Here is a 144,179-nt window from a genome sequence, read left to right on the forward strand (position 1 = left end):
TATTCAACCATAACGAGATGGACAAGCCAGCACAGGTGTAACACATTGACTAACTGAGGTGACACCAATCAGTGCGTCCTACGTGCTAACGAGCTGTACGTGCTAACGAGCTGTACGTGCTAACGAGCTAGATGTGCTAACGAGCTAGATGTGCTAACGAGCTAGATGTGCTAACGAGCTAGATGTGCTAACGAGCTAGATGTGCTAACGAGCTAGATGTGCTAACGAGCTATACGTGCTAACGTCCAACCTCAAAACATAAATGGAAAAACCAAAGCCTGTAACACCATCCCCCTTAAGACAACAAATATATCCTATATTTTTGATGGACAAGTTTGCTCACCACCAACAGAAAACAACTTCCATTTCACATGATAATCAACTACAATGCTTCACCTTCACCAATATAAACATGGTGTCTACTGGCTGTCAACAATTAAAATCAAGAAAAAAACACGTATTTCTAAATAATAATATACAATAGGATTATTTGTTTCTCCTTTTTCTTTCTATAGAATCCTAAATCCCACTAGCTTCTAGAACTCTCGTCTTCCTAAAACTCACTAGCTTCTAGAACTCTCGTCTTCCTAAAACTCACTAGCTTCTAGAACACTCGTCTTCCTAAATCCCACTAGCTTCTAGAACTCTCGTCTTCCTAAAACTCACTAGCTTCTAGAACTCTCGTCTCCTTGGAACGAGCCCAAACAAAACTCATCTCCAATACGGAAAAACGTGCAGTCAAACTAAATAAAGATCCATAGCAACGCACTGGCTAAACGAAAAACACAACTCTTATATCCATTTGGGGGGAAATCAGGTTGAACCTGCTCTTGAAACTAACACAACAAAACAAAAAACACATGGAAATGGGAGATATATTTTACCTCACTGGTTAGAGGACAACCTGCAGAAGACAGTCAGCTACATTTTGGAGTGATGAATTTAAATTTAGGGGTCGCTAAACAAAGGAACACAACGCTTATTTGTCATAACTCGATCGATATCATGCTAAAATCATTTGTGTGACAGAAGGGAGATGAGGTTGCACGTCCTGTTAAAACTAACAGCTCAAAAACCACACGGAATCTAGGAATAATGTGTTGTTACGAATCCCTTTGGCCCTGCAGTCTAGGGGAGATGGAACTGAGACCCTGTGGCTCAGTTGGTAGAGCATGGTGTTTGCAACACCAGGGTTGTGGGTTCGATTCCCACGAGGGGTCAGCACGGGGGGAGAAAAAAAAAATAATGTATGAAATGTATGCATTCACTACTGTAAGTCGCTCTGGATAAGAGCATCTGCTAAATGACGTAAATGTAAATAAATCATGCAAATTATAATAGTGAAAAGTAACAGTGAGAACAAAAACCATAGACAACTGAAATCTACCGTCAAACACTAAAGGTTTATTGTTTAAACACATGGTAAGGGGGGGGGGGGGGTGTGAGAAAAGGGGCTGAGCGGGACCCAAGCAAAGAAACAATAATCCAAAACCACCCCTAAGCTAGACTAGCCTATTTCAACAACAGCTAGCTAACTAACCAAAAATACAGAGGGTGGTCCGCCCAGTTCTAACTAGTGTATTTAGACACTGTTTTGTTGGGCGACTGGTCTTCTTACCCCCTTTCCCCACCAAACGAACAAGTCAAACAAAACAATACTCACAGGTACCGGACAAATGGGACATGTGGGGTGAAAGAAAAACAAAAGAGATGGGAGAGAGAGAGCATACAAAGAGAGATTGAAAGAATGACACAAAGATTGATCTCACAGAGAGAGATTGAACACAGAGTGATAATGAGCTAGAGACTGGGGTTTTTAAACCAAGGGAAAGGGGCTGTGATTGGGTGAGGAAAGGGGAGCAGGTGTCTTCTGATTGGGGACTGATTGATGACTGATTGGGGAGTGATGATTGTCACCTGTGAGGGGAGAAGGAAAGAAAAGAAACACACATACTGGATACACACACAGGATACCTGTATCCGTAACATGTGTACATCCCTGGTTAAAGGAGAATTTGTAGAAAACAGCTAGCTACATTTTGAAGTGTTGCATTTTGATTCAAGTGGGTCACCAACGTGGTAAGTGTAACACAACTAAACACACAAAAAAAAAACGTTCAATTCAGAGCCTGGATTTTCCCCTGAGGCTAATATCCAAATCCTGTTGAAATCAATTGATAAAGGGGCAAACATTTATGCTTCTACATTGTGAAATTATTAAAATCTCCTACAACAATGTTAACATTCTACATTGTGCCATTAATTCATTGATATCATGAAACAACTCCTTCATGTATGTAATTTCTGATATTTGATCTGAGATCTGCTTTGAGATTTCTCTCCTGTGTGTGTTCTCTGTGTTGTACCAGGCTGTTTGACTTAGTAAAACTCTTCCCACATCGATTAGAGCTATACTTTTTCTCTCCTGTGTGTGTTCTCTGGTGTACTGTCAGACCAGTAGATGAAACAAAACTCTTCCAACATTGATTACAGCTATGAGTTCTCTCATGTGTGTGTTCTCTGGTGTGCTATCAGGCTGGTTGAATGACTAAAACTCTTCCCACATTGAGTACAGCTATATGGTTTCTCTCCTGTGTGTGTTCTCTGGTGTGATATCAGGCTGGTTGAATGACTAAAACTCTTCCCACATTGAGTACAGCTATACGGTTTCTCTCCTGTGTGTGTTCTCTGGTGTGATATCAGGCTGCTTGAATGACTTAAACTCTTCCCACATTGAGTACAGCTATAAAGTTTCTCTCCTGTGTGTATTCTCTGGTGTCGAATCAGACTGCTAGATCTAGCAAAAATATTCCCACATTGATCACAGCTATACGCTTTCTCTCCTGTGTGTGTTCTCTGGTGTAGAGTAAGATTTCTATACGTAGTAACACTCTTCCCACATTGATCACAGCTATAAGGTTTCTCTCCTGTGTGTGTTCTCTGGTGTACTGTCAGACCAGTAGATGAAACAAAACTCTTCCCACATTGAGTACAGCTATAAGGTTTCTCTCCTGTGTGGATTCTCTGGTGTACTGTCAGACCAGTAGATGAAACAAAACTCTTCCCACATTGAGTACAGCTATAAGGTTTCTCTCCTGTGTGGATTCTCTGATGAATTTTAATGCCTGATGAGGAGGTGAATCTCTTCCCACAGTCAGAGCAGCAGTGAGTTTTCTTCCCTGTGGGTCTCTGCTGGTGTTTATTGAGGAGTTCTGATATGGAGAGACTCTTCTCTGCCTCGTCAGCATCATGAGGTTGTTGAGGCTCCCCAGAGGATCCACGATAGTCCCGTCTCTCTCCTGTGTGAACAACAAAGTTAGACAGATGATTAAAGGCCCACAACTGCAGTAATCCACTGTATAAGGTGATGCCAACAGTGTAGCCATGATGTACAACAACTGACATCTGTAATGAATGTTAAAATGATTTAACAATTGTCTTAAAATGAGCAAGAATAGTCATCTTTAGTCTTGTTTTCACATTAGTAGTAAAACCGATGATTGTAGGCTAGAAAGAAATTATTAAAGTTGTTGAAACCCTAAGCAATGTGCCAGACGACTTTGGTCTCCAATATAGGCCCCTTTCTGTGTTTGCTAAAATTGCGGCACGAGGGCAAAGCACACAATTTGGTTGCAGAAACTCATCCCTGCTAATGAGGAAACGGCTAGTTATGGATGTAGTATATCTGGTAATGAGGAAACCACTAGTTATGGATGTAGTATATCTGCTAATGAGGAAACCACTAGTTATGGATGTAGTATATCTGGTAATGAGGAAACCACTAGTTATGGATGTAGTATATCTGGTAATGAGGAAACCACTAGTTATGGATGTAGTATATCTGGTAATGAGGAGACCACTAGTTATGGATGTAGTATATCTGGTAATGAGGAAACCACTAGTTATGGATGTAGTATATCTGGTAATGAAGAAACCACTAGTTATGGATGTAGTATATCTGGTCATGAGGAAACCACTAGTTATGGATGTAGTATATCTGGTAATGAGGAAACCACTAGTTATGGATGTAGTATATCTGGTAATGAGGAAACCACTAGTTATGGATGTAGTATATCTGGTAATGAGGAAACCACTAGTTATGGATGTAGTATATCTGGTAATAAGGAAACCACTAGTTATGGATGTAGTATATCTGGTAATGAGGAAACCGCTAGTTATGGATGTAGTATATCTGGTAATGAGGAAACCACTAGTTATGGATGTAGTATATCTGCATGGAGCAAAAATGGTGAGCAAAGATTTTAGCACAAGATCAGGAGTGCTACTCAAGGAAACTCACATTAAGCTCTGTGTCTATTTACTAATTCACCACCGTGGGGGAAAACTCAGGGGAGTTCTCATAGGCTGACAGCAAAAATAGCCTCCATTTGCAGGTTGCTTATGAGTGCATTTCACATTACTTTTGGATTATAATTGTAAGGCTCGCTTGAATCTCCTGCTTAATATGTTTGTGTTATTGTCGCAAATCAACTGCTTTATACTTAAAAAACACTTCAACCAGTAAAATGCTCATTGGCTAGCTTTTCCATCAGCCTGACAATGAGGGTTTGTACACTAAGTGTTTAACAAACAATAACAGTAATTTTTTTCTTCACATCAAAAAGCAAGTAAACAAAGTCTAATCAAAATCAATTGCAAATGATAATAGTTCCTCAAAGTATTTAAAAAATATATTTCCAGCTCTCACCCTTTCGATAACCACTCAGCATTAAAGGGACAAATGTAATGCTCTGATCCAGTGGAAATGTCATAAAATACCTGATTACTTCTTATCCTTTGAACAAATAGCCTACAGCTGTGTCTGTCCCAAAGTCACTGGCCGGGAATCTCTGAGGGCCCAGAATATTTTATACAATGTTGCAAGCTTGCTATCACAAGTTTAGGAGGACCCAGTTGATAGTTGATATGTTTTAAGTTCGTTGTAGACAGGCCATGTGCAGCCAAAGTGATTTATAGGATATTTATTACCTGCAGGCTGCAATGTTTTTATTTGTTGGCTTTATGTAGGTTATTTTTACATAGTTGGCAATAAAAATTCCTTTTAGATTTGTATAATTTTCTTTTAGATTTAGATAGAATGTAGATTAATCACAGACAATGATTTTAAAATCTTCCATGAAAATGTGCATATGAAAATCCTAACTGGCACCAGATCAGTAGAAATGGTCAGATAAATTGCCACTCGAAATGGAAAAGGTTCGAGTCATCCCTCGAGTCATTTGTGTGTCTTAATTATTTGGTCAAACAGTGTGCTTAAAGCATCAGACCAGTTCAGTACATATAGTTGATTTTATTAAAACACATGGGTTGTGTCTATATATGGAAAAATATACATAACATTTCAACCAATCGATTGGTAGAAAGAACAGACAACTCTTGGTTGACCAAGATGTATTTTAGGTGGGGACAGCACTAGAACATGATGTTGGGGACAGCACTAGAACATGATGTTGGGGACAGCACTAGAACATGATGTTGGGGACAGCACTAGAACATGATGTTGGGGACAGCACTAGAACATGATGTTGGGGCCTCTGAGTGGCGCAGCGGTCTAAAACACTGTATCTCAGTGCTTGAGGCGTCACTACAGACACCCTGGTTCGAGTCCAGGCTGTGTCACAACTGGCCGTGATTGGGAGTTACAGTGAGGGAAAAAAGTATTTGATCCCCTGCTGATTTTGTACATTTGCCCACTGACAAAGAAATGATCAGTCTATAATTTTAATAGTAGGTTTATTTGAACAGTGAGAGACAGAATAACAACAAAAAAATCCAGAAAAACACATGTCAAAAATGTTATAAAATGATTTGCATTCAATGTTTGGGGCATCGCGACTGGTTACCTATTTTGATGTGATATGAAAGTATTGTGTGAAATTATTTTGATGTGAAAGTATTTTAAATAACTTTGATGTGATATGAAAGTATTATTTGAAATAATTTTGATGTGAAAGTATTTGAAATAATTGATGTGATATGAAAGTATTATTTCAAATAATTTTGATGTGATATTTAAGTATTGTGTGAAATTATTCTGAATTGATATGAAAGTACAGCGATTTATGTTTCTAGAAACGTATCGCAATTGAGAATCGATTCACATTTAGATGGATTATTTGACTATTTTACCTGAACAGAGCCAGTCTACCTCTGAAAATAACATTCAGTCCTTGGACCTTGAGGAGTAACGGGGGCAGCAATCAGCAGTAGAAACAATAACAAAGCGTACTCCCTGCCCGTTTCAGTAAAAAGCTGAGGGATGGGGCTGGAGAAATGTAACCATCCATGATATCAACATTATAGTTTTAACCATGTTTTGAGGATATACAGTGTTTGTTTATATTTACTGACAAACATTGGAGTAAATAAAAGCTTATATTTTGGGTTCTGATGGGGTACGACAGTTGAACTAAGCTCATGAGGCATTTATAAGTGATTTCTTCAAGAAACAGATGGGTACATATCATTAATGTATAAGTCCCTAAATGGATGTAACAACTGCTGATGGCCCCTTTAAGAGAACATCTTGGGCTAATCTAATAGGAGATATTGAGGACTACAGTATTTCAGGCATTGTCATTGGATGCATTTGATCAATTGTTAACGTTTTGTTGATGGTCCACTCTTGATGTTCTACACGTTACAGTGTCGCTTCAGCCATTCCTACAGAACAACATTAAAGTGTAGAACCCCTTTACTGCAGAGACGGTTCAACGACTGCAGAGACGGTACTTACTGGTGTTAAACAGATCTCCAACCTCCTCTTCTTCCTCCAATGTGACAGTCATCTCCCCCTCCTCCTCTTTCACTCCATAAACTGCATCCTCCTCTTCTTTCACAGTAACATCCTCCTCCTCTTTCACTCTGAACGTGTCTTCCTCTTCTTTCACTTTAACGTCTTTCTCTTCTTCTTTCACGGTAACAGCCTCACCCTCTACTTGTTTTTGTATTGTAACATTCTTCTCTTCTTTCACTAGAGCTTCTTTCTCCGTCCAGCAGACCTCTTCTTTAGCAGGAGAGTAGCTTAGTGAACTCATGGTCGGGGATGTTAGCTAGCTAGCATTAGCGACTAGCTTAGTTCTAAGCTAACTTAGCAAACCAGCTAGCTGACAAACAACGTAAATATATAATTAAACGGGCCAACAAGTACATACGACAGAAGTGTGTTTAATACACAGCGACAAATATACACCAAACCAGTGTAAAAAGCGTGAATGTTGTAGCTATGTTTGCTAGAAAGCTACCGAGGTGTCTGACTAGCTGTTGTTGTTGAAGGAGCGTCCCGTCCACTAGATTAGACGTCACACTGGCAGCATCGCCTGAACCTAAAAGACGCACATCGCCATCTGCTGACTGGAGGGCAACGCAGTTGAGGAACCAAACGTTTATTTTTCATTTATTTCAGAAAAGTTTAATATTATATTAAGTCGTTCAAAGAGAAGCATGTGTTGATTGATTTGTGTTTAATGAGTGAGAATTTAAAACCAACTTTACACCCACTACATATTTTCATTGAACCATACTTCTGACATGGATCATTTTGACCCCAGAGGCATATCTTTTATCATGGCCAAAATGTGGTTTATTCAATTCTATTAAATGTTTCATGACTTTGTCAATCAACTTGTTGTTAGTAAATCTAAATCATGGTTTAGTGTTTCTGTGTCAAAATTGACTTTAACAAATTCAAATCCTTTGGAGTCATTTTGACTCCAGCCAACAGCACCTTTGATAAATAGGACGTTTATTTCAAATCCAATCACATTTTATTGGTCACATACACATGTTTAGCAGATATTATTGTGGGTGTAGCGAAATGCTTGTGTTTCTAGCTCCGACAGTGCAGTAATATCTAACAAGTAATATCTAACAATTTCACAACATATACCCAATACACACAAATCTAAGTATTTGAATCTAGGTTTCTCTGTAGACATGATCCATCCCACCAGAGGGTGGAGGGGCTCCTGTATCAGTGGTTTTGACCAGATAGACACATGCAGACACACAGTATAGTGCCTCCCATGTACTCTCCTATGATTGGACTTTTCTATATCACATATCACATGACAGTGTATAAACTTTCATTTGATTTGATCATGTACAAAACTGCGGTAGAAAAGTAAATTATTCAGACCCCTTCACATTTTCCATATTTTGTTACGTTACAGCCTTATTCTAAAATTTAATATTTTTTCCCCCTCATCAATCTACACACAATACCCCATAATGACATCACAATACCCCATAATGACATCACAATAGCCCATAATGTCATCACAATACCCCATAATGACAAAGTGAAAACAGGTTTTTAGAGATTTTTGCAAATGTATTTACTTAGGTATGAGACTCGAAATTGAGCTCAGATGCATCCTGATTCCATTGATCATCCTTGAGATGTTTCTACAACTTGATTGGAGTCCACTTGTGGTAAATGCAATTGATTGGACATTATTTAAAAGGCACACATCTGTCTATGTAAGGTCCCACAGTTGACAGTGCATGTCAGAGCAAAAACCAAGCCATGAGGTCCAAAAGAATTGTCCATAGAGCTCTGAGACAGGATTGTGTCAAGGCACAGATCTGGGGAAGGGAACCAAAAAATGTCTTCAGCATTGAAGGTCCCCAAGAACAAAGACGCCTCCATCATTCTTAAATGGAAGAAGTTTGGAACCACCAAGACTCTTCCTAGAGCCGGCCGCCCGGCCAAACTGAGCAATCGTGGGAGAAGGGCCTTGGTCAGGGAGGTGAACAAGAACCCGATGTTCACTCTGACAGAGCTCCAGAGTTACTCTCTGGAGAAGGGAGAACCTTCCAGAAGGACAACCATCTCTGCAGCACTCCACCAATCAGGCCTTAATGTAGCAATGATTAAATTGTCAAAATGTATTTCAATGCACAATTCTGTGAACTGTTCTGTGAAAGGTGTTGGCTAGAGATGACATGAAGGAGCTTGCAGGGATTTGTAGTCTTGCATGTCATCTACTTTGATGTTAATTAGCATTTTAGAATCCAAGAGTAAAGAGACACAAATATATTGATAAAGTATTTGTATTTATTATGGATCCCCATTAGTTCCTGCCAAGGCAGCAGCTACTCTTCCTGGGGTTTATTATGGATCCCCATTAGTTCCTGCCAAGGTAGCAGCTACTCTTCCTGGGGTTTATTATGGATCTGCATTAGTTCCTGCCAAGTAAGGTCAGGGAGCGTGCCGGCCTGCCTGAACCGCCCCTGAATTAACAGGTATAAATGATGGGTTATGAATTAACAAGTATATATGATGGGTTATGAATTAACAGGTATAAATTATGGGTTATGAATTAACAGGTATAAATGATGGGTTATGAATTAACAGGTATAAATGATGGGTTATGAACTAATAGGTATAAATGATGGGTTATGAATTAACAGGTATAAATGATGGGTTATGAACTAACAGGTATAAATGATGGGTTATGAATTAACAGGTATAAATGATGGGTTATGAATTAACACATCCCCTGCGAGCCCAGACATTTCAATACCTTCAGGACTTCTTACGGTCCATGTGCAATGTATATGGTTATCTCTGTCTCTCTCTCCATCTCTTCTTTTACAAGCAGCCATGTTGTTGTCATTCCACTAGGGACCTGTTTTCAGCTTTTTAAGTCTCCAGTCAATAATCGGTGCACTGGAATTATCCCTCTACACCCTTTACACATGTACTGCACTGGAATTATCCCTCAACACCCTTTACACATGTACTGCACTGGGATTATCCCTCAACACCCTTTACACATGTACTGCACTGGAATTATCCCTCTACACCCTTTACACATGTACTGCACTGGGATTATCCCTCAACACCCTTTACACATGTACTGCACTGGAATTATCCCTCTACACACTTCACACATGTACTGCACTGGAATTATCCCTCTACACCCTTTACATATGTACTGCACTGGGATTATCCCTCTACACCCTTTACACATGTACTGCACTGGGATTATCCCTTTACACATGTACTGTACTGGAATAATCCCTCTACACCCTTTACACATGTACTGCACTGGAATTATCCCTCTACACCCTTTACATATGTACTGCACTGGGATTATCCCTCTACACCCTTTACACATGTACTGCACTGGGATTATCCCTTTACACATGTACTGTACTGGAATAATCCCTCTACACCCTTTACACATGTACTGCACTGGAATTATCTCTCTACACCCTTTACACATGTACTGCACTGGGATTATCCCTCTACACCCTTTACACATGTACTGCACTGGGATTATCCCTTTACACATGTACTGTACTGGAATTATCCCTCTACACCCTTTACACATGTACTGCACTGGGATTATCCCTCAACACCCTTTACACATGTACTGCACTGGAATTATCCCTCTACACATGTACTGCACTGGAATTATCCCTCTACACCCTTTACACATGTACTGCACTGGGATTATCCCTCAACACCCTTTACACATGTACTGCACTGGAATTATCCCTCTACACCCTTTACACATGTACTGCACTGGGATTATCCCTCAACACCCTTTACACATGTACTGCACTGGAATTATCCCTCTACACATGTACTGCACTGGAATTATCCCTCTACACATGTACTGCACTGGAATTATCCCTCAACACCATTTACACATGTACTGCACTGGAATTATCCCTCTACACATGTACTGCACTGGAATTATCCCTCAACACCCTTTACACATGTACTGCACTGGGATTATCCCTCAACACCCTTTACACATGTACTGCACTGGAATTATCCCTCTACACATGTACTGCACTGGAATTATCCCTCTACACATGTACTGCACTGGAATTATCCCTCAACACCATTTACACATGTACTGCACTGGAATTATCCCTCTACACATGTACTGCACTGGAATTATCCCTCAACACACTTTACACATGTACTGCACTGGGATTATCCCTGTACACCCTTTACACATGTACTGCACTGGAATTATCCCTCAACACCCTCTACACATGTACTGCACTGGGATTATCCCTCAACACCCTCAATACATGTACTGCACTGGGATTATCCCTCTACACCCTTTACACATGTACTGCATTGGGATTATCCCTCAACACCCTTTACACATGTACTGCACTGGAATAATCCCTCAACACCCTTTACACATGTACTGCACTGGAATTATCCCTCAACACCCTTTACACATGTACTGCACTGGAATAATCCCTCAAAACCCTTTACACATGTACTGCACTGGGATTATCCCTCAACACCCTTTACACATGTACTGTACTGGAATTATCCCTCAACACCCTTTACACATGTACTGCACTGGGATTATCCCTCAACACCCTTTACACATGTACTGTACAGGAATTATCCCTCAACACCCTTTACACATGTACTGCACTGGGATTATCCCTCTACACCCTTTACACATGTACTGCACTGGGATTATCCCTCAACACCCTTTACACATGTACTGCACTGGGTTTATCCCTCTACACCCTTTACACATGTACTGCACTGGAAATATCCCTCAACACCCTTTACACATGTACTGCACTGGAATTATCCCTCTACTACACATGTAAACCAAACACCATGCTCTACCTGTACTGCACTGGGATTATCCCTCTACAGTTAGGAGCACTCCCTTTAAGAGTGTGCTCCTAATCTCAGCTCGTTACCTGTATAAAAGACACCTGGGAGCCAGAAATCTTTCTGATTGAGAGGGGGTCAAATACTTATTTCCCTCACTAAAATGCAAATCAATTTATAACATTTTTGACATGCATTTTTCTGGATTTTTTTGTTGTTATTCTGTCTCTCACTGCTCAAATAAACCTACTATTAAAATTATAGACTGATTATTTCTTTGTAAGTGGGCAAATGTACAAAATCAGCAGGGGATCAAATACTTTTCCCCCCCACTGTACATCTACATGATGTATTGTTACACCATGTAGGAGCAGTATAGACCTAGTCTGTTCATTATATACATCTACCTGATGTATTGTTACACCATGTAGGAGCAGTATAGACCTAGTCTGTTCATTATGTACATCTACATGATGTATTGTTACACCATGTAGGAGCAGTATAGACCTAGTCTGTTCATTATATACATCTACATGATGTATTGTTACACCATGTAGGAGCAGTATAGACCTAGTCTGTTCATTATATACATCTACATGATGTATTGTTACACCATGTAGGAGCAGTATAGACCTAGTCTGTTCATTATATACATCTACATGATGTATTGTTACACCAAAAAAAAGGGAAATTATATTATTTTATACTAATACAATTGCTCAGAGAAAGAGATTTAGTTTAACATGTAATTCTCAAAAGGCAGGGGTCTGAATTATTGCTACCCATGTTTTCAATACTCCAGCACTCTCCCCTTGGGAGGATAATGACACTGAAATGTTTAATGAGATTAGAGAACACATTGGGTGGTATCTTAGACCATTCCTCCATACAGAATCTCTCCAGGTCCTTGATTTATTTAGTCTGTCTTATGGACTGCCCTGTTAAATTCAAACCACAGGTTTTCAATGGAGTTCAAGTCCGAAGACTGAGTTGGCCATAGAACATTTTTGATTTTGTACCCAATTTACAGTTTCTTTGTTTTGCTGGAAGATCCACTTATGGCCAAGTTTCAGCCTCCTAGCAGAGAGGTAACCAGGTTTTGGGCTAAAATATCCTGGTAGTGGTTAAAGTTGATTTATTTTATACATTTTTGCTCATCTTTATCAAGGGTATTAATAACTAGGTTCTTATTTTGATATCTTGTTTTTTGACTGAGTCAGAAATACAGATGTGGAGTAGATGTAGAGTTTGTTTTAAATTATCATAAAAAACTGAACTAATCAAACAACACTTGTTGCTCTTTATACGTGTTGATATAATATTCATATTTAATAGAGAGGAAAAAAAAAACGTTTCCCTAAACTGCTTTATAATATTATAATTCAATGAAGAAGAATAAAAATAGTTTTCCCTCCTCAACTGCGTTTCCTCCCTCCAGACAGCAGATGGCGATATGTGTCTTTCAGGCGATGTTTCTAGTGTGACGTATAATCTAGTGGACGGAACTCTTCTTCAACAACTGCAGCCACCTCGGTAGCTCGCTAGCCAACAAAGTCGGAACATTCAAGTTCTTTGGACAATTTCGTGGTTTATTTGCCACTCTGATTTAAACATACTTATGTGGAAACAACGAGCTACCCCATTTAATTTAATATTTACGTTGTAAGTCAACTAGCTGGCTGGTTAAGTTAGCACTAGCCTAGCTAGCTAACATCCCCGACCATGAGTTCACTAAGCTACTCTCCTCCTGCTAAAGAAGAGGTCTGCTGGACGGAGAAAGAAGCTCTCGTGAAAGAGGAGGAGGAAGAGGAGGAGGCTGTTACAATACAAAAACAAGTAGAGGGTGAGGCTGTTACCGTGAAAAAAGAAGAGAAAGACGTTACAGTGAAAGAAGAGGAAGACGCGTTCAGAGTGAAAGAGGAGGAGGATGTTACTGTGAAAGAAAAGGAGGAAGATGCAGTTTTTGGAGTGAAAGATGAAGAGGGGGAGATTACTGTCACATTAGAGGAGGACGAAGAAGAGAAGACTGGAGAACTGATTAACACTAGTAAATACAGTGAGTACTATCTAATAAAACAGGGACATTGATCTGGTTAACACCAGTAAATACAGTGAGTACTATCTTATAAAACAGGGACATTGATCTGATTAACACCAGTAAATACAGTGAGTACTATCTAATAAAACAGGGACATTGATCTGATTAACACCAGTAAATACAGTGAGTACTATCTAATAAAACAGGGACATTGATCTGATTAACACCAGTAAATACAGTGAGTACTATCTAATAAAACAGGGACATTGATCTGATTAACACCAGTAAATACAGTGAGTACTATCTAATAAAACAGGGACATTGATCTGGTTAACACCAGTAAATACAGTGAGTACTATCTAATAAAACAGGGACATTGATCTGATTAACACCAGTAAATACAGTGAGTACTATCTAATAAAACAGGGACATTGATCTGATTAACACCAGTAAATACAGTGAGTACTATCTAATAAAACAGGGACATTGATCTGATTAACACCAGTAAATACAGTGAGTACTATCTAATAAAACAGGGACATTGATCTGGTTAACACCAGTAAATACAGTGAGTACTATCTAATAAAACAGGGACATTGATCTGATTAACACCAGTAAATACAGTGAGTACTATCTAATAAAACAGGGACATTGATCTGATTAACACCAGTAAATACAGTGAGTACTATCTAATAAAACAGGGACATTGATCTGATTAACACCAGTAAATACAGTGAGTACTATCTAATAAAACAGGGACATTGATCTGATTAACACCAGTAAATACAGTGAGTACTATCTAATAAAACAGGGACATTGATCTGATTAACACCAGTAAATACAGTGATTACTATCTAATAAAACAGGGACATTGATCTGATTAACACCAGTAAATACAGTGAGTACTATCTTATAAAACAGGGACACAAACTCTGCAGTTGTTGAACTAATGTGTGATTTTTAAAAGGGCATTCTACACTCAAATATGTTTTTGTACTGTATGAATTGTTCATGACGTCCTCCAGGGATTTTTAAACTTTTCCTGTTGAAAAGTGATATAAATACAGTAAAGTATAAACACACTAATGGGAAACAAATAAATGTTTTGAGTAAAATAGTGTTTTTTTTAACAACTGCAAACTAGAAGGAGTGAATGATGTCATAGTAAGGCCTCCAAGGAGTTGGCTTGATGGGAAGTCGTGATGTCATCCAATAGGAGGCTGATCTTCATGTGAATATTCATTATTCTTTTTAAAATCCTTCCTGTTCTGTCAAGTTGGTTGTTGATCATTGCTAGAAAGCCGTTTTCAAGTCTTGCCATAGACTTTCAAGATGATTTAAGTCCAAACTGTAACTAGGCCACTCAGGAACATTCAATGTCATCTTGGTAAGCTCCTCCAGTGTAGATTTGGCCTTGTGGTTTAGGTTATTGTCCTGTTAGGACAGTTTTTTGTATTCAGATCTCTGAAATGCTCTCTACCTACGTAACATTTAGTGTCTCCTTATGTTACGCTGGGAAAACAGTTTTCATGGGAACAGAAATCCTAAATCATTTCAGAGTTTACTAAATCCAATGGTTCTAACCGAGTCACCTTAACTTTATTGACAACACCCAAATAGATACTGTCATTAACGCAGTTATTCAATAATTACACATAATTCTTAATACTGTAGCTGTTTAGTTACAGTCACATGTTCAACTATCATCAGCTGATCCAGGAAATCATTTTCTGAATGACAGTCACATGACAAACATCACGACATGCAACAACAACCAAAGTGCTTCTTCATTCATTACTCTGGTAAAGACAGTTATGCCGTGCTCCATGTTGGATCCAACATCCCTAACAAATGGATGTTTATAATGTGTTATTGTCTGGTTGATTTACAGTAGGGTCTCGTTAGTCTGTTTGGACACAGAGATACGCTCCACGTTGGATCCAACATCCCTACTTTGCTCATAATGTGTAGAGAAATGTTCCTTGATGGATAGGCTATTGTTCAACACACAGAGATATTTTCCTATATTTGTTGTTATGGGCCCTACAGTAGGTCTATGTTGTTGTTAGGTGAAGTTATGGGTCCTACAGTAGGTCTATGTTGTTGTTAGGTGAAGTTATGGGTCCTACAGTAGGTCTATGTTGTTGTTAGGTGAAGTTATGGGTCCTACAGTAGGTCTATGTTGTTGTTAGGTGAAGTTATGGGTCCTACAGTAGGTCTATGTTATTGTTATGGGTCCTAGAGGACACTATGTATGTCATGCAACAACAACCAAAGTGCTTCTTCGTTCATTACATAGGTATGATTGTTGTTAGGTGAAGTTATGGGCCAATTTGGCAAACAGTGTACAAACCCTCATTGTCAGGCTGATGTTAAAGCCAAAGAGCATTTTACTGGTTGAAGTGTTTTTTAAGTATAAAGCAGTTGATTTGCGATGACGACACAAACATTATATTAAGCAGGAAATTCAAACGAGCCTTACAATTATAATCCAAAGTAGTGTGAAATGAACTCATCATCAACCTGGAAATGGAGGTTACTCCCCTGAGTTTCCCCCATTCACATTCAGAATACATTGTGAAAAACTAAAATCTTTTCTCACCATTTCAGATATACTACATCCATAACTAGTGGTTTCCTCATTAGCAGATATACTACATCCATAACTAGTGGTTTCCTCATTACCAGATATACTACATCCATAACTAGTGGTTTCCTCATTAGCAGATATACTACATCCATAACTAGTGGTTTCCTCATTACCAGATATACTACATCCATAACTAGTGGTTTCCTCATTAGCAGATATACTTCATCCATAACTAGTGGTTTCCTCATTACCAGATATACTACATCCATAACTAGTGGTTTCCTCATTAGCAGATATACTACATCCATAACTAGTGGTTTCCTCATTACCAGATATACTACATCCATAACTAGTGGTTTCCTCATTAGCAGATATACTACATCCATAACTAGTGGTTTCCTCATTACCAGATATACTACATCCATAACTAGTGGTTTCCTCATTACCAGATATACTACATCCATAACTAGTGGTTTCCTCATTACCAGATATACTACATCCATAACTAGTGGTTTCCTCATTACCAGATATACTACATCCATAACTAGTGGTTTCCTCATTAGCAGATATACTACATTCATAACTAGTGGTTTCCTCATTACCAGATATTCTACATCCATAACTATCGGTTTCCTCATTAGAAGGGAGGAGTTTCTGCAACCAAATTGTGTGTGCTTTGCCCTCGTGCCGCAATTTTAGCAAACACAGAAAGGGGCCTGTATTGGAGACCAAAAGTCGTCTGGCACACTGCTTAGAGTTTCAACAACATGAATAACGTATTTCTAGCCTACAATCATCAGTTTTACTACTAATGTGAAAACAAGACTAAATATGACTATTCTTGCTCATTTTAAGAAATTAAATAATTGTAACATTCATTACAGACGTCAGTTGTTGTACATCATGGCTCCGCTGTTGGCATCACCTTTTACAGTGGATTACCGCTGTTGTGGGCCTTTATATCATCTGTCTGACTTTGTTGTTCACACAGGAGAGATATGGGACTATCGTGGATCCTCTGGGGAGCCTCAACAACCTCATGATGCTGAAGAGGCAGAGAAGAGTCTCTCCAGATCAGAACACCTCAAGAAACACCTGCAAAGACCCACAGGGAAGAGAACTCACTGCTCCTCTGACTGTGGGAAGAGATTCACCTCCTCAGGCATTAAAATTCATCAGAGAATCCACACAGGAGAGAAACCTTATAGCTGTGGTCAATGTGGGACGAGTTTTGCTACATCTAGGCTCTGACTCTACACCAGAGAATACACACAGGAGAGAAACCTTATAGCTGTGGTCAATGTGGGAAGAGTTTTGGTCGATCTGGAGCGCTGATAGTGCACCAGAGAATACACACAGGAGAAAAATCTTATAGCTGTGGTCAATGTGGGAAGAATTTTGCTGCATCTAGAACTCTGACACTACACCAGAGAACACACACAGGAGAGAAACCTTATATCTGTGGTCAATGTGGGAAGAGTTTTACTACATCTTGGTATCTGACTATACACCTACGAACACACACAGGAGAGAAACCTTATAGCTGTAATCAATGTGGGAAGAGTTTTACTACATCTAGCTCTCTGACTTCACACCAGAGAACACACACAGGAGAGAAACCTTATATCTGTGGTCAATGTGGGAAGAGTTTTTTTTCATCTAGCGGTCTGACAGTACACAAGAGAACACACACAGGAGAGAAATCTTATAGCTGTGACCAGAGATAATCTGATAAAAGACTTCTGATCAAATATCAGAAAATACATTCATGAAGGAGTTGTTTCATGATATCAATGAATTAATGTCACAATGTAGAATGTTTTAACATTGTAGAAGGAGTATTTTAATGATGTCACAATGTAGAATGTTTTAACATTGTAGAAGGAGTATTTTAGTGATGTCACAATGTAGAATGTTTAAACATTGTAGTAGGAGTATTTTAATGATGTCACAATGTAGAACCCTAAACGTTTGTCCCCTGTTCTATTGATTTCAACATGATATGGATATTAGCCTCAGGGGGAAAATCCAGGCTCTGAAATGGAAGAGTTACTATTTATGTGATTTAACAAAAAGTGATTAACAAAAAAAGAGCTGTGTTACACTTACCACGTTGGTGACCCACAGGAATCAAAATGCAACAGGCTGTTTTCTACCAGTTGTCCTCTAACCAGGGATGTACACATTATTCCCAGATTCCGTGTGGTTTTTGAGCTGTTAGTTTTAACAGGACGTGCAACCTCATCTCCCTCCTCTCGGCACAATTGATTTCAACATGATATTAATGAGTGATGACAAATAAGTGTTGTGTTCCTTTGTTTAGTGACCCCTACATTTAAATGCATCACTCCAAAATGTAGCTGACTGTCTTCTTCAGGTTGTCCTCTAATTTACATTTTTTTTTACATTTTAGTCATTTAGCAGACGCTCTTATCCAGAGCGACTTACAAATTGGTGCATTCACCTATAATATCCAGTGGAACAACCACTTTACAATAGTGCATCTAAATCTTTTAAGGGGGGGGGGTTAGAAGGATTACCTTATCCTATCCCAGGTATTCCTTGAAGAGGTGGGGTTTCAGGTGTCTCCGGAAGGTGGTGATTGACTCCGCTGTCCTGGCGTCGTGAGGGAGCTTGTTCCACCATTGGGGTGCCAGAGCAGCGAACAGTTTTGACTGGGCTGAGCGGGAACTGTGCTTCCTCAGAGGTAGGGAGGCGAGCAGGCCAGAGGTGGATGAACGGAGTGCCCTTGTTTGGGTGTAGGGCCTGATCAGAGCCTGAAGGTACGGAGGTGCCGTTCCCCTCACAGCTCCGTAGGCAAGCACCATGGTCTTGTAGCGGATGCGAGCTTCGACTGGAAGCCAGTGGAGAGAGCGGAGGAGCGGGGTGACGTGAGAGAACTTGGGAAGGTTGAACACCAGACGGGCTGCGGCGTTCTGGATGAGTTGTAGGGGTTTAATGGCACAGGCAGGGAGCCCAGCCAACAGCGAGTTGCAGTAATCCAGACGGGAGATGACAAGTGCCTGGATTAGGACCTGCGCCGCTTCCTGTGTGAGGCAGGGTCGTACTCTGCGAATGTTGTAGAGCATGAACCTACAGGATCGGGTCACCGCCTTGATGTTGGTGGAGAACGACAGGGTGTTGTCCAGGGTCACGCCAAGGCTCTTAGCACTCTGGGAGGAGGACACAAGGGAGTTGTCAACCGTGATGGCGAGATCATGGAACGGGCAGTCCTTCCCCGGGAGGAAGAGCAGCTCCGTCTTGCCGAGGTTCAGCTTGAGGTGGTGATCCGTCATCCACACTGATATGTCTGCCAGACATGCAGAGATGCGATTCGCCACCTGGTTGTCAGAAGGGGGAAAGGAGAAGATTAATTGTGTGTCATCTGCATAGCAATGATATGAGAGACCATGTGAGGATATGACAGAGCCAAGTGACTTGGTGTATAGCGAGAATAGGAGTGGGCCAAGAACAGAGCCCTGGGGGACACCAGTGGTGAGAGCACGTGGTGCGGAGACAGATTCTCGCCACGCCACCTGGTAGGAGCGACCTGTCAGGTAGGACGCAATCCAAGCGTGCGCGGTGCCAGAGATGCCCAGCTCGGAGAGGGTGGAGAGGAGGATCTGATGGTTCACGGTATCAAAGGCAGCAGATAGGTCTAGAAGGATGAGAGCAGAGGAGAGAGAGTTAGCTTTAGCAGTGCGGAGAGCCTCCGTGACACAGAGAAGAGCAGTCTCAGTTGAATGCCCAGTCTTGAAACCTGACTGATTAGGATCAAGAAGGTCATTCTGAGAGAGATAGCAAGAGAGCTGGCCAAGCACGGCGCGTTCAAGAGTTTTGGAGAGAAAGGAAAGAAGGGATACTGGCCTGTAGTTGTTGACATCGGAGGGGTCGAGTGTAGGTTTTTTCAGAAGGGGTGCAACTCTCGCTCTCTTGAAGACGGAAGGGACGTAGCCAGCGGTCAAGGATGCGTTGATGAGCGAGGTGAGGTAGGGGAGAAGGTCTCCGGAAATGGTCTGGAGAAGAGAGGAGGGGATAGGGTCAAGTGGGCAGGTTGTTGGGCGGCCGGCCGTCACAAGACGCGAGATTTCATCTGGAGAGAGAGGGAGAAAGAGGTCAAAGCACAGGGTAGGGCAGTGTGAGCAGGACCAGCAGTGTCGTTTGACTTAGCAAACGAGGATCGGATGTCGTCAACCTTCTTTTCAAAATGGTTGACGAAGTCATCCGCAGAGAGGGAGGAGGGGGGGGGGGGGGAGGGGGAGGAGGATTCAGGAGGGAGGAGAAGGTAGCAAAGAGCTTCCTAGGGTTAGAGGCAGATGCTTGGAGTTTAGAGTGGTAGAAAGTGGCTTTAGCAGCAGAGACAGAAGAGGAAAATGTAGAGAGGAGGGAGTGAAAGGATGCCAGGTCCGCAGGGAGGCGAGTTTTCCTCCATTTCCGCTCGGCTGCCCGGAGCCCTGTTCTGTGAGCTCGCAGTGAGTCGTCGAGCCACGGAGCAGGAGGGGAGGACCGAGCCGGCCTGGAGGATAGGGGACAGAGGAGATCAAAGGATGCAGAGAGGGAGGAGAGGAGGGTTGAGGAGGCAGAATCAGGAGATAGGTTGGAGAAGGTTTGAGCAGAGGGAAGAGATGATAGGATGGAAGAGGAGAGAGTAGCGGGAGAGAGAGAGCGAAGGTTGGGACGGCGCAATACCATCCGAGTAGGGGGAGAGTGAGAAGTGTTGGATGAGAGCGAGAGGGAAAAGGATACAAGGTAGTGGTCGGAGACTTGGAGGGGAGTTGCAATGAGATTAGTGGAAGAACAGCATCTAGTAAAGATGAGGTCAAGCGTATTGCCTGCCTTGTGAGTAGGGGGGGAAGGTGAGAGGGTGAGGTCAAAAGAGGAGAGGAGTGGAAAGAAGGAGGCAGAGAGGAATGAGTCAATCAGTGAGGTGAAATATATCTCCCATTTCCATGTGTTTTTTTAGTTATGCTAGTTTCAACAGCACGTACAACCTGATTTCCCGCCTAATCGATATCATTGATTTATTGCTACTTGTCAAAACAACAGTGTTTTTGATTGTTGTGTCCATGACGAGGACAATTTGGTTTGTAACTGTCTCAAGGTTGGGTAGTCAAAAAGTTTTGCGTTTAGCCAGTGAGTTGCCATGGATCTTTTTTTGACTGCACGTTTTTCCTTATTGGAGATGAGTTTTGTTTGGGCTCGTTCCAAGGAGACGAGAGTTCTAGAAGCTAGTGGGGAAAAAAATGTTTTTTTCTTGTTTTTAATTGTTGACAGCCAGTAGACACCATGTTTATATTGGTGAAGGTGAAGCATTGTAGTTGATTATAATGTGAAATGGAAGTTGTTTTCTGTTGGTGGTAAGCATTCTCTTAAGGTGTTACAGTCTTTGGTTTTTCCATTTATGTTTTGAGGTTTGGATTTTTGCACGTCTAGCTCGTTAGCACGTCTAGCTCGTTAGCACGTCTAGCCTCTTACATCTAGACGTTCCGCTAGCGGAACACCTGCTCCAATATCCAATGATGGGCGTGGCGCGAAATACAAAGTCCTCGAAAATCCGAAAACTTCCATTTTTCAAACATATGACTATTTTACAGCATTTTAAAGACAAGACTCTCCTTTATCTAACTACACTGTCAGATTTCAAAAAGGCTTTACAACGAAAGAAAAACATTAGATTATGTCAGGAGATTACCCAGCCAGAAATAATCAGACACCCATTTTTCAAGCTAGCATATAATGTCACAAAAACCAAAACCACAGCTAAATGCAGCACTAACCTTTGATGATCTTCATCAGATGACACTCCTAGGACATTATGTTATACAGTACATGCATGTTTTGTTCAATCAAGTTCATATTTATATCAAAAACCAGCTTTTTACATTAGCATGTGACGTTCAGAACTAGCATTCCCACCGAACACTTCCGGTGAATTTACTAAATTACTCACGATAAACGTTCACAAAAAACATAACAATTATTTTAAGAATTATAGATACAGAACTCCTTTATGCAATCGCGGTGTTTTTTGTGAACGTTTATCGTGAGTAATTTAGTAAATTCACCGGTGGTGGTGGGTGTGGTAGGTGTCTTCAAAGAACTTGTTAGAAGGTGGGTTCATCGAGGAACCTCTGTTGCTGGACTTCTTCCGGGAACTTCGCAATTACAACTGAAAACGATGGTGACAAGTTTGGATGCGACAACAGTTAAAAAGGTTAAGTTGTGTTGATGTTTGGCTCTGAATATGTCTCGAAATAATGTATTATAATAATATAACATACTAATAATGAATAACGAAGACAATGATGGTTTTCTGTGAATATCTTCCATAACGTTACGATAGTTAATGAACGTAAATATTAGAAAGCCGGGTTTGACCGTCGGCGTTGTATGAGCTACAGTACAGTACCGTTAGCTAGCTAACGTTATGTCCTAACTAGGCACAACTAGGATTGGATTATTTCCTCAACTATATTCTTTCCCATATATTCTATATCGTTTCCATAAAGACAATATGGCTTTACACTCATTAACGTAAGTTTCCAATCTAGAGCAGTTCTCACTTTTGTGATAATAAACTAGCTAACGTTAGCTTCGTTAACTAACTATTACAGGTTTAAATCAAGTATATGTTTAAAATAATTACAGGTGCACCTTACTAGCTTATACTATATCATAAATGGTCTTAACTAGTAAACACAGATTCCAGTTTTCATTCAGTTCACAGATGGCTGGCTGGGCTTTACACCTCCAAGGCCCCCCCCCCCCCCCCCCCCCCCAGGAATACACACTCAGAGCCTACGTGGCTTTTCTAAAAACTCCACTTTGCGTGCTTCGCTCACATTCTTTTATTTTTAACAACGTTCAAGATGTGGTATATAAATATACTATACTGATGGTATCCACTATATATACTATACTGATGGTATCCACTATATATACTATACTGATGGTATCCACTATATATACTATACTGATGGTATCCACTATATATACTATACTGATGGTATCCACTATATATACTATACTGACGGTACCCGCTATATATACTATACTGATGGTATCCGCTATATATACTATACTGATGGTATCCACTATATATACTATACTGATGGTATCCACTATATATACTATACTGATGGTATCCACTATATATACTATACTGATGGTATCCACTATATATACACTATACTGATGGTATCCACTATATACACTATACTGATGGTATCCACTATATACACTATACTGATGGTATCCACTATATATACTATACTGATGGTATCCACTATATATACTATACTGATGGTATCCACTATATATACTATACTGATGGTATCCACTCGGCTCGCTGCCTCTCAGATCAAAGGTTGGTCCATTTGCTCCGTTCCTGAAGTGTGGTCTCCCTGAGATCCCAAGTTAGAGGAATCCCTTGTGGACCATTTACCCAGGTCACCAGGAGTCAGGTAATTTACCCAGGTCACCAGGAGCGGTCACCAAGTCAAGATTCACATCCCCATATGTGGTGGTTAATTTCTTTAATATCAATTGAGACAAACTTATCACACAAGTCAGAGTTATTCTAAAACTAAATCTTTATTCACTTACTAATACGGAAGCAGGTCAAAACAACACACACATATAAAGTGAATCAATTGAGTGCTCTACGATAATGATGGCTGGTCGAACAATCATTGAGAGATGAATCACCCCCAGATGATTCGTTGAGAGATGAATCACCCCCAGATGATTCGTTGAGAGATGAATCACCACCAGATGATTCATTGAGAGATGAATCACCCCCAGATGATTCATTGAGAGATGAATCACCCCCAGATGATTCGTTGAGAGATGAATCACCACCAGATGATTCATTGAGAGATGAATCACCCCCAGATGATTCGTTGAGAGATGAATCACCCCCAGATGATTCGTTGAGAGATGAATCACCACCAGATGATTCATTGAGAGATGAATCACCCCCAGATGATTCATTGAGAGATGAATCACCCCCAGATGATTCGTTGAGAGATGAATCACCACCAGATGATTCATTGAGAGATGAATCACCCCCAGATGATTCGTTGAGAGATGAATCACCCCCAGATGATTCGTTGAGAGCCACGATACAAAAGTACAAAGGTATTTTACAGCCAAGATACACCCCTTTCAACCTAAATGACCAACAACAGATGTATAGAACGGGTCACAAGGTTAAGATTTGTATGAAAGATACTTATAATTCTCAGCAGACAGTATCTGCTGTAAAAACAGTACTCTTTGTGTAGAGACCAGGGTCTGGCCCTGGGGTCATCTCTCCCTGGTACCATATAGAACAGAAACATTAACTCATGTTCTGGAATGCAGTCTCTTTAGGTTTTATCACCCAAAAGACATTGTAAATCTCCTGTCAGTGTTTTCTCCCAGAGGCCCATCCTCAGTAAAACACACAGACACAATAGTTCCAAGAACCCTCTATTCTGTTGCATAAAACAACCATTTGATGCAATAAAAGTATTATAACATAATGTTGCAATTTTGCTCTCAGTGTCCACTGAAAGTTGACTAGTAACAACAACTGGGACATAAAAGACACCCACCATGAGACCCACTAAATCTGCCCAAGAAGAGGCAAACAGAAGAAAAACCCACACCAAACTTAAAGACAGGAAGCAAACCAAAAAGGTGGAGCAACTAAAGGTGTTGACTCTCCACATGTATCAAGACAACTGGAGCACTGGGCCAGACACTCTTAAATAGAACCTGGACCAGCTCAGGTGAAACACCTTCCCACTAACGAGATGGACAAGCCAGCACAGGTGTAACACATACTGACTAACGAGGTGACACCAATCAGTGCGTCCTACGTGCTAACGAGCTAGACGTGCTAACGAGCTAGACGTGCTAACGGGCTAGACGTGCTAACGAGCTAGACGTGCTAAAGTCCAACCTCAAAACATAAATGGAAAAACCAAAGACTGTAACACCTTACGAGAATGCTCACCACCAACAGAAAACAACTTTTATTTCTCATTATAATCAACTACAATGCTTCACCTTCACCAATATAAACATGGTGTCTACTGGCTGTCAACAATTAAAAACAAGAAGAAAAAAAAAATTTCCCCCCACTAGAACTCTCGAACGAGCCCAAACAACACATATCCAAAACGGAAAAACGTGCAGTCAAGATAAGATCCATGACAACTCACAGGCTAAACGCAAAACACAAAACAGCCCACCTTGAGAAAATCAGAAACCAAGATGTCCTCACCATGGACACTCACCATGGACTGCAATATCCATAGTAACTTTCCACCTCACTGCAGAGCTTCTCTCTCTTTTCAGGGTTCACTAGATAGGCATGTTGTTGGATCAGGCCCAGTCCAAAATGTCATGCTCTAGTACATTTGGTTTGGCACATCTGAGAATGAACCCTGATATTCTAAAAGCAGGGCAACAATGTCAATATAATTGTACCAAAAATGTCAGTTGGTTGCATTAAAAATAATCATTACTAAATGTTACATGAAATGTAAATATGAAATATTTGGTTGCATAGTCTACTTTCAACAGCTTTTCAATGACATGTTGCTAGGTGGGATATCCCCAATTTCAAAACACAGTTTAAACGTGTCCAAATCAATAACCAATATGCAGAAACAGTTTGGGATATTGAAAACCTAAACATAAAATGTGCTATATACACAAACATCAGCCATAATAATCATATTACTTGGATTTTTTTTAAACAAGCACCTTTATAAAACTGCACAAGTAGCAATAAATCACTGATATCCATTAGGGGGTAAAGCAGGTTGTTCGTGCTGTTGAAACTAACACAACTAAAAAAACACATGGAAATGGAGATATATTTCACCTCACTGGTTAGAGGACAACCTGCAGAAGACAGTCTGCTACATTTTGGAGTGATGCATTTCAATTTAGGGGTCGCTAAACAAAGGAACACAACACTTATTTGTCATAACTCATAGATATCATGTTGAAATCAATTGTAAGACAGGAGGGAGATGAGGTTGCACGTCCTGTTAAAACTAACAGCTCAAAAACCACATGGAATCTGGGAATAATGTGTACATCCCTGGTTAGAGGACAATTTGTAGAAAACAGCTAGCTACATTTTGAAGTGGTGCATTTTGATTCCAGTGGGTCACCAACGTGGTAAGTGGAACACAACTCTTTTTTTGTTAGTACTTTTTGTTAAATCTCATAAATAGTACTCTTCCATTTCAGAGCCTGGATTTTCCCCCTGAGGCTAATATCCATATCATGTTGAAATCAATAGAACAGGGGACAAACGTTTAGGATTCTACATTGTGACATCATTAAAATACTTCTACTACAATGTTTAAACATTCTACATTGTGACATCATTAAAATACTCCTTCTACAATGTTAAAACATTCTCCATTGTGACATCATTAAAATACTCCTACTACAATGTTAAAACATTCTACATTGTGACATTAATTCATTGATATCATGAAACAACTCCTTCATGTATGTATTTTCTGATATTTGATCAGAAGTCTTTTATCAGATTATCTCTGGTCACAGCTATAACATTTCTCTCCTGTGTGTGTTCTCTTGTGTACTGTCAGACCACTAGATGAAACAAAACTCTTCCCACATTGACCACAGCTATAATGTTTCTCTCCTGTGTGTATTCTCTTGTGTTGAGTCAGATGGCAAGATTGACCAAAACTCTTCCCACATTGACCACAGCTATAAGATTTCTCTCCTGTGTGTGTTCTCTGATGAATTTTAATGCCTGATGAGGAAGTAAATCTCTTCCCACAGTCAGAGCAGCAGTGAGTTTTCTTCCTTGTGGGTCTCTGCAGGTGTTTATTGAGGTGTTCTAATGTGGAGAGACTCTTCTCTGCCTCTTCAGCATCACGAGGTTGTTGAGGCGCCCCAGAGGATCCATGATAGTTAAGTATCTCTCCTGTGTGAACAACAAAGTCATACAGATGGTTAAAGGCCCACAACAGCGGTAATCCACTGTAAAAGGTGATGCCAACAGCGGAGCCATGATGTTGGACAACAATTGACGTCTGTAATGAATGTTAAAATTATTTGATATTTGCCTTAAAATGAGCAAGAATAGTCATATTTTGTCTTGTTTTCACATTCGTAGTGACATTGATGATTGTAGGCTAGAAATACGTTATTCATGTTGTTGAAACTCTAAGCAGTGTGCCGGACGACTTTTGGTCTCCAATATAGGCCCCTTTCTGTGTTTGCTAAAATTGCGGGACGAGGGCAATTTGATTGCAGAAACTCCTCCCTGCTAATGAGGAAACCGATAGTTATGGATGTACTATATCTGCCTGGAGCAAAAATGGTGAGAAAAGATTTTAGTTTTTCACAATGTATTCTGAATGTGAATGGGGGAAATTCAGGGGAGTAACCTCCATTTCCAGGTTGATGATGAGTTCATTTCACACTACCTTGGATTATAATTGTAAGGATATTTGAATGTCCTGTTTAATATAATGTTTGCTAAAGCATTAAGAATTATGTGTAATTATTGAAGAACCGCGTTAATGACAGTATCCATTTGGGTGTTGTCAATAAAGTTAAGATTTTATTGATTTATTTAACCAGGTAGGCCAGTTGAGAACAAGTTCTCATTTACAACTGCGACCTGGCCAAGATAAAGCAAAGCAGTGCGACACAAACAACACAGAGTTACAAGTGGGATAAACAAACGTACAGTCAATAACACAACAGAAAAATCTATATACAGTGTGTGCAAATGGATTAACCTGTTGGGGATAGGGGGCAGTATTTGCACGGCCGGATAAAAAACGTACCCGATTTAATCTGGTTACTACTCCTGCCCAGAAACTAGAATATGCCTATAATTGTTTGATTTGGATAGAAAACACCCTAAAGTTTCTAAAACTGTTTGAATGGTGTCTGTGAGTATAACAGAACTCATTTGGCAGGCCAAAACCTGAGAAGATTCCAAACAGGAAGCGCCCCCTCTGACTATTTCTTGGCCTTCTTGATCATCTCTATCCAAAACAGGGGATCTCTGGCATGACGTGACATTTTCTAACGCTCTCAGAAGGCGCCAGAAAGGTGAATTGTGGCTTTGCAGGCCATGGCTGAAAAACATTAGCGCATTTTGTAAGTGGTCGATCAGAGAACAATGAGACTGGAGGCACGTGCACGAGCCGACACCATGTTTACTTTCTCTCTCTTTGAACGAAAACAACGACTCCCGGTCGGAATATTATCGCTTTTTTTACGAGAAAAATAGCATAAAAATTGATTTTAAACAGCGGTTGACATGCTTCGAAGTACGGTAATGGAATATTTTGAATTTTTTTGTCACGAAACGCGTCGGGCGCGTCACCCTTCTTTACCCATCGGATAGTGTCTTGAATGCACGAACAAAACGCCACTATTTGGATATAACTATGGATTATTTGGAACCAACCCAACATTTGTTATTGAAGTAGAAGTCCTGGGAGTGCATTCTGACGAAGACAGCAAAGGTAATCAAACTTTTCTAATAGTAAATCTGAGTTTGGTGAGTACCACACTTGGTGGGTGTCAAAATAGCTAGCCTGTGATGGCCGGGCTATCTACTCAGAATATTGCAAAATGTGCTTTCACCGAAAAGCTATTTTAAAATCGGACATAGCGAGTGCATAAAGGAGTTCTGTATCTATAATTCATAAAATAATTGTTATTTTTTTTTGTGAACGTTTATCGTGAGTAATTTAGTAAATTCACCGGAAGTGTTCGGTGGGAATGCTAGTCACATGCTAGTCACTTGCTAATTTAAAAAGCTGGTTTTTGATATAAATATGAACTTGATTGAACAAAACATGCATGTATTGTATAACAATGTCCTAGGATTGTCATCTGATGAAGATCATCAAAGGTTAGTGCTGCATTTAGGGGTTGCCAAAATGGCGGTGGAACATTTTAGAAAGAGAGGGTCCAGATTGTCTAGCCCAGCTGATTTTTACGGGTCCAGGTTTTGCAACTCTTTCAGAACATCAGCTATCTGAATTTGGGTGAAGGAGAAGCAGGGGAGGCTTGGGGAAGTAGCTGCGGGGGGTGGGGAGCTGTTGGCCGGGGTTGGGTTAGCCAGGAGGAAAGCATGGCCAGCCGTAGAGAAATGCTCGATTATTGTGGAGTTATCGGTGGTGACAGTGGTTCCTAGCCTCAGTGCAGTGGGCAGCTGGGATGAGGTGCTCTTATTCTCCATGGACTTTACAGTGTCACAAAACTTTTTGGAGTTAGAGCTACGGGATGCAAATTTCTGTTTGAAAAAGCTAGCCTTTGCTTTCCTAACTGACTGTGTATTGGTTCCTGACTTCTCTGAAAAGTTGCATATCGCAGAGACTATTCAATGTTTTTGTGCTGGTCGGGGGCAGTCAGGCCTGGAGTGAACCAAGGGCTATATCTGTTCTTAGTTCTACATTTTTTGAACGGGGCTTGCTTATTTAAGGTGGTGAGGAAATTATAATGAAAGAAAAATCAGGCATCCTCTACTGATGGGATGAGGTCAAAATCCTTCCAGGATACCCGGGCCAGGTCGATTAGAAAGGCCTGCTTACAGAAGTGTTTTAGGGAGCGTTTGACAGTGATGAGGGTTGGTCGTTTGACCGTGGACCCATAACGGATGCAGTCAACGATCGCTGAGATCCTGATTGAAATCAGCAGAGGTGTATTTGGAGGGCAAGTTGGTCAGGATAATATCTATGAGGGTGCCCATGTTTATGGATTTAGGGTTGTACCTGATGGGTTCCTTGATAATTTGTGTGAGATTGAGGGCATCTAGCTTGGATTTTAGGACGGCCGGGGTGTTAAGCATATCCCAGTTTAGGTCACCTAATAGAACCAACTCTGAAGATGGATAGGGGGCAATCAATTCACATATGGTGTCCAGGGCACACCTGGGAGCTGAGGGGGGTCTATAACAGGCGGCAACAGTGAGACTTATTTCTGGAGAGATTCATTTTTAAAATTAGAAGCTCGAACTGTTTGGGCATGGACCTGGGAAGTATGACAGAACTTTGCAGGCCATCTCTGCAGTAGATTGCAACTCCTCTCTTTTGACAGTTCTATCTTGACTGAAAATGTTGTGGTTGGGGATGGAAATTTCAGAATTGTTGGTTGCCTTCCTAAGCCAGGATTCAGACACGGCCAGGACATCACACAGGGCCTGGGTTAACCTCTACATCACCCAAGGAACAGAGGAGTAGGATGAGGGTACGGCTAAAGGCTATCAGAATTGGTCGAATAGTGCGTTGGGAACAGAGAATAAAAGGAGCAGATTTCTGGGCGTGGTAGGATAGATTCAAGGCATAATGTACAGACAGGGGTATGGTAGGGTGCGGGTACAGTGGAGGTAAACCTAGGTGTTGAGTGATAAGAGAGGTTGCATCTCTGTAGGCACTAGTTATGCTAGGTGAGGTCACCGCATGTGTGGGAGTTGGGACAAAAGAGCTCTCTGAGCCATGTTGAGTAGGACTAGGGGCTCTGCAGTAAAATAAAACAAGGATAACTACCCTAAACAACAGTATACAAGGCATATTGACATTAGAGAGACATAAAGCGAGGCATAAAGCAATCACAGGTGTTGATTGGGATAGCTAGCTAAGACAACAACGGGTAAGACAACAGTTAATCAGCTAAGATAATAACTGGTAAAATGGCGATGAATGGGCAGAGAGGGTCAGTTAACTACATACGGGGCCTGAGTTCGAGGCTGTGGCCGACAGATAAACAAAACAAACAAAATGGAGTACCGTGATTAATGAACAGTCCAGCAGGCATCAGCTATGTAGCCAAGTGATCATAGGGTCCAGTGAACGGGAATATACGAAACAGGGAAGCCGGTAAGTAGTCGTTACTATGCTAGCCGGGAGATGCGCCTGGCTCGAGGCTAACTGGTGCTAACTTCGGGACAAGGGCGTCACCGACGTCCTGCAAAGGCCGGTTGAGGGCACATCGGACGGAATTACGTCGGCAGACCAGTCGTGATGGATCGGTGGAGCTCCGTGTTGACAAAGGGTACAGGCCAAGTGGCAAAATAGCTATTGTAGCTGGAGTAATTTTGTTTGCTAGCCGGGAGATGCACCTGGCTCAAGGCTAACTGGTGCTAGCTTCGGGACAAGGGAATTAGCCACTATAGCCACTCCGGTGCAAAGGTCCAGAGCTTACGGCAGGAATCCGGTGATGTAGTGGCTTCTAGTCGTCTTAGTGAAGAGTCTGGGAGGCATCAGCTGTGTAGCTGAGTGATCATAGGGTCCACTGAGCAGGCCGGGAGATGGGCCTGGCTCAACGCTAGCTTCGAGGCTGGGCCACTCGGTAGCAGCTAGCTAGCTGTGATTATCCAGTGTAATGGTCGGCTTGTCACCAAAAACACTCACAAACTTTTACAGATGCACAATCGAGAGCATCCTGTCGGGCTGTATCAAACGCCTGGTATGGCAGCTGCTCTGCCCATAACCGAAAAAGGCTCTCCAGAGGGTAGTGAGGTCTGCACCACGCATCACCATCACCAGAAACTATAGGAGCATAACATCAGAATTTACGAAGGCAAGCAGCAGCGGGAGGAGTAGGCTAAGGAAGAGGTTTTTTTCTGATGGTTAGGCTCTTGTATCTGAGGGGTGTCATCAATAGCCCATAATGACATAATGACAAAGTTAAAACAGGTAAAAAACAGAAATACCTTATTTACTGAAGTATTCAGACCCTTTGCTATGAGACTCAAAATTGCTTTCAGGTGCATCTTGTTTCCATTAATCATCCTTGAGATGTATCTACAACTTGTTCGGAGTCCACCTGTGGTAAATTCAATTGATTGGATATGATTTGGAAAGGCACACACCTGTCTATATAAGGTCCCACAGTTGACAGTGCACGTCAGAGCAAAAACCAAGCCATGAGGTCGAAGGAATTGTCTGTAGAGCTCCGAGACAGGATTGTGTCGAGGCACAGATCTGGGGATGGGTACCAAAAATAATTCTGCAGTATTGAAGGTCCCCAAGAACACAGTGGCCTCCATCATTCATAAATGGAATACTCTTCCTAGAGCTGGTCACCCGGCCAAACTGAGCGATTGGGGGAGAAGGGCCTTGGTCAGGGAAATGACCAAAAACCTGATGGTCACTCTGACAGAGCTCCAGAGTTCCTCTGTGGAGATGGGAGAACCTTCCAGAAGGACAACCATCTCTGCAGCACTCCACCAATCAGACCTTTATGGTAGAGTGGCCAGACAGAAGCCACTCCTCAGTATAAAGCATATGACAGCCCTCTTGGAGTTTGACAAAAGGCACCTTAAGACTCTAAGACCATGAGAAACAAGATTCTCTGACTTGATGAAACCAAGATTGAACTCATTGGCCTGACTGCCAAGAGTCACATCTGGAGGAAACCTGGCACCATCCCTACGGTGAAGCATGGTGGTGGCAGCATCATGCTGTGGGGATGTTTTTCAGCAGCAGGGACTGAGAGACTAGTCCGGAAAGTATTATGTGAAATTATTTTGATGTGATATTTAAATATTGTGTGAAATTACTCTGAATTGATATGAAAGTACAGCAATTTATGCTTCTAGAAACGTATTGCAATTGAGAATCAATTCACATTTAGATGGATTATTTGACTATTTTACCTGAACAGAGCCAGTCTACCTCTGAAAATAACATACAGTCCTTGGACCTTGAGGAGTAACGGGGGCAGCAATCAGCAGTAGAAACAATAACAAAGCGTACTCCCTGCCCGTTTCAGTAAAAAGCTGAGGGATGGGGCTGGAGAAATGTAACCATTCATGATATCAACATTCTAGTTTTAACCATGTTTTGAGGATATACAGTGTTTGTTTATATTTACTGACAAACATTGGAGTGAATAAAAGCTTATATTTTGGGTTCTGATGGGGTTCGACAGTTGAACTAAGCTCATGAGGCATTTATAAGTGAATTCTTCAAGAAACAGATGGGTACATATCATTAATGTATAAGTCCCCAAATGGATGTAACAACTGCTGATTGCCCCTTTAAGAGAACATCTTGGGCTAATCTAATAGGAGATATTGAGGACTACAGTATTTCAGGCATTGTCATTGGATGCATTTGATCAATTGTTAACGTTTTGTTGATGGTCCACTCTTGATGTTCTACACGTTACAGTGTAGCTTCAGCCATTCCTACAGAACAACATTAAAGTGTAGAACCCCTTTACTGCATATTGGTTCAACGACTGCAGAGACGGTACTTACTGGTGTTAAACAGATCTCCAACATCCTCTTCTTCCTCCAATGTGACAGTCATCTCCCCCTCCTCCTCTTTCACTCCAAAAACTGCATCCTCCTCTTCCTCCTCTTCTTTTACTGTAACATCCTCCTCCTCTTTCACTCTGAACGCGTCTTCCTCTTCTTTCACTGAAACGTCTTTCTCTGATTCTTTCACGGTAACAGCCTCACCTTCTACTTGTTTTTGTATTGTAACAGCCTCCTCTTCCTCCTCCTCTTTCACCAGAGCTTCTTTCTCCATCCAGCAGACCTCCTCTTTAACAGGAGGAGAGTAGCTTAGTGAACTCATGGTCGGGGATGTTAGCTAGCTAGCATTAGCGACTAGCCTAGTTCTAAGCTAACTTAGCAAACCAGCTAGCTGACAAACAACGTAAATATATAATAAAATGAGCCAACAAGTACATACGACAGAAGTGTGTTTAATACACAGCGACTAATATACACCAAACCAGTGTAAAGAGCGTGAATGTTGTAGCTATGTTTGCTAGAAAGCTACCGAGGTGTCTGACTAGCTGTTGTTGTTGAAGGAGCGTCCCGTCCACTAGATTATACGTCACACTGGCAGCATCGCCTGAACCTAAAAGACGCACATCGCCATCTGCTGACTGGAGGGGGCAACGCAGTTGAGGAACCAAACGTTTATTTTTCATTTATTTCATAAAAGTTTAATATTATATTAAGTCGTTCAAAGAGAAGCATGTGTTGATTGATTCGTTTTTAATGAGTGAGAAATTGAAACAAACTTTACACCCACTACATATTTGCATTGAACCATACTTCTGACATGGATCATTTTGATCCCAGAGGCATATCTTTTTATCATGGCCAAAATGTGGTTTATTAAATTCTTCCAATTTTTCATGACTTTGTCAATCAACTTGTTCTTAATAAATCTAAATCATGGTTTAGTGTTTCTGTATCAAAATGGACTTTTAACAAATTCAAATCCTTTGAAGTCATTTTGACACCAGCCAAAAGCACCTTTGATAAATAGGACATTTATTTCAAATCAAAATCACATTTTATTGGTCACATACACGTGTTTAGCAGATGTTATTGCGGGTGTAGCGAAATGCTTGTGTTTCTAGCTGCGACAGTGCAGTAATATCTAACAATTTTACAACATATACCAAATACACACAAATCTAAGTTTCTCTGTAGACATGATCCATCCCACCAGAGGGTGGAGGGGCTCCTGTATCAGTGGTTTTGACCAGATAGACACATGCAGACACACAGTATAGTGCCTCCCATGTACTCTCCTAAGATTGGACTTTTCTATACCACGTATCACATGACTGTGTACAAAACTGCCAGCGGTAGAAAACTCTGCCAGTGGTAGAAAGTCTACCAGGGGTATACAGTGCATTCGTAAAGTATTCAGACCCCTTCACCTTTTCCACATTTTGTTACGTTACAGCATTCTTCTAAAATTGAATAATTTTTCACCCTCATCAAACTACACACAATGACAAACCCAAAACAGGTTTTTAGAACATTTTGTAAATGTATTTACTTTTAACATTTCTGCAGCATTGAAGGTCCCCAAGAACACAGTGGCCTCCATCATTATTTAATGGAAGAAGTTTGGAACCACCAAGACTCTTCCTAGAGCTGGCCGCCTGGACAAACTGAGAAATCGTGGGAGAAGGGCCTTGGTCAGGGAGGTGAACAAGAACCCGATGTTCACTCTGACAGAGCTCCGGATTTCCGTCTGTGGAGACGGGAGAACCTTCCAGAAGGACAACCATCTCTGCAGCACTCCACCAATCAGGCCTTAATGTAGCAATGATTAAAGTGTCAAAATGTATTTCAATGGACAATTCAGTGATCTGTTCTGTGAAAGGTGTTGGCTAGAGATGACATGCAGGAGCTCGCAGGGATTTGTAGTCTTGCATGTCGTCTACTTTGATGCTAATTAGCATTTTAGAATCCGAGAGTAAAGAGACACAAATATATTGATACAAGTATTTGTAATGGATCCCCATTAGTTCCTGCCAAGGCAGCAGCTACTCTTCCTGGGGTTTATAATGGATCTTCATTAGTTCCTGCCAAGTAAGTTCGGGGAGCATGCCAGCCTGCCTGAACCGCCCCTGAACTAACAGGTATAAATGATGGGTTATGAACTAACAGGTATAAATGATGGGTTATGAACTAACAGGTATAAATGATGGGTTATGAACTAACAGGTATAAATGATGGGTTATGAATTAACAGGTATAAATGATGGGTTATGAACTAACAGGTATAAATGATGGGTTATGAACTAACAGGTATAAATGATGGGTTATGAACTAACAGGTATAAATGATGGGTTATGAACTAACAGGTATAAATGATGGGTTGTGAACTAACAGGTATAAATGATGGGTTGTGAATTAACAGGTATAAATGATGGGTTGTGAATTAACAGGTATAAATGATGGGTTGTGAATTAACAGGTATAAATGATGGGTTGTGAATTAACAGGTATAAATGATGGGTTATGAACTAACAGGTATAAATGATGGGTTATGAACTAACAGGTATAAATGATGGGTTATGAACTAACAGGTATAAATGATGGGATATGAATTAACAGGTATAAATGATGGGATATGAATTAACAGGTATAAATGATGGGTTATGAACTAACAGGTATAAATGATGGGTTATGAATTAACAGGTATAAATTATGGGTTATGAATTAACAGGTATAAATGATGGGTTATGAACTAACAGGTATAAATGATGGGTTATGAACTAACAGGTATAAATGATGGGTTATGAACTAACAGGTATAAATGATGGGTTATGAATTAACAGGTATAAATGATGGGTTATGAATTAACAGGTATAAATGATGGGTTATGAATTAACAGGCATAAATGATGGGTTATGAATTAACAGGCATAAATGATGGGTTATGAATTAACAGGCATAAATGATGGGTTATGAATTAACAGGCATAAATGATGGGTTATGAATTAACAGGTATAAATGATGGGTTATGAATTAACAGGTATAAATGATGGGTTATGAATTAACAGGTATAAATGATGGGTTGTGAACTAACAGGTATAAATGATGGGTTGTGAATTAACAGGTATAAATGATGGGTTGTGAATTAACAGGTATAAATGATGGGTTGTGAATTAACAGGTATAAATGATGGGTTGTGAATTAACAGGTATAAATGATGGGTTGTGAATTAACAGGTATAAATGATGGGTTGTGAATTAACAGGTATAAATGATGGGTTGTGAACTAACAGGTATAAATGATGGGTTGTGAACTAACAGGTATAAATGATGGGTTGTGAATTAACAGGTATAAATGATGGGTTGTGAATTAACAGGTATAAATGATGGGTTGTGAATTAACAGGTATAAATGATGGGTTATGAACTAACAGGTATAAATGATGGGTTATGAACTAACAGGTATAAATGATGGGTTATGAACTAACAGGTATAAATGATGGGATATGAATTAACAGGTATAAATGATGGGATATGAATTAACAGGTATAAATGATGGGTTATGAACTAACAGGTATAAATGATGGGTTATGAATTAACAGGTATAAATGATGGGTTATGAATTAACAGGTATAAATGATGGGTTATGAATTAACAGGTATAAATGATGGGTTATGAACTAACAGGTATAAATGATGGGTTATGAACTAACAGGTATAAATGATGGGTTATGAACTAACAGGTATAAATGATGGGTTATGAATTAACAGGTATAAATGATGGGTTATGAATTAACAGGCATAAATGATGGGTTATGAATTAACAGGCATAAATGATGGGTTATGAATTAACAGGCATAAATGATGGGTTATGAATTAACAGGCATAAATGATGGGTTATGAATTAACAGGTATAAATGATGGGTTATGAACTAACAGGTATAAATGATGGGTTATGAACTAACAGGTATAAATGATGGGTTATGAATTAACAGGTATAAATGATGGGTTGTGAATTAACAGGTATAAATGATGGGTTGTGAATTAACAGGTATAAATGATGGGTTGTGAATTAACAGGTATAAATCATGGGTTATGAACTAAAAGGTATAAATGATGGGTTATGAACTAACAGGTATAAATGATGGGTTATGAACTAACAGGTATAAATGATGGGTTATGAACTAACAGGTATAAATGATGGGTTATGAACTAACAGGTATAAATGATGGGTTATGAACTAACAGGTATAAATGATGGGTTATGAACTAACAGGTATAAATGATGGGATATGAATTAACAGGTATAAATTATGGGTTATGAATTAACAGGTATAAATGATGGGTTATAAATGATGGGTTATGAATTAACAGGTATAAATGATGGGTTATGAATTAACAGGTATAAATGATGGGTTATGAACTAACAGGTATAAATGATGGGTTATGAATTAACACATCCCCTGCGAGCCCAGGCATTTCAATACATTCAGGATTTCTTACGGTCCATGTGCAATGTATATGGTTATCTCTGTCTCTCTCTCCATCCCTTCTTTAACAAGCAGCCATGTTGTTGTCATTCCACTAGGGACCTGTTTTCAGCTTTTTAAGTCTCCAGTCAATAACCGGTGTACTGGAACGATCCCTCTACACCCTTTACACATGTACTGCACTGGGATTATCCCTCTACACCCTTTACACATGTACTGCACTGGAAATATCCTTCTACACATGTACTGTACAGGAATTATCACATTGGCTGGCAGAAACATTTATTGGGCCATCGAAGCTGTCTCAGTGAGAGACTAGTTGATTATGGACTAACAGTCTAACAGTCTGAAGGTCACAACTCACGTTATTCTGGTTAAACAGAGAGAGACCAGTTGATTAAGGAGTGGGGATTTGACAATTATGAAATAATATGTCATGTTTTACTAGTACCTCAGCCAGCATTGTGAATGGTTAGGAAATAATATGTCATGTTTTACTAGTACCTCAGCCAGCATTGTGAATGGTTAGGAAATAATATGTCATGTTTTACTAGTACCTCAGCCAGCATTGTGAATGGTTAGGAAATAATATGTCATGTTTTACTAGTACCTCAGCCAGCATTGTGACTGGTGTCTGATGCAGTGACATACTAGACCATGGCAGTAAATCTAATACTTAGGTGTTTTTAGTCATGAAAGGTCTGGGGTGGTTCTGTGGTTATAAGTTACATCTCTGGCCATGCTGGCAGGGTCTGAATCAAACCCAATGTCCAGTAGGATTGATCTGTTTGATCCATTTGTTTGTTTCAGTTTCCAGTAGTTGAATCCTTTAACATATTGTTGATTTCAACATTTTTCATTTTCAACAAATGCACTGGGTTGGTTGAAAAGTCATACTAAACTTACATACCAGCACTATATTGACATAGTGGGAGATATACTGAATTTATACTGTTTTTCATACTAAGATGGACCAAGATACGTGTTGCTTTTGAACATATTTGTTCATTAGTTTTGCAAAAGTCTGCTGATTGTCAGTCATTGGGTTCATTAGTTTTATATGTTCAAATCAAGCTTTATTTATACAGCATATTTCAGACATGGATGAAACACAATGGCTTCACAGGGAAAAGAAAACAAAAAAACAATGAAAATAAACAGCAATATTTACCACAAACATAAGAGGATAAAAAAAATGAAGAATAACAACTGAAAGACTAATGAGCATTCTAAGGAAAATTAATTGATTACAATATTAACAATTGGATGTTATATTCAACCATAACGAGATGGACAAGCCAGCACAGGTGTAACACAGTGACTAACTGAGGTGACACCAATCAGTGCGTCCTACGTGCTAACGAGCTGTACGTGCTAACGGAGCTAACGAGCTAGACGTGCTAACGAGCTAGACGTGCTAACGAGCTAGACGTGCTAACGAGCTAGACGTGCTAACGAGCTAGACGTGCTAACGTCCAACCTCAAAACATAAATGGAAAAACCAAAGCCTGTAACACCTTAAGACAACAAATATATCCTATATTTTTGATGGACAAGTTTGCTCACCACCAACAGAAAACAACTTCCATTTCACATTATAATCAACTACAATGCTCCACCTTCACCAATAGAAACATGGTGTCTACTGGATGTCAACAATTAAAAACAAGAAAAAACACGTATTTCTAAATAATAATATACAATAGGATTATTTGTTTCTCCTTTTTCTTTCTATAGAATCCTAAATCCCACTAGCTTCTAGAACACTCCTCTTTCTAAATCCCACTAGCTTCTAGAACTCTCCTCTTTCTAAATCCCACTAGCTTCTAGAACTCTCCTCTTTCTAAATCCCACTAGCTTCTAGAACTCTCCTCTTTCTAAATCCCACTAGCTTCTAGAACTCTCCTCTTTCTAAATCCCACTAGCTTCTAGAACTCTCGTCTCCTTGGAACGAGCCCAAACAAAACTCATCTCCAATACGGAAAAACGTGCAGTCAAAATAAATAAAGATCCATAGCAACGCACTGGCTAAACGCAAAACACAAATCTTATATCCATTTGGGGGGAAATCAGGTTGAACCTGCTCTTGAAACTAACACAACAAAACAAAAAACACATGGAAATGGAGATATCTTTTACCTCACTGGTTAGAGGACAACCTGCAGAAGACAGTCAGCTACATTTGTGAGTGATGAATTTAAATTTAGGGGTCGCTAAACAAAGGAACACAACACTTATTTGTCATAACTCGATCGATATCATGTTGAAATCATTTGTGTGACAGAAGGGAGATGAGGTTGCACGTCCTGTTAAAACTAACAGCTCAAAAACCACACGGAATCTAGGAATAATGTGTTGTTACGAATCCCTTTGGCCCTGCAGTCTAGGGGAGATGGAACTGAGACCCTGTGGCTCAGTTGGTAGAGCATGGTGTTTGCAACACCAGGGTTGTGGGTTCGATTCCCACGGGGGGGTCAGCACGGGGGGAGAAAATAAATAAAAATAATGTATGAAATGTATGCATTCACTACTGTAAGTCGCTCTGGATAAGAGCATCTGCTAAATGATGTAAATGTAAATAAATCATGCAAATTATAATAGTGAAAAGTAACAGTGAGAACAAAAACCATAGACAACTGAAATCTACCGTCAAACACTAAAGGTTTATTGTTTAAACACATGGTAAGGGGGGGGGGGGGGGGGGGGTGTGAGAAAAGGGGCTGAGCGGGACCCAAGCAAAGAAACAATAATCCAAAACCACCCCTAAGCTAGACTAGCCTATTTCAACAACAGCTAACTAACTATCCAAAAATACAGTGGGTGGTCCGCCCAGTTCTAACTAGTGTATTTAGACACTGTTTTCCTACGGGTAATGTTGGGCGACTGGTCTTCTTACCCCCTTTTCCCACCAAACAAACAAGTCAAACAAAACAATACTCACAGGTACCGGACATGTGGGGTGAAAGAAAAACAAAAGAGATGGGAGAGAGAGAGCATACAAAGAGCGATTGAAAGAATGACACAAAGATTGATCTCACAGAGAGAGATTGAACACAGAGTGATAATGAGCTAGAGACTGGGGTTTTTAAACCAAGGGAAAGGGGCTGTGATTGGGTGAGGAAAGGGGAGCAGGTGTCTTCTGATTGGGGACTGATTGATGACTGATTGGGGAGTGATGATTGTCACCTGTGAGGGGAGAAGGAAAGAAAAGAAACACACATACTGGATACACACACAGGATACCTGTATCCGTAACATGTGTACATCCCTGGTTAGAGGAGAATTTGTAGAAAACAGCTAGCTACATTTTGAAGTGTTGCATTTTGATTCAAGTGGGTCACCAACGTGGTAAGTGTAACACAACTAAACACACACAAAAAAACGTTCAATTCAGAGCCTGGATTTTCCTCTGAGGCTAATATCCAAATCCTGTTGAAATCAATAGATAAAGGGGCAAACATTTATGCTTCTACATTGTGAAATTATTAAAATCTCCTACAACAATGTTAACATTCTACATTGTGCCATTAATTCATTGATATCATGAAACAACTCCTTCATGTATGTATTTTCTGATATTTGATCTGAGATCTGCTTTGAGATTTCTCTCCTGTGTGTGTTCTCTGTGTTGTACCAGGCTGTTTGACTTAGTAAAACTCTTCCCACATCGATTAGAGCTATACGTTTTCTCTTCTGTGTGTGTTCTCTGGTGTACTGTCAGACCAGTAGATGAAACAAAACTCTTCCAACATTGATTACAGCTATGAGTTCTCTCATGTGTGTGTTCTCTGGTGTGCTATCAGGCTGGTTGAATGACTAAAACTCTTCCCACATTGAGTACAGCTATATGGTTTCTCTCCTGTGTGTGTTCTCTGGTGTGATATCAGGCTGGTTGAATGACTAAAACTCTTCCCACATTGAGTACAGCTATACGGTTTCTCTCCTGTGTATGTTCTCTGGTGTGATATCAGGCTGGTTGAATGACTAAAACTCTTCCCACATTGAGTACAACTATACGGTTTCTCTCCTGTGTGTGTTCTCCGGTGTGATATCAGGCTGCTTGAATGACTTAAACTCTTCCCACATTGAGTACAGCTATAAAGTTTCTCTCCTGTGTGTATTCTCTGGTGTCGAATCAGACTGCTAGATCTAGCAAAAATATTCCCACATTGATCACAGCTATACGCTTTCTCTCCTGTGTGTGTTCTCTGGTGTGATATCAGGTTTCTTAGCTGAGTAAAACTCTTCCCACATTGAGTACAGCTAAAAGATTTCTCTCCTGTGTGTATTCTCTGGTGTGATATCAGGCTGGTTGAATGACTAAAACTCTTCCCACATTGAGTACAGCTATAAGATTTCGGTCCTGTGTGTATTCTCTGGTGTACTGTCAGATCGCCAGATGAAACAAAACTCTTCCCACATTGATTACAGCTATAAACTTTCTCTCCTGTGTGTATTCTCTGGTGTCGAATCAGACTGCTAGATCTAGCAAAACAATTCCCACATTGATCACAGCTATACGGTTTCTCTCCTGTGTGGATTCTCTGGTGTAGAGTAAGATTTCTATACGTAGTAACACTCTTCCCACATTGATCACAGCTAAAAGACTTCTCTCCTGTGTGTGTTCTCTGGTGTACTGTCAGACCAGTAGATGAAACAAAACGCTTCCCACATTGAGTACAGCTATAAGGTTTCTCTCCTGTGTGGATTCTCTGGTGTACTGTCAGACCAGTAGATGAAACAAAACTCTTCCCACATTGAGTACAGCTATAAGGTTTCTCTCCTGTGTGGATTCTCTGATGAATTTTAATGCCTGATGAGGAGGTGAATCTCTTCCCACAGTCAGAGCAGCAGTGAGTTTTCTTCCCTGTGGGTCTCTGCTGGTGTTTCTTGAGGAGTTCTGATATGGAGAGACTCTTCTCTGCCTCGTCAGCATCATGAGGTTGTTGAGGCTCCCCAGAGGATCCACGATAGTCCCGTCTCTCTCCTGTGTGAACAACAAAGTTAGACAGATGATTAAAGGCCCACAACAGCAGTAATCCACTGTATAAGGTGATGCCAACAGTGTAGCCATGATGTACAACAACTGACATCTGTAATGAATGTTAAAATGATTTAACAATTGTCTTAAAATGAGCAAGAATAGTCATCTTTAGTCTTGTTTTCACATTAGTAGTAAAACCGATGATTGTAGGCTAGAAAGAAATTATTAAAGTTGTTGAAACCCTAAGCAATGTGCCAGACGACTTTGGTCTCCAATATAGGCCCCATTCTGTGTTTGCTAAAATTGCGGCACGAGGGCAAAGCACACAATTTGGTTGCAGAAACTCATCCCTGCTAATGAGGAAACGGCTAGTTATGGATGTAGTATATCTGGTAATGAGGAAACCACTAGTTATGGATGTAGTATATCTGGTAATGAGGAAACCACTAGTTATGGATGTAGTATATCTGGTAATGAGGAAACCACTAGTTATGGATGTAGTATATCTGCATGGAGCAAAAATGGTGAGCAAAGATTTTAGCACAAGATCAGGAGTGCTACTCAAGGAAACTCACATTAAGCTCTGTGTCTATTTACTAATTCACCACCGTGGGGGAAAACTCAGGGGAGTTCTCATAGGCTGACTGCAAAAATAGCCTCCATTTGCAGGTTGCTTATGAGTGCATTTCACATTACTTTTGGATTATAATTGTAAGGCTCGCTTGAATCTCCTGCTTAATATGTTTGTGTTATTGTCGCAAATCAACTGCTTTATACTTAAAAAACACTTCAACCAGTAAAATGCTCCTTGGCTAGCTTTTCCATCAGCCTGACAATGAGGGTTTGTACACTAAGTGTTTAACAAACAATAACAGTAATTTTTTTCTTCACATCAAAAAGCAAGTAAACAAAGTCTAATCAAAATCAATTGCAAATGAGAATAGTTCCTCAAAGTATTTCAAAAATATATTTCCAGCTCTCACCCTTTTCGATAACCACTCAGCATTAAAGGGACAAATGTAATGCTCTGATCCAGTGGAAATGTCATAAAATACCTGATTACTTCTTATCCTTTGAACAAATAGCCTACAGCTGTGTCTGTCCCAAACTCACTGGCCGGGAAACTCTGAGGGCCCAGAATATTTTATACAATGTTGCAAGCTTGCTATCACAAGTTTAGGAGGACCCAGTTGATAGTTGATATGTTTTAAGTTCGTTGTAGACAGGCCATGTGCAGCCAAAGTGATTTATAGGATATTTATTACCTGCAGGCTGCAATGTTTTTATTTGTTGGCTTTATGTAGGTTATTTTTACATAGTTGGCAATAAAAATTCCTTTTAGATTTGTATAATTTTCTTTTAGATTTAGATAGAATGTAGATTAATCACAGACAATGATTTTAAAATCTTTCATGAAAATGTGCATATGAAAATCCTAACTGGCACCAGATCAGTAGAAATGGTCAGATAAATTGCCACTCGAAATGGAAAAGGTTCGAGTCATCCCTCGAGTCATTTGTGTGTCTTAATTATTTGGTCAAACAGTGTGCTTAAAGCATCAGACCAGTTCAGTACATATAGTTGATTTTATTAAAACACATGGGTTGTGTCTATATATGGAAAAATATACATAACATTTCAACCAATCGATTGGTAGAAAGATCAGATGACTCTTGGTTGACCAAGATGTATTTTAGGTGGGGACAGCACTAGAACATGATGTTGGGGACAGCACTAGAACATGATGTTGGGGCCTCTGAGTGGTGCAGCGGTCTAAAACACTGTATCTCAGTGCTTGAGGCATCACTACAGACACCCTGGTTCGAGTCCAGGCTGTGTCACAACTGGTCGTGATTGGGAGTTACAGTGAGGGAAAAAAGTATTTGATCCCCTGCTGATTTTGTACATTTGCCCACTGACAAAGAAATGATCAGTCTATAATTTTAATAGTAGGTTTATTTGAACAGTGAGAGACAGAATAACAAAAAAAATCCAGAAAAACACATGTCAAAAATGTTATAAAATGATTTGCATTCAATGTTTGGGGCATCGCGACTGGTTACCTATTTTGATGTGATATGAAAGTATTGTGTGAAATTATTTTGATGTGAAAGTATTTTAAATAACTTTGATGTGATATGAAAGTATTATTTCAAATAATTTTGATGTGATATTTAAGTATTGTGTGAAATTATTCTGAATTGATATGAAAGTACAGCAATTTATGTTTCTAGAAACGTATCGCAATTGAGAATCGATTCACATTTAGATGGAATATTTTACTATTTTAGCTGCCAGAGCCAGTCTACCTCTGAAAATAACATACAGTCCTTGGACCTTGAGGAGTAACGGGGAAGCAATCAGCAGTAGAAACAATAACAAAGCGTCCTCCCTGCCTGTTTCAGTAAAAAGTTGAGGGATGGAGCTGGAGAAATGCAACCATCCATAATATCAACATTCTAGTTTTAACCATGTTTTGAGGATATACAATGTTTGTTATATTTACTGACAAACATTGGAGTAAAAAAAAGCTTATATTTTGGGTTCTGATGGGGTACGACAGTTGAACTAAGCTCATGAGGCATTTATAAGTGAATTCTTCAAGAAACAGATGGGTACATATCATTAATGTATAAGTCCCTAAATGGATGTAACAACTGCTGATTGCCCCTTTAAGAGAACATCTTGGGCTAATCTAATAGGAGATATTGAGGACTACAGTATTTCAGGCATTGTCATTGGATGCATTTGATCAATTGTTAACGTTTTGTTGATGGTCCACTCTTGATGTTCTACACGTTACAGTGTAGCTTCAGCCATTCCTACAGAACAACATTAAAGTGTAGAACCCCTTTACTGCATATTGGTTCAACGACTGCAGAGACGGTTCTTACTGGTGTTAAACAGATCTCCAACATCCTCTTCTTCCTCCAATGTAACAGTCATCTCCCCCTCCTCCTCTTTCACTCCATAAACTGCATCCTCCTCTTCTTCTTTTACTGTAACATCCTCCTCCTCTTTCACTCTGAACGCGTCTTCCTCTTCTTTCACTGAAACGTCTTTCTCTTCTTCTTTCACGGTAACAGCCTCATCCTCTACTTCTTGTTTTACTGTAGGAGGAGAGTAGCTTCGTGAACTCATGGTCGGGGATGTTAGCTAGCTGGCATTAGCGACTAGCTTAGTTCTAAGCTAACTTAGCAAACCAGCTAGCTGACAAACAACGTAAATGTATAATTAAATGGACCAACAAGTACATACGACAGAAGTGTGTTTAATACACAGCGACTAATATACATCAAAACAGTGTAAAGAGCGTGAATGTTGTAGCTATGTTTGCTAGAAAGCTACCGAGGTGTCTGACTAGCTGTTGTTGTTGAAGGAGCGTCCCGTCCACTAGATTATACGTCACACTGGCAGCATCGCCTGAACCTAAAAGACGCACATCGCCATCTGCTGACTGGAGGGCAACGCAGTTGAGGAACCAAACGTTTATTTTTCATTTATTTCATAAAAGTTTAAGATTATATTAACCTCTCTAGATATTTACAACACATGGACACTTACCGAGGCTGAATCAAAGGTACTGAAAACATACTACGATCGTTTTGAAGCATATGTTGTGCCGAAGACTAATACAATTTTCGCTAGGTACAAATTCCATGAGAAAGTACAGGGAGCTAGCGAGTCTTTTGAACAGTTTGTGACTGAGCTGCGTCTGCTTGTGAAAGACTGTGATTATGCAAACAAGGATGAGATGGTCAGGGACCGTATTGTATTTGGAATACACTCACCGCGAGTGAGAGAGAAACTTTTGAATGTTGGGTCTGAGCTAACGCTGGACAAAGCTATCGACATAGCCAGATCTCATCGCACAGGCTCAGATGAAAAGCATTTCGCGCCGCAGCACGAGCGCATCACGTGAACAAGCAGTGCACGCAGTCAGGCAGACATCAAAGCACACCTCCGGTGCCCGGAGAGAGCGTTTCAGAACGGAGAGAGACATGACTCCAAAACAGAGCGACACAGACTCAAAACATGTGGATATTGTGGATACAAAGTGCATGGCGAACAAGGAAATTGCCCAGCTAAAGGCAAACAGTGTACTAAATGTGGTAAATGGAATCACTTTGCAAAAGTGTGCAGAGCTTACCGTGGAAAAACAGTACACACAGTGAGTGAAGATGAAATGTCAATCAAAGAGTCAAATGATGATGAACTGTTTATTGATTCAGTGACACAGAAAAGTCACATATCAGAGACAGAGCAAGCCTTTGCTGACATTGAGATAGGAACACAAGGCACAAAGCTAAAGTTCAAACTAGACACTGGTGCACAAGTAAACATTATTCCTCTGAATAAATACCGCAGCTTGACATCTGAGTGCGAGCTACAGCCCACCATGCGCAGACTGACCGGTTATGGTGGTGAACAGCTCCCAGTAAAAGGCACATGCACTTTCAAATGCAAATACAAGGAAAGTGACATGATGTTGGACTTTTACGTTGTTGACACTAGAGCACCTGCAGTGCTAGGTCTTAAAGCATGTTTAGACATGGACCTCATCAAGCTAGTTTTATCAGTAACAGCACCAGTAGAGACAGAAAATGTACTGGAGGAGTTTGCTGATGTCTTTACAGGAATAGGATTATTCCCAGGAGAATGTACCATTCACCTTGACCCAGACGCAACCCCTGTGGTCTACCCACCGAGAAAGATCCCCCTTGCTCTCCGTGCCCGTCTGAAGAAAGAGTTGGAGAGCATGGAGCAATCTGACATAGTCACCAAGGTTACAGAACCGACTGACTGGGTAAACGCGTTAGTGGTGGTGGAGAAACCACGCACAGGCAAGCTCCGAGTATGCCTCGACCCAAGAGACTTGAACAAGGCTATCAAACGGCCCCATTACCCTTTACCGACGCTAGATGGTATCACGCACAAGCTAGCGGGAGCACACTACTTCAGTGTCATGGACGCTAGATCAGGCTACTGGGCTATCAAGCTCACAGAAGAGTCATCTAAGCTCACAACATTCAACACACCGTTTGGACGCTACAGGTTCCGTCGCCTGCCTTTTGGGATTATCTCAGCCCAAGACGAGTTTCAGCGAAAGATTGACGAAGTATATGAAGGCCTCGACGGAGTTGTGGCAATTGTGGACGACATCCTTGTTTATGGTCGAACCAAAGAGGAGCACGACCGAAACCTCCGCGCGATGCTGCAAAGGTCCCGCGAGAGAGGAGTCCGGCTCAACCCAGAGAAGAGCACAGTCAGCGCTACAGAGGTCAGCTACTTCGGACATCTTCTCACAGCGAATGGAATCAAGCCAGATCCACAGAAGATCTCAGCCATAAAAGAAATGGAGCCACCAAAGAACCGTGCAGAGCTGGAAACAGTGCTTGGCATGGTCAACTTCTTAGCCAAGTTCGCACCCAGCCTCTCCAATGCTAATGCACCCCTTCGTCAACTGCTAAAGCAGTCCAGTGAGTTTCTCTGGGACAAGCAACACGACATTGCTTTCCAGAATTTGAAAGACTTGATCACGAGAGAACCAGGACCAATCCTTGCCTACTACGACCCCAACAAAGAGCTCAGACTCCAAGTGGACGCGTCGAAGTATGGACTAGGTGCAGTGCTACTGCAAGAAGGAAAGCCCATCGGCTACGCTTCCAAATCTCTCACAGACTGTGAAATCAACTACGCTCAAATCGAAAAGGAGCTCTATGCCATTCTGTTCGGATGTAAACGTTTCCATCAGTACGTATATGGACGACAAGTCATTGTGGAATCCGACCACAAGCCCCTTGAGTCAATCATGAGGAAACCACTAGCTGCAGCCCCGCCAAGGCTACAGAGAATGATCCTTCAACTACAAAAATACGACTTCACAATCACTCACCGTCCAGGCAAAGACATCCCTGTCGCAGACACACTCTCCAGGAAGTTTCTGACCTACAAGGACAGCAGCCTCAGTGAGGGCATGGACATGCAAGTGCACACTGTGTACAGCAACTTACCAGTTAGTGACACAAAACTGTAGGAGATCCAAGCAGAAACAGACAAGGACTCACAACTCACACAGCTGAGGGAAGTCATACAGGATGGATGGCCTGAGGAGAGGAGAAAATGCCCTCAGAGCGTCTCAGAATTCTGGAACCATCGTGATGAACTATCACAGATCAACGGAATCATTTTCAAAGGAGAGAAAATCATTATTCCTACCAGTCTCAGAGAAGAGATTTTGACAAAGATCCATGTTGGACACATGGGCATGGAAAAGTGCAAACAGAGAGCACGGGACATTTTGTTTTGGCCTGGAATGTGCAAACAAATAGAGGACATTGTTGGTAGATGCACCATCTGTCTTGAAAGACGCCCCTCAAACACCAAAGAGCCAATGTTACCTCACTGTATCCCAGACCGACCCTGGCAGGTCGTGGCAACCGATCTGTTCACCTGGAACAACGAGGACTACATCGTAACAGTGGACTACTACAGCAGATACTTCGAACTCGACAAGCTTCACAGCACCACATCTGCAGCTGTGATACACAAGCTGAAAGCAGCCTTTGCCAGGCATGGCATTGTAGAGACTTTAATATCTGACAATGGGCCCTGTTACAAATCAAATGAGTTTGAATCCTTCACAAAAGCATGGGAGTTTACACATGTCACCACAAGCCCACATTACCCTCAAAGTAATGGCCTTGCTGAAAAATCTGTGCAGATTTCTAAATCACTCATGGACAAAGCAAAAGCAGACAAGAGAGACCCCTACCTCAGTCTCCTTGAATACCGCAACACTCCAGTTGACAACTTCAAATCACCAGCCCAGCTGTTGATGAGCCGCAGACTTCGCTCAACCCTTCCCAGCACCAACCAGCAGCTGCAACCTGAGGTCGTCAGCTACAAGGAAATGCATGAAAAACATGCACAGAGACAACAACAACAAAAGCGATACTACGACAGGTCAGCTAGACCACTGCCACCACTGATCGACGGAGAGTCAGTTAGAATCCAGGAGCATGGCCTCTGGAAACCAGCAGTCGTCATCCAGCCAGCTGACACTGAACGTTCATATCACGTCCGCACAGCAGAAGGAGCGGTGTACCGCCGCAATCGTCGTCACTTACTGAACACAAAAGAACAACACACTGATGAGATGAACTGTTCCCCTGAAAGAGAACGTGATGGACTAAACACACACACAGCACAACATACACCACACTTACCTGCAACACCACAAGAGCTGTTGACTGACCCAGAAGCATGCTCAACATCATATCGCACAAGGTCAGGAAGAGAGGTCAAGCCCAGAGCTGTCCTCGACCTGTGAAATGTCAAAGGGTGTAGGCGGATCGCTGCCCTAAAAGAGTTCCAGACTGTAAACTTGTTATTGAAAGTTCACTTGACATGCTTTGGTATTGTATTTGTTTGAAATGTTAAGATGTCATTTCTACAGTGAAAGCTGAGTTGCTGAGAATCCCTTGTTTGAAAAGTTGGATCATTGTTTCAGAGTCTATGTTGATTCAGTTGGTGTATTATGCAATATAAATGGTTACTTACCTTGAGTTCAAACTACAGAGCATGTATCCAAAAGAAAAGCTTAGAATATGTAAAACATTTGTATTTTGTTTAAAAGAAGGGGGATGTAATATTCATATGTGAATACATACTGAATTATAATTGGATGCATTTTACCGCCGTATCATACTGTGCGGTGATTGGTTAAGTCGTTCAAAGAGAAGCATGTGTTGATTGATTCGTGTTTAATGAGTGAGAAATTGAAACAAACTTTACACCCACTACATATTTGCATTGAACCATACTTCTGACATGGATCATTTTGACCCCAGAGGCATATCTTTTATCATAGCCAAAATGTGGTTTATTCAATTCTTCATGACTTTGTCAATCAACTTGTTCTTAATAAATCTAAATCATGGTTTAGTGTTTCTGTATCAAAATGGACTTTTAACAAATTCAAATCCTTTGAAGTCATTTTGACACCAGCCAAAAGCACCTTTGATAAATAGGACATTTATTTCAAATCAAAATCACATTTTATTGGTCACATACACGTGTTTAGCAGATGTTATTGCAGGTGTAGTGAAATGCTTGTGTTTCTATCTCAGACGGTGCAGTAATATCTAACAAGTAATATCTAACAATTTCACAACATAGACCCAATACACACACATCTAAGTATTTGAATCTAGGTTTCTCTGTAGACATGATCCATCCCACCAGAGGGTGGAGGGGCTCCTGTATCAGTGGTTTTGACCAGATAGACACCTGCAGATATAGTGCCTCCCATGTACTCTCCTAAGATTGGACTTTTCTATACCACGTATCACATGACTGTGTACAAAACTACCAATGGTAGAAAACTCTGCCAGCGGTTTACAATGCATTCGTTAAGTATTCAGACCCCTTCACTTTGGAGGAGAGAGCAGCTGTAACACAGTACCTGGTCTAGTTCATGACATTGAGGAGGAGAGAGCAGCTGTAACACAGTACCTGGTCTAGTTCATGGCATTGAGAGAGCAGCTGTAACACAGTACCTGGTCTAGTTCATGTCATTGAGGAGGAGAGAGCAGTTGTAACACAGTACCTGGTCTAGTTCATGACATTGAGAGAGCAGCTGTAACACAGTACCTGGTCTAGTTCATGACATTGAGGAGGAGAGAGCAGCTGTAACACAGTACCTGGTCTAGTTCATGGCATTGAGAGAGCAGCTGTAACACAGTACCTGGTCTAGTTCATGACATTGAGGAGGAGAGACCAGCTGTAACAGTACCTGGTCTAGTTCATGACATTGGGAAAGGGACAAGGGGGATACTAAGAGGGACCAAGAGTCTGTTGATTGGTCGGTCATTGGGTTCATTTGTTTCGCAATATGTTCAAATCAAATCAAGCTTTATTTATACAGCACATTTCAGACATGGATGCAACACAATGGCTTCACAGGAAAAAACTATGAAAATAATCAGAAATATTTAGTACACAAATATGAGGATAAAAAACAATAATAACAACTGAAAGACTAATGAGCATTGTAAGGAAACGCCATTGATTAAAATATCAACAATATGATGCAATATCCAACCCAAAATATAACTTGTTTTTTAGGAGGGGCTCTGAAAGACACTATGGGGTGTCCACTGGAAGTTGACTAGTAACAACAACTGGGACCTAAAAGACACCCACCATGAGACCACCTAAATCTGCCCAAGAAGAGGAAAACAAAAGAAAAACCCACACCAAACTTAAAGACAGGAAGTAAACCAAAAAGGTGGAGCAACTAAAGGTGTTGACTCTCCACATGTATCAAGACAACTGGAGCACTGGGCCAGACACTCTTAAATAGAACCTGGACCAGCTCAGGTGAAACACCTTCCCACTAACGAGATGGACAAGCCAGCACAGGTGTAACACATACTGACTAACGAGGTGACACCAATCAGTGCGTCCTACGTGCTAACGAGCTAGACGAGCTGACGTGCTAACGAGCTAGACGGGCTAACGAGCTATACGTGCTAACGAGCTAGATGTGCTAACGAGCTAGACGTGCTAACGAGCTAGATGTGCTAACGAGCTAGACGTGCTAACGAGCTAGATGTGCTAACGAGCTAGACGTGCTAACGAGCTAGACGGGCTAACGAGCTAAAGTCCAACCTCAAAACATAAATGGAAAAACCAAAGCCTGTAACACCTTCCCCCTTAAGACAACAAATATATCCTATATTTATGTTGGACAAGTTTGCTCACCACCAACAGAAAACAACTTCCATTTCTCATGATAATCAACTACAAGGATTCACCTTCACCAATATAAACATGGTGTCTACTGGATGTCAACAATTAAAAACAAGAAAAAATCACGTATTTCTAAATAATAATATACAATAGTATTATTTGTTTCTCCTTTTTCTTTCTATAGAATCCTAAATACCACTAGCTTCTAGAACTCTCGTCTTCCTAAAACTCACTAGCTTCTAGAACTCTCGTCTTCCTAAAACTCACTAGCTTCTAGAACTCTCGTCCCCTTGGAACGAGCCCAAACAAAACTCATCTCCAATACGGAAAAAACGTGCAGTCAAAATACATTGTGATCCATGGCAACGCACTGTCTAAACACAAAACTTTTTAACTGCCCACCCTTGAGACAATCAGCAACCAAGTTGTCCTCACCACAGACATGTCTGATTTCAAGAGGAAACTCCTGCAATATCCGTAGTAACTTTCCACCTCACTGCAGAGCTTCTCTCTCTTTTCAGGGTTCACTAGATAGGCATGTTGTTGGATCGGGGCCCAGTCCCCAATGTCATGTTCTAGTACATTTGGGTTGGCACATCTAAGAATGAACCCTGATATTTTAAAAGCAGGGCAACAATGTCAATATAATTGTACCAAAAATTGTCAGTTGGTTGCATGAATAAATATCATCAATAAATCGATTACTAAATCTGATCATGAAATGTAAATATGAAATATTTGGTTGCATAGTCATATTTTCAATGTCTTTTCAATGACATGTTGCTAGATGGGATATCCCCAATGTCAAAACACAGTTTTAACGTGTCCTAATCAATAACCAATATGCAGAAACAGTTTGGGATATATTGAAAACCTAAACATAAAATGTGCTATATACACAAACATCTGCCACAATAAACACAACACATGGAAATGGGAGATATCTGTTACCTCACTGGTTAGAGGACAACCTGCAGAAGACAGTCAGCTACATTTTGGAGTGATGCATTTAAATGTAGGGGTCGCTAAACAAAGGAACACAACACTTATTTGTCATAACTCATCGATATCATGTTAAAATCATTTGTGTGACAGGAGGGAGATGAAGTTGCACGTCCTGTTAAAACGAACAGCTCAAAAAGCACACGGAATCTGGGAATAATGTGTACATCCCTGGTTAGAGGACAATTTGTAGAAAACAGCTAGCTACATTTTGAAGTGTTGCATTTTGATTCAAGTGCGTCACCAACATGGTAAGTGTAACACAGCTCTTTTTTTGTTAGTCACTTTTTGTTAAATCACATAAATAGTACTCTTCCATTTCTGAGCCTGGATTTTCCCCCTGAAACTAAAATCAATAGAACAGGGGGCAAATATTTAGGGTTCTACATTGTGACATCATTAAAATACTCCTACTACAATGTTTAAACATTCTACATTGTGACATTATTTCATTGATATCATGAAACAACTCCTTCATGTTTCTTCTGATGTTTAATCAGAGATCTGTTATCAGAGTATCTCTTCCCACATTGATCACAGCTAGGAGATTTCTCTCCTGTGTGTGTTCTCTGATGTGATACTAGGCTGGTTAGCCAAGAAAATCTTGTCCCACATTGACTACAGCTATATTGTTTCTCTCCTGTGTGTGTTCTCTGGTGTATAGTGAGATAGCTAGACGTAGAAAAACTCTTCCCACATTGAGTACAGCTATAAGGTTTCTCTCCTGTGTGTGTTCTCTGGTGTATAGTGAGATAGCTAGACGTAGAAAAACTCTTCCCACATTGAGTACAGCTATATGGTTTCTCTCCTGTATGAGTTCTCTGGTGTTTAGTGAGATAGCTAGACGTAGAAAAACTCTTCCCACATTGAGTACAGCTATATGGTTTCTCTCCTGTGTGTGTTCTCTGGTGTATAGTGAGATAGCTAGACGTAGAAAAACTCTTCCCACATTGAGTACAGCTATAAGGTTTCTCTCCTGTGTGTGTTCTCTGGTGTAATATCAGGCCGTCTGACCGAGTAAAACTATTCCCACATTGATTACAGCTATAAGGTTTCTCTCCTGTGTGTGTTTTCTGGTGCTTCTTCATATTGTGTGAAGTTGAGAATATTTTTCCACAATCTGAACAGTGGAAAGATTTCTCTCCTGTGTGTGTTTTCTGGTGTAGAGTCAGAGAGCCAGATGCAGCAAAACTCTTCCCACATTGGTTACAGCTATAAGGTTTCTCTCCTGTGTGTACTCGCTGGTGTTTAGTCAGATGGCAAGATGAAATATAAGTCTTCCCACATTGATCACAGCTATAAGATTTCTCTCCTGTGTGTGTTCTCTGGTGTATTATCAGGCTGTCTGGCCGAGTAAAACTCTTCCCACATTGATTACAGCTATAAGGTTTCTCTCCTGTGTGTACTCGCTGGTGTCTACTCAGATGGCAAGATGAAATATAAGTCTTCCCACATTGATCACAGCTATAAGGTTTCTCTCCTGTGTGTGTTCTCTGGTGTGATAACAGGTTGCTTGACTGAGTAAAACTCTTACCACATTGATCACAGCTGTACGGTTTCTCTCCAGTGTGAATTCTCAGGTGTACTTTTAGTGCTTTTAAACTTGAGTAACTCTTCCCACAATCAAAACAGTGGTGAGATTTCTCTCCTGTGTGTGTTCGCTGGTGTATTTTAAGTTCTGATGAAGATTTGCAATGTTTTCCACAGTCAGAGCAGCAGATAGATTTCTTCCCTGTGGGTCTCTGCTGGTGTTTCTTGAGGTGATAGAATCTGGACAGACTCTTCTCTGACTCGTCAGCATCATGATGTTGAGGCTCCCCAGAGGATCCATGATAGTCACGTCTCTCTCCTGTGTGAACAAGTCAGACAGATAGTTAAAGGCTCACAACAGCAGAAATCCACTGAAAAAGGTGATGCCAACAGCGTAGCCATGATAGTGTACAACAATTGACGTCTGTAATGAATGTTAAAATGACTTGACAATTGTCTTAAGACAGTCAAGTGAGCAACAATAGTCATATTTAGTCTTGTTTTCACATTAGTAGTAACTAGAAATAAGTAAAAGGTGTTGAACTCCTAAGCAGTGTGCCAGGCCACTTTTGTTCTCAAATATAGGCACCTTTCTGTGTTTGCTAAAATTGCGACAAGGGCGATGCGCACACAATTTGATTGCAGAAACACCTCCCTGCTAATGCAGAAACCGCTAGTTATGGATGTAGTATATCTGCCTGGAGCAAAAATGGTGAGCAAGTGGCCTAAGCTGTGCCATTAGAGATTCTGGGTTCGAGTCCAAGCTCTGTTGCAGCCGGCCGCGACCGGGAGGCCCATGGGGCGACGCACAATTGGCCCAGCGTCGTCCGGGTTAGGGGAGGGTTTGGCCGGCAGGGATATCCTTGTCTCATCGCGCACTAGCGACTCATGTGTCGGGCCGGGCGCAGTGCACACTGACCAGGTCGCCAGGTGTACGGTGTTTCCTCCGACACATTGGTGCTGCTGGCTTCCGGGTTGGATGGGCATTGTGTCAAGAAGCAGCGCGGCTAGGTTGGGTTGTGTTTCGGAGGACGCATGGCTCTCGACCTTCGCCTCTCCAGAGTCCGTATGGGAGTTGCAGCGATGAGACAAGACTATGTACCAATTGGGGAGAAAAAAGGGGTGAAAAAAAAAATATATTTAACAAATGGTGAGCAAAGATTAGTTTTCACAATGTATTCTGAATATTACAGCACTAGATCAGGAGTGTTACTCAAGGAAACTCACATTAAGCTCTGTGTCTATTCACTAATTCACCACCGTGGGGGAAACTCAGGGGAGTTCTCATAGGCTGACAGCAAAAATAGCCTCCATTTCCAGGTTGATTATGATTATTATTATTATCATTTGACACTACTTTGGATTATAATTGTAAGGCTCGTTTGAATGTCCTGATTTAATATAATATTTGTGTTATTGTCAAATGTACTACTTTATATTTAAAAACGACTTCAACCAGTAAAATGCTCATTGGCTAGTTTTCCATCAGCCTGACATCAGCCTGACAATGAGGTTTTGTCCACTAAGTGTATGCCAAAATGGTCTATAATCTCACCTAACAATAACATAGACCTACTGTAGGACCCATAACTTCACCTAACAACAACATAGACCTAGGACTATAAATCATTTAATATTTTAGGTGAAACAAGGAGACTAAAATGTCTTTGTCATGACAATTCATAACCTGATCACCAGATAATTTTGTGAATAATCCCACTAGGCTACTCTGTAATGTGTTGTCATTCTAAATGTCCTGAATAAAGGAAAATAGCTCTGTGTGTTGTACAATAGCCTATCCATCAAGGAACAGTTCTCTACACATTATGAGCTAAGTATCTCCGTTTCCAAACGGACTAACGAGACCCTACTGTAAATCAAGTAGACAATAACACATTATAAATATCGATTTGTTTGGGATGTTGGATCCAACGTGGAGCACGGCATAACTGTCTTTACCGGTGTAATGAATGAAGAACTACGTTTGACTGGCATGCAGAAAATGATTTCCTGGATCAGCTGATGATAGTTGAACATGTGACTGTAACTAAACAGCTACAGTATTAAGTATTATGTGTAATTATTGAAGAACCGCATTAATGACAGTATCCATTTGGGAGTTGTCAATAAAGTTAAGGTGACTCTCGGTTAGAACCATTGGATTTAGTAAACTGAAATGATTTAGGATTTCTGTGCCCATGAAAACTGTTTTCCCAGCGTAACATAAGGAGACACTAAATGTTACGTAGTTAGAGAGCATTTCGGAGATCTGAATATACAAAACAACTGTCCGACAGCAAGATCCAGTATTTAAGTTAAAGTTCATAATATGACAAGCATAACGTTATGACTATAACTACTGTTCCCTGAAGGAGGGAAACTAGGTACAACATACTATTAAATCCACACGTTATGACTATAACTACTGTTCCCTGAAGGAGGGAAACTAGGTACAACATACTATTAAATCCACTGGCTTACTGGTGTTCTTCCATGCCGTCCATGGGAGGGGTGCGTCACTTGAGTGGGTTGAGTCACTGACGTTGTCTTCCTGTCTGGGTTGGCGCCCCCCCTTGGGCTGTGCCGTGGCGGAGATCTTTGTGGGCTATACTCGGCCTTGTCCCGGGATGGTATGTTGGTGGTTGGAGATATCCCTCTAGTGGTGTGGAGGCTGCGCTTTGGCAAAGTGGGTGGGGTAATATCCTACCTGTTTGGCCCTGTCCGGGGGTTTCATCAGATGGGGCCACAGTGTCTCCTGACCCCTCCTGTCTCAGCCTCCAGTATTTATGCTGCAGTAGTTTATGTGTTGGGGGGCTAGGGTCAGTCTGTCACATCTGGAGTATTTCTCTTGTCTTTTCCGGTGTCCTGTGTGAATTTAAATATGCTCTCTCTAATTCTCGGAGGACCTGAGCCCTAGGACCATGCCTCAGGACTACCTGGCTTGATGACTCCTTGCTGTCCCCAGTTCACCTGGCCGTGCTGCTGCTCCAGTTCAAACTATTCTGCCTGCAGCTATGGAACCCTGACCTGTTCACCGGAGGTGCTACCTGTCAAAGACCTGTTGTTTTCAACACTCTAGAGAGCAGGAGCGGTAGAGATACTCTCAAAGATCGGCTATGAAAAAGCCAACTGACACTTACTCTTGTGTTACTGACTTGTTGCACCCTCGACAACTACTATGATTATTATTATTTGACCATGCTGGTCATTTATGAACATTTGAACATCTTGGCCATGTGCTGTTATAATCTCCACCCGGCACAGCCAGAAGAGGACTGGCCACCCCTCATAGCCTGGTTCCTCTCTAGGTTTCTTCCTAGGTTTTGGCCTTTCTCTGGAGTTTTTGCTAGCCACCGTGCTTCTACACCTGCATTGCTTGCTGTTTGAGGTTTTAGGCTGGGTTTCTGTACAGCACTTTGTGATATCAGCTGATGTAAGAAATACATTTGATTTGATTTGTGACTATAATTACTGTTCCCTGAAGGAGGGAAACTAGGTACAACATACTATTAAATCCACACCTCGCTGGAAGCCCCGCATTCCACAGGTGATGAGCGTGAGACTCGGATATATTCCTTAACCTGTTAGGGCTAGGGGGCAGTATTGACACGGCTGGATAAAAAACATACCCGATTTAATCTGGTTACCACTCCTACCCAGTAACTAGAATATGCATATACTTATTACATATGGATAGAAAACACCCTAAATTTTCTAAAACTGTTTGAATGGTGTCTGTGAGTATAACAGAACTCAAATGGCAGGTCAAAACCTGAGAGATTCCTTTACAGGAAGTGGCCTGTCTGACCATTTGTTGAACTTCTTTTCCATCTCTATCATTTACTAAGGATCTCTGCTCTAACGTGACACTTCCCACGTCTTCCATAGGCTCTCAGAGCCCGGGAAAAAACAGAATGTCGTCATTCCAGCCCCAGGCTGAAACACATTATCGCCTTTCTCAAGTGGCCGATCAAGGGACACTGGGCTTATGCGCGTGACCCGACCGCCCCCGCCTTTGGGATTTTTTCCTCTGTTTGCCGAAAAGGAGATTCCCTGTCGGAATATTATCGCTTTTCTACGAGAAAAATGGCGTAAAAATTGATTTTAAACAGCGGTTGACATGCTTCGAAGTACGGTAATGGAATATTTAGAATTTTATTGTCACGAATTGCGCCATGCGCGCGACACTTCTTTACTATTTCGGATAGTGTCTGGAACGCACGAACAAAACGCCGCTATTCGGATATAACGATGGATTATTTTGGACCAAACCAACATTTGTTATTGAAGTAGCAGTCCTGGGTGTGCATTCTGACGAAGACAACAAAAGGTAATCAAACTTTTATAATAGTAAATATGATTATGGTGAGTGCTAAACTTGCCGGGTGTCTAAATAGCGAGCCCGTGATGCCTGGGCTATGTACTTAGAATATTGCAAAATGTGCTTTCACCAAAAAGCTATTTTAAAATCGGACATATCGAGTGCATAGAGGAGGTCTGTATCTATAATTATTAAAATAATTGTTATGCTTTTTGTGAACGTTTATCGTGAGTAATTTAGTAAAATGTTAGCGAATTCCCCGGAAGTTTGCGGGGGGTATGCTAGTTCTGAACGTCACATGCTAATGTAAAAAGCTGGTTTTTGATATAAATATGAACTTGATTGAACAAAACATGCATGTATTGTATAACATAATGTCCTAGGGTTGTCATCTGATGACGATCATCAAAGGTGAGTGCTGCATTTAGCTGTCTTCTGGGTTTTGGTGACATTATATGCTGGCTTGAAAAATGGGTGTCTGATTATTTCTGGCTTGGTACTCTGCTGACATAATCTAATGTTTTGCTTTCGTTGTAAAGCCTTTTTGAAATCGGACAGTGTGGTTAGATTAACGAGAGTCTTGTCTTTAAATAGCTGTAAAATAGTCATATGTTTGAGAAATTGAAGTAATAGGATTTTTAAGGTTTTGAAAATCGCGCCACAGGCTGCCAGTGGCTGTTACGTAGCGTCCCACCTAGCCCATAGAGATTAAATGATTTAATCCTTAAATGTAATACCTCACTTCACCGACCCAGGAAGTGGAGGAGCCAAACAGGTGTTGTAACTCGTTCATAACTGGCACGCAGATCGGTAGAAATGGTAAGATAAATTGGCACTTCAAACGGAAATGGAAAAAGTTTGCCTATTTTACCGGAAACTTCAGGAGCATAACGTCAGAATTAACGAAGGCCAGCAGCAGGTGGGGAATTGGTTATTTTCTTCTGGTTATATTGACCTCTGGCTTCCTCAAGTAATTTGTTTGTGTTAATTATTTAATCAAATGCTTGAAGCATCAGTTCAATTCAAGTTCTGCACATACAGTTGATTTTATTAAACACATGGGGTGTGTCTATATGAACAAATACACGTCATAAAATTTCAACCAATCAATTGGTAGAAAGAATACAGTAGGTTGTATCTCTCTAGGTCATGCCAGTAGGTTACAGTAGGTTGTATCTCTCTAGGTCATGCCAGTAGGTTACAGTAGGTTGTAACGCTCTAGGTCATGCCAGTAGGTTACAGTAGGTTGTAACTCTCTAGGTCATGCCAGTAGGCTACAGTAGGTTGTATCTCTCTAGGTCATGCCAGTAGGTTACAGTAGGTTGTAACTCTCTAGGTCATGCCAGTAGGCTACAGTAGGTTGTATCTCTCTAGGTCATGCCAGTAGGTTACAGTAGGTTGAACCTCTCTAGGTCATGCCAGTAGGTTACAGTAGGTTGTATCTCTCTAGGTCATGCCAGTAGTTTACAGTAGGTTGTAACTCTCTAGGTCATGCCAGTAGGTTACAGTAGGTTGAACCTCTCTAGGTCATGCCAGTAGGTTACAGTAGGTTGTATCTCTCTAGGTCATGCCAGTAGGTTACAGTAGGTTGTATCTCTCTAGGTCATGCCAGTAGGCTACAGTAGGTTGTATCTCTCTAGGTCATGCCAGTAGGTTACAGTAGGTTGTATCTCTCTAGATCATGCCAGTAGGTTACAGTAGGTTGTAACTCTCTAGGTCATGCCAGTAGGTTACAGTAGGTTGTACCTCTCTAGGTCATGCCAGTAGGTTACAGTAGGTTGTAACTCTCTAGGTCATGCCAGTAGGTTACAGTAGGTTGTAACTCTGTAGGTCATGCCAGTAGACTACAGTAGGTTGTATCTCTCTAGGTCATGCCAGTAGGTTACAGTAGGTTGTAACTCTCTAGATCATGCCAGTAGGTTACAGTAGGTTGTACCTCTCTAGATCATGCCAGTAGGTTACAGTAGGTTGTAACTGTCTAGGTCATGCCAGTAGGTTGTATCTCTCTAGGTCATGCCAGTAGGTTGTATCTCTCTAGGTCATGCCAGTAGGTTACAGTAGGTTGTAACTCTCTAGGTCATGCCAATAGGCTACAGTAGGTTGTATCTCTGTAGGTCATGCCAGTAGGTTGTATTTCTCTAGGTCATGCCAGTAGGTTACAGTAGGTTGTATCTCTCTAGATCATGCCAGTAGGCTACAGTAGGTTGTATCTCTCTAGGTCATGCCAGTAGGCTACAGTAGGTTGTATCTCTCTAGGTCATGCCAGTAGGCTACAGTAGGTTGTATCTCTCTAGGTCATGCCAGTAGGCTACAGTAAGTTGTAACTCTCTAGGTCATGCCAGTAGGTTACAGTAGGTTGTAACTCTCTAGGTCATGCCAGTAGGTTACAGTAGGTTGTAACTCTCTAGGTCATGCCAGTAGGTTGTATCTCTCTAGGTCATGCCAGTAGGTTACAGTAGGTTGTATCTCTGTAGGTCATGCCAGTAGGCTACAGTAGGTTGTATCTCTCTAGGTCATGCCAGTAGGCTACAGTAGGTTGTATCTCTCTAGGTCATGCCAGTAGGTTACAGTAGGTTGTATCTCTCTAGGTCATGCCAGTAGGTTGTATCTCTCTAGGTCATGCCAGTAGGTTACAGTAGGTTGTAACTCTCTAGGTCATGCCAGTAGGTTACAGTAGGTTGTACCTCTCTAGGTCATGCCAGTAGGCTACAGTAGGTTGTAACTCTCTAGGTCATGCCAGTAGATACAGTAGGTTGTATCTCTCAAGGTCATGCCAGTAGGTTACAGTAGGTTGTAACTCTCTAGGTCATGCCAGTAGGTTGTAACTCTCTAGGTCATGCCAGTAGGCTCCAGTAGGTTGTATCTCTCTAGGTCATGCCAGTAGGTTACAGTAGGTTGTATCTCTCTAGGTCATGCCAGTAGGTTGTAACTCTCTAGGTCATGCCAGTAGGCTCCAGTAGGTTGTATCTCTCTAGGTCATGCCAGTAGGTTACAGTAGGTTGTATCTCTCTAGGTCATGCCAGTAGGTTGTATCTCTCTAGGTCATGCCAGTAGGTTACAGTAGGTTGTAACTCTCTAGGTCATGCCAGTAGGTTACAGTAGGTTGTACCTCTCTAGGTCATGCCAGTAGGCTACAGTAGGTTGTAACTCTCTAGGTCATGCCAGTAGGTTACAGTAGGTTGTATCTCTCAAGGTCATGCCAGTAGGTTACAGTAGGTTGTAACTCTCTAGGTCATGCCAGTAGGTTGTAACTCTCTAGGTCATGCCAGTAGGCTCCAGTAGGTTGTATCTCTCTAGGTCATGCCAGTAGGTTACAGTAGGTTGTATCTCTCTAGGTCATGCCAGTAGGTTGTAACTCTCTAGGTCATGCCAGTAGGCTCCAGTAGGTTGTATCTCTCTAGGTCATGCCAGTAGGTTACAGTAGGTTGTATCTCTCTAGGTCATGCCAGTAGGCTACAGTAGGTTGTATCTCTCTAGGTCATGCCAGTAGGTTACAGTAGGTTGTAACTCTCTAGGTCATGCCAGTAGGTTGTATCTCTCTAGGTCATGCCAGTAGGTTACAGTAGGTTGTATCTCTCTAGGTCATGCCAGTAGGTTACAGTAGGTTGTACCTCTCTAGGTCATGCCAGTAGGTTGTAACTCTCTAGGTCATGCCAGTAGGCTCCAGTAGGTTGGGTCTCTCTAGGTCATGCCAGTAGGCTACAGTATGTTGTAACTCTCTAGGTCATGCCAGTAGGTTACAGTAGGTTGTACCTCTCTAGGTCATGCCAGTAGGCTACAGTAGGTTGTATCCAAGTGGAAACAATTATCAACCCAATGTGGAAAGTGTTGAATTTGGTCAACAACAAAATGAATGGCTTATTTGCTACGTGAGGTTTACTTGATCTAACAGAAGTTTCGTAATGATTAAGTTGTTACGTGGACACGTGACATACCGACAACTTTGATAAAAACACTATAGGAGTTGTCTCCAGATTGCTATGCATATTCATGCTAGTAGCTTAGCATCTCTCTCCATTGAATACAGGTGGTTGACGACAACAACCCTCATAGAATATAAACAATAGATTACAATAATAAGATGTATCCACTAATCCAAAGACAGGATAGGTGGGAGATAGACAACCCACAGTGCAGCTTTGTGGACAACGACTCCCCTTGTCAGGACGGTGAGACATCTTGTCAGTATATCCATAATGTTTGGTGTAGCCAACCCAACTCTCACATGGCTCTATTGGGGGTCACGGTGTGTAGTAAAACATCACTACATTAAAAACACTACATGCCGTGGCCCCCCAGTCTGCGGTCAGCAGATAGACCCTCCTCAAATATATATGTTAAGTCACTTTTTGGAAACGGAACGGAGAAAACAATACTGATACATTAAAGCTTTGATTTCACACAGAAAATAACAGATACTGATACTGATACATTAAAGCTTTGATTTCACACACAGAAAATAACAGACATACAAACGCAACGCATAGCTCTGACACAGTCAATGCATTGCTTGGGGGCTTGTCTCTACGCCGTCTGATTCTAGACATATCAGTCATCATCCCAGGACCCTCCGTTGAAGAGGTATTGACGAGCCAACTCCGAATATCCAAAGTTAAAAACTAATTGAAGGTGGTACTTACTGGTGTTAATCAGATCTCCTGTCTCCTCCTCTTCATCTTTCAATGTGACAGTAATCTCTCCTTCCTTCTTCACTCCAAAAACTGCATCCTCCTCCTCCTTCACTCTGAACGTGTCTTCCTCTTCTTTTACTGTAACATCCTCCTCTTCCTCTTCCTCCTCTTCTTTTACTGTAACATCCTCCTCCTCTTTCACTCTGAACGCGTCTTCCTCTTCTTTCACTGAAACGTCTTTCTCTTCTTCTTTCACGGTAACAGCCTCACCCTCTACTTAGTTTTGTATTGAAACAGCCTCCTCTTCCTCCTCCTCTTTGACGAGAGCTTCTTTCTCCGTCCAGCAGACCTCATCTTCTTTAGCAGGAGGAGAGTAGCTTAGTGAACGCATGATCGGATACGTTAGCTAGCTAGGCTAATGCTAACTTAACCAGCCCGCTAGCTGACTAATAACAAAAACACCGTAAATATGAAATTAAATCCGGTAACTAACTAGACGACAGAAGTGGGTTTAAAACACAGTGGCTAATATACACTAAAGCATCTAAAGAGCTTTATTGTTCGGCTATTTTGTCTAGCAAGCTACCGTGGTGTCTGACTAACTGTTGCTGCTGTTGAAAGAAGCGTTCCGTCCACTACATTATACGTCACACCAACAGCATTACCTTAAATTCCCACACCGCCATCTGCTGACTGGAGTGGGTAACGCAGTTGAGTAAAATGATTATTTTATTGTCAGACAAAAAGTTAAAGTGTAGGAAGCATGAGTTTTTACTCGCCAGTGTAACAACACAGTGTGGTTAAAGACTTAGTAGCCTAGTTGTAGTCACGATATGGTTACCTATAAGTACAAACAGCTATGTTTTTGCATTATTACAAATTGATTAACTTATTTCGGGAAATCTTCTAAACTACCCACAATGCACTATTTCCCAACGTCATATGTATTATCAACTCTATGCTACCGAGTTTGTATGCCAGTGTAACGGTGTAATGAAGTTACATTTAAAAAAAAAATGTATTTAACCTTTATTTAAACAGGCAAGCCAGCTAAGGACAAATTCTTATTTACAATGACGGCCAAACCCCTGCCAAACCCTAACCCATGTTTCCTGAAGCACCTCCCACAAATTGGATTGGATTGATGGGCACTTCTTACGTATCATACGGTCAAGCTGCCCCCACAACAGCTCAATAGGGTTGAGATCCGGTGACTGTGCTGACCACTCCATTATAGACAGAATACCAGCTGAATGCTTCTTCCCTAAATGGAGCTGTGCTTTGGGTCATTGTCCTGGTGTAGGAGGAAGTTGGCTCCAATTAAGCGCCGTCCACAGGGTATGGCACGGCTTTGCAAAATGGAGTGATAGCCTTCCTTCTTCAAGATCCCTTTTCCCCTGTATAAATCTCCCACTTTACCACCACCAAAGCACCCCAGACCATCACATTGCCTCCACCATGCTTGACAGAAGGCGTCAAGCACTCCTCCAGCATCTTTTCATTTTTTCTGGAACTCACGAATGTTCTTGTTTGTGATCCGAACACCTCAAACTTAGATTCGTCTGTCCATAACACTTTTTTCCAATCTTCCTCTGCCCAATGTCTGTGTTAGTTTGCCCATCTTAATCTTTTCTTTTTTTAAACGGTCTTTACTGTTGACGTTTAGACTGGTGTTTTGCAGGTACTATTTGATAAAGCTTCCAGTTGAAAACTTGTAAGGCGTCTGTTTCTCAAATTAGACACTAATGTACTTGTCCTCTTGCTCAGTTGTGCACTGGGGCCTCCTATTCTGGTTAGCGCCAGTTTGCACTGTTCTGTGAAGGGAGTAGTACACAACATTGTACGAGATCTTCAGTTTCTTGGCAATTTCTCACATGGAATAGCCTTCATTTCTCAGAAAAAATAATAGACTAATGATTTTCAGAAGAAAGTTATTTGTTTCTGGCCATTTTGAGCCTGTAATCGAACCCACAAATGCTGATGCTCCAGATACTCAACTAGCTTAAATAAGGACAGTTTTATTGCTTCTTTAATCAGCACAACAGTTTTCAGCTGTGCTAACATAATTGCAAAAGGGTTTTCTAATGATCAATTAGCCTTTTAAAATGATAAACTTGGATTAGCTAACACAACGTGCCATTGGAACACAGGAGTGATGGTTGCTGATAATGGGCCTCTGTTCGCCTATGTAGATATTCCATAAACAATCAGCTGTTTCCAGCTACAATAGTCATTTACAACATTAACAATGTCTACACTGTATTTCTGATCAATTTGATGTTATTTTAATGGACAAAAAAAGTGTTTTTCTTTCAAAAACAAGAACATTTCTAAGTGACTCCAACCTTTTGTTACACCATGTAGGAGCAGTATAGACCTAGTCTGTTCATTATATACATCTACATGATGTATTGTTACACCCTGTAGGAGCAGTATAGACCTAGTCCGTTCATTATATATATCTACATGATGTATTGTTACACCATGTAGGAGCAGTATAGACCTAGTCTGTTCATTATATACATCTACATGATGTATTGTTACACCATGTAGGAGCAGTATAGACCTAGTCTGTTCATTATATACATCTACATGATGTATTGTTACACCATGTAGGAGCAGTATAGACCTAGTCTGTTCATTATATATATCTACATGATGTATTGTTACACCGTGTAGGAGCAGTATAGACCTAGTCTGTTCATTATTATACATCTACATGATGTATTATTACACCATGTAGGAGCAGTATAGACCTAGTCTGTTCATTATATACATCTACATGATGTATTGTTACACCATGTAGGAGCAGTATAGACCTAGTCTGTTCATTATATACATCTACATGATGTATTGTTACACCATGTAGGAGCAGTATAGACCTAATCTGTTCATTATATACATCTACATGATGTATTGTTACACCGTGTAGGAGCAGTATAGACCTAGTCTGTTCATTATATATATCTACATGATGTATTGTTACACCGTGTAGGAGCAGTATAGACCTAGTCTGTTCATTATATACATCTACATGATGTATTGTTACACCATGTAGGAGCAGTATAGACCTAGGCGGTTCATTATATACATCTACATGATGTATTGTTACACCATGTAGGAGCAGTATAGACCTAATCTGTTCATTATATACATCTACATGATGTATTGTTACACCATGTAGGAGCAGTATAGACCTAGTCTGTTCATTATATACATCTACATGATGTATTGTTACACCATGTAGGAGCAGTATAGACCTAGTCTGTTCATTATATACATCTACATGATGTATTGTTACACCATGTAGGAGCAGTATAGACCTAATCTGTTCATTATATACATCTACATGATGTATTGTTACACCATGTAGGAGCAGTATAGACCTAGTCTGTTCATTATATACATCTACATGATGTATTGTTACACCATGTAGGAGCAGTATAGACCTAGTCTGTTCATTATATACATCTACATGATGTATTGTTACACCATGTAGGAGCAGTATAGACCTAGTCTGTTCATTATATACATCTACATGATGTATTGTTACACCATGTAGGAGCAGTATAGACCTAATCTGTTCATTATATACATGTACATGATGTATTGTTACACCATGTAGCAGCAGTATAGACCTAGTCTGTTCATTATATACATCTACATGATGTATTGTTACACCATGTAGGAGCAGTATAGACCTAGTCTGTTCATTATATACATCTACATGATGTATTGTTACACCATGTAGGAGCAGTATAGACCTAGTCTGTTAATTATATACATCTACATGATGTATTGTTACACCATGTAGGAGCAGTATAGACCTAGTCTGTTCATTATATACATCTACATGATGTATTGTTACACCATGTAGGAGCAGTATAGACCTAGTCTGTTCATTATATACATCTACATGATGTATTGTTACACCATGTAGCAGCAGTATAGACCTAGTCTGTTCATTATATACATCTACATGATGTATTGTTACACCATGTAGGAGCAGTATAGACCTAGTCTGTTCATTGTATACATCTACATGATGTATTGTTACACCATGTAGGAGCAGTATAGACCTAGTCTGTTCATTATATACATCTACATGATGTATTGTTACACCATGTAGGAGCAGTATAGACCTAGTCTGTTCATTATATACATCTACATGATGTATTGTTACACCATGTAGGAGCAGTATAGACCTAGTCTGTTCATTGTATACATCTACATGATGTATTGTTACACCATGTAGGAGCAGTATAGACCTAATCTGTTCATTATATACATCTACATGATGTATTGTTACACCATGTAGGACCAGTATAGACCTAGTCTGTTCATTATATACATCTACATGATGTATTGTTACACCATGTAGGAGCAGTATAGACCTAGTCTGTTGATTATATACATCTACATGATGTATTGTTACACCGTGTAGGAGCAGTATAGACCTAGTCTGTTCATTATATACATCTACATGATGTATTGTTACACCATGTAGGAGCAGTATAGACCTAATCTGTTCATTATATACATCTACATGATGTATTGTTACACCATGTAGGACCAGTATAGACCTAGTCTGTTCATTATATACATCTACATGATGTATTGTTACACCATGTAGGAGCAGTATAGACCTAGTCTGTTCATTATATACATCTGCATGATGTATTGTTACACCATGTAGCAGCAGTATGGAGGTACAGTGGGGGACAAAATTGTTGACACCCTTGATAAAGATGAGCAAAAACAACTCTATAAAATAAAGAATTCAAATACTTCTATGTAAAAAAAAAGGTGAATTATATTATTGTATGCTGAAACAATTGCTCAGAGAAAGAGATTTAGTTGAACATGTTATTCTCAAAAGGTAAGGGTCTGAATTACTGCCACCCATGTTTTCAATACTCCAGCACCCTCCCCTTGGGAGGATAACGACACTGAAATGTTTAATGAGATTAGAGAACACATTGGGTGGGATCTTAGACCCTTCCTCCATACAGAATCTCTCCATGTCCTTGATTTATTTAGTCTGCGCTTATGGACTGCCCTGTTCAATTCAAACCACAGGTTTTCAATGGAGTTCAAGTCCGAAGACTGAGATGGCCATTGAAAATGTTGATTTTTGTGCCCAATTAACCATTTCTTTGTGGATGTTGATGTGTCTTGCTGGAAGATCCACTTATGGCCAAGTTTCAGCCTCCTAGCAGAGAGGTAACCAGGTTTTGGGCTAAAATATCCTGGTAGTGGGTAAAGTTAATTTATTTATTTCATACAGTCATTTTAGCTCATCTTTATCAAGGGTATCAATAACTAGGTGCTTATTTTGATATCTAGTTATTTGACTGAATCAGAAATACAGATGTGGAGTAGATGTAGAGTTTGTTTTAAATTCTCATTAAAATCTGAACTAATCAAACAACACTTGTTGCTCTTTATACGTGTTGATATAATATTCATATTTAATGGAGAGAAAAAAACGTTTCCCTGAACTGCTTTATAATATTATAATTCAATGAAGAATAAAAATAGTTTTCCCTCCTCAACTGCGTTTCCTCCCTCCAGACAGCAGATGGCGATATGTGTCTTTCAGGCGATGTTTCTAGTGTGACGTATAATCTAGTGGACGGAACTCTTCAACAACTGCAGCCACCTCGGTAGCTCGCTAGCCGACAAAGTCGGAACATTCAAGTTCTTTAGACAATTTCGTGTTGTATTTGCCATTTTGCTTTAAACATACTTATGTGTAAACAACTAGCTACCCCATTAAATTTAATATTTACGTTGTAAGTCAACTAGCTGGCTGGTTAAGTTAGCACTAGTCTAGTCGCTAATGCTAACTCGCTATTATCCCCGACCATGAGTTCACTAAGCTACTCTCCTCCTGTTAAAGAAGAAGTCTGCTGGACGGAGAAAGAGGGAGTGTGGCAGAACGTTGTCGTGAAAGAGGAGAAGGAAGAGGAGGATGTCACAGTAAAACAAGAAGTAGAGGGTGAGGCTGTTACAGTGAAAGAAGAAGAGAAAGACGTTACAGAGAAAGACACCTTCAGAGTGAAAGATGAGGGGGATGTTACTGTGAAAGAAAAGGAGGAAGATGCCGTTTTTGGAGTGGAGGATGAAGTGAAAGAAGATGAAGACGTTTTTGGAACGAAGGATGAAGAGGGGGAGATTACTGTCACATTAGAGGAGGACGAAGAAGAGAAGACTGGAGAACTGATTAACACCAGTAAATACAGTGAGTACTATCTAATAAAACAGGGACATTGATCTGATTAACACCAGTAAATACAGTGAGTACTATCTAATAAAACAGGGACATTGATCTGATTAACACCAGTAAATACAGTGAGTACTATCTAATAAAACAGGGACATTGATCTGATTAACACCAGTAAATACAGTGAGTACTATCTAATAAAACAGGGACATTGATCTGGTTAACACCAGTAAATACAGTGAGTACTATCTAATAAAACAGGGACATTGATCTGGTTAACACCAGTAAATACAGTGAGTACTATCTTATAAAACAGGGACATTGATCTGATTAACACCAGTAAATACAGTGAGTACTATCTAATAAAACAGGGACATTGATCTGATTAACACCAGTAAATACAGTGAGTACTATCTAATAAAACAGGGACATTGATCTGATTAACACCAGTAAATACAGTGAGTACTATCTAATAAAACAGGGACATTGATCTGATTAACACCAGTAAATACAGTGAGTACTATCTAATAAAACAGGGACATTGATCTGATTAACACCAGTAAATACAGTGAGTGCTATCTAATAAAACAGGGACATTGATCTGATTAACACCAGTAAATACAGTGAGTGCTATCTAATAAAACAGGGACATTGATCTGATTAACACCAGTAAATACAGTGAGTACTATCTAATAAAACAGGGACACAAACTCTGCAGTTGTTGAACTAATGTGTGATTTTTAAAAGTGCATTCTACACTCAAATATGTTTTTGTACTGTCGGAATTGTCCATGAAGTCCTACAGTGATTTTTTTTAAACTTTTCCTGTTGAAAAGTGATAAATACAGTGAAGTATAAACACACTAAAAGGAAACAAATACATGTTTTGAGCAAAATATATAACTGCAAACTAGAAGGAGTGAGTGATGTCATAGTAAGGCCTCCAAGGAGTTGGCTTGATGGGAAGTCATGATGTCATCCAATAGGAGGCTGATCTTCATGTGAATATTCATTATTCTTTTTAAAATCCTTCCTGTTCTGTCAAGTTGGTTGTTGATCATTGCTAGAAAGCCATTTTCAAGTCTTGCCATAGACTTTCAAGATGATTTAAGTCCAAACTGTAACTAGGCCACTCAGGAACATTCAATGTCATCTTGGTAAGCTCCTCCAGTGTAGATTTGGCCTTGTGGTTTAGGTTATTGATCTGAATCTGAATCCTACAGTAGGTCTATGTTGTTGTTAGGTGAAGTTATGGGTCCTACAGTAGGTCTATGTTGTTGTTAGGTGAAGTTATGTTTCCTACAGTAGGTCTATGTTGTTGTTAGGTGAAGTTATGGGTCCTACAGTAGGTCTATGTTATTGTTAGGTGAAGTTATGGGTCCTACAGTAGGTCTATGTTGTTGTTAGGTGAAGTTATGGGTCCTACAGTAGGTCTATGTTATTGTTAGGTGAAGTTATGGGTCCTACAGTAGGTCTATGTTATTGTTAGGTGAAGTTATGGGTCCTACAGTAGGTCTATGTTGTTGTTAGAAGTTATGGGTCCTACAGTAGGTCTATGTTGTTGTTAGGTGAAGTTATGGGTCCTACAGTAGGTCTATGTTGTTGTTAGGTGAAGTTATGGGTCCTACAGTAGGTCTATGTTATTGTTAGGTGAAGTTATGGGTCCTACAGTAGGTCTATGTTGTTGTTAGGTGAAGTTATGGGTCCTACAGTAGGTCTATGTTGTTGTTAGGTGAAGTTATGGTTCCTACAGTAGGTCTATGTTGTTGTTAGGTGAAGTTATGGGTCCTACAGTAGGTCTATGTTGTTGTTAGGTGAAGTTATGGGTCCTACAGTAGGTCTATGTTATTGTTAGGTGAAGTTATGGATCCTACAGTAGGTCTATGTTATTGTTAGGCGAAGTTATGGGTCCTACAGTAGGTCTATGTTATTGTTAGGTGAAGTTATGGGTCCTACAGTAGGTCTATGTTGTTAGGTGAAGTTATGGGTCCTACAGTAGGTCTATGTTGTTGTTAGAAGTTATGGGTCCTACATTAGGTCTATGTTGTTGTTAGGTGAAGTTATGGGTCCTACAGTAGGTCTATATTGTTAGGTGAAGTTATGGGTCCTACAGTAGGTCTATGTTATTGTTAGGTGAAGTTATGGATCCTACAGTAGGTCTATGTTATTGTTAGGCGAAGTTATGGATCCTACAGTAGGTCTATGTTATTGTTAGGTGAAGTTATGGGTCCTACAGTAGGACTATGTTATTGTTGTGTGAAGTTATGGGTCCTACAGTAGGTCTATGTTGTTGTTAGAAGTTATGGGTCCTACAGTAGGTCTATGTTGTTGTTAGGTGAAGTTATGGGTCCTACAGTAGGTCTATGTTATTGGTAGGTGAAGTTATGGATCCTACAGTAGGTCTATGTTATTGTTAGGCGAAGTTATGGGCTCTACAGTAGGTCTATGTTATTGTTAGGTGAAGTTATGGGTCCTACAGTAGGTCTATGTTATTGTTAGGTGAAGTTATGGGTCCTACAGTAGGACTATGTTATTGTTGTGTGAAGTTATGGGTCCTACAGTAGGTCTATGTTGTTGTTAGAAGTTATGGGTCCTACAGTAGGTCTATGTTGTTATTAGGTGAAGTTATGGGTCCTACAGTAGGTCTATGTTATTGTTAGGTGAAGTTATGGGTCCTACAGTAGGTCTATGTTATTGTTAGGTGAAGTTATGGGTCCTACAGTAGGTCTATGTTATTGTTAGGTGAAGTTATGTTAAACACTTAGTGGACAAACCCTCATTGTCAGGCTGATGGCAAAGCTAGCCAAATAGCATTTGAAGTGTTAAGTATAAAGCAGTTGATTTGCAACAATAACACAAACATTATTTTTTTACATTTTAGTCATTTAGCAGACGCTCTTATCTAGAGCGACTTAAAGTAGTGAATGCATACATTTCATACATTTTTTTATTTTTGTACTGGCCTTCAGTGGGAATCGAACCCACAACCCTGGCGTTGCAAACACCATGCTCTACCAACTGAGCCACAGGGAAGACTATTATATTATATTAAACAGGACATTCAAACGAGCCTTACAGTTATAATCCAAAGTAGTGTGAAATGCACTCATAATCAACCTGTAAATGGAGGCTATTTTTGCTGTCAGCCTATGAGAACTCCCCTGAGTTTCCCCCACGGTGGTGAATTAGTGAATAGACACAGAGCTTAATGTGAGTTTCCTTGAGTAGCACTCCTGATCTAGTGCTGTAATATTCAGAATACATTGTGAAAACGAAACTCTTTGCTCACCATTTTTTGCTCCAGGCAGATATACTACATCCATAACTAGTGGTTTCCTCATTAGCAGATATACTACATCCATAACTAGTGGTTTCCTCATTACCAGATATACTACATCCATAACTAGTGGTTTCCTCATTACCAGATATACTACATCCATAACTAGTGGTTTCCTCATTACCAGATATACTACATCCATAACTAATGGTTTCCTCATTACCAGATATACTACATCCATAACTAGTGGTTTCCTCATTACCAGATATACTACATCCATAACTAATGGTTTCCTCATTACCAGATATACTACATCCATAACTAGTGGTTTCCTCATGACCAGATATACTACATCCATAACTAGTGGTTTCCTCATTAGCAGATATACTACATCCATAACTAGTGGTTTCCTCATTAGCAGATATACTACATCCATAACTAGTGGTTTCCTCATTACCAGATATACTACATCCATAACTAGTGGTTTCCTCATTAGCAGATATACTACATCCATAACTAGTTTTTTCCTCATTACCAGATATACTACATCCATAACTAGTGGTTTCCTCATTACCAGATATACTACATCCATAACTAGTGATTTCCTCATTACCAGATATACTACATCCATAACTAGTAGTTTCCTCATTACCAGATATACTACATCCATAACTAGTGGTTTCCTCATTACCAGATATACTACATCCATAACTAGTGGTTTCCTCATTAGCAGATATACTACATCCATAACTATCGGTTTCCTCATTAGCAGGGAGGTGTTTCTACAATCAAATTGCCCTCGTGCTGCAATTTTAGCAAACACAGAAAGGGGCCTATATTGGAGACCAAAAGTCGTCTGGCACACTGCTTAGAGTTTCAACAACATGAATAACTTATTTCTAGCCTACAATCATCGATTTCACTACTAATGTGAAAACAAGACAAAATATGACTATTCTTGCTCATTTTAAGGCAAATTTCAAATAATTGTAACATTCATTACAGACGTCAATTGTTGTCCAACATCATGGCTCCGCTGTTGGCATCACCTTTTACAGTGGATTACCGCTGTTGTGGGCCTTTAATCATCTGTCTGACTTTGTTGTTCACACAGGAGAGATATGGGACTATCGTGGATCCTCTGGGGAGCCTCAACAACCTCTTGATGCTGAAGAGGCAGAGAAGAGTCTCTCCAGATCAGAACACCTCAATAAACACCTGCAGACATCCACAGGGAAGAGAACTCACTGCTGCTCTGACTGTGGGAAGAGATTCACCTCATCAGGCATTAAAATTCATCAGAGAACACACACAGGAGAGAAACCTTATTGCTGTGGTGAATGTGGGAAGAGTTTTACTGACTCTAGTGGTCTGACTCTACATCAGAGAACACACACAGGAGAGAAACCTTATATCTGTGGTCAATGTGGGAAGAGTTTTGGTCAATCTTGCCATCTGACTCAACACCAGAGAACACACACAGGAGAGAAATCTTATAGCTGTGATCAATGTGGGAAGAGTTTTGCTCGATCTGGAGAGCTGACATCTCACCAGAGAATACACACAGGAGAGAAATCTTATAGCTGTGATCAATGTGGGAAGAGTTTTTGTCGATCTGGAGTGCTGACAGTGCACCAGAGAAGACACACAGGAGAGAAATCTTATAGCTGTAATCAATGTGGGAAGACTTTTACTCAGTCAACCAACCTGGTATCACATCAGAGAACACACACAGGAGAGAAATCTTATAGCTGTGGTGAATGTGGGAAGAGTTTTACTCAGTCAAACAGCCTGGTATCACATCAGAGAACACACACAGGAGAGAAATCAGTGATTTTATTGCTACTTGTCAAAACAACAGCGTTTTTGGTGTTTGTGCAGTTTATAAGGTGCTTGTTTTAAAAAATACAAGTAATATGATTATTGTGGCAGATGTTTGTCTATGTATTACATTTTATGTTTAGGTTTTCAATTTATCACAAACTGTTTCTGCATTTGGACTATTGATTTGGACACGTTTAAACTGTGACATTGGGGATATCTCACCTAGCAAAATGTCGTTGAAAATAAGACTATGCCAGACATACAATATAAGTTTGGTTTTAGTTGAAAGTGAAAGTTGAAAAGAAAACAATTTAATTTCAACATACTTACAGCCTAAACACATAGTCACAGTACAATAATCAAATATATGAACAATCCTACATCACTCCAGTATTTATTTACAACATTCAAGTACTAATTGTCTTTATTCCACTACTGAAGAAGCAGGACTCAAACATTCAGCCTGACAAAAGATACATTTTATGCCTCACCATTAAGTGAATTATTGCTAATACATATTAACAAAGGGGTGTACATTTGGTTTTTATATTTCATGTTTAATATTCATGTAAGATTTAGTAATCATAATTATTTATGCAAACAACTGACAATTTTTGGTACAATTATATTGACATTGCTGCCCTGCTTTTAGAATATCAGGATTCATTCTCAGATGTGCCAACCCAAATGTACTAGAGCATGACATTGGGGACTGGGCCCTGATCCAACAACATGCCTATCTAGTGAACCCTGAAAAGAGAGAGAAGCTCCACAGTGAGGTGGAAAGTTACTATGGATATTAAGGAGCTAGTTCTAGAAGCTAGTGAGTTTTAGGAAGACTAGAGTTCTAGAAGCTAGTGAGTTTTAGGAAGACTAGAGTTCTAGAAGCTAGTGAGTTTTAGGAAGACAAGAGTTCTAGAATCTAGTGAGTTTTAGGAAGACGAGAGTTCTAGAAGCTAGTGAGTTTTAGGAAGAAGAGAGTTCTAGAAGCAAGTGAGTTTTAGTAAGACGAGAGTTCTAGAAGCTAGTGAGTTTTAGGAAGATTAGAGTTCTAGAAGCTAGTGAGTTTTAGGATTCTATAGAAAGAAAAAGGCGAAAAAAAGAATATGATTGTATATTATTATTTAGAAATACGTGTTTTTAATTGATGACAGCCAGTAGACACCATGTTTATATTCTAGAAGGTGAAGCATTGTAGTTGATTATAATGTGAAATGGAAGTTGTTTTCTGTTGGTGGTGAGCAAACTCGTCCAACAAAAATATAGGATATATTTGTTGTCTTAAGGGGTAAGGTGTTACAGGCTTTGGTTTTTCCATTAATGTTTTGAGGTTGGACTTTAGCTCGTTAGCACGTCTAGCTCGTTAGCACGTCTAGCTCGTTAGCAAGCTCGTTAGCACGTCTAGCAGAGCCCCTCCTAAAACCCCACCTGTTTAGTTGTGGTTGTTGTCAGTGACTTTGTTAGTTCCCTCTTCTTTTTAAGTCACATTTTAGATTTTTCTTGGTGGGGAACGTAACAACAAACAATGTAGTAAAACAAGCTGGTATTTTTTATTGTATGTTGCATCCAATTAATATTTTAATCAATGGCATTTCCTTAAAATGCTCATTAGTTTTTTATCCTCAGTATTTGTTTTTTCCTGTGAAGACATTGCGTTGCATCATGTCTGAAATATACTGTATAATTAAAGCTTGATTTTGCTGATTTGCTTTGAACATATTGTAATACAAATGACTGACCAATCAAGACTCTTGCCAAACCAATGATCTAATGTGTTAAAGCAACACATTTCTTGGTCCATAGTTTTTCCAGCCTGCTGAAGGCGTGGTGGAGTGGTAAACACCACCCCCGGCTCTACCAGGGGCTTGAGGTGGTCTCCCACAGCTCTGCTTATGTCATGTTCTGTGGCCTTACTGTTCCATTTCTGACTGCCCCTGCAACACAGAAACACATTTAGTCATATTATATAAAACACTCAAAGTAATGGATATGGAGCATCTATGGCCTCAGTTACACCTGGCACCTAAATGCGACTTCTGTCATCCGATCACTCCAAGCTGCATTAGGTTCAGATCTACCAGGATGGGCCTTTGACATAGTCTGGACGCAGTCAGACCACTGAATATGCATAAGCAATGTAAAGAGATGGGGTGAATGAGTGGGGAAAATACATTCTACACAAATTACCTTCATAATAAATCAAATCTTATTGGTCACATACAGGTGTTCAGCAGATGTTATTGCGGGTGTAGTGAAATGCTTGTCCTAGTTCCCACAGTGCAGCAATATCTAACAATTAATATCTAACAATTTCACAACAAATACCTAATACACACAAATCTAAGTAATGGAATAAGAATATATAAATATATGGACGAGCAATGTCAGAGCTGCATAGACAGATACAGTAGAATAGGATAGAATACATAGACAGATACAGTAGAATAGAATACAGTATATACATATGAGATGAGTAATACATAGACAGATACAGTAGAATAGGATAGAATACAGTATATACATATGAGATGAGTAATACATAGACAGATACAGTAGAATAGTGTAGAATACAGTATATACATATGAGATGAGTAATACATAGACTAAGATACAGTAGAATAGTGTAGAATACAGTATATACATATGAGATGAGTAATACATAGACAGATACAGTAGAATAGGATAGAATACAGTATATACATATGAGATGAGTAATACATAGACAGATACAGTAGAATAGTGTAGAATACAGTATATACATATGAGATGAGTAATGCCAGATATGTAAACATTATTAAAGTGACTAATGATTTCAAGTCTGTGTTTGTAGGCAGCAGCCTCTGTGTTAGTGATGCTATTTAACAGTCTGATGGCCTTGAGATTGAAAAACAGCTTCTGTCTCTCGGTCCCTGCTTTGATGCACCTGTACTGACCTCGCCTTTTGGATGATAGCAGGCTGAACAGGCAGTGGCTCGGGTAATAACAAAGAACAAATGTGTGTGTCTGAGGGGAAATTAACTTTCATACAGCCAAAAGGGGTGAGAAATTACACCAATATCAGTGGACAATTTGAACTAATGTTAATAAACATGGATGATGGAACATATTCCCTTTTGCTGACTTGATGGCTATTTAAACCTCTCTAGGGTACGTTGGACAGTAGCCTCCCACCTGGCCAACATCCAGTGAAGTGCAGGGCACCAAATTCAAACTACAGAATTGTAAATACACTGCTCAAAAAAATAAAGGGAACACTAAAATAACACATCCTAGATCTTAATGAATGAAATCATCTTATTAAATACTTTCTTCTTTACATAGTTGAATGTGCTGACAACAAAATCACACAAAAATAATCAATGGAAATCCAATTTATCAACCCATGGAGGTCTGGATTTGGAGTCACACTCAAAATTAAAGTGGAAAACCACACTACAGGCTGATCCAACTTTGATGTAATGTCCTTAAAACAAGTCAAAATGAGGCTCAGTAGTGTGTGTGGCCTCCACGTGCCTGTATGACCTCCCTACAACGCCTGGGCATGCTCCTGATGAGGTGGCGGATGGTCTCCTGAGGGATCTCCTCCCAGACCTGGACTAAAGCATCCGCCAACTCCTGGACAGTCTGTGGTGCAACGTGGCGTTGGTGGATGAAGCGAGACATGATGTCCCAGAGGTGCTCAATTGGATTCAGGTCTGGGGAACGGGCGGGCCAGTCCATAGCATCAATGCCTTCCTCTTGCAGGAACTGCTGACACACTCCAGCCACATGAGGTCTAGCATTGTCTTGCATTAGGAGGAACCCAGGGACAACCGCACCAGCATATGGTCTCACAAGGGGTCTGAGGATCTCATCTCGGTACCTAATGGCAGTCAGGCTACCTCTGGCGAGCACATGGAGGGCTGTGCGGCCCCCCAAAGAAATGCCACCCCACACCATGACTGACCCACCGCCAAACCGGTCATGCTGGAGGATGTTGCAGGCAGCAGAACGTTCTCCACGGCGTCTCCAGACTGTCACGTCTGTCACATGTGCTCAGTGTGAACCTGCTTTCATCTGTGAAGAGCACAGGGCGCCAGTGGCGAATTTGCCAATCTTGGTGTTCTCTGGCAAATGCCAAACGTCCTGCACGGTGTTGGGCTGTAAGCACAACCCCCACCTGTGGACATCGAGCCCTCATACCACCCTCATGGAGTCTGTTTCTGACCGTTTGAGCAGACACATGCACATTTGTGGCCTGCTGGAGGTCATTTTGCAGGGCTCTGGCAGTGCTCCTCCTGCTCCTCCTTGCACAAAGGTGGAGGTAGCGGTCCTGCTGCTGGTTTGTTGCCCTCCTACGGCCTCCTCCACGTCTCCTGATGTACTGGCCTGTCTCCTGGTAGCGCCTCCATGCTCTGGACACTACGCTGACAGACACAGCAAACCTTCTTGCCACAGCTCGCATTGATGTGCCATCCTGGATGAGCTGCACTACCTGAGCCACTTGTGTGGGTTGTAGACTCCGTCTCATGCTACCACTAGAGTGAAAGCACCGCCAGCATTCAAAAGTGACCAAAACATCAGCCAGGAAGCATAGGAACTGAGAAGTAGTCTGTGGTTACCACCTGCAGAACCACTCCTTTATTGGGGGTGTCTTGCTAATTGCCTATAATTTCCACCTGTTGTCTATTCCATTTGCACAACAGCATGTGAAATTTATTGTCAATCAGTGTTGCTTCCTAAGTGGACAGTTTGATTTCACAGAAGTGTGATTGACTTGGAGTTACCTTGTGTTGTTTAAGTGTTCCCTTTATTTTTTATTTTTTTGAGCAGTATATTTAACATTCTTGAAAATACACATGCAATATGTCAAATTTAAGCTTGACTTCTTGTTAATCCAGCCACGGTGTCATATTTCAAAAAAGGCTTTACGGTGAAAGCAAACCATGCGATTATCTGAGGACAGCACCCCATCAAACAAACACAGACAATCATATTTCAGACCGCCCGGCGCGACACAAAACTCAGAAACAACGATATAATTCATGCCTTACCTTTGAAGATCTTCTTCTGTTGGCACTCCAATATGTCACATAAGCATCACAAATGGTCCTTTTGTTCGATTAATTCCATCGTTATATCTCCAAAATGTCCATTTATTTGGCGCGTTTGATCCAGAAAAACATTGGTTCCAACTCGCACAACATGACTACAAAATATCTAATAAGTTACCTGTAATCTTTCTGCAGTGATACTCCATCACATCTGGTTTGCACTTAGTGTGACTATCATTTGTTTTTCAACAGGACAATGACCCAACACACCTCCAGGCTGTGTAAGGGCTATTTGACCAAGAAGGAGAGTGATGGAGTGCTGCATCAGATGACCTGGCCTCCACAATCACCCGACCTCAACCCAATTGAGATGGTTTGGGATGAGTTGGACCGCAGAGAAGGAAAAGAAGGAAAAGCAGCCAACAAGTGCTCAGCATATGTTGGAACTCCTTCAAGACTGTTGGAAAAGCATTCCTGATGAATTCCTCATGAAGCAGGTTGAGAGAATGCCAATACTGTTATTGTTGTCATTATTATTGTACAATGTAGTAAATAGTAAAAAAAAAATATGTAAAAAATGGAATGAGTGTGTCCAAAATGTTAGTCCAACTAGTCTCCCACTGTTTAACCAGAATAACATGAGTTGTGTCCTTCAGACTGTTAGTCCATAATAAACTAGTCTCCCACTGTTTAACCAGAATAACATAAATTGTGTCCTTCAGACTGTTAGTCCATAATCATATTCAGCTACTTAGATGTCATGTATTGTCATGTTCTCTATAATGAAACATCACCACTGTAGATGTCATGTATTGTTATGTCATGTTCTCTATAATGAAACATCACCACTGTAGATGTCATGTATTGTTATGTCATGTTCTCTATAATGAAACATCACCACTGTAGATGTCATGTATTGTCATGTTATGTTCTCTATAATGAAACATCACCACTGTAGATGTCATGTATTGTCATGTTCTCTATAATGAAACATCACCACTGTAGATGTCATGTATTGTCATGTCATGTTCTCTATAATGAAACATCACCACTGTAGATGTCATGTATTGTCATGTTCTCTATAATGAAACATCACCACTGTAGATGTCATGTATTGTTATGTTCTCTATAATGAAACATCACCACTGTAGATGTCATGTATTGTTATGTCATGTTCTCTATAATGAAACATCACCACTGTAGATGTCATGTATTGTTATGTCATGTTCTCTATAATGAAACATCACCACTGTAGATGTCATGTATTGTTATGTTCTCTATAATGAAACATCACCACTGTAGATGTCATGTATTGTTATGTCATGTTCTCTATAATGAAACATCACCACTGTAGATGTCATGTATTGTTATGTCATGTTCTCTATAATGAAACATCACCACTGTAGATGTCATGTATTGTCATGTCATGTTCTCTATAATGAAACATCACCACTGTAGATGTCATTTATTGTCATGTTCTCTATAATGACACATCACCACTGTAGATGTCATGTATTGTTATGTTCTCTATAATGAAACATCACCACTGTAGATGTCATGTATTGTCATGTCATGTTCTCTATAATGAAACATCACCACTGTAGATGTCATGTATTGTTATGTTCTCTATAATGAAACATCACCACTGTAGATGTCATGTATTGTTATGTTATGTTCTCTATAATGAAACATCACCACTGTAGATGTCATGTATTGTTATGTTCTCTATAATGAAACATCACCACTGTAGATGTCATGTATTGTTATGTTCTCTATAATGACACATCACCACTGTAGATGTCATGTATTGTTATGTCATGTTCTCTATAATGAAACATCACCACTGTAGATGTCATGTATTGTTATGTTATGTTCTCTATAATGAAACATCACCACTGTAGATGTCATGTATTGTCATGTTCTCTATAATGAAACATCACCACTGTAGATGTCATGTATTGTTATGTTCTCTATAATGAAACATCACCACTGTAGATGTCATGTATTGTCATGTTATGTTCTCTATAATGAAACATCACCACTGTAGATGTCATGTATTGTCATGTTCTCTATAATGACACATCACCACTGTAGATGTCATGTATTGTTATGTTCTCTATAATGAAACATCACCACTGTAGATGTCATGTATTGTCATGTTCTCTATAATGACACATCACCACTGTAGATGTCATGTATTGTTATGTTCTCTATAATGAAACATCACCACTGTAGATGTCATGTATTGTTATGTCATGTTCTCTATAATGAAACATCACCACTGTAGATGTCATGTATTGTTATGTCATGTTCTCTATAATGAAACATCACCACTGTAGATGTCATGTATTGTTATGTTATGTTCTCTATAATGAAACATCACCACTGTAGATGTCATGTATTGTTATGTTATGTTCTCTATAATGAAACATCACCACTGTAGATGTCATGTATTGTTATGTTCTCTATAATGAAACATAACCACTGTAGATGTCATGTATTGTTATGTTATGTTCTCTATAATGAAACATCACCACTGTAGATGTCATGTATTGTTATGTTATGTTCTCTATAATGAAACATCACCACTGTAGATGTCATGTATTGTTATGTCATGTTCTCTATAATGAAACATCACCACTGTAGATGTCATGTATTGTTATGTTCTCTATAATGAAACATCACCACTGTAGATGTCATGTATTGTTATGTTCTCTATAATGAAACATCACCACTGTAGATGTCATGTATTGTTATGTCATGTTCTCTATAATGAAACATCACCACTGTAGATGTCATGTATTGTTATGTCATGTTCTCTATAATGAAACATCACCACTGTAGATGTCATGTATTGTTATGTCATGTTCTCTATAATGAAACATCACCACTGTAGATGTCATGTATTGTCATGTTCTCTATAATGAAACATCACCACTGTAGATGTCATGTATTGTTATGTTATGTTCTCTATAATGAAACATCACCACTGTAGATGTCATGTATTGTTATGTTATGTTCTCTATAATGAAACATCACCACTGTAGATGTCATGTATTGTTATGTTCTCTATAATGAAACATCACCACTGTAGATGTCATGTATTGTTATGTCATGTTCTCTATAATGAAACATCACCACTGTAGATGTCATGTATTGTCATGTTCTCTATAATGAAACATCACCACTGTAGATGTCATGTATTGTTATGTTCTCTATAATGAAACATCACCACTGTAGATGTCATGTATTGTTATGTTCTCTATAATGAAACATCACCAAGTGAAATAAAGTTGATCAGATATTCTTAATAGACATTAAATAAAAAATGGTTGTTCAGAAATCATTAATTATCATGTTGCTCTGATGAAATGAACTAAATATTTCACAATCATTACCACTGCTGATATTCACAGAGAATAGTTACAAGGATCATATTTCACAATCATTACCACTGCTGATATTCACAGAGAATAATTACAAGGATCATATTTCACAATCATTCCCACTGCTGATATTCACAGAGAATAATTACAAGGATCATATTTCACAATCATTCCCACTGCTGATATTCACAGAGAATAATTACAAGGATCATGTTTCACAATCATTACCACTGCTGATATTCACAGAGAATAATTACAAGGATCATATTTCACAATCATTCCCACTGCTGATATTCACAGAGAATAGTTACAAGGATCATATTTCACAATCATTACCACTGCTGATATTCACAGAGAATAATTACAAGGATCATATTTCACAATCATTACCACTGCTGATATTCACAGAGAATAGTTACAAGGATCATATTTCACAATCATTACCACTGCTGATATTCACAGAGAATAGTTACAAGGATCATATTTCTCAGTTGCATTGACCTGCAGACATCAGACACCACCTCTCCCTTATGCACATGTGACTGAAATGGAACCAATCACACAAATCACTGACACAGCTTTGATGGCCCAATAAAAACGAAACTGCACGTTTCTGCCAGCCAATGGGATAATTCCAGTGCAGTACATGTGTAGAGTGATAATTCCAATTCAGGAAGTTCCTACCGTTTAACTTTTTGTCTGAACATTATAATATACATTTTACTCAACTGCGTTACCCACTCCAGTCAGCAGATGGCGGTCTGGGAATGTAAGGTAATGCTGTTGGTGTGACGTATAATCTAGTGGACGGAACGCTTCTTTCAACAGCAACAACAGTTATTCAGCCACCTCGGTAGCTTGCTAGACAAAATAGCCAAACCAATAAAGCTCTTTAGATGCTTTCGTGTATATTAGCCACTGTGTTTTAAACCCTCTTCTGTCGTCTAGTTAGTTATCCGATTTAATTTCATATTTACGGTGTTGTTGTTATTATTCAGCTAGTGGGCTGGTTAAGTTAGCATTAGCCTAGCTAGCTAACATCCCCGACCATGCGGTCACTGAGCTACTCTCCTGCTAAAGAAGAGGCCTGCTGGACGGAGAAAGAAGCTCTTGTGAAAGAGGAGGAGGAAGAGAAAGATGTTACAATACAAAAACAAGTGGAGGGTGAGGCTGTTACAGTGAAAGAAGAAGAGAAAGATGCGTTCAGAGTAAAAGAGGAGGAGGATGTTACAGTAAAAGAAGAGGAGGAAGATGCAGTTTATGGAGTGGAAGAGGAGGGGGAGATGACTGTCACATCGAAAAAGGAAGAAGAGGAGGAAACTGTATATCTGGGCCCGGTTTCCCAAAGGCATGTTAAGGCATCCAATGGTTTTAACGATGAACGGGCCCTGATTAACACTAGTAAGTACTGTCTTAAATACAGAGGCACTCTGCAGTTGTTGAACTGATGTGTGGTGTTAAAGGGGAAATCTGCAATTGCTACATCCATATTGTGACTTTATAATTATTAATTTATAGCCATTGATTCTTGAAGAATATAACATGCCTCATGAGCTTAGTTCAACTGTTGTACCCCATCAGAACCCCCAAAGAAACTTTTTTTACTCCAATGTTTAGAAACAATGTAATCAACACTGTATAGCCTCAACATAGTTAAAACTATAATGTTGATATCATGGATGGTCAGTCCTTGCATCCATAGGTCTGTCTATGAATTTGAGAGTAGTTACATTTCTCCAACCCCATAATCATCTTATAACCAAAACAGTGGTGGAATGACAGATTTGTTGTTGTATGAACTGCAGATTGCTGGGTTGTGTGGGTTTTTTCAACAGTAACAAAATGGCTGCCCAGAGACTTGGTTTGGTAAACAGCTGAGGGATGGGGGAAGGAGGAGTGTAACCACTCTCAAATTCATAGGGACCTCGTCAAGAAGTTCAGATAATCATGGCGTAACAGTTATAAGGTGTTGGCTTGACAGTCACTGGACCCAGGTTTGAGTTCAGCTCAGGGCCTCCCCCTGAATTCACTACACTATGAATACAAGGACTGGCCATCCATGAGGTCATAATGATAGTTTAACCAGGTTTCTAGGCTATATAGTATATTCTAGAATTCATCCATGATGTTATAATGATAGTTTACCCTGTTTGGGATAGGGGGCAGTATTTTCGCGTCCGGATAAAAAACGTACCCGATTTAATCTGGTTACTACTCCTGCCCAGAAACTAGAATATGCATATAATTAGTAGATTTGGATAGAAAACACTCTAAAGTTTCTAAAACTGTTTGAATGGTGTCTGTGAGTATAACAGAACTCATATGGCAGGCAAAAACCTGAGAAGATTCCATACAGGAAGGCCCTGTCTGATAATTTGTTGTCCTTCTGCATCTCTATCGACATTACAGCATCTGTGCTGTAACGTGACACTTTCTAAGGCTTCCATTTGCTCTCTAAAGCCACCAGAAAGTGGAATGGGGTGTCTGCTGTCTCTGGGCAAAGTACAGCAGCTCTGTTTGTGATCAGTCAGCCTGGGGACAGTGAGACTGAGATGCGCGTTCACGAGAATTCAATTTTTTTTTCTTTCAGCCTTTGAATGAATACAACGTTGCCCGGTTGTAATATTATCGCTATTTTACGAGAAAAGTAGCATAAAAATAGATTTTAAACAGCGTTTGATATGTCACAAAAACCAAAACCACAGCTAAATGCAGTACTAACCTTTGATAATCTTCATCAGATGACACTCCTAGGACATTATGTTATACAATACATGCATGTTTTGTTCAATCAAGTTCATATTTATATCAAAAACCAGCTTTTTACATTAGCATGTAAAAAGCCCATAGAGGTTAACCTCTATGGGCTAGGTGGGACGAATTCGTCCCACCTACGTAACAGCCACTGGCAGCCTGTGGCGCGATTTTCAAAACGTTAAAAATCCTATTACTTCAATTTCTCAAACATATGACTATTTTACAGCTATTTAAAGACAAGACTCTCGTTAATCTAACCACACTGTCCGATTTCAAAAAGGCTTTACAACGAAAGCAAAACATTAGATTATGTCAGCAGAGTACCAAGCCAGAAATAATCAGACACCCATTTTTCAAGCCAGCATATAATGTCACCAAAACCCAGAAGACAGCTAAATGCAGCACTCACCTTTGATGATCTTCATCAGATGACAACCCTAGGACAATATGTTATACAATACATGCATGTTTTGTTCAATCAAGTTCATATTTATATCAAAAACCAGCTTTTTACATTAGCATGTGACGTTCAGAACTAGCATACCCCCCGCAAACTTCCGGGGAATTCGCTAACATTTTACTAAATTACTCACGATAAACGTTCACAAAAAGCATAACAATTATTTTAAGAATTATAGATACAGACCTCCTCTATGCACTCGATATGTCCGATTTTAAAATAGCTTTTTGGTGAAAGCACATTTTGCAATATTCTAAGTACATAGCCCAGGCATCACGGGCTCGCTATTTAGACACCCGGCAAGTTTAGCACTCACCATAATCATATTTACTATTATAAAAGTTTGATTACCTTTTGTTGTCTTCGTCAGAATGCACACCCAGGACTGCTACTTCAATAACAAATGTTGGTTTGGTCCAAAATAATCCATCGTTATATCCGAATAGCGGCGTTTTGTTTGTGCGTTCCAGACACTATCCGAAATAGTAAAGAAGTGTCGCGCGCATGGCGCAATTCGTGACAATAAAATTCTAAATATTCCATTACCGTACTTCGAAGCATGTCAACCGCTGTTTAAAATCAATTTTTACGACATTTTTCTCGTAGAAAAGCGATAATATTCCGACAGGGAATCTCCTTTTCGGCAAACAGAGGAAAAATTCCCAAAGGCGGGGGCGGTCGGGTCACGCGCCTAAGCCCAGTGTCCCTTGATCGGCCACTTGAGAAAGGCGATAATGTGTTTCAGCCTGGGGCTGGAATGACGACATTCTGTTTTTTCCCGGGCTCTGAGCGCCTATGGACGACGTGGGAAGTGTCACGTTAGAGCAGAGATCCTTAGTAAATGATAGAGATGGAAAAGAAGTTCAAGAAATGGTCAGACAGGCCACTTCCTGTAAAGGAATCTCTCAGGTTTTGACCTGCCATTTGAGTTCTGTTATACTCACAGACACCATTCAAACAGTTTTAGAAAATGTAGGGTGTTTTCTATCCATATGTAATAAGTATATGCATATTCTAGTTACTGGGTAGGAGTGGTAACCAGATTAAATCGGGTATGTTTTTTTATCCAGCCGTGTCAATACTGCCCCCTAGCCTAACAGGTTAACTTCGGCGATGTCATTTTCAAAATAGCCTCCAACACTCTACTCAGCAAACTGGATGCAGTCTATCACAGTGCCATCCGTTTTGTCACCAATGCCCCATATACCACCCACCACTGCGACCTGTACGCTCTCGTCGGCTGGCCCTCGCTACATATTCGTCGCCAAACCCACTGGCTCCAGGTCATCTATAAGTCTTTGCTATGTAAAGCTCCGCCTTAACTCAGCTCACTGGTCACCATAGCAACACCCACCCATAGCACACGCTCCAGGAGGTATATCTCACTGGTCATCCCCAAAGCCAACACCTACTTTGGCCGCATTTCCTTCCAGTTCTCTGCTGCCAATCACTGGAACGAATTGCAAAAATCGCTGAAGTTGGAGACATATATCTCCCTCACTAACTTTAAGCATCAGCTATCTGATCAGCTTACCGATCGCTGCAGCTGTACACAGCCCATCTGTAAATAGCCCATCCAACTGCCTACCTCATCCCCATGTTTTTATTTACTTTTTTGCTCTTTTGCACCCCAGTATTTCTACTTGCACATCATCATCTGCACATCTATCTCTCCAGTGTTAATTTGCTAAATTGTAATTACTTCACTACTATGGTCTATTTATTGCCTTGCCTCCGTACTCCATTTGCACACACTGTATATAGATTTTTCTATTGTGTTATTGACTGTACGTTTGTTTATTCCATGTGTAACTCTGTGTTGTTTGTGTCGCACTGCTTTGCCTTATCTTCACCAGGTCACAGTTGTAAATGAGAACTTGTTCTCAACTGGCCTACCTGGTTAAATAAATAAATAAAATCTTAACTTTATTGACAACACCCAAATGGATACTGTCATTAACGCGGTTCTTCAATAATTACACATAATTCTTAATGCTTTAGCAAGCATTATATTAAACAGGACATTCAAATATCCTTACAATTATAATCCAAAGTAGTGTGAAATGAACTCATCATCAACCTGGAAATGGAGGTTACTCCCCTGAATTTCCCCCATTCACATTCAGAATACATTGTGAAAAACTAAAATCTTTTCTCACCATTTTTGCTCCAGGCAGATATAGTACATCCATAACTAGTGGTTTCCTCATTAGCAGGGAGGAGTTTCTGCAATCAAATTGCCCTCGTCCCGCAATTTTAGCAAACACAGAAAGGGGCCTATATTGGAGACCAATTAGTCGTCTGGCACACTGCTTAGAGGTTCAACAACACGAATAACTTATTTCTAGCCTACAATCATCAATGTCACTACGAATGTGAAAACAAGACAAAATATGACTATTCTTGCTCATTTTAAGGCAAATATCAAATAATTTTAACATTCATTACAGACGTCAATTGTTGTCCAACATCATGGCTCCGCTGTTGGCATCACCTTTTACAGTGGATTACCGCTGTTGTGGGCCTTTAATCATCTGTCTGACTTTGTTGTTCACACAGGAGCGATATGGGACTATCGTGGATCCTCTGGGGAGCCTCAACAACCTCTTGATGCTGAAGAGGCAGAGAAGAGCCTCTCCACATTAGAACACCTCAATAAACACCAGCAGAGATCCACAGGGAAGAGAACTCACTGCTGCTCTGACTGTGGGAAGAGATTCACCTCCCCATCAGGCAATAAAATTCATCAGAGAATCCACACAGGAGAGAAACCTTATAGCTGTACTCAATGTGGGAAGAGTTTTGGTCAATCTGGAGGGCTGACAGTGCACCAGAGAACACACACAGGAGAGAAACGTTATATCTGTGGTCAATGTGGGAAGAGGTTTGCGGCATCTTTCACTCTGACTCTACACCAGAGAATACACACAGGAGAGAAATCTTATAGCTGTGATCAATGTGGGAAGAGTTTTAGTCAATCTGGCCATCTGGTATCACACCAGAGAATACACACAGGAGAGAAACCTTATAGCTGTGATCAATGTGGGAAGAGTTTTGGTGAATCTGGCCATCTGGTATCACACCAGAGAACACACACAGGAGAGAAACCTTATAGCTGTGGTCAATGTGGGAAGAGTTTTACTATATCTAGCACTCTGACTCAACACCAGAGAACACACACAGGAGAGAAACCGTATTGCTGTGGTCAATGTGGGAAGAGTTTTACTACATCTAGATATCTGACTCAACACCAGAGAACACACACAGGAGAGAAACGTTATAGCTGTGGTCAATGTGGGAAGAGTTTTACTACATCTAGATATCTGACTTTACACCAGAGAACACACACAGGAGAGAAACCTTATAGCTGTGGTCAATGTGGGAAGAGTTTTACTACATCTAGCACTCTGACTCAACACCAGAGAACACACACAGGAGAGAAACTTTATAGCTGTGGTCAATGTGGGAAGAGTTTTACTACATCTAGATATCTGACTTTACACCAGAGAACACACACAGGAGAGAAACCTTATAGCTGTGGTCAATGTGGGAAGAGTTTTACTACATCTAGCACTCTGACTAAACACCAGAGAACACACACAGGAGAGAAACCTTATAGCTGTGGTCAATGTGGGAAGAGTTTTACTACATCTAGCACTCTGACTCAACACCAGAGAACACACACAGGAGAGAAACCTTATAGCTGTGATCAGTGTGACAAGAGATTCACAGATAAAAGACCTCTGATCAAACATCAGAAAATACATGAAGGAGTTGTTTCATGATATCAATGAAATGTCACAATGTAGAATGTTTTAACATTGTAGAAGGAGTATTTTAATAGTGTCACAATGTAGAACCCTAAAAGTATGTCCCCTGTTCTATTGATTTCAACATGATATGGATATTAACCTCAGGTGGAAAATCCAGGCTCTGAAATGGAAGAGTTACTATTTATGTGATTTAACAAAAAGAGTTGTGTTACACTTACCATGTTGGTGACCCACTTGAATCAAAATGCAACACTTCAAAATGTAGCGAGCTGTTTTCTACAAATTGTCCTCTGACCAGGGATGTACACATTATCCCCAGATTCCGTGTGGTTTTTGAGCTGTTCGTTTTAACAGGACGTGTAACCTCATCTCCCTCCTTTCGCACAATTGATTGCCAGCAGCATACCACCCTGCATCCCACTGCTGGCTTGCTTCTGAAGCTAAGCAGGGTTGGTCCTGGTCAGTCCCTGGATGGGAGACCAGATGCTGCTGGAAGTGGTGTTGGAGGGCCAGTTGGAGGCACTCTTTCCTCTGGTCTAAACAATATCCCAATGCCCCAGGGCAGTGACTGCCCAGTGTAGGGTGCAGTCTTTCGGATGGGACGTTAAACGGGTGTCCTGACTCTCTGAGGTCATTAAAGATCCCATTGCACTTATTGTAAGAGTATGGGTGTTAACCCCGGTGTCCTGGCTAAATTCGCAATCTGGCCCTCCTCTCCCCTGTAACTATTCCCCAGGTTGTTGCTGTAAATGAGAATGTGTTCTCAGTCAACTTAACTGGTAAAACAACGGTAAAAAGAAAAAAAAATCCACATGATATCGATGAGTTATGACAAATAAGTGTTGTGTTCCTTTGTTTAGGGACCCCTAAATTTAAATGTATCAGTCCAAAATGTAGCTGACTGTCTTCTGCAGGTTGTCCTCTAACCAGTGAGGTAAAATATATCTCCCATTTCCATGTGTTTTTTTAGTTGTGTTAGTTTCAACAGCACGTACAACCTGATTTCCCCCCTAATTGATATCAGTGATTTATTGCTACTTGTCAAAACAACAGCGTTTCTGGTGCTTGTACAGTTTTATAAGGTGCTTGTTTTAAATAATACAAGTAATATAATTATTGTGGCAGATGTTTGTGTATATAGCACATGTTATGTTTAGGTTTTCAATTTATCACAAACTGTTTCTGCATATTGGTTATTGATTTGGACACGTTAAAACTGTTTTGACATTGGGGATATCCCATCTAGCAAAATGACGTTGAAAATATGACTATGCAATCAAATATTTACATTTCATGTAACATTTAGTAGTGATAATTATTTATGCAACCAACTGACAATTTTTTTGGTGCAATTATAATGACATTGTTGCCCTGTTTTTAGAATATCAGGGTTCATTCTCAGATGTGCCAACACAAATGTACTAGAGCATGACATTGGGGACTGGGCCCCGTTCCAACAACATGCCTATCTAGTGAACCCTGAATAGAGAGAGAAGCTCCGCAGTGAGGTGGAAAGTTACTACGGATATTGCAGGAGTTTCCTCTTGAAATCAGACATGTCTGTGGTAAGGACAACTTGGTTGCTGATTGTCTCAAGGGTGGGCAGTCAAGAAGATTAGTTTTTTTGCGTTTAGCTAGTGCGTTGCTATAGATCACAATTTATTTTGACTGCACGTTTTTCCGTGTCGGAGATGAGTTTTGTTTGGGCTCGTTCCAAGGGGATGAGAGTTCTAGAAGCTAGGGAGTTTTAGGAAGATGAGAGTTCTAGAAGCTAGTGGGGAGAATATATATATTTTTTCTTGTTTATAGTTGTTGACAGCCAGTAGACACCATGTTTATATTGGTGAAGGTGAAGCATTGTAGTTGATTATAATGTGAAATAGAAGTTATTTTCAACTAGTGGAAAAATGAGGAAGGGAAGTGCTACTAAGGTACACAATAGTAAATGTTGGTAGACAGAAGGTGCTCTTTGGTAAAAGGGGGTGAGTTGGTCATCAAAAAGAAAGGAGGACCAAGGCACTCTTCATATAATAGATTAAAATGCCTTTATTAGTATGGCAGGTTCAATAGAAACAATGTTTTAAAAAAAATCCAACGCGTTTCGGCTGCATGGCCTTCGTCAGGGAGTACAAAGAAATGATACAATGTCCTCTTTTTAACAGCTTTTCCAATCAGCCCTAATTGGAGAGGGAGTGGTTACAAAATTGATTGGACACACCTAGTAAGCAATAGTATACACATTAAAAAGTGAAACACTGTGGCTGTGTCATCACAAAAAAGGAAAGATAATACAACTCCAAGCTAGAGGCACTAGAACACCCAGCAAGGTAGTTCCAACCCTAAACATGTCTGGGAGAGAAGTCAAGAACAAGAAAGCAATCTATTCCCTAGTACACTTGAACCCAACAAAACATGAACAACAGTCTAAACATAGCTGAGGGCAATTGAGAAGAAAGACCACTAGATGATAGCAAATGGACCTATCACAACCCTACAGGAATGGACCTATCACAACCCTACAGGAATGGACCTATCACAACCCTACAGGAAGGGTGAGAAATCCATATCTTCATGTAAACCAGGGTATTTAGTGGCCTGTAGTTTGTAAATCCATATCTTCATGTAAACCAGGGTATTTAGTGGCCTGTAGTTTGTAAATCCATATCTTCATGTAAACCAGGGTATTTAGTGGCTTGTAGTTTGTAAATCCATATCTTCATGTAAACCAGGGTATTTAGTGGCTTGTAGTTTGTAAATCCATATCTTCATGTAAACCAGGGTATTTAGTGGCCTGTAGTTTGTAAATCCATATCTTCATGTAAACCAGGGTATTTAGTGGCTTGTAGTTTGTAAATCCATATCTTCATGTAAACCAGTGTACTTAGTGGCCTGTAGTTTGTAAATCCATATCTTCATTTAAACCCGGGTATTTAGTGGCCTGTAGTTTGTAAATCCATATCTTCATGTAAACCAGGGTATTTAGTGGCTTGTAGTTTGTAAATCCATATCTTCATGTAAACCAGGGTATTTAGTGGCTTGTAGTTTGTAAATCCATATCTTCATGTAAACCAGGGTATTTAGTGGCCTGTAGTTTGTAAATCCATATCTTCATGTAAACCAGGGTATTTAGTGGCTTGTAGTTTGTAAATCCATATCTTCATGTAAACCAGGGTATTTAGTGGCCTGTAGTTTGTAAATCCATATCTTCATGTAAACCAGGGTATTTAGTGGCCTGTAGTTTGTAAATCCATATCTTCATGTAAACCAGGGTATTTAGTGGCTTGTAGTTTGTAAATCCATATCTTCATGTAAACCAGGGTATTTAGTGGCCTGTAGTTTGTAAATCCATATCTTCATGTAAACCAGGGTATTTAGTGGCTTGTAGTTTGTAAATCCATATCTTCATGTAAACCAGGGTATTTAGTGGCTTGTAGTTTGTAAATCCATATCTTCATGTAAACCAGGGTATTTAGTGGCTTGTAGTTTGTAAATCCATATCTTCATGTAAACCAGGGTATTTAGTGGCCTGTAGTTTGTAAATCCATATCTTCATGTAAACCAGGGTATTTAGTGGCTTGTAGTTTGTAAATCCATATCTTCATGTAAACCAGGGTATTTAGTGGCTTGTAGTTTGTAAATCCATATCTTCATGTAAACCAGGGTATTTAGTGGCCTGTAGTTTGTAAATCCATATCTTCATGTAAACCAGGGTATTTAGTGGCCTGTAGTTTGTAAATCCATATCTTCATGTAAACCAGGGTATTTAGTGGCCTGTAGTTTGTAAATCCATATCTTCATGTAAACCAGGGTATTTAGTGGCCTGTAGTTTGTAAATCCATATCTTCATGTAAACCAGGGTATTTAGTGGCCTGTAGTTTGTAAATCCATATCTTCATGTAAACCAGGGTATTTAGTGGCCTGTAGTTTGTAAATCCATATCTTCATGTAAACCAGGGTATTTAGTGGCCTGTAGTTTGTAAATCCATATCTTCATGTAAACCAGGGTATTTAGTGGCCTGTAGTTTGTAAATCCATATCTTCATTTAAACCCGGGTATTTAGTGGCCTGTAGTTTGTAAATCCATATCTTCATGTAAACCAGGGTATTTAGTGGCCTGTAGTTTGTAAATCCATATCTTCATGTAAACCAGGGTATTTAGTGGCTTGTAGTTTGTAAATCCATATCTTCATGTAAACCAGGGTATTTAGTGGCTTGTAGTTTGTAAATCCATATCTTCATGTAAACCAGGGTATTTAGTGGCCTGTAGTTTGTAAATCCATATCTTCATGTAAACCAGGGTATTTAGTGGCCTGTAGTTTGTAAATCCATATCTTCATGTAAACCAGGGTATTTAGTGGCCTGTAGTTTGTAAATCCATATCTTCATGTAAACCAGGGTATTTAGTGGCCTGTAGTTTGTAAATCCATATCTTCATGTAAACCAGGGTATTTAGTGGCCTGTAGTTTGTAAATCCATATCTTCATGTAAACCAGGGTATTTAGTGGCCTGTAGTTTGTAAATCCATATCTTCATGTAAACCAGGGTATTTAGTGGCCTGTAGTTTGTAAATCCATATCTTCATGTAAACCAGGGTATTTAGTGGCCTGTAGTTTGTAAATCCATATCTTCATGTAAACCAGGGTATTTAGTGGCCTGTAGTTTGTAAATCCATATCTTCATGTAAACCAGGGTATTTAGTGGCCTGTAGTTTGTAAATCCATATCTTCATGTAAACCAGGGTATTTAGTGGCCTGTAGTTTGTAAATCCATATCTTCATGTAAACCAGGGTATTTAGTGGCCTGTAGTTTGTAAATCCATATCTTCATGTAAACCAGGGTATTTAGTGGCCTGTAGTTTGTAAATCCATATCTTCATGTAAACCAGGGTATTTAGTGGCCTGTAGTTTGTAAATCCAAAAACTTTCCCTTTGGTTTAACTGTTTAAGACGGTCCCCTTTTCTAATAGAGGCCGGAATGTGATCAATACCCACAAAATACAGTACTGAAGCAGAGAACATTAAAATAATCATTCAAAATAATTGGGGAATTATCCAAAGTGATACTCTACTACGCCAAGTCTTTCCTGAGCCACCAGTCATAAGCTTTAAAAGATGTCCTACCCTAAATGATAAATTAGTACACAGTTATCTTCCGGGTGACTCTCAAAAAAACTTGGCTTGACCACAAACCCAAGGGCTCTTTTAAATGTAACCACTGCAGAAATATTGCACAGAAAAAGTATTTTGTAGACACAGCTTCCAAAATGGAGTATTACGTCAAGCATTTCATTAACTGCAAAACCACTCATGTCATCTATAGATTGGAATGTCCACAGTGCAAGGTGTTCTACATTGGACGGACAAAGAGACGCCTTCAAGACCGCCTAGCGGAACACAAGTATGCCATACGGGTAGGCAATGACGACTACCCCATGGCAAGGCACTATAAGTCCTTACACCAAGGCAACCCTGCCTCCCTCTCTTCGCCCGAACCCGGGCTCAAACCAGGGACCCTTGCACACATCAACAACTGACACCCCACGAAGCAACGTTACCCATCGCGCCACAAAAGCCGCGGCCCTTGCAACGCAAGGGGAAACCCTACTTCAAGTCTCAGAGCGAGTGACGTCACCGATTGAAACGCTATTAGCGCGCACCACCGCTAACTAGCTAGCCATTTCACATCGGTTACACCTACAAGCTGTGGGTATTGATCACATTCCGGCCTCTATTAGAAAAGGGGACCGTCTTAAACAGTTAAACCAAAGGGAAAGTTTTGGGATTAAATATTTATGTCCCCTTAGTGGTTCATCACGTCAGCAAAAGGGAATATGTTCCATTTATGTTTATTTAGTGCAAATTGTCCACTGGTATTGCTGTATGAAAGTGAATTTCCCCCCAGGCATACATACATGTTCTTTGTTATTACCTGAGCCACTGCCTGTTCACCCACTATCATTCAGAAGGGGAGATCAGTACAGGTGCATCAAAGCTGGGACCGAAAGACAGCTTCTATCTCAAGGCCATCAGACTGATAAATAGCACAGAGAGGCTGCAGCCTACATATAGACTTGACATCATTGGCCACTTTAATAAATGGAACACTAGTCACTTTAATAATGTTTACATATCTTGCATTTCTCATCTCATATGTATAAACTGTATCTCAGTCTATGCTGCTCTGACATTGTTTATCCATATATTCCTAATTCCATTACGAACCAGCTCTGAGTTCGCAACAAAAGGGAGACAATGTGGAGACAAGGAGTATCAAAAATATATATTTATTAGATAACACAACCAAAATCAACAAGGTGTCTGCATGGAGAGAGTCTCCCTTCATGACTGTGGAAGAGGTCTATTTATCCTGGGACACACCCGGGCCCAGGTGCTTCACATTTAGCTGACGACCCTTCCAGCTCCGCCCACCGGCATCCTAATAAGGAAACAAGAGCAGAGAGAATAAGGCAGACAGAGGGAGGGGCGTTAAATATATTACTCTATTGTTATCATATAGAAACATCACTTGTTAGATATTACTGCACTGTGGGAACTAGAAGGACAAGCATTTCACTACACCTGCAATAACATCTGCTGAACACCTGTATGTGACCAACAACATTTGATTTATTATGAAGGTAATTTGTGTCAAATGTACTTTTCCCAGCATATCTTTACATTGCTTATGCATATTCAGTGGTCTGACTGCGTCCAGACTATGTCAAAGGCCCATCCTGGTAGATCTGAACCTAATGCAGCTTGGAGTGATCGGATGACAGAAGTCACATTTAGGTGCCAGGTGTAACTGAGGCCATAGATGCTCCATATCCATTACTTTGAGTGTTTTATATAATATAACTAAATGTGTTTCTGTGTTGCAGGGGCAGTCAAGAAATGGAACAGCAAGGCCACAGAACATGACATGAGCAGAGCTGTGGGAGACCACCTCAAGCCCCTGGTAGAGCCGGGGGTGGTGTTTACCACTCCACCACGCCTTCAGCAGGCTGGAAAAGTGATACTGTTTTTCATACCAAGAGTCTGTTGATTGGCCAGTAATTGGGTTAATTTGTTGAAATCAAATCAAGCTTTATTTATACTGCACATTTCAGACATGGATGCAACACAATGGCTTCACAGGAAAAAAAATTAAAAATGAAAATAAACAGAAATATTTAGTAAACAACAAACAGAAGACTAACAACTGAAAGACTAATGAACATTCTAAGGAAATGCCATTGATTAAAATATTAATTGGATGCAACATCCAACCCAAAATATAAGCTTGTTTTTTAGGAGGGGCTCTGAAAGACACTATGGGGGTGTCCACTGGAAGTTGACTAGTAACAACAACTGGGACCTAAAAGACACCCACCATGAGACCCACTAAATCTGCCCAAGAAGAGGAAAACAAAAGAAAAACCCACACCAAACTTAAAGACAGGAAGTAAACCAAAAAGGTGGAGCAACTAAAGGTGTTGACTCTCCACATGTATCAAGACAACTGGAGCACTGGGCCAGACACTCTTAAATAGAACCTGGACCAGCTCAGGTGAAACACCTTCCCACTAACGAGATGGACAAGCCAGCACAGGTGTAACACATACTGACTAACGAGGTGACACCAATCAGTGCGTCCTACGTGCTAACGAGCTAGACGAGCTAACGAGCTAGACGCGCTACGAGCTAGACGGGCTAACGAGCTAGACGTGCTAACGAGCTAGACGGGCTAACGAGCTATACGGGCTAACGAGCTAGACGGGCTAACGAGCTAGACGGACTGACGAGCTAGACGGGCTAACGAGCTAGACGGGCTAACGAGCTAGACGTGCTAACGAGCTAGACGTGCTAAAGTCCAACCTCAAAACATAAATGGAAAAACCAAAGCCTGTAACACCTTAAGACAACAAATATATCCTATATTTTTGTTGGACAAGTTTGCTCACCACCAACAGAAAACAACTTCCATTTCACATTATAATCAACTAAAATGCTTCACCTTCACCAATATAAACATGGTGTCTACTGGCTGTCAACAAGAAAAAACAAGAAAAACACACTTATTTCTAAATAATAATATACAATTGAAATATTTTTTTCTCCTTTTTCTCTTCTTTCTATAGAATCCTAAAACTCACTAGCTTCTAGAACTCTCGTCTTCCTAAAACTCACTAGCTTCTAGAACTCTCGTCTTCCTAAAACTCACTAGCTTCTAGAACTCTCGTCTTCCTAAAACTCACTAGCTTCTAGAACTCTCGTCTTCCTAAAACTCACTAGCTTCTAGAACTCTCGTCTTCCTAAAACTCACTAGCTTCTAGAACTCTCGTCTTCCTAAAACTCACTAGCTTCTAGAACTCTCGTCTTCCTAAAACTCACTAGCTTCTAGAACTCTGGTCCACTTGGAACGAGCCCAAACAAAACTCATCTCCAATACGGAAAAAGTCAAAATAAATTGTGATCAAATGTACACCCCTTGGTTAATATGTATTGGCAATAATTAACTTAATGGTGAGGCATGGAATAATAAAACGTATATTTTGTCAGGCTGAATGTTTGAAATATGAGGTGATGTGAGACATGATTCTTCAGTAGTGGAATAAAGACAATTAACGCTTGAATGTTGTGAAGAAATACTGGAGTGATGTAGGATTGTTAATAAAATTGATTACAGACCAAATGATTATACTGCGTCCATGTGTATTTATTTCTTTATTTTAACCTTCATTTAACAGTAACCGAAAGGTTGCTGGATTGAATCGCGAGCTGACAAGGTAAATCTGTCGTTCTGCACCTGAACATGGCAGTTAACCCTCTGTTCCCCGGTAGGCAATAATTGTCAATAAGTCAGTTATGAACAAATTCTGATTTTCAATGACGGCCCAACGCTCTAACCACTAGGCTACCTGCAACTAAGTTGAAATTAAGTTGTTTTCAAGTCACTGAAAAAACTTGGCATAGTCTTCTTTTCAACGTCTTTTCAATTACATGTTGCTAGGTGGGATATCCACAATGTCAAAACACAGTTTAAACGTGTCCAAATCAATAACCAATAAGCAGAAACAGTTTGGGATGAATTGAAAACCTAAACATAACATGTGCTATATACACAAACATCTGCCACAATAATCATATTACTTGTATTTTTTAAAACAAGCACCTTATAAACTGCACCAGAAACGCTGTTGTTTTGACAAGTAGCAATAAATCACTGATATCGATTAGGGGGGAAATCAGGTTGTACGTGCTGTTGAAACTAACACAACTAAAAAACACATGGAAATGGGAGATATATTTTACCTCACTGGTTAGAGGACAACCTGCAGAAGACAGTAGGCTACATTTTGGAGTGATACATTTAAATGTAGGGGTCGCTAAACAAAGGAACTTATTTGTCATCACTCATCGATATCATGTTGAAATCAATTATGCAAGAGGAGGGACATGAGGTTGCACATCCTGTTAAAACGAACAGCTGAAAAACCACATGGAATCTGGGAGTAATGTGTACATCCCTGGTCAGAGGACAACTTGTAGAAAGCTGCTAGCTACATTTTGAAGTGTTGCATTTTGATTCAAGTGGGTCACCAACGTGGTAAGTGTAACACAACTCTTTTTTTGTTAGTCATTTTTTGTTAAATCACATAAATAGTAACTCTTCCATTTCAGAGCCTGGATTTTCCCCCTGAGGCTAATATCCATATCATGTTGAAATCAATAGAACAGGGGACAAACGTTTAGGATTCTACATTGTGACATCATTAAAATACTCCTACTACAATGTTAAAACTTTCTACATTGTGACATTAATTCATAGATATCATGAAACAACTTCTTCATGTATGTATTTTCTGATATTTGATCAGAGATTTTTTTTATCAGATTATCTCTGGTCACAGGTATGAGGTTTCTCTCCTGTGTGTGTTCTCTGGTGTTTAGTCAGACCACCAGACTCAGTAAAACTCTTCCCACACTGACCACAGCTATAGAGTTTCTCTCCTGTGTGTGTTCTCTGGTGTACTGTCAGCTGGCTAGATTTAACAAAACTCTTCCCACATTGACCACAGCTATACGGTTTCTCTCCTGTGTGCGTTCTCTGATGTAAAGTCAGATGGTCAGATCTAGTAAAACTCTTCCCACATTGATCACAGCTATAAGATTTCTCTCCTGTGTGCGTTCTCTGGTGCACTGTCAGATGGCCAGATTGACTAAAACTCTTCCCACATTGACCACAGCTATAAGATTTCTCTCCTGTGTGTATTCTCTGGTGTAGAGTAAGATAGGTAGATGCCACAAAACCCTTCCCACATTGACCACAGCTATACGATTTCTCTCCTGTGTGCGTTCTCTGGTGTAAAGTCAGATCTAGTAAAACTCTTCCCACATTGATCACAGCTATAAGATTTCTCTCCTGTGTGCGTTCTCTGGTGTAAAGTCAGCTGGCCAGATGTAGTAAAACTCTTCCCACATTGATTACAGCTATAAGATTTCTCTCCTGTGTGTATTCTCTGGTGCACTGTCAGATGGCCAGATTGACTAAAACTCTTCCCACAATGACCACAGCTATAAGGTTTCTCTCCTGTGTGTATTCTCTGGTGTGAAATCAGGTGGCTTAGCTGAGTAAAACTCTTCCCACATTGATCACAGCTATAAGATTTCTCTCCTGTGTGTGTTCTTTGGTGCATCTTCAGATGGCTAGATTTATCAAAACTCTTCCCACATTGAGTACAGCAATAAGGTTTCTCTACTGTGTGGCTTCTCTGATGAATTTTAATGCCTGCTGATGAGGTGAATCTCTTCCCACAGTCAGAGCGGTGAATTATCTTCCCTGTGGGTCTCTGCTGGTGTTTCTTGAGGAGTTCTGATATGGAGAGACTCTTCTCTGCCTCGTCAGCATCATGAGGTTGTTGAGGCGCCCCAGAGGATCCACGATAGTCACGTCTCTCTCCTGCGTGAACAACAAAGTCAGACAGATGATTAAAGGCCCACAACAGCAGAAATCCACTGTAAAAGGTGATGCCAACAGCGTAGCCATGATGTTGTACAACAATTGACATCTGTAATGAATGTAATGATTATTTGACATTTGTCTTAAAATGAGCAACAATAGCCATATTTTGTCTTGTTTTTACATTAGTAGTAACATCTAAGATTGTAGCCCCTTTCTATGTTTGATGGTGAGAAAAGATTTTTGCTCAGGGGAGAAACCTCCATTTCCAGGTTGCTTATGAGTTCATTTCAAACTACTTTGGATTATAATTGTAAGGCTTGTTTGAATGTCCTGCTTAATATAATGTTTGTGTCATCATCGCAAATCAACCTCTTTGTACTTAAAAAACACTTCAACTCTTTGGCTTTTTCATCAATGAGACAATGAGGGTTTGTACACTGTTTGCCAAAATGGCCCATAACTTCACCTAACAATAACATAGACCTACTGTAGGACCCATAACTTCACTTAACAACAAATATAGGAAAATAGCTGTGTGTTGAACAATAGCCTATCCATCAAGGAACAGTTCTCTACACATTATGAGCTAAGTATCTCTGTGTCCAAACAGACTAACGAGACCCTACAGTAAATCAAGCAGACAATAACACATTATAAACATCAATTTGTTAGGGATGTTGGATCCAACATGGAGCACAGCAAAACTGTCTTTACCAGAGTAATGAATGAAGAAGCACTTTGGTTGTTGTTGCATGTCGTGATGTTTGTCATATGACTGTCATTCAGAAAATGATTTTCTGGATCAGCTGATGATAGTTGAACATGTGACTGTAACTAAACAGCTACAGTATTAAGAATTATGTCTAATTATTGAAGAACCACATTAATGACAGTAACCATTTGGGTGTTGTCAATAAAGTTAAGGTGACTCTAGGTTAGAACCATTGGATTTAGCAAACTCTAAAATAATTTAGGATTTCTGTGCCCATGAAAACTGTTTTCCCAGCGTAACATAAGGAGACACTAAATGTTACGTAGGTAGAGAGCATTTCAGAGATCTGAATACAAAAAACTGTCATAACAGGACAATAACCTAAACCACAAGGCCAAATCTACACTGGAGGAGCTTACCAAGATGACATTGAATGTTCCTGAGTGGCCTAGTTACAGTTTGGACTTAAATCATCTTGAAAGTCTATAGCAAGACTTGAAAACGGCTTTCTAGCAATGATCAACAACCAACTTGACAGAACAGGAAGGATTTTAAAAAGAATAATGAATATTCACATGAAGATCAGTCTCCTATTGGATGACATCACGACTTCCCATCAAGCCAACTCCTTGGAGGCTTTACTATGACATCACTCACTCCTTCTAGTTTGCAGTTGTTAAAAAAACACTATTTTGCTCAAAACATTTATTTGTTTCCCTTTAGTGTGTTTATAATTTACTGTATTTATATATCACTTTTCAACAGGAAAAGTTAAAAAATCCCTGGAGGACGTCATGAACAATTCATACCGTACAAAAACATATTTGAGTGTAGAATGCCCTTTTAAAAATCACACATTAGTTCAACAACTGCAGAGTTTGTGTCCCTGTTATATAAGATAGTACTCACTGTATTTACTGGTGTTAATCAGATCAATGTCCCTGTTTTATAAGATAGTACTCACTGTATTTACTGGTGTTAATCAGATCAATGTCCCTGTTATATAAGATAGTACTCACTGTATTTAATGGTGTTAATCAGATCAATGTCCCTGTTTTATTAGATAGTACTCACTGTATTTACTGGTGTTAATCAGATCAATGTCCCTGTTTTATTAGATAGTACTCACTGTATTTACTGGTGTTAATCAGATCAATGTCCCTGTTTTATTAGATAGTACTCACTGTATTTACTGGTGTTAATCAGATCAATGTCCCTGTTTTATAAGATATTACTCACTGTATTTACTGGTGTTAATCAGATCAATGTCCCTGTTTTATTAGATAGTACTCACTGTATTTACTGGTGTTAATCAGATCAATGTCCCTGTTTTAAACTGTTGGGGATAGGGGGCAGTATGTACACGGCCGGATAAAAAAACGTACCCAATTTAATCTGGTTACTACTCCTGCCCAGTAACTAGAATATGCATATAATTATTGGCTTTGGATAGAAAACACCCTAAAGTTTCTAAAACTGTTTGAATGGTGTCTGTGAGTATAACAGAACTCATATGGCAGGCAAAAACCTGAGAAGATTCTTACCAGGAAGTGGCCTGTCTGACAAGTTGTTGTCCATCTTGCCTCTGTTTATTGAAGACTGAGGATCTCTGCTGTAACGTGACACTTCCTATGGCTCCCATAGGCTCTCAGAACCCGGGAAAAAGCTGAATGACGTAATTCAAGGCCCAGGCTGAAACACATTATCGAATTGGGCAAGTGCTCTATCAGAGGGCCATTAGACGAGGCTCGTGCATGAGGGGATAGCATGCTTTTACTTTCTCTCTCGTTGAATGTAAACAGACTTTGCCGGTCGGAATATTATCGCTTTTTTATGAGAAAAGTGGCATAAAAATTGATTTTAAACAGCGGTTGACATGCTTCGAAGTACGGTAATGGAATATTTCGATTTTTTTTGTCACGAAATGCGCCATGCTCGTGACCCTTATTTACACTTCAGATAGTGTCTTGAACGCACGAACAAAACACTGCTGTTTGAACATAACTATGGATTATTTGGGACCAAACCAACATTTGTTATTGAAGTAGAAGTCCTGGGAGTGCATTCTGACGAAGAACACCCAAGGTAATCAAACTTTTCGAATAGTAAATCGGAGTTTGGTGAATGCTAAACTTGCTGGGTGTCTAAATAGCTAGCCCTGTGATGCCGGGCTATCTACTTAGAATATTGCAAAATGTGCTTTCACCGAAAAGCTATTTTAAAATCGAGTGCATAGAGGAGTTCTCTATCTATAATTCTTAAAATAATTGTTATGTTTTTTGTGACCGTTTATCGTGAGTAATTTAGTAAATTCACCGGAAGTGTTCGGTGGGAATGCTAGTCACATGCTAGTCACCTGCTAATGTAAAAAGCTGGTTTTTGATATAAATATGAACTTGATTGAACAGACATGCATGTATTGTATAACATAATGTCCTAAGATTGTCATCTGATGAAGATCATCAAAGGTTAGTGCTGCATTTAGCTGTGGTTTGGGTTTATGTGACATTATATGCTAGCTTGAAAAATGGGTGTCTGATTATTTCTGGCTGGGTACTCTGCTGACATAATCTAATGTTTTGCTTTCGTTGTAAAGCCTTTTTGAAATCGGACAGTGTGGTTAGATTAACGAGAGTCTTGTCTTTAAAATGGTGTAAAATAGTCATATGTTTGAGAAATTGAAGTAATAGCATTTCTAAGGTATTTGAAAAACGCGCCACGGGATTCAACTGGCTGTTGAGTAGTGTTTACACCAGTAAATAATGTTGTAGTTGGGAACGGAAATTTCAGAATTTTTGGTGGCCTTCCAAAGCCAGGATTCAGACATGGCTAGGACATCAGGGTTGGCGGAGTGTGCTAAAGCAGTGAATAAAATAAACTTAGGGAGGAGGCTTCTGATGTTAACATGCATGAAACCAAGGCTTTTACGGTTACAGAAGTTAACAAATGAGAGCGCCTGGAGACACACAGGGCCTGGCTTAACCTCTACATTACCCTAGGAACAGAGGAGAATGATGAGAGTAAGGCTAAAGGCTATCAGAATTGGTTGAATAGTGTGTTGGGAACAGAGAATAAAAGGAGCAGATTTCTGGGCGTGGTAGGATAGATTCAAGGCATAATGTACAGACAGGGGTATGGTAGGGTGCGGGTACAGTGGAGGTAAACCTAGGTGTTGAGTGACGATGAGAGAGGTTTCTCCTCTGGAGGCACCAGTTATGCTAGGTGAGGTCACCGCATGTGTGGGAGGTGGGACAAAAGAGTTCTCTGAGGCATGTTGAGTGGGACTAGGGGCTCCGCAGTAAAATAAAACAATGATAACTACCCTAAACAATAGTATACAAGGTATATTGACATTAGAGAGAGACATAAAGCAAGGCATAAAGCAATCACAGGTGTTGATAGGGAGAGCTAGCTAAGACAACAACGGGTAAGACAACAACAACAGGTAAAGTGGCGATGAATGGGCAGAGAGGGTCAGTTAACTACACACAGGGCCTGAGTTCGAGGCTTGGGCCAACAGATAAACAAAATGGAGTACCGTGATTAATGAACAGTCCAGCAGGCATCAGCTATGTAGCCAAGTGATCATAGGGTCCAGTGAACAGCAATATATGAAACAGGGAAGCCGTTAGGTAGTCATTACTACGCTAGCCGGGAATACCTTGGATAGGATAAAGTAATCCTTCTAACCCCCCCCCCCCCCCCTAAAAGATTTAGATGCACTATTGTAAAGTGGTTGTTCCACTGGATATTATAAGGTGAATGCACCAATTTGTAAGTCGCTCTGGATAAGAGCGTCTGCTAAATGACTTAAATGTAAATGTAAAAATGTGCCTGGCTCGAGGCTAACTGGTGCTAGCTTCGGGACAAGGGCGTTAGCCACTATAGCCACTCCGGTGCAAAGGTCCAGAGCTTACGGCAAGAATCCGGTGATGTAGTGGCTTCTAGTCGTCTTGGTGAAGAGTCTGGAAGGCATCAGCTGTGTAGCCGAGTGATCATAGGGTCCACTGAGCAGGCCGGGAGATGGGCCTGGCTCAAGGCTAGCTTCGAGGCTGGGCCACTCGGTAGCAGCTAGCTAGCTGTGATTATCCGGTGTAATGGTCCAGAGCTTACGGCAGGAATACGGTGATGTAGTGGAGAAAAACAGTCCGATATGCTCATGGTTGATATCGCGCTGTGCAGACTGGCAGGTATTATCCAGGCAAAAGTGGCTGGTGTCTGAGCTGAAAAGATAAAGGCCGCTAGCAGTGGCTAACAATGACTAAATAGCTAGTAGCTAATTAGCTGGTTAGCTCCTGATGGCTAGATGCTGATGGAGGTTCTAGCTATAAGGTCTAAAAAATAGCAGATCCGTATCACATTGGGTGAGGCGGGTTGCCGGAAGGTATATTTAATTTAAAAATGGAAAAAGAGACAGAAATATATATTAATATATACAAAAAAAAAAGAAAAAAACATAACATTTACAACAACCACGTCTTACTGCTACGCCATCTTGGATTACAAGATGACTCTCAGTTAAAAACCATAGGAATTAGCAAACTGAAATTATTTAGTATTTCTGTGCCCACAAAAACTGTTTTCCCAGCGTAACATAAGGAGCCACTAAATGATACATAGTTCGAGTGCATTTCAGAATACAAAAAAAACAGTCTGACAGCAAGATCCCGTATTTAAGTTGAAGTTCATCATATGACAAGCGTAACGTTATGACTATAACTACTGTTCCCTGAAGGAGGGAAACTATGTACAACATACTATTAAATCCACACGTTATGACTATAACTACTGTTCCCTGAAGGAGGGAAACTAGGTACAACATACTATTAAATCCACACCTCGCTGGAAGCCCCGCCTTCCACAGGTGATGACCGTGAGGCTCGGATTTATTCCTTAAATTTAATACCGCACTTCACCGACCCAGGAAAGGGCGGAGACAAACAGGTGTTTTACCTCGTTTCCCTCCTTTAGGGAAGAGTAATAATAATCAAAGTTACACTCCCTTTCAGTCAGTCAACTTCGGTACAACATACTATGGGGAAATACAATCATTCCCCATGCCGACCCCTACGGATACTAAATGAAACGGCCCCTGGCAGACCACCCAGACCTGACCCCGCAAGATGCTTCAGTTGTCAATTTATTAATTGTCTTTTGTTTGAAACTCCTGTCAATGTTGAGTAAGGACGGGCACCTGATTACACATATAGAAGTAGGATTAATCTACCTGGCCTGTACACAAATGTAGGCCTATAAATGTGCCCATTTGGGGATGTCTGATAGTATTTCAACCTGGTCGAGAATAATTTTTATTTTATTAACCTCTTACATCTAGACGTTCCGCTAGCGGAACACCTGCTCCAATATCCAATGATAGGCGTGGCGCGAATTACAAATTCCTCAAAAATACAAAAACTTCAATTTTTCAAACATATGACTATTTCACAGCATTTTAAAGATAAGACTCTCCTTTATCTAACCACACTGTCCGATTTCAAAAAGGCTTTACAGCGAAAGCAAAACATTAGATTATGTCAGCAGAGTACCAAGCCAGAAATAATCAGACACCCATTTTTCAAGCTAGCATATAATGTCACAAAAACCCAGAAGACAGCTAAATGCAGCACTAACCTTTGATGATCTTCATCAGATGACACACCTAGGACATTATGTTATACAATACATGCATGTTTTGTTCAATCAAGTTCATATTTATATCAAAAAACAGCTTTTTACATTAGCATGTGACGTTCAGAACTAGCATAACTTCCGGGGAATTTGCTAACAATTTACTAAATTACTCACGATAAATGTTCACAAAAAGCATAACAATTATTTTAAGAATTATAGATACATAACTCCTCTATTCACTCGATATGTCCGATTTTAAAATAGCTTTTTGGTGAAAGCACATTTTGCAATATTGTAAGTACATAGCCCAGGCATCACGGGCTAGCTATTTAGACACCCGGCAAGTTTAGCACTCACCAATATCAGATTTACTATTATAAAAGTTTGATTACCTTTTGTTGTCTTCGTCAGAATGCACTCCCAGGACTGCTACCTCAATAACAAATGTTGGTTTGGTCCAAAATAATCCATCGTTATATCCGAATAGCGGCGTTTTGTTCGTGCGTCCCAGACACTATCCGAATGGTAAAGAAGGGTCGCGCGCATGGCGCAATTCGTGACAAAAAAAATCTAAATATTCCATTACCGTACTTCGAAGCATGTCAACCGCTGTTTAAAATCCATTTTTATGCCATTTTTCTCGTAAAAAAGCGATAATATTCCGACCGGGAATGTCCATTTAGCTAAACAGAGGAATGAAAACAAACCTTTCGGTCGACGCGGGCACGAGCCTGAGTCTCACAGTACTGTAACCAGCCACTACCCAAACGCGCTACTTTGTTTCAGCCAGAGCCTGCAAAGCCACGATTCCGCTTTTTGCCGCCTTCTGAGAACCTATGGCAGCCGTAGGAAGTGTCACGGGACAGCTAAGATCCTCACTCTTCAATAAACAGAGACAAGAAGAACGACACCTTGTCAGACAGGCCACTTCCAGCATGAAATCTTCTCAGGTTTTTGCCTGCCATATGAGTTCTGTTATACTCACAGACACCATGCAAACAGTTTTAGAAACTTTAGAGTGTTTTCTATCCAAAGCCAATAATTATATGCATATTCTAGTTACTGGGCAGGATTAGTAACCAGATTAAATCGGGTACATTTTTTATCCAGCCGTGAAAATACTGCCCCCTAGCCATAGCAGGTTAATACACGTGGGTGGTGTTTATATATGGAAAAATACACATTCGAAATTTTCAACCAATCGATTGGTAGAAACAAAATTAGACTCTTGGTTGGCCAAGATTTATTTTAGTTGGGGACAGCACTAGAAGATGATTTTGGGGCTCCCGAGTGGTGCATTTCAGTGCTTGAGGCGTCACTACAGACCCTGGTTCGAATCCTGGCTGTATCCCAACCGGCCGTGATTGGGAGTCCCATAGGGAGACGCACAATTGGCCAAGCGTCGTCCGTCATTGTAAAAAAGAATTTGTTCTTAACTGACTTGTCTAGTTAAATAAAGGTTACATTTGAAAAATATAATAAAACATAGAGCATTCAGAAAGTTCAGACCCCTTCCCCTTTTCCACATTTTGTTAAATTACAGCTTTATTCAAATGTTTAATGCCCATCCAAGAGACTGTCGACCAATCATGTTCACATTGTCATGCTGTGACACGCAGTTCCTAAAATACATGTTATAAACTAAGCTAATTGTCCCAAAATCCCTTTTAAAAAGTCAGGGTACGAGTGAGAAACCGTCAAGGCACCAACTTTGAGAAGGTTCTAAAACAAAGGTTTCAAACCAATTCATGAATGTTATTGAATCATATAAATGTTATTGAATCTAGGTATGTTTCACCCTTAATGTAATTGAATCTATGTATACAGTTGAAGTCGGAAGTTTACATACACATTAGCCAAATACATTTAAACTCAGTTTCTCACAATTCCTAACATTTAATCCGAGTGGAAATTCTTCCCTGTCTTAGGTCAAGTAGGATCACCACTTTATTTTAAGAATGTGAAATGTCAGAATAATAGTAGAGAGAATGATTTATTTTAGCTTTTATTTCGTTCATCACATTCCCAGTGGGTCAGAAGTTTACATACACTCAATTAGCATTTGGTTGTATTGCCTTTAAATTGTTTAACTTGGGTCAAACGTTTTGGGTAGCCTCCCACAAGCATCCCATAATAAGTTGGGTGAATTTTGGCCCATTCCTCCTGACAGAGTTGGTGTAACTGAGTCAGGTTTGTAGGTCTCTTTGCTCGTACACGCTTTTTCAGTTCTGCCCACAAATGTTCTATAGGATTGAGGTCAGGGCTTTGTGATGGCCATTCCAATACATTGTTGTCCTTCAGCCATTTTGCCACAACTTTGGAAGTATGCTTGGGGTCATTGTCCATATGGAAGACTCACTTGCAACCAAGCTTTAACTTCCTGACGGATGTCTTGAGATATTGCTTCAATATATCGACATACTTTTCCTTCCTCATGACGCCATCTATTTTGTGAACTGCACTAGTCCCTATTGCAGCAAAGCATCCCCACAATATGATGCTGCCACCCCTGTGCTTCACAGTTGGGATGGTGTTCTTCGGCTTGCAAGCCTCCCCCTTTTCCCTCCAAACATAACGATGGTCATTATGGCCAAACAGTTCTATTTTTGTATAATCAGACCAGATGACATTTTTTCAAAATGTACGATCTTTGTCCCCATGTGCAGTTGCAAACCGTAGTCTGGCTTTTTTTTATGGCAGTTTTGGAGCAGTGGCTTCTTCCTTGCTGAGCGGCCTTTCAGATATAGGACTTGTTTTACTTTGGATATAGATACTTTTGTACCTGTTTCCTCCAGCATCTTCACAAGGTCCTTTGCTGTTGTTCTGGGATTGATTTGCTCTTTTCGCACCAAAGAACGTTAATCTCTAGGAGACAGAACGCGTCTCTATCCTGAGCGGTATGACAGCCGCGTGGTCCCATGGTGTTTATACTTGCGTACTATTGTTTGTACAGATGAACGTGGTACCTTCAGGCGTTTGGAAATTGCTCCCAAGGATGAACCAGACTGAGGTCTTGGCTGATTTCTTTTGATATTCCCATGATGTCAAGCAAAGAGGCACCGAGTTTGAAGGTATGCCTTGAAACACATCCACAGGTACACCTCCAATTGACTCAAATGATGTCAATTAGCCTATCAGAAGCTTCTAAAGCCATGGCATAATTCTCTGGAATTCTCCAAGCTGTTTAAAGGCACAGTCAACTTAGTGGATGTAAACTTCAAACCCACTGGAATTGTGATACAGTGAATTATAAGTGAAATAATCTGTCTGTAAACAACTGTTGAAAAAATTACTTGTGTCATGCACAAAGTAGATGTCCTAACCGACTTGCCAAAATTACAGTTAGTTAACAAGAAATGTGTGGAGTGGTTGAAAAACGAGTTTTAATGACGCCAACATAAGTGTATGTAAACTTCCAATTTGACAACAATTTGACCCCCACAGCAAATCTTAACTGCCAATTATAGAATATACTATATAGCCTAGAAACCTGGTTAAACTATCATTATGACATCATGGATGAATTCTAGAATATACTATATAGCCTAGAAACCTGGTTAAACTATCATTATAACATCATGGATGGCCAGTCCTTGTATTTATAGTGTAGTCAATTCAGGGGGTAGCCCTGAGCTGGACTCAAACCTGGGTCCAGCAACTGTCAAGCCAACATCTTATAACTGTTACGCCAAGATGTCTGAACTTCTTGAAGAGGTCGCTAGGTTTTGGATTAAGGTTGCTACAATAGCTTTCTCTATGAATTTGAGAGTGGTTACATTTCTCCTTCCCCCATCCCTCAGCTGTTTACCAAACCAAGACTCTGGGCAGCCATTTTGTTACTGTTTAAATCCTAGGTTGCCCCTTTAAACAAGCCACACAACAATAAATCAACCAATATGCAGTTGAAACAATAACAAAGTTGTAATTCCATCACTGTCTTGGTTATAAGATGATGATGGGGCTGGAGAAATGTAACTAATTTCAAATTCATAGACAGACCTATGGATGCAAGGACTGATCATCCATGATATCAACATTATAGTTTTAATCATGTTGAGGCTATACAGTGTTGATTTACATTGTCTCTAGACATTGGAGTAAAAAAAGCTTATTTGGGGTTCTGATGGGGTACAACAGTTGAACTAAGCTCATGAGACATGTGTTATATTCTTCAAGAATCAATGGCTATGAATAAATAATTATAAAGTCTAAATATGGATGTAGCTATTGCATATTTCCGCTTTAACACCACACATCAGTTCAACAACTGCAGAGTTTGTGCCTCTGTATTTAAGACAGTACTTACTAGTGTTAATCAGGGAACGGTTTCTCAAAACCATCTTATGGCTAAGTTCATCATTAGAACCATTGGACGCCTTAAGATGCGTTTGGGAAACCGGGCCCAGATATCCAGTTTCCTCCTCTTCTTCTTCCTCCTCCTTTTTCGATGTGACAGTGATCTCCTCCTCCTCCTCTTTCACTCCAAAAACGACATCCTCCTCTTTCTCATCCTCCTCTTCTTTTACTGTAACATCCTCCTCCTCTTTCACTCTGAACGAGTCTTCCTCTTCTTTCACTGAAACGTCTTTCTCTTCTTCTTTCACTGTAACAGCTTCACCCTCTACTTGTTTTTGTATTGTAACATCCTTCTCTTCCTCCTCCTCTTTCACAAGAGTTTCTTCCTCCGTCCAGCAGACCTCTTCTTTAGCAGGAGGAGAGTAGCTTAGTAAACTCATGGTCGGAGATGTTAGCTAGTTAGCATTAGCGACTAGCCTAGTTCTAAGATAACTTAGCAAACCAGCTAGCTGACAAACAACGTAAATATATAATTAAATGGGCCAACAAGTACATACGACATAAGTGTGTTTAATACACAGCGACTAATATACACCAAACCAGTGTAAAGAGCGTGAATGTTGTAGCTATGTTTGCTAGAAAGCTACCGAGGTGTCTGACTAGCTGTTGTTGTTGAAGGAGCGTCCCGTCCACTAGATTATACGTCACACTGGCAGCATCGCCTGAACCTAAAAGACGCACATCGCCATCTGCTGACTGGACTGGGCAACGCAGTTGAGGAACCAAACGTTTATTTTTCATTTATTTCAGAAAAGTTTAATATTATATTAAGTCGTTCAAAGAGAAGCATGTGTTGATTGATTCGTGTTTAATGAGTGAGAATTTAAAACAAACTTTACACCCACTACATATTTTCATTGAACCATACTTCTGACATGGATCATTTTGACCCCAGAGGCATATCTTTTATCATAGCCAAAATGTGGTTTATTCAATTCTTCCAATTTTTCATGACTTTGTCAATCAACTGGTTGTTAATAAATCTAAATCATGGTTTAGTGTTTCTGTATCAATATGGACTTTTAACAAATTCAAATCCTTTGGAGTCATTTTGACCCCAGACAAAAGCACCTTTGATAAATAGGATGTTAATTTCAAATAAAAATCACATTTTATTGGTCACATACACTTGGTAAGCAGATATTATTGCGGGTGTATTGAAATGCTTGTGTTTCTAACTCCAACAGTGCAGTAATATCTAACAAGTAATATTTAACAATTTCACAACATATACCCAATACACACATATCTAAGTATTTGAATCTAAGTTTCTCTGTAGACATGATCCATCCCACCAGAGGGTGGAGGGGCACCTGTATCAGTGTTTTTGACCAGATAGACAACTGCAGACACACAGTATAGTGCCTCCCATTTACTCTCCTAAGATTGGACTTTTCTATACCACGTATCACGTGACTGTGTACAAAACTGCCAATGGTAGAAAACTCTGCCAGCGGTTTACAATGCATTCGTAAAGTATTCAGACCCCTTCACTTTTCCACATTTTGTTACATTACAGCCTTATTCTAAAATTTAATAATTTTTTCCCCTCATCAATCTACACACAATACCCCATAATGACAAACCAAAAACAGTTTTTTAAAAAAAACATTTTTTCAAATGTATTTACTTGAGTATTCAGACCCTTTGCTATGAGACTCAGAATTGAGCTCAGATGCATCCTGTTTCCATTGATTATCCTTGAGATGTTTCTACAACTTGATTGGAGTCCACCTGCGGTAAATTCAATTGATTAGACATGATTTGGAAAGGCACACACCTGTCTATGTAAGGTCCCACAGTTTACAGTGCATGTCAGAGCAAAAACCAAGCCATGAGGTCAAAGGAATTGTCCATAGAGCTCTGAGACAGGATTGTGTCGAGAAACAGATCTGGGGAAAGGAGCCAAAAACTTTCTTCAGCATTGAAGGTCCCCAAGAACACAGTTGCCTCCATCATTCTTAAATGGAAGAAGTTTGGAACCACCAAGACTCTTCCTAGAGCTGGCTGCCTGGCCAAACTGAGCAATCTGGGGAGAAGGGTCTTGGTCAAGGAGGTGAACAAGAACCCGATGTTCACTCTGACAGAGCTCCAGAGTTACTCTCTGGAGAAGGGAGAACCTTCGAGAAGGACAACCATCTCTGCAGCACTCCACCAATCAGGCCTTTATGTATCAATGATTCAATTGTCAAAATGTATTTCAATGGACAATTCAGTGAACTGTTCTGTGAAAGGTGTTGGCTAGAGATGACATGCAGGAGCTTGCAGGGATTTGTAGTCTTGCATGTCGTCTACTTTGATGCCAATTAGCATTTTAGATTCCAAGAGTAAAGAGACACAAATATATTGATAAAGTATTTGTATTTATTATGGATTCCCATTAGTTCCTGCCAAGTTAGGTCAGGGAGCGTGCCAGCCTGCCTGAACCGCCCCTGAATTAACAGGTATAAATGATGGATTATGAACTAACAGGTATAAATGATGGGTTATGAATTAACAGGTATAAATGATGGGTTATGAATTAACAGGTATAAATGATGGGTTATGAATTAACAGGTATAAATGATGGGTTATGAATTAACAGGTATAAATGATGGGTTATGAATTAACAGGTATAAATGATGGGTTATGAATTAACAGGTATAAATGATGGGTTATGAATTAACACATCCCCTGCGAGCCCAGGCATTTCAATACATTCAGGATTTCTTACGGTCCATGTGCAATGTATATGGTTATCTCTGTCTCTCTCTCCATCTCTTCTTTTACAAGCAGCCATGTTGTTGTCATTCCACTAGGGACCTGTTTTCAGCATTTTAAGTCTCCAGTCAATAACCACTGCACTGGAATTATCCCTCAACACCCTTTACACATGTACTGCACTGGGATTATCCCTCAACACCCTTTACACATGTACTGCACTGGGATTATCCCTCTACACCCTTTACACATGTACTGCACTGGGATTATCCCTCAACACCCTTTACACATGTACTGCACTGGAATTATCCCTCTACACCCTTTACACATGTACTGCACTGGGATTATCCCTCAACACCCTTTACACATGTACTGCACTGGGATTATCCCTCTACACCCTTTACACATGTACTGCACTGGAATTATCCCTCAACACCCTTTACACATGTACTGCACTGGGATTATCCCTCAACACCCTTTACACATGTACTGCACTGGAATTATCCCTTTACACCCTTTACACATGTACTGTACTGTGATTATCCCTCTACACCCTTTACACATGTACTGCACTGGGATTATCCCTTTACACCCTTTACACATGTACTGCACTGGAATTATCCCTTTACACCCTTTACACATGTACTGCACTGGGATTATCCCTCAACACCCTTTACACATGTACTGCACTGGAATTATCCCTCTACACCCTCTACACATGTACTGTACTGGGATTATCCCTCTACACCCTTTACACATGTACTGCACTGGAATTATCCCTCTACACCCTTTACACATGTACTGTACTGGAAATATCCCTCAACACCCTTTACACATGTACTGCACTGGGATTATCCCTCAACACCCTTTACACATGTACTGCACTGGGATTATCCCTCTACACATGTACTGCACTGGAATTATCCCTCTACACCCTTTACACATGTACTGTACTGGAAATATCCCTCAACACCCTTTACACATGTACTGCACTGGAATAATCCCTCAACACCCTTTACACATGTACTGCACTGGGATTATCCCTCTACACCCTTTACACATGTACTGTACTGGGATTATCCCTCTACACCCTTTACACATGTACTGCACTGGAATAATCCCTCAACACCCTTTACACATGTACTGCACTGGAATTATCCCTTTACACCCTTTACACATGTACTGTACTGGAATTATCCTTTTACACATGTACTGTACTGGAATTATCCTTTTACACATGTACTGCACTGGGATTATCCCTCTACACCCTTTACACATGTACTGTACTGGAATTATCCCTTTACAGTTAGGAGCACTCCCTTTAAGAGTGTGCTCCTAATCTCAGCTCGTTACCTGTATAAAAGACACCTGGGAGCCAGAAATCTTTCTGATTGAGAGGGGGTCAAATACTTATTTCCCTCACTAAAATGCAAATCAATTTATAACATTTTTGACATGCATTTTTCTGGATTTTTTTTGTTGTTATTCTGTCTCTCACTGCTCAAATAAACCTACTATTAAAATTATAGACTGATTATTTCTTTGTAAGTGGGCAAATGTACAAAATCAGCAGGGGATCAAATACTTTTTCCCCCCACTGTACATCTACATGATGTATTGTTACACCATGTAGGAGCAGTATAGACCTAGTCTGTTCATTATATATATACATCTACATGATGTATTGTTACACCAAAAAAAAGGGAAATTATATTATTTTATACTAATACAATTGCTCAGAGAAAGAGATTTAGTTTAACATGTAATTCTCAAAAGGCAGGGGTCTGAATTATTGCTACCCATGTTTTCAATACTCCAGCACTCTCCCCTTGGGAGGATAATGACACTGAAATGTTTTATGAGATTAGAGAACACATTGGGTGGGACCTTAGACCCTTCCTCCATACAGAATCTCTCCATGTCCTTGATTTATTTAGTCTGTCTTATGGACTGCCCTGTTCAATTCAAACCACAGGTTTTCAATGGAGTTCAAGTCCGAAGACTGAGTTGGCCATAGAACATTTTTGATTTTGTGCCCAATTTACAGTTTCTTTGTTTTGCTGAAAGATCCCCTTATGGCCAAGTTTCAGCCTCCTAGCAGAGAGGTAACCAGGTTTTGGGCTAAAATATCCTGGTAGTGGTTAAAGTTGATTTATTTTATACATTTTTGCTCATCTTTATCAAGGGTATTAATAACTAGGTGCTTATTTTGATATCTTGTTTTTTGACTGAGTCAAACAGGGACATTGATCTGATTAACACCAGTAAATACAGTGAGTACCATCTCATAAAACAGGGACATTGATCTGATTAACACCAGTAAATACAGTGGAGTAGATGTAGAGTTTGTTTTAAATTCTCATAAAAAACGGAATTAATCAAACAGCACTTGTTGCTTTTTGTACGTGTTGATATAATATTAATATTTAATGGAGAGAAAAAAACGTTTCCCTAAACTGCTTTATAATATTATAATTCAATGAAGAATAAAAATAGTTTTCCCTCCTCAACTGCGTTTCCTCCCTCCAGACAGCAGATGGCGATATGTGTCTTTCAGGCGATGTTTCTAGTGTGACGTATAATCTAGTGGACGGAACGCTTCTTCAACAACTGCAGCCACCTCGGTAGCTCGCTAGCCGACAAAGTCGGAACATTCAAGTTCTTTAGACACTTTCCTGGTTTAATTGTAACTGTGATTTAGACATACTTATGTGTAAACAACTAGCTACCCCATTTAATTTAATATTTACGTTGTAAGTCAACTATCTGGCTGGTTAAGTTAGCACTAGCCTAGCTAGCTAACATCCCCGACCATGCGCTCACTAAGCTACTCTCCTCCTGCTAAAGAAGAGGTCTGTTGGACGGAGAAAGAAGCTCTGGGGCTGAACATTGTCGTGAAAGAGGAGAAGGAAGAGGAGGATGTCACAGTAAAACAAGAAGTAGAGGGTGAGGCTGTTACCGTGAAAGAAGAAGAGAAAGACGTTACAGAGAAAGAAGAGGAAGACGCGTTCAGAGTGAAAGAGGAGGAGGATGTTACTGTGAAAGAAAAGGAGGAAGTGAAAGAAAATGAAGACGTTTTTGGAATGAAGGATGAAGAGGGGGAGATTACTGTCACATTAGAGGAGGACGAAGAAGAGAAGACTGGAGATCTGATTAACATTAGTAAATACAGTGAGTACTATCTAATAAAACAGGGACATTGATCTGGTTAACACCAGTAAATACAGTGAGTACTATCTAATAAAACAGGGACATTGATCTGATTAACACCAGTAAATACAGTGAGTACTATCTAATAAAACAGGGACATTGATCTGATTAACACCAGTAAATACAGTGAGTACTATCTAATAAAACAGGGACATTGATCTGATTTAACACCAGTAAATACAGTGAGTACTATCTAATAAAACAGGGACATTGATCTGATTAACACCAGTAAATACAGTGAGTACCATCTTATAAAACAGGGACATTGATCTGATTAACACCAGTAAATACAGTGAGTACTATCTAATAAAACAGGGGCATTGATCTAATTAACACCAGTAAATACAGTGAGTACTATCTAATAAAACAGGGGCATTGATCTGGTTAACACCAGTAAATACAGTGAGTACTATCTAATAAAACAGGGACATTGATCTGGTTAACACCAGTAAATACAGTGAGTAATATCTGATAAAACAGGGACACAAACTCTGCAGTTGTTGAACTAATGTGTGATTTTAAAAGGGCATTCTACACTTGAATATGTTGTTGTACTGTATGAATTGTTCATGACGTCCTTTCCTGTTGAAAAGTGATATAAATACAGTAAAGTATAAACACACTAATGGGAAACAAATAAATGTTTTGGGCAAAATAGTGCTTTTTTAGACAACTGCAAACTAGAAGGAGTGAGTGATGTCATAGTAAGGTCTCCAAGGAGTTGGCTTGATGGGAAGTCGTGATGTCATCCAATAGGAGGCTGATCTTCATGTGAATATTCATTATTCTTTTTAAAATCCTTCCTGTTCTGTCAAGTTGGTTGTTGATCATTGCTAGAAAGCCATTTTCAAGTCTTGCCATTGACTTTCAAGATGATTTAAGTCCAAACTGTAACTAGGCCACTCAGGAACATTCAATGTCATCTTGGTAAGCTCCTCCAGTGTAGATTTGGCCTTGTGGTTTAGGTTATTGTCCTGTTAGGACCGTTTTTTGTATTCAGATCTCTGAAATGCTCTCTACTTACGTAACATTTAGTGTCTCCTTATGTTACGCTGGCAAAACAGTTTTTATGGGCACAGAAATCCTAAATAATTTCAGAGTTTGCTAAATCCAATGGCTCTAACCGAGAGTCACCTTAACTTTATTGACAACACCCAAATAGATACTGTCATTAACGTCGTTCTTCAATAATTACACATAATACTTAATACTGTAGCTGTTTAGTTACAGTCACATGTTCAACTATCATCAGCTGATCCAGGAAATCATTTTCTGAATGACAGTCACATGACAAACATCACGACATGCAACAACAACCAAAGTGCTTCTTCATTCATTACTCTGGTAAAGACAGTTATGCCGTGCTCCACGTTGGATCCAACATCCCAAACAAATCGATGTTTATAATGTGTTACTGTCTGGCTGATTTACAGTAGGGTCTCATTACTCTGTTTGTGCACAGAGATACTTAGCTCATAATGTGTAGAGAACTGTTCCTTGATGGATAGGCTATTGTACAACACACAGAGCTATTTTCCTTTATTCAGGACATTTAGAATGACAACACATTACAGAGTAGCCTAGTGGGATTATTCACAAAATTATCTGGTGATCAGATTATGAAATGTCATGACAAAGACATGTTAGTTTCCATGTTTCACCTGAAATATAAAATTATATATAGTCTTAGGTGAAGTAGTTCTATGTTGTTGTTAGGTGAAGTTATGGGTCCTACAGTAGGTCTATGTTGTTAGGTGAAGTTATGGGTCTTACAGTTGGTCTATGTTATTGTTAGGTGAAGTTATGGGCCAATTTGTTAAACACTTAGTGTACAAACCCTCATTGTCAGGCTGATGTTAAAGCTAGCCAAAGAGCATTTTACTGGTTGAAGTGTTTTTTAAGTATAAATCAGTTGATATGCGACAATAACACAAACATATTAAGTAGGTGATTCAAGCGAGTCTTACAATTATAATCCATATTTAATGTGAAATGCACTCATAAGCAACCTGTAAATGGAGGCTAATTTTGCTGTCAGCCTATGAGAACTCCCCTGAGTTTTCCCCCACGGTGGTGAATTAGTGAATAGACACAGAGCTTAAAGTGAGTTTCCTTGAGTAGCACTCCTGATCTTGTGCTGTAATATTCAGAATACATTGTGAAAACTAAAATCTTTGCTCACTATTTTTTGCTCCAGGCAGATATACTACATCCATAACTAGTGGTTTCCTCATTACCAGATACACTATATCCATAACTAGTGGTTTCCTCATTACCAGATATACTACATCCATAACTAGTGGTTTCCTCATTAGCAGATATACTACATCCATAACTAGTGGTTTCCTCATTACCAGATATACTACATCCATAACTAGTGGTTTCCTCATTAGCAGATATACTACATCCATAACTAGTGGTTTCCTCATTAGCAGGGAAGTGTTTCTGCAATCATTTTTGTGTGCGCATTGACCTCGTGTCGCAATTTTAGCAAACACAGAAAGGGGCCAATATTGGAGACCAAAAGTCATCTGGCACACTGCTTAGGGTTTCAACAACTTTAAAAACTTTTCTAGTTTCTACTAATGTGAAAACAAGACAAAATATGATTGTTGCTAAGTTGACTGTCTTAATTGTCAAATATTTTAACAGACGTCAATTGTTGTACAACTTCATGGGTATGCTCTGGGCATCACCTTTTACCTCAAATAAACAGTGGATTTCTGCTGTTGTGGACCTTTAACCATCTGCCTGACTTTGTTCTCACAGGAGAGAGACGGGACTATTGGGATCCTGGGGATCCTCAACAACATCATGATGCTGACGAGGCAGAGAAGAGTCTCTCCAGATCAGAACTCCTCAAGAAACACCAGCGAGTTCACACAGGAGAGAAATCTCACTGCTGCTCTGACTGTGGGAAAAGATTCAACTCTTCACTAGGCCTTAAAATACATCAAAGAATTCACACTGGAGAGAAACCTTTTGGCTGTGATCAATGTGGGAAGGGTTTTACTCAGCTAAACAGCCTGATAGTACACCAGCGGACACACACAGGAGAGAAACCTTATGGCTGTAATCAATGTGGGGAAAGTTTTACGACATCTAGCTATCTAACTATACACAAGAGAACACACACAGGAGAGAAACCATATAGCTGTAATCAATGTGGGAAGAGTTTTACTCAGCTAAACAGCCTGATAGTACACCAGCGGACACACACAGGAGATAAACCTTATGTCTGTGATCAATGTGTAAAGAGTTTTAGTACGTTTGGCTGTCTGACGGCACACCAGAGGGCACACACAGGAGAGAAACCTTATAGCTGTGATCAGTGTGGGAAGAGTTTTACTACATCTAGCTGTCTAACTAAACACCAGAGAACACACACAGGACATAATCCTCATAGCTGTGATCAGTGTGGGAAGAGATACTCTGATAAAAGATCTCTGATCAAACATCAGAAACTACATGAAGGAGTTGTTTCATGATATCAGTGAAATAATGTCACAATGTAGAATGTTTTAACATTGTAGTAGGAGTATTTTAATAACGTCAGAATGTAGAACCCTAAACGTTTGTTGTTCAATTGATTTTAGCCTCAGGGGGAAAAATCCAGGCTCTGAAATGGAAGAGTTACTATTTATGTGATTTAACAAAAAGTGACTAACAAAAAAAGAGTTCTGTTACACTTACCACGTTGGTGACCCACTGGAATCAAAATGCAACACTTCAAAATGTAGCTAGCTGTTTTCTACAAATTGTACTCTAACCAGTGATGTACACATTATTCCCATATTCCATGTGGTTTTTGAGCTGTTAGTTTTAACAGGACGTGCAACCTCATCTCCCTCCTCTCGCACAATTGATTTCAACATGATATCGATGAGTGATGACAAATAAGTGTTGTGTTCCTTTGTTCAGCGACCCTTAAATGTAAATGCATCACTGTTGCCCTGCTTTTAGAATATCAGGGTTAATTCTCAGATGTGCCAACCCAAGTGTACTAGAGCATGACATTGGGGACTGGGCCCCGATCCAACAACATGCCTATCTAGTGAACACTGAAAAGAGAGAGAAGCTCTGCAATGAGGTGGAAAGTTACTACGGATATTGCAGGAGTTTCCTCTTGAAATCAGACATGTCTGTGGTGAGGACAACTTGGTTGCTGATTGTCTCAAAGGTGGGCAGTCAAAAAGATTTGTGTTTTGCGTTTAGCCAGTCCGTTGCCATGGATCACAATTTATTTTGACTGCACGTTTTTCCGTATTGGAGATGAGTTTTGTTTGGGCTCGTTCCAAGGGGACGAGAGTTCTAGAAGCTAGTGAGTTTTAGGAAGACGAGAGTTCTAGAAGCTAGTGAGTTTTAGGAAGACGAGAGTTCTAGAATCTAGTGAGTTTTAGGAAGACGAGTGTTCTAGAAGCTAGTGAGTTTTAGGAAGACGAGTGTTCTAGAAGCTAGTGAGTTTTAGGAAGACGAGAGTTCTAGAAGCTAGTGAGTTTTAGGAAGACGAGTGTTCTAGAAGCTAGTGGGATTTAGGATTCTATAGAAAGAAAAAGGAGAAAAAAATAATACGATTGTATATTATTATTTAGAAATACGTGTTTTTAATTGTTGACATCCAGTGGACACCATGTTTATATTGTAGAAGGGAAGCATTTTTGTTGATTTTAATATGAAATGTAAGTTGTTTTCTGTTGGTGGTGAGCAAACTTGTCCATCAAAAATATAGGATATATTTGTTGTCTTAAGGTGGAAGGTGTTACAGGCTTTGGTTTTTCCATTTATGTTTTGAGGTTGGACTTTAGCTCGTTAGCCCGTCTAACTCGTTAGCACGTCTAGCTCGTTAGCACGTACAGCTCGTTAGCCCGTCTAGCTCGTTAGCACGTCTAGCTCGTTAGCACGTCTAGCTCGTTAGCACGTAGGACGCACTGATTGGTGTCACCTCAGTTAGTCAGTATGTGTTACACCTGTGCTGGCTTGTCCATCTCGTTATGGTTGAATATAACATCCAATTGTTAATATTGTAATCAATTAATTTTCCTTAGAATGCTCATTAGTCTTTCAGTTGTTATTCTTCATTTTTTTTATCCTCTTATGTTTATATTAAATATTGCTGTTTATTTTCATTGTTTTTTTGTTTTCTTTTCCCTGTGAAGCCATTGTGTTTCATCCATGTCTGAAATGTGCTGTATAAATAAAGCTTGATTTGAACATATAAAACTAATGAACCCAATGACTGACAATCAACAGACTTTTGCAAAACTAATGAACAAATATGTGCAAAAGCAACACGTATCTTGGTCCATCTTAGTATGAAAAACAGTATAAATTCAGTATATCTTCCACTATGTCAATATAGTGCTGGTATGTAAGTTTAGTATCACTTTTCAACCAACCCAGTTCATTTGTTGAAAATGAAAAATGTTGAAATCAACAATATGTTAAAGGATTCAACTACTGGAAACTGAAACAAACAATTGGATCAAACAGATCAATCCTACTGGACATTGGGTTTGATTCAGACCCTGCCAGCATGGCCAGAGATGTAACTTATAACCACAGAAACAACACAGACCTTTCATGCCTAAAAACACCTAAGTATTAGATTTACTGCCATGGTCTAGTATGTCACTGCATCAGACACCATTCACAATGCTGGCTGAGGTACTAGTAAAACATGACATATTATTTCCTAACCATTCACAATGCTGGCTGAGGTACTAGTAAAAACATGACATATTATTTCCTAACCATTCACAATGCTGGCTGAGGTACTAGTAAAACATGACATATTATTTCCTAACCATTCACAATGCTGGCTGAGGTACGAGTAAATGATGACATATTATTTCCTAACATTTCACAATCCTGGCTGAGGTACGAGTAAAACATGACATATTATTTCCTAACCATTCACAATGCCGGCTGAGGTACGAGTAAAACATGACATATTATTTCCTAACATTTCACAATCCTGGCTGAGGTACTAGTAAAACATGACATATTATTTCCTAACCATTCACAATCCTGGCTGAGGTACGAATACTTCAGTAAATAAATGTGCAAAAATGTAAAAAAAACTGTTTTTGGTTTTTCATTATGGGGTATTGTGATGTCATTATGGTGTATTGTGTGTAGATTGATGAGGGGAAAAATTATTAAATTTTAGAATATGGCTGTAATGTAACAAAATGTGGAAAAGGTGAAGGGGTCTGAATACTTAACAAATGCACTGTATACCCCTGGTAGAGTTTTCTACCGCTGGCAGTTTTGTACACAGTCATGTGATACGTGGTATAGAAAGGTCCAATCTTAGGAGAGTACATGGGAGGCACTATACTGTGTGTCTGCAGGTGTCTATCTGGTCAAAACCACTGATACAGGAGCCCCTCCACCCTCTGGTGGGATGGATCATGTCTACAGAGAAACCTAGATTCAAATACTTAGATTTGTGTGTATTGGGTATATGTTGTGAAATTGTTAGATATTACTTGTTAGATATTACTACACTGTCGCAGCTAGAAAGACAAGCATTTCGCTACACCCGCAATAACATCTGCTAAACACGTGTATGTGACCAATAAAATATGATTTTGATTTGAAATAAATGTCCTATTTATCAAAGGTGCTTTTGGCTGGTGTCAAAATGACTTCAAAGGATTTGAATTTGTTAAAAGTCCATTTTGATACAGAAACACTAAACCATGATTTAGATTTATTAAGAACAAGTTGATTGACAAAGACATGAAAATTTGAAAGAATTGAATAAACCACATTTTGGCCATGATAAAAGATATGCCTCTGGGGTCAAAATGATCCATGTCAGAAGTATGGTTCAATGCAAATATGTAGTGGGTGTAAAGTTGGTTTTAAATTCTCACTCATTAAACACGAATCAATCAACACATGCTTCTCTTTGAACGACTTAATATAATATTAAACTTTTATGAAATAAATGAAAAATAAACGTTTGGTTCCTCAACTGCGTTGCCCAGTCCAGTCAGCAGATGGCGATGTGCGTCTTTTAGGTTCAGGCGATGCTGCCAGTGTGACGTATAATCTAGTGGACGGGACGCTCCTTCAACAACAACAGCTAGTCAGACACCTCGGTAGCTTTCTAACAAACATAGCTACAACATTCACGCTCTTTACACTGTTTTGGTGTATATTAGTCTCTGTGTATTAAACACACTTCTGTCGTATGTACTTGTTGGACCATTTAATGATATATTTACGTTGTTTGTCAGCTAGCTGGTTTGCTAAGTTAGCTTAGAACTAGGCTAGTCGCTAATGCTAACTAGCTAACATCCCCGACCATGAGTTCACTAAGCTACTCTCCTCCTGCTAAAGAAGCAGAGGTCTGCTGGACGGAGAAAGAAGCTCTAGTGAAAGAGGAGGAGGAGGAGGAAGAGGAGGCTGTTACAATACAAAAACAAGTAGAGGGTGAGGCTGTTACAGTGAAAGAAGAAGAGAAAGACGTTTCAGTGAAAGAAGAGGAAGACGCGTTCAGAGTGAAAGAGGAGAAGGATGTTACTGTGAAAGAAGAGGAGGAAGAGAAAGAGGAGGATGCAGTTTTTGGAGTGAAAGAGGAGGAGGGGGAGATTACTGTCACATTGAAAGAGGAGAAGGAGGTAGAAGAGGAGGTTGGAGATCTGTTTAACACCAGTAAGTACCGTCTCTGCAGTCGTTGAACCAATATGCAGTAAAGGGGTTCTACACTTTAATGTTGTTCTGTAGGAATGGCTGAAGCTACACTGTAACGTGTAGAACATCAAGAGTGGACCATCAACAAAACGTTAACAATTGATCAAATGCATCCAATGACAATGCCTGAAATACTGTAGTCCTTAATATCTCCTATTAGATTAGCCCAAGATGTTCTCTTAAAGGGGCAATCAGCAGTTGTTACATCCATTTAGGGACTTATACATTAATGATATGTACCCATCTGTTTCTTGAATAAATCACTTATAAATGCCTCATGAGCTTAGTTCAACTGTCGTACCCCATCAGAACCCAAAATATAAGCTTTTATTTACTCCAATGTTCATCAGTAAATATAAACAAACACTGTATATCCTCAAAACATGGTTAAAACTAGAATGTTGATATCATGGATGGTTACATTTCTCCAGCCCCATCCCTCAGCTTTTTACTGAAACGGGCAGGGAGTACGCTTTGTTATTGTTTCTACTGCTGATTGCTGCCCCCGTTACTCCTCAAGGTCCAAGGACTGTATGTTATTTTCAGAGGTAGACTGGCTCTGTTCAGGTAAAATAGCCAAATATTCCATCTAAATGTGAATCGATTCTCAATTGCAATACGTTTCTAGAAACATAAATTGCTGTACTTTCATATCACATCAAAATAATTTCACATATACTTTCATATCAATTCAGAATAATTTCACACAATATTTAAATATCACATCAAAATAATTTCACATAATACTTTCCGGACTAGTCTCCCAGTCCCTGCTGCTGAAAAACATCCCCACAGCATGATGCTGCCACCACCATGCTTCACCGTAGGGATGGTGCCAGGTTTCCTCCAGATGTGACTCTTGGCAGTCAGGCCAATGAGTTCAATCTTGGTTTCATCAAGTCAGAGAATCTTGTTTCTCATGGTCTTAGAGTCTTAAGGTGCCTTTTGTCAAACTCCAAGAGGGCTGTCATATGCTTTATACTGAGGAGTGGCTTCTGTCTGGCCACTCTACCATAAAGGTCTGATTGGTGGAGTGCTGCAGAGATGGTTGTCCTTCTGGAAGGTTCTCCCATCTCCACAGAGGAACTCTGGAGCTCTGTCAGAGTGACCATCAGGTTTTTGGTCATTTCCCTGACCAAGGCCCTTCTCCCCCAATCGCTTCCATTTAAGAATGATGGAGGTCACTGTGTTCTTGGGGACCTTCAATGCTGCAGAATTTGTTTTTGGTACCGTTCCCCAGATCTGTGCCTCGACACAAGCTTGTCCTGGAGCTCTACGGACAGTTCCTTCGACCTCATGGCTTGGTTTTTGCTCTGACATGCACTGTCAACTCTGGGACGTTATATAGACAGGTGTGTGCCTTCCAAATCATATCCAATCAATTGAATTTACCACAGGTGGACTCCGAACAACTTGTAGATACATCTGAAGGATGATTAATGGAAACAAGATGCACCTGAAAGCAATTTTGAGTCTCATAGCAAAGGGTCTGAATACTTCAGTAAATAAGGTATTTCTGTTTTTTACCTGTTTTCACTTTGTCATTATGGGCTATTGATGACACCCCTCTGAATATAGATAGCCTAACCATCAGAAAAACCTCTTCCTTAGCCTACTCCTCCCGCTGCTGCTGGCCTTCGTACATTCTGATGTTCTGCTCCTAAAGTTTCTGGTAATAGGCTACACCAGCAGTCGTTATGCTCCTATAGTTTCTGGTAATAGGCTACACCAGCAGTCGTTAAGCTATAGTTTCTGGTAATAGTCTACACCAGCAGTCGTTATGCTCCTATAGTTTCTGGTAATAGGCTACACCAGCAGTCGTTATGCTCCTATAGTTTCTGGTAATAGTCTACACCAGCAGTCGTTATGCTCCTATAGTTTCTGGTAATAGTCTACACCAGCAGTCGTTATGCTCCTATAGTTTCTGGTAATAGGCTACACCAGCAGTCGTTATGCTCCTATAGTTTCTGGTAATAGGCTACACCAGCAGTCGTTATCATCAAATCAAATTTATTTATATAGCCCTTTGTACATCAGCTGAAATCTCAAAGTGCTGTACAGAAACCCAGCCTAAAACCCCAAACAGCAAGCAATGCATGTGAAAGAAGCACGGTGGCTAGGAAAAACTCCCTAGGAAAAACTCCCTAGAAAGGCCAAAAACCTAGGAAGAAACCTAGAGAGGAACCAGGCTATGAGGGGTGGCCAGTCCTCTTCTGGCTGTGCCGGGTGGATATTATAACAGAACATGGTCAAGATGTTAAAATGTTCATAAATGACCAGCATGGTCAAATAATAATAATCATAGTAGTTGTCGAGGGTGCAACAAGCACGTCCAGTGAACAGGTCAGGGTTCCATAGCCGCAGGCAGAACAGTTGAAACTGGAGCAGCAGCATGGCCAGGTGGACTGGGGACAGCAAGGAGTCATCATGCCAGGTAGTCCTGAGGCATGGTCCTAGGGCTCAGGTCCTCCGAGAGAAAGAAAGAGAGAAAGAGAGAATTAGAGAGAGCATATTTACATTCACACAGGACACCGGATAAGACAAGAGAATACTCCAGATGTAACAGACTGACCCTAGCCCCCCGACACATAAACTACTGCAGCATAAGTACTGGAGGCTGAGACAGGAGGGATCAGAAGACACTGTGGCCCCATCCGATGATACCCCCGGACAGGGCCAAACAGGCAGGATATAACCCCACCCACTTTGCCAGAGCACAGCCCCCACACCACTAGAGGGATGTCTACAACCACCAACTTACCGTCCGAAGACAAGGCCGAGTATAGCCCACAAAGCTCCTATAGTTTCTGGTAATAGGCTACACCAGCAGTTGTTATGCTCCTATAGTTTCTGGTAATAGGCTACACCAGCAGTCGTTATGCTCCTATAGTTTCTGGTAATAGGCTACACCAGCAGTCGTTATGCTCCTATAGTTTCTGGTAATAGGCTACACCAGCAGTCGTTATGCTCCTATAGTTTCTGGTAATAGGCTACACCAGCAGTTGTTATGCTCCTATAGTTTCTGGTAATAGACTACACCAGCAGTCGTTATGCTCCTATAGTTTCTGGTAATAGGCTACACCAGCAGTCGTTATGCTCCTATAGTTTCTGGTAATAGGCTACACCAGCAGTCGTTATGCTCCTATAGTTTCTGGTAATAGTCTACACCAGCAGTCGTTATGCTCCTATAGTTTCTGGTAATAGGCTACACCAGCAGTCGTTGTGCTCCAATAGTTTCTGGTAATAGACTACACCAGCACTCGTTATGCTCCTATAGTTTCTGGTAATAGGCTACACCAGCAGTCGTTGTGCTCCAATAGTTTCTGGTAATAGGCTACACCAGCAGTCGTTATGCTCCTATAGTTTCTGGTAATAGTCTACACCAGCAGTCGTTATGCTCCTATAGTTTCTGGTAATAGACTACAGTCATTATGCTCCTATAGTTTCTGGTAATAGACTACACCAGCAGTCGTTATGCTCCAATAGTTTCTGGTAATAGGCTACACCAGCAGTCGTTATGCTCCTATAGTTTCTGGTAATAGGCTACACCAGCAGTCGTTATGCTCCTATAGTTTCTGGTAATAGACTACACCAGCAGTCAGCAACCTTTTCCATTTGGTGCCAATTTATCTGACCATTTCTACTGATCTGGTGCCAGTTATGATTTTCATATTTTCATTTTCGTGGAACAGTTTCATTTTAATTCCTAATAGTATCTCAAAATCATTGTCTGTGATTAATCTACATTCTATCTAAATCTAAATATAAATTATACAAATCTAAAAGTAACTTTTATTGCCAACTATGTAAAAATAGCCAACAAATAAAAACATTGCAGACTGCAGTTAGAAAATATCCTGATCAAAATAAATACCTTATAAATCACATTGGCTGCACATGGCCTGTCTACAATGATTTTGAAACATTGTATCTACTATCAACTGGGTAGCCTGAAACTGAAGAAGGCAAGCTTGCAACATTGTATAAAATATTCTGGGCCCACAGAGTTTCCTGCGCCAGTGAGTTTGGGACAGACACACCTGTAGGCTATTAGACTAATCCTACTTCTATATGGGTAACCAGGTAGACTAGTCCTACTTCTATATGGGTAACCAGGTAGACTAGTCCTACTTCTATATGGGTAACCAGGTAGACTAGTCCTACTTCTATATGTGTAACCAGGTAGACTAGTCCTACTTCTATATGTGTAACCAGGTAGACTAGTCCTACTTCTATATGTGTAACCAGGTAGACTAGTCCTACTTCTATATGTGTAACCAGGTAGACTAGTCCTACTTCTATATGTGTAACCAGGTAGACTAGTCCTACTTCTATGTGTGTAACCAGGTAGACTAGTCCTACTTCTATATGTGTAACCAGGTAGACTAGTCCTACTTCTATATGTGTAACCAGGTAGACTAGTCCTACTTCTATATGGGTAACCAGGTAGACTAGTCCTACTTCTATATGTGTAACCAGGTAGACTAGTCCTACTTCTATATGTGTAATCAGGTAGACTAGTCCTACTTCTATATGGGTAACCAGGTAGACTAGTCCTACTTCTATATGGGTAACCAGGTAGACTAGTCCTACTTCTATATGGGTAACCAGGTAGACTAGTCCTACTTCTATATGGGTAACCAGGTAGACTAGTCCTACTTCTATATGGGTAACCAGGTAGACTAGTCCTACTTCTATATGGGTAACCAGGTAGACTAGTCCTACTTCTATATGGGTAACCAGGTAGACTAGTCCTACTTCTATATGTGTAACCAGGTAGACTAGTCCTACTTCTATATGTGTAACCAGGTAGACTAGTCCTACTTCTATATGGGTAACCAGGTAGACTAGTCCTACTTCTATATGTGTAACCAGGTAGACTAGTCCTACTTCTATATGTGTAACCAGGTAGACTAGTCCTACTTCTATATGTGTAACCAGGTAGACTAGTCCTACTTCTATATGTGTAACCAGGTAGACTAGTCCTACTTCTATATGGGTAACCAGGTAGACTAGTCCTACTTCTATATGGGTAACCAGGTAGACTAGTCCTACTTCTATATGTGTAACCAGGTAGACTAGTCCTACCTCTATATGTGTAACCAGGTAGACTAGTCCTACTTCTATATGTGTAACCAGGTAGACTAGTCCTACTTCTATATGTGTAACCAGGTAGACTAGTCCTACTTCTATATGGGTAACCAGGTAGACTAGTCCTACTTCTATATGTGTAACCAGGTAGACTAGTCCTACTTCTATATGGGTAATTAGGTAGACTAGTCCTACTTCTATATGTGTAACCAGGTAGACTAGTCCTACTTCTATATGTGTAACCAGGTAGACTAGTCCTACTTCTATATGTGTAACCAGGTAGACTAGTCCTACTTCTATATGGGTAACCAGGTAGACTAGTCCTACTTCTATATGTGTAACCAGGTAGACTAGTCCTACTTCTATATGGGTAACCAGGTAGACTAGTCCTACTTCTATATGTGTAACCAGGTAGACTAGTCCTACTTCTATATGTGTAACCAGGTAGACTAGTCCTACTTCTATATGTGTAACCAGGTAGACTAGTCCTACTTCTATATGGGTAATTAGGTAGACTAGTCCTACTTCTATATGTGTAACCAGGTAGACTAGTCCTACTTCTATATGTGTAACCAGGTAGACTAGTCCTACTTCTATATGTGTAACCAGGTAGACTAGTCCTACCTCTATATGTGTAACCAGGTAGACTAGTCCTACTTCTATATGGGTAACCAGGTAGACTAGTCCTACTTCTATATGTGTAACCAGGTAGACTAGTCCTACTTCTATATGTGTAACCAGGTAGACTAGTCCTACTTCTATATGGGTAACCAGGTAGACTAGTCCTACTTCTATATGTGTAACCAGGTAGACTAGTCCTACTTCTATATGTGTAACCAGGTAGACTAGTCCTACTTCTATATGTGTAACCAGGTAGACTAGTCCTACTTCTATATGGGTAACCAGGTAGACTAGTCCTACTTCTATATGCGTATTCAGGTGTGCGTCCTTACTCAACATTGACAGGAGTTTCAAACAAAAGACAATTAATAAATTGACAACTGAAGCATCTTGTGGGGTCAGGTCTGGGTGGTCTGCCAGGGGCCGTTTCATTTAGTATCCGTTTGGGTCGGCATTGAGAATGATTGTATTTCCCCATAGTATGTTGTACCGAAGTTGAAAGGGAGTGTAACTTTATGACTATTGTTGGATTCGGGCTAAACTTTGAACATTGAGATATTAACCTGTTACATCTAGATGTTCCGCTACCCCCTCTCAATCAGAAAGATTTCTGGCTCCCAGGTGTCTTTTATACAGGTAACGAGCTGAGATTAGGAGCACACTCTTAACCTCTTACATCTAGACGTTCCGCTAGCGGAACACCTGCTCCAATATCCAATGATAGGGCGTGGCACGAATTACAAATTCCTCAAAAAATCGAAAACTTCCATTTTTCAAACATATGACTATTTTACACCATTTTAAAGACAAGACTCTCCTTTATCTAACCACACTGTCCGATTTCAAAAAGGCTTTACAACGAAAGCAAAACATTAGATTGTCAGGAGAGTACCCAGCCAGAAATAATCAGACACCCATTTTTCACCTGACCCCGCAAGATGCGTCAGTTTTGGCAATTTTAGCAAACATAGAAAGGGGCCTATATTGGAGACCAAAAGTCGTCTGGCACACTGCTTAGGGTTTCAACAACATGAATAACTTATTTCTAGCCTACAATCATCGATGTTACTACTAATGTGAAAACAAGACAAAATATGACTATTCTTGCTCATTTTAAGACAAATGTCAAGTAATCATTACATTCATTACAGATGTCAATTGTTGTACAACATCATGGCTACGCTGTTGGCATCACCTTTTACAGTGGATTTTCGCTGTTGTGGGCCATTAACCATCTGTATGACTTTGTTGTTCACACAGGAGAGAGACGGGACTATCGTGGGTCCTCTGGGGAGCCTCAACAACATCATGATGCTGACAAGGCAGAGAAGAGTCTCTCCACATCAGAACACCTCAAGAAACGCCAGCGGAGAACCACAGGGAAAAGATCTCACCGCTGCTTTGACTGTGGCAAAAGATGCACCTCATCAGGCATTAAACTACACCGGAGAATTCACACAAGTGATAATTCTCACTGCTGCTCTGATTGTGGGAAATTTTTTAAATCTTCATCAGAACTCAAAATACACCTGAGAAATCACACAAAAGAGAAACCTTACTTCTGCTCTGACTGTGGGAAGAGTTTTCCTCTGTCAACCAGCCTGATATCACACCAGAGAACACACACAAGAGAGAGAACTTACAGTTGTGATCAATGTGGGAGGAGTTTTCCTATTTTAATCGCCCTGATATCACACCAGAGAACACACACAGGAAAGAAACCATGTAGCTGTGATGAATGTGGGAAGAGTTTTGCTTCACCTGGCGGCCTGACAGCACACCAGAGAACACACACAGGAGAGAAACCTTTTGGCTGTAATCAATGTGGGAAGAGTTTTACTCTGCTAAGCAGCCTGATATACCACCAGAAAACACACACGGTAGAGAAACCTTATAGCTGTGCTCAATGTGGGAAGAGTTTTACTTGTTCTAGCATGCTGACTAGACACCATAGAACACACACAGGAGAGAAACCTTATAGCTGTAATCAATGTGAGAAGAGATACTCTAGTAAAAGATCTCTGATTAAACATCAGAAAATACATGAAGGAGTTGTTTCATGATATCAATGAATTAATGTCACAATGTAGAATGTTTTAACATTGTAGTTGGAGTATTTTAATGATGTCACAATGTAGAATGTTTTAACATTGTAGAAGGAGTATTTTAATGATGTCACAATGTTGAACCCTAAACGTTTGTCCCCTGTTCTATTGATTTCAACATGATATGGATATTAGCCTCAGAGGGAAAATCCAGGCTCTGAAATGGAAGAGTTACTATTTATGTGATTTAACTAAAAGTGACTAACAAAAAAAGAGTTCTGTTACACTTACCATATTGGTGACCCACTTGAATCAAAATGCAACACTTCAAAAGGTAGCTAGCTGTTTTCTACAAATTGTCCTCTAACCAGGGATGTACACATTATTCCCAGATTCCGTGTGGTTTTTGAGCTGTTAGTTTTAACAGGACGTGCAACCTCATCTCCCTCCTCTCGGCACAATTGATTTCAACATGATATCGATGAGTTATGACAAATAAGTGTTGTGTTCCTTTGTTTAGGGATCCCTAAATTTAAATGCATCACTCCAAAATGTAGCTGACTGTCTTCTGCAGGTTGTCCTCTAACCAGTGAGGTGAAATATATCTCCATTTCCATGTGTTTTTTGTTTTGTTGTGTTAGTTTCAAGAGCAGATTCAACCTGATTTCCCCCCAAATGGATATAAGATTTGTGTTTTGTGTTTAGCTAGTGCGTTGCTATGGATCTTTATTTATTTTGACTGCATGTTTTTCCGTATTGGAGATGAGTTTTGTTTGGGCTCGTTCCAAGGGGACGAGAGTTCTAGAATCTAGTGAGTTTTAGGAAGACGAGAGTTCTAGAAGCTAGTGAGTTTTAGGAAGACGAGAGTTCTAGAAGCTAGTGAGTTTTAGGAAGACGAGAGTTCTAGAAGCTAGTGGGATTTAGGATTCTATAGAAAGAAAAAGGAGAAACAAATAATCCTATTGTATATTATTATTTAGAAATACGTGTTTTTTCTTGTTTTTAATTGTTGACATCCAGTAGACACCATGTTTCTATTGGTGAAGGTGGAGCATTGTAGTTGATTATAATGTGAAATGGAAGTTGTTTTCTGTTGGTGGTGAGCAAACTTGTCCAACAAAAATATAGGATATATTTGTTGTCTTAAGGGGGAAGGTGTTACAGGCTTTGGTTTTTCCATTTATGTTTTGAAGTTGGACTTTAGCACGTCTAGCTCGTTAGCACGTCTATAGCACGTCTAGCTCGTTAGCACGTAGGACGCACTGATTGGTGTCACCTCGTTAGTCAGTATGTGTTACACCTGTGCTGTCTTGTCCATCTCGTTAGTGGGAAGGTGTTTCACCTGAGCTGGTCCAGGTTCTATTTAAGAGTGTCTGGCCCAGTGCTCCAGTTGTCTTGATACATGTGGAGAGTCAACACCTTTAGTTGCTCCACCTTTTTGGTTTGCTTCCTGTCTTTAAGTTTGGTGTGGGTTTTTCTTTTGTTTTCCTCTTCTTGGGCAGATTTAGTGGGTCTCATGGTGGGTGTCTTTTAGGTCCCAGTTGTTGTTACTAGTCAACTTTCAGTGGACACTGAGAGAGCAAACCTGCAACATTGTTATAATACTTTTATTGCATCAAATGGTTGTTTTATGCAACAGAATAGAGGGTTCTTAGAACTATTGTGTCTGTGTGTTCTACTGAGGATGGGCTTCTGGGAGAAAACACTGACAGGAGATTTACAATGTCTTTTGGGTGATAAAACCTAAAGAGACTGCATTCCAGAACATGAGTTAATGTTTCTGTTCTATATGGTACCAGGGAGAGATGACCTCAGGGCCAGACCCTGGTCTCTACATAAAGAGTACTGTTTTTACAGCAGATACTGTCTGCTGAGAATTGTGTCTTTCATACAAGTCTTAACCTTGTGACCCGTTCTATACATCTGTTGTTGGTCATGTAGGTTGAAAGGGGTGTATCTTGGCTGTAAAAGACCTTTGTACTTTTGTATCGTGGCTCTCAACGAATCATCTGGGGTTGATTCATCTCTCAACGAATCATCTGGGGGTGATTCATCTCTCAACGAATCATCTGGGGGTGATTTGTCGACCAGCCATCATTTTCGTAGAACACTCAATTGATTCACTTTATATGTGTGTGTTGTATTGACCTGCTCCCGTATTAATAAGTGAATAAAGATTTAGTTTTAGAATAACGCTGACTTGTGTGATAAGTTTGTTTCCTCAATTGATATTAAAGAAATTAACCTCCACATTTGGCGATGGGGATGTGAATCTTGACCTGACTCCTGACGACCTGGGTCAATGACCTGACTCCTGACGACCTGTGTAAATGACCTGACGACCTGGGTAAATGACCTGACTCCTGATGACCTGGGTAAATGACCTGGCTCCTGATGACCTGGGTCAATGACCTGGGTCAATGACCTGGCTCCTGACGACCTGGGTAAATGACCTGACTCCTGACGACCTGGGTAAATGACCTGACTCCTGATGACCTGGGTCAATGACCTGGCTCCTGATGACCTGGGTAAATGACCTGGCTCCTGATGACCTGGGTAAATGACCTGGCTCCTGACGACCTGGGTAAATGACCTGACGACCTGGGTAAATGACCTGGCTCCTGATGACCTGGGTAAATGACCTGACTCCTGATGACCTGGGTAAATGACCTGACTCCTGATGACCTGGGTAAATGACCTGGCTCCTGACGACCTGGGTAAATGACCTGACGACCTGGGTAAATGACCTGACTCCTGACGACCTGGGTAAATGACCTGACGACCTGGGTAAATGACCTGACTCCTGACGACCTGGGTAAATGACCTGACGACCTGGGTAAATGACCTGGCTCCTGACGACCTGGGTAAATGACCTGACTCCTGACGACCTGGGTAAATGACCTGACGACCTGGGTAAATGACCTGACGACCTGGGTAAATGACCTGACTCCTGACGACCTGGGTAAATGACCTGACGACCTGGGTAAATGACCTGGCTCCTGACGACCTGGGTAAATGACCTGACTCCTGACGACCTGGGTAAATGACCTGACTCCTGACGACCTGGGTAAATGACCTGGCTCCTGACGACCTGGGTAAATGACCTGGCTCCTGATGACCTGGATAAATGACCTGACTCCTGACGACCTGGGTAAATGACCTGGCTCCTGATGACCTGGGTAAATGACCTGATGACCTGGGTAAATGACCTGACGACCTGGGTAAATGACCTGGCTCCTGATGACCTGGGTAAATGACCTGACGACCTGGGTAAATGACCTGGCTCCTGATGACCTGGATAAATGACCTGACTCCTGACGACCTGGGTAAATGACCTGGCTCCTGATGACCTGGGTAAATGACCTGACTCCTGACGACCTGGGTAAATGACCTGACGACCTGGGTAAATGACCTGGCTCCTGACGACCTGGGTAAATGACCTGACAACCTGGGTAAATGACCTGGCTCCTGATGACCTGGGTAAATGACCTGACTCCTGACGACCTGGGTAAATGACCTGACTCCTGACGACCTGGGTAAATGACCTGACGACCTGGGTAAATGACCTGGCTCCTGACGACCTGGGTAAATGACCTGGCTCCTGGTGACCTGGGTAAATGACCTGGGTCCTGGTGACCTGGGTAAATGACCTGACGACCTGGGTAAATGACCTGGCTCCTGATGACCTGGGTAAATGACCTGGCTCCTGACGACCTGGGTAAATGACCTGACTCCTGACGACCTGGGTAAATGACCTGGCTCCTGACGACCTGGGTAAATGGTGCACGAGGGATCCCTCTAACTTGGGATCTGAGGGAGACCACACTTGGGGAACAGAGCAGATGAACCCACCTTTAATCTGAGTGGATACCACAACTCAAACCTAGTTTTTTTTTAAAGAATGAGGTGAGCAAAACATGCAAGTGCAGGCTCAGAGTGTGTATTCCTGTGTGTGATATATTTAGGCTGAATATCGATATAAGATATATATCCTGATATTTTTTTCTGCAAAGTGAGAGCAAATGTTCAGTCAAAGTCAAAGCCAGATATGACATGTCTCAAGTAGTTTTATTGAAAGCGGCTATTTCAGTGAACAGTTGAAAAATCAAATGAATAAATAATAAACAGGGCTCTTCACCTGGTTCAGATTAAATGCTCAGCTGTTCAAATAACAACAACATGTAAACATAAACACTGTAGAACAACAGGACGACCTTTTTTTTTCAAAATCAAAGCTCCATAAGGTGCACATTTAAATAAATACAAATATCTTATTAAAAAATAGCCTATAAAATAAAATAGGCCTATCTATTTCTGAAATAAATATTATATATATTTATGAGAAAAGTCAACTTTTTCTTTAGTTTGACAACTTTAAATGGCTTATTAAAATCAAATTACAGATTTCTTCTCCTTTCTAACAAATCCACAGATGCAAATAACGAACATTACAAAATAATAAAATATGACAAACCCTAGTAAGGGCAGCAATTATATATAAATAAAGAACAAAATAAAGTGCTCAGTTTGAGAAAATGTGTTTTAAACATCAGCCTGAGATTACCATTTGCTTTTTGTTAACTCAATTTCTTATCTGAACAGCCTCAACCAGTTGCACAACAAACAGACTATCAACTCAATAAACATTTTCCCCCTCTTTTTTTACTTTGATAAACAGTAATGCTGTCTTGAGGTAGACATTAGAAGACAAGCGTGTCCTCCTTCGTTTAAAGATTTTGTGCGAGAAACACCAGCCTGTCAACGGCATCCGGCTTCAGAGATGCTCTGTGGCAGGTCACGATATTGCCACTGCAGCTGAAAACCCTTTCGGAGGGTGAACTGGTAGCTGGTAGCAAGAGATACTTTTTTGCCAGGTGGCTCAGAGCTGGAAAGACAACTTCATGATCCTTCCACCACTTGAGGGGATCAGTGTCACTCTCCACACTTGCTGACTGCAAGTAACTTGACAGTTCATTTTCAATAGCCTCCCTCTTGGTTGGTGGCGCAGTGGTGGTGGCTGTGCGCTGCTTGAAGAAGCTTGCCAGTGTCTTAGCTTTTGGTGCCACTGCTGCTTCTCCATCTGCAGGCTCAGGCACAGTTGGCACACGTAGGTAAGGCGGTTGACAGCTGCTCTGATCAGCCAGTAGCGTCTCCACCTCCAAGACAGCTCTGTGCTTCAATGCATCAACTTTTTCACTTGGGATATAGGTGGCCCTGAAGCGTGGATCCACAAATGAAGCCATCTCCAATAGGTCAGTAGTGGCTGGGACAGAATACTTGCGGTTGAGGTACTCAACAATGCTGGTCTTGATCGATTTGCAAAGCTCGCTATCACCCTCTTCACATGCCAGGAGACTTTCGTTAAAAAGGTGCAGCACAGGTTTTACATATGATAGAGTGACGTACTCCTCACCTGACAAAGCATCGGTAAAGTCCTGGAGAGGTTTCAGGACCTTTTGGACTGCTTCTAGGACCTCTAAGTCCTGCCAGGTAGGGACAAGGTTCCTGGTCTTTTTGTCATTAGACAGGACTTTGGCCAGTGCTCCTTCCTGCTCCAGGACTCTCTCTATCATCTGCTGCCTTGATCCCCAGCGTGTGGCAGACTCGGTTATGAGTTGGTGACTTGGCAGACCCAGCTGAATCTGGACTTCAGCAAGATGCGAGACTTCTCGCTTATGCGAGAAATTTGACTCTGTTTTCACTTTAACACACTTATACAACTAAGTGCTTTCCAAAATCAAGCTTTAGAAATATTCTACATTAATATTTTCTTGTTTCATAGTTTATTTTTTTTAATCAACGCCAGTCCTAATCATAAATATCAAATATTATATTCATTTATTTTGTGAATTTTAATCCTGTAAGTGATTTTTATATATTATTATTTGTGTATAATTTATAAATGATGACTATACTGTATGTACATTTACTGATGTTTCGTTCTTGTTGTTGTTCTTAGTATTTATGCTTAGTATTTAATGCTACTTCATATTTCTACTCCACTAAAAACTCCACAATGTTTAGGCCTACCTACGTGTCAACATTAGTTTCTAGTTACTTTGCAGTTGGCTCTTCAATCCAGAGAAAAAACTATAGTCTATCATAATAACTAAATATGTTACCTTGATGATATCAACAGGCTAACCAGCATTTTAAAGTCATAATTACCTCACCTTTACCAGCTGTAACATTAAAGTGGTAAACACATCAATGCATCACTAATTCTTATCCAATAACCTAATAAATATGGTTCTGAAATCTACCATCCTGTATTGTAAGTGATTTTACTTTTAGCACTTTATGTTTTGTGTTTTATTAATCCATTTTTGGCCAAGACAGCAGCATAAAACAAAAAAGTTGCAGACAGACACAAAGGAAAAATAATAAAAAACTAATATTTTAATGTTTTTTCTTTAAAGTAAAATATGTGAATACTCCTTAATAAAACACTGCACTCCCCAATAGCCAAGTGTAGTCTGACCGAAGCACTGCATCCTCATCGTTCAGCTCCACCGCTCTGACCACGTCGCTCCCGTTGGCGGTTGTTATAGCAACCGGATGCTTTTCTTGGAGTTTCCCAGCTTGCGTCCTGCGAGGCCTCAGCTATATGCTCACCGGTGTGATCCTGGGGGGAAATAACTTGTTTTGGAGACACGACGCTGTTTTCATCTCCCCCAGTCGTTGAATGAAGTGAACATGTCACGCTTCATGTAAAGGCTCACATTGTCCTGCTCGACCCACATATCGCTGGTCAACGCCAAAATGGGTCCCGTTAGCGAGCCGGTCAGCAAGGCTCTGCCTGACTTCAGTGGACATTTGTGGCAGTGCTTCTCGTGTAAAGTAGTTGGGAAGCTCATATCTCGGGTCCATAGTTTTCAGTAGCTTTTTTGAATCCGACTTGTTCCACAGTTGCAACAGGGACCATATCTTTAGCAATGTGATAGGACACCGCTGTAGTTATAGTACACCACTTGCCAATTTTCTTTTCATAAAGGCACACTGCGGGAAAATGAGGTTTGCAGTGAGCTTTGTTTCGGGGCTTTTTCGGGTTGTCGACGGCTTGCGGCTGGGGCTTCTGCAGCGCGCAGTTTCACACACTCTTCGTATTGCAGTTTGTGCCACTGTTTTAGGTGGTGAAAAAGATTTGTAGTGCTTCCACCCCTGGCTGTAAGTTATTTTTATGGCACTGCCTACATATAACGTGATTTTGTTGCTCATCTGATACTTTGAATCCGAACCATCTCCAAATTACTGAGCCAATGCTTTTTCTTTTACTAACCAATTCCTCGTCAAAACGCTCCGCAGACGCTGTTGCTTCCTCCATGTTTGTTGAAGTGTCTGTTCCTGCCCCTCCGCCCTCTGTGCATGAAAGAGGAGGCGCGGGGAGCAGCGCAGAGAGCTCCGGGTCTGCAGCTTGCTTGGAGCAAGGATCAAAGCGCAAATTTCAACTATATCGATATATGCGAAATGGTCTAATTTCATATCACATTTAAAATATATATCGATATATTTTTTATATCGATATATCGCCCAGCCCTAGTCAGGCTGATAAGAACAATTCTTATTTTGTATAACGGGTCACTTAGGATGGCAGTAGCATTGTTGACGAAATGCAGGCATCGCAGCAGAATTAGGAAGCGGTCTTGGGAAAAGAGGGTGGCAAAGAAGGGAGTTGCAAACATAGGATCTGTGCTCCAGTATTCTCTTAGGGAGTTCTTCTTTACTATCCCCATGAGGAGGACTGTCACCAGGAAGGTATACATTTCACTCATTGTGGTTGTCACCCATTTAGCGAGTTTCCCCCCTCACTCCTGGCTCTCTCTTCTCCTGTAGCTCCAAGGCATAGCGATTGGTCTCCTGTACTATGTTTCCCACCAGCTCCTCTGTCAGAAACAACTTGAAGCACTCTGCCTCAGATGGAAATGGACTCCAGACTGGGACTCATCAAAACAAACAGCAGGGCCAGGAGGGGTGAAATGACTGGTGGCCTTCCAGCTACCACAGAACTCCTGTACTTCATCCACTGTCGGTCTCCCTCCATCACCACCAGCATCTTCAAAGGGACCTGGTACTTGGTCAGTGGACAAGGGAACCTCAGATTCAGGGTTCTCAATGGCTACAAGGTTGGGGGGGGGGGGGGGGGGGGGGCAGCTCCTCACTGTCAGAATCTGATATCTGACTTTCAGACTCATTGTCAGAATTTTTTTTTAAATCTCCAGAATTTCCACATTTGTGAGTTGTCTCCTTTTGAAAGACATTGCTAATGCTACAGCTTAGCTCACTAGCTACATACATAAACAACAACACTGAATGGCTCAGAGTGAGAGGGGACGTGATTGACTGCCGGCATGCGTCACTTGTATCAATAAATCACCATCAGAAAATGTTTTGTGAGGTAATTATTTGTGTATTTACTGTTTTATTCACATGTTTTCAATTCTGGGTGACAAATCATGCATTCCGATTCTTGCATAGATTGTAATGGGCACATATTATGTGTGTAAAATACTTATTTGAAGGTTATACTGATTATGATGAGCTAAGCTAATTCCAGCTATGTGTATGGAGCCATGTTTGTTGACATACAATGCATTCTGGGTTTCACGTAATCATCCGTTTGACCAAAGATGTTATAACAAAATGAGGTGAGTAAGAGTTCACTCATTTTTTGAGGACTTCCGGAAATGAATGGTGGGATGTGAACGACGGTAGATGACACACCCCTTCAACACTATAAACAGACCGAACTCATCTTGTCTTTTATTATCTTCGGTTTCTGTGAGGGGAAAAAATGCATGGCTGCGCGCTGAAACTAATCGTCGGATTACTGTCGATTTCTAGAAAGTGTTTTACCTAATTATTTCGATCAATGGTGAGCTCACCCCGTGATGTGATTAATTAGACATAGTAATTGCAATTAGCTAATTCATATTGTAGTTTACGTCAGCCGAGAGTTAGAAAATATGACTGCTTGTGTTGGGTCAATCTTTCTTCAGTTAGCGCTACGACAAATGTAGCCTACATTTTTTCCGGTTAGGATGATTGTGTTGTGATATATATATATATATATATATATATATATATACTTCTGTGAATATCTGAACCATTTGCATCCAAAAATAAACTGCTCACATTCTGGAGATAAACTTTGTAAGGACTGTGTGTGTGTTTTTATGTAAATAGTTTCTGAAAAAAGTGTGTCCAGCTCAAACGCTGATTGTTGCGTCATTGGAAACTGTCCGTTCTAAACGAGTGTTCTAAATGAGTGTTCTAAAGAGTGTTCTAAACGAGGGTTCTAAACGAGGGTTGTAAATGAGGGTTCTAAAGAGCGTTCTAAATGAGTGTTCTCAATGAGCGTTGTAAATGAGCGTTCTAAATGAGTGTTCTAAAGAGCGTTCTAAATGAGGGTTCTAAATGAGTGTTCTAAATGAGTGTTCTAAATGAGCGTTCTAAATGAGTGTTGTAAATGAGTGTTCTAATGAGTGTTCTAAATGAGCGTTCTAAATGAGGGTTCTAAAGAGCATTCTAAATGAGCGTTGTAAATGAGTGTTCTAAATGAGTGTTCTAAAATAGGGTTCTAAAAGAGGGTTCTAAAAGAGCGTTCTAAAAGAGCGTTCTAAACGAGGGTTCGTAATGAGGGTTCTAAATGTGTGTTCTAAATGAGTGTTCTAAAGAGCGTTCTAAACGAGGGTTCTAAATGAGGGTTCTAAATGAGGGTTTTAAAATAGCGTTCTAAATGAGGGTTCTAAAAGAGGGTTCTAAATGAGCGTTCTAAATGAGCGTTCTAAACGAGTGTTCTAAACGAGTGTTCTAAATGAGTGTTCGTAATGAGGGTTCTAAATGTGTGTTCTAATGAGGGTTCTAATGAGTGTTCTAAATGAGGGTTCTAAATGAGGGTTTTAAAATAGCGTTCTAAATGAGGGTTCTAAATGAGGGTTCTAAATGAGTGGTCTAATGAGCGTTCTAAATGAGTGTTCTAAAAGAGTGTTCTAAATAGCGTTCTAAATGAGGGTTCTAAATGAGGGTTCTAAATGAGCGTTCTAAATGAGCGTTCTAAATGAGCGTTCTAAAGAGCGTTCTAAATGAGTGTTAGGCTATATAGTGCACTGTGTTTGACCAAGGTCCACAGTTAATTGTAGTGCACAATTCAGTGTTCTAATCACACAGCGCTTCAGGAACCACTGTAGAACGATCACACC

At 40.3% G+C, this 144,179-nt stretch overlaps 3 protein-coding genes across 3 annotated transcripts; 2 read left to right on the plus strand and 1 right to left on the minus strand.

The window, feature by feature from the left end:
* Positions 1-53,935: 53,935 nt before the first annotated feature.
* Positions 53,936-64,621, minus strand: LOC145877351 (uncharacterized). The gene is made up of 3 exons (XM_082972667.1): positions 64,618-64,621; positions 64,240-64,503; positions 53,936-55,597 (listed from the first exon to the last, which is right to left on the minus strand). The coding sequence occupies exons 1-3, from the start codon at positions 64,619-64,621 to the stop codon at positions 54,207-54,209; spliced, it is 1,659 nt and encodes a 552-aa protein (XP_082828793.1). The 3' UTR covers positions 53,936-54,206.
* Positions 64,622-69,093: 4,472 nt separating this feature from the next.
* On the plus strand, positions 69,094-91,853 carry LOC145877352 (uncharacterized). The gene is made up of 2 exons (XM_082972668.1): positions 69,094-69,109; positions 89,813-91,853. Exons 1-2 carry the CDS (start codon positions 69,094-69,096, stop codon positions 90,976-90,978), a joined length of 1,182 nt encoding a protein of 393 aa, XP_082828794.1. The 3' UTR covers positions 90,979-91,853.
* A 26,085-nt stretch (positions 91,854-117,938) lies between these two features.
* On the plus strand, positions 117,939-122,843 carry LOC145877353 (uncharacterized). Its single transcript, XM_082972669.1, has 2 exons — positions 117,939-118,480; positions 121,289-122,843. Exons 1-2 carry the CDS (start codon positions 118,123-118,125, stop codon positions 122,005-122,007), a joined length of 1,077 nt encoding a protein of 358 aa, XP_082828795.1. The 5' UTR covers positions 117,939-118,122; the 3' UTR covers positions 122,008-122,843.
* Positions 122,844-144,179: the final 21,336 nt, after the last annotated feature.

Source organism: Salmo salar, unplaced genomic scaffold (assembly GCF_965601325.2).
Source record: "Salmo salar unplaced genomic scaffold, fSalSal1 ptg000960l, whole genome shotgun sequence".
Taxonomy (NCBI): Eukaryota; Metazoa; Chordata; class Actinopteri; order Salmoniformes; family Salmonidae; genus Salmo; species Salmo salar.

Coding starts and splice junctions, on each gene's coding strand:
- LOC145877353 (XM_082972669.1), top strand. CDS start 118,123: ATGCGCTCACTAAGCTACTCTCCTCCTGCTAAAGAAGAGGTCTGTTGG. Junction 118,481..121,288: donor GATTAACATTAGTAAATACA/GTGAGTACTATC, acceptor TTGTTCTCACAG/GAGAGAGACGGGACTATTGG.
- LOC145877351 (XM_082972667.1), bottom strand. Junction 55,598..64,239: donor AGGAGATCTGATTAACACCA/GTAAGTACCACC, acceptor TTGTTCACACAG/GAGAGAGACGTGACTATCAT.